Source organism: Rhinolophus sinicus, linkage group LG01, assembly GCF_036562045.2.
Source record: "Rhinolophus sinicus isolate RSC01 linkage group LG01, ASM3656204v1, whole genome shotgun sequence".
NCBI classification, from domain to species: Eukaryota; Metazoa; Chordata; class Mammalia; order Chiroptera; family Rhinolophidae; genus Rhinolophus; species Rhinolophus sinicus.
This window is the reverse complement of record NC_133751.1, coordinates 127,933,239-128,077,417: the sequence shown is the minus strand read 5'-3', so window position 1 is coordinate 128,077,417 and position 144,179 is coordinate 127,933,239. Positions and strand designations below refer to the sequence as shown.

The 144,179-nt window shown below is 41.0% G+C and overlaps 1 long non-coding RNA gene and 1 pseudogene across 1 annotated transcript; one reads left to right on the top strand and one right to left on the bottom strand.

Moving 5' to 3' along the window:
* Positions 1 to 34,268: 34,268 nt before the first annotated feature.
* On the bottom strand, positions 34,269 to 90,847 carry LOC141572217 (uncharacterized). The gene is made up of 4 exons (XR_012497469.1): positions 82,973 to 90,847; positions 81,221 to 82,435; positions 78,458 to 78,693; positions 34,269 to 35,624 (listed from the first exon to the last, which is right to left on the bottom strand). It is a non-coding gene; the product is annotated as an uncharacterized LOC141572217 (long non-coding RNA).
* A 2,284-nt stretch (positions 90,848 to 93,131) lies between these two features.
* On the top strand, positions 93,132 to 125,225 carry LOC109458690 (small ribosomal subunit protein uS2; annotated as a pseudogene).
* Positions 125,226 to 144,179: the final 18,954 nt, after the last annotated feature.

Below are 144,179 nucleotides of genomic sequence, written 5' to 3'. Positions count from 1 at the left end.
GGGTGGGGAGTACTGTACGTGAACTGGGCATTTATGAGAGACGTCAGGGCATTTGGGAGTCATTGAAATAAAGTATTGTTTAAAGTGATGGAACTGAATGAGTTTATTGTGTCAGGAAGGTAAAGTATGTGGGGTAAAGAAGTTCAAATGCTGATGGATTTGGTCAGGAAAATATGAGGTCACTCTTCCTGCAATTCCTATTTCCAATGAAGAATAAGATGTTTATCATCTAAAAGAGAGGCCTGTAGAAATGGGGCAGGAGATGTACATAAAACGTGAAGCCAAAAACTCAGCAAGAGAAAGGGGCTGTGCTAGGAAAGTATAGTAGGACTACCTGGCAGAGCGGAATGTCCACTAGATGTGTGGTGAGGAAGTGAGACCCGTGTGTGCTGTTGGGAGATTTCTTCAGCAGCGCTCAGCTGCTCGGGTTCAGGTATAGAGCAGGCAGATCTGGATTTCAGGAGACTAGGATTTGATCAGATGAATTTAATGGAGCAGCAGGCAAAGAAGGATGGGTGTTGTATAATAAGGAATCTGGCCTCATTAAAAAAGGGGTGCAGCCTTTGTTCTGGCACCTGGTAGGTAACCTCTAAACCCTTGAAATGCCCTCAGTGAAAAGTGTCTTTTGTTATTTATAGTGGGACCTCAGACCACACCTAATCCTTCATGGGAACAAGATGGTCAGGGTGAGACTGGCCACAGCTAATGGTAGTGGGGGCCTGGCCACTGCAGAAAAGCAGCCCTATTTAGAGAGCAGGGGCTTTGGGTCACGTGATCTTAGTCAGCCTTGAGGCAGAGTTGAACCACCTGGGCAATCAATCAATCAATCCTTCCTACATAATGAAGCTCCTGTAAAAACCCTAAACACCAAAGTTTGGATGAACTTCTTGAGTTGGCAATACTTAGTTCGTGTTATTACAGATCAGTGTTGGGAGGGTAACCTGTCCTGAGAATAGTGGATGCTTTGTTTGGAACCTTCCCAGACTCTGCTCTATGAGTCTCTTCCCCTGGCTGATTTGAATATATTCTCTCCTTATAATAAATATAACCGTGAACATAGTAGCTTTTCATGAGTTCTGTGAGCATTTCTAGCAAATTATCAAACCTGAGGATGGTTTGATAAACTTCTTGGTTATGGGTTGAATTGTATCCCTCCAATATTTCATATGTTGAAGTCCTAAACTTCAGGACTTCTGAATGTAACCTTATTTGGAAATTGGGTTATTGCAGCTGTAATTAGTTAACATAAGGTCATAGTGGAGTAGAGTGGGCTCCTAATCCAGTATGACTGGTGTCCTTATAAAAAGGGGAAATTTGGACAGAGAGAGAATGTCATTATGAAGATGAAGACAGATTGGTGTGATGACTCTGCCAGCCAAGGAATGCCAAAGATTGTCAGCAAAACACTAGAAGCTAGAGGAGAGGCCTGGAACTGGCTCGCTCTCACAGACCTCAGAAGGGAGCAACCCTCCCAACACCTTCACCGTGGATTTCTGCCTCCATGTTTGTATATGTCTGTTGTACAGAGACAATACATTTCTGTTGGTGGTACTTTGTTATGACAGTCCTAGGGAGCTAATATAATCCCAACCTTGCAGGGGGTGTCAGAAGTCTTGGGCAGACTTGGCAGTCTGGAAGACTATGCCCTTAACTTCACAATCTGGTGAACGGCAGGAAGGTGTCTAGGCTAGATACGGAAGGATATTATGACATGAGGGGAGATGGATAGTGAGAAAGGAGTCAGAAAACATAGACTGAAGGCCCCAGTGTGGTTAAAGAATTGTTGTACTTGGGATACTCAAAGAGAGTATGATGGGAAGGTTCGTGATTCGAGAGTGCTCTACCCGTCTCTATCTTGTAATAGAGATTTTTTGGAGGTGATGCTATTACTGGTTATTACAAAGTCTAACATAAGACCAGGGGAAAGGGCAGCTGACGTGGAGCAGAGAGAAACATCATAGGAGGTGAGCAGATAAAAGGAACCAAGAGGCCATGATGTTGGCTGCAATCACCTACATAGATGTTGAAATTCCCAGTGATGATGAGAAGAGTAGGAGGGAAGAAGGGACTGACCAGGCACCTTAGTCTTTAAAGAATAACCGGGAAAAACTCAGCTGCCTATAGGTGACATCTGGAAGGAAGGGTACTTGGTAGTAACATCTGATGACACAGGCTTTAGTGCAACTTGAGCAATGACAGTAGGAAGAGTGAAAATTACTTGATAGTGTGAATAGGGAGGGATCAGGGAAGATACCAACCTATCGCCAAGTCTTACCCCTTGGGAGTCCGACTTGCACTAAATTATGTATTTATTCATCTGAGCACATACCCTATAGATTAGGAATAACCAAAGTAGTATTTTCAAAAAGTCCCTGTCCGTCCTAAACACAAATGTCATGCATGGGGGGATCCCAGACATGAAATAGGGAAATAACAACATTTTGCGTAACTAGAAAGTGAAAGCTTTGATTTGAACTCTGTTCTCTGTGGCTCCAGCTATAACAACTTCACAAACAGAAATATCTGCTGCCCTTCTCTGGGAACAATTATACTTCCCCACTTCATTGACTTTGGTCAAAAAAGATGTGAGAAGGAATGGGCCTCACTCCCCAGCAGAAGTTTTAAGATCCAGTGTGTGATAACCATGTTCTCTTTCCCTTCTGCCAGTAAGGTAAGCGATGTTCCAGAGACAGCTGTGCCATCAGTCTGGTTCCCAGAGGGAAGACCATGTGAAGCAGAGACTCAGCTGATTGCAAATAACATGCAGCATCAATGACAAATGTGGGTTGTTGAAAGCCACAGTGAATTTGGACTCATCTAGTGTTATTGCTACATAGCCCACCCTATCATAACACATACAGCTAGGAATCTAGGCTTGCTGTACCTAGGTAGATGGAAGTACCACTCACTCAGCCAGCAAATACAGGTGGGAAAAAGAAACCTTTTGCCCCATAAGCTGTTTCTCTATCCAACATGGGCTTCCTGATAACCATTTCCAGCTTTCCTCCACATCTTAGATATTCTGTGAATTGCAGTACTAATCTGACACACAGGAGGAACCCCCCCACCCCCATTGGCATTCTCCTTCCAGCTTTATTCAGGGTCAGAGTAGGGGTGGGAGGGTAGAGGCATCTGTATAGATCCAAAGTCACAGGAAAATGTCTTCTTGCTCTCCAGAGTAACTTTCACAATATCCACACAACGAAAAGGGACTTTCTAGTAGCTAGACAACACAAAAAGAATATTTCCATGGCCTGGAAACAAGTTTTAAGACATGTGTTGTTTAGGCTACAAGTTCCGCACAGCTTTGCCTGGTTCTATTATACTTTGCTAGTTATTCCTGTTCAACAGCCATAAACATAATGTGAACAGAAGAATGCCTCATTTCCCCTGGAGTTATATCCTCCCTCTTAAGTTTTCCTAGCAACCATTTTCTTGTATCTTTTAGGCAAGAGTTGACGGAGATAACAGCCCTGAAGGTAGAACCCTTACCCATTTGTTACATCACCCCACATCCTTCCCTGAGCTCAACTGATAGTGGTTCCTTCATGAAGCTTATCTCGGAAGACAAGAAGGAAGCACCTGATAGTCACTAGCCTATTTGTTCGGTCTTTGCTCCTGTCAGCCTTTCGTTATTTTGTTTCTTTATCAAATGCCTGCTGGAGGAGTCGAACATCCAAGCCCCCTGTGCAATTACAAACACTAAGTTATTCTTTCCTCTTACAAATGGAGCTGCTATGCAGACGCTGCAGTAGGAGGCAGAGGGGAGGGACCCAGCTCTCACAATGCTCACCAGAGCCTCTCAGGAGTAAACCCAAGAGGGGAGCTCAGTTTAGAATCCTGCGGTCACTGCCTGTTTTGCAGAAATGGTTTCCTAAGTGGACCCCACTCTCAGCTCCACTGAATCAATCCATCATCCATGTTGCAGGGAGAGATCTTTCTATAATGCAAATCAGAGCATATCTCTGCCCTGCTTAAAATCTTTCAATAGATCCCAGGAGGGAGAAAATCAGGCACCCACGCTTTAGCATTTATCCAAAGTCCCTCACAGTCTCTTCTTGGGCTACTTTTCTAGAGTTTTCCTTCTGCATGCTACTGTCTCTGGGTATACATTAGGTTTGTTCTACCTGGAAACCACATTGTATCTTTCAAATCTGAGCCCCCGCGTTACCTCCTCTGGAAGCTACCGCCATACATCATGCCCACCCCATCCCAGATTCCATCCCAACCCCAATGGGATCAAGGGCTTCCTTATCTCATGAAACACTGACTGTTGCTTTCTTACTGCACCATGGTTACAGTCTCACTATTTGCTTACATGGCATCATCTCCATCCCATTTTTGTATTTATAAGAAACGGAACTGTCTTACTCTGGCATCATTGTAGTAGGTTTCATTTCTGTTTCTAAGCATGCTAAGTGGTGGGAATCAAAGGTTAGAAGGCCCAGTCTTTGTTGTACAGGAACAGGCAGAATTATAGAGAAAACAAGCACATTCACAAATAATTATACTAAACAATAAAGCTATATCACAAGAGGTCTATACATCTTTCTTAAAGGAAAAGGGTGAATGAACCAAAGAACAGTTAGGAGGAATTATGACCTCATTATTGTCTTTATCTGGAGATTAATTATAATTTAAGGGAATGCATAAGGGTGCCAAGTTGACAAAGGGTGGATTTGTGATGGTTAATTGTGTCAACCTGATGGGGCCACAGGGATGCCAAGATATTTGGTCAAATATTATTCTGGGTGTTTCTTTGAGGGTGTTTTTGGATGAGGTTAAATAGGTAGACTTTTTAAATTTTTAAATGGGCAGGCTGATTAAAGACTGATTAAAGAAGATTCTTTTCCTTAACGTGGGGTGGACCTGGTGCAATCAGTTGAAGGTCTGAATAGAACAGAAAGGTTGACCCTTCCCCAAGTAAGAGAGAATTTTGTCTTGATCGACCGCACTTGAACTCGGACATTTTCCTGCCCTTGGACTCAAAGAGAAACATTGGGTCTTCCTGAGTCTCAAGCCTGCCAACCTTCAGACTAAAACTACACCATTCATCTCCTGGGTCTTCAGCTTGCCAACTCTTGGGACTTGCCAGCCTCCATAATTGCACGAGCCTGTTCCTTACAAGGTCTGACAATTAAGTTTGTGAACTTGTTGCAAGGATGTTGCTAACCTTTTTTGATATCAGAGGGATTGTTCATTATGAACTTGTACCAACTGGACAAACAGTTAACCAGGTTCACTATTTGGAAGTGCTGACAAGGCTGCATGAAAAAGTTAGATGACTTGAACTTTTCTCTAACAATTCATGGCTTTTGCATCACAACAATGCACCAGCTCACACAGCACTGTCTGTGAGAGAGCTTTTAGCTAGTAAACAAATAACTGTATTGGAACACCCTCCCTACTCACCTGATCTGGCCCCCAATGACTTCTTTCTTCACCCGAAGGTAAAGGAAATATTAAAAGACATTTTGATGACATTCAGGACATCAAGTGTAATATGACGACAGTTCTGATGGCTATTCCAGAAAAAGTTCCAAAATTGCTTTGAAGGGTAGACTAGGCACTGGCATCTATGCATAGCTTCCCAAGGGGAGTACTTCAAAGGTGACCATAGTGATATCCAGCAATGAGGTATGTTGCACTTTTTCTAGGATGAGTTCGCAAACCTAATTTCAGACCTTGTATTTCAAATGTGTGTGTGTGTGTGTGTGTGTGTGTGTGTGTGTGTGTGTGTGTGTGTGTGTCCTGATGGTTCTGTTTCTCTGGAGGACCCTAACACATCCTATTAAGTGATAACAAAAAAGATAGTTTGGCTTAATCAGAGCTTGGGCTTTTGAGCCAGATGGCCCAGCCCTACTGCTGATTAGCTCTGTGACCCTGGGCAAGTTATGTAATGATTCTAATCCCTAATTTCCTCATTTGTAAAGTGGGAATAATAGTGGTGCCTACTTTATGGGGCTGCAAGAAGAATAAGATTGAATGAGGAAACACACAAAAGGTGCCTAGAGCAATGAGTAGCACACAGCAAGCATGCAATAAGTACTTACGGTTAGCATTTTCAACTCTCACCATTTATTAACTCAATAAAATGGCAGTCACTCTGCCATCTGCTTTACACACACTGGCTCGTTGAATCTTCACAACCCTAGTGCAGAGGGACTCATGCTGTCCCCAGGGTACAGTGAAGACAGCCAGGGCAGCATGGCCCAGGGGTCAGAGTGTGGCTTCTGGAACCTGACAGACCATCCATGGGCCCCTGGGCATGTGATTTCAACCTCAGTTTCCTTACAATAAAATTGATTTTATAGGGTTGTTGGGGAGATTACATAAGATATAAAAGGCTTAGCATTATACTGGGCGCATATTAAGCAGTCCACAAATGTTAGAAGATATTACTGTTACTAAGATGTTAATAATACTTATTGTGGTTAAGAGGCTGAGTCCCGGTGATACTGGAGCCGAGGCCTGAGTCCCAGTCTGGCTGCCTCAGCCGAAGTTTCCAACTCTGCGCTGTCCTCCCCCGCAGCCCATCTCTGCCAACCCCAGGAAAGAAGCTGAAGACAGCCACCGTAATCAAGCATAGCAGAAATCAGCACACAATGAACATGTGGAATGCTGCCTTTCCCCTTCTCAGTCTTCTCACTAGTGAAGATACAGCACTATTTCCCCTGGGTCTCGTTTCCTTTTCACTATTTTAGTTTCACAAAGTTGGTATCAATGTACCAATGTTTTTTTTTAACATGTCCTGATTTTTTTTCTTTGTGAAAATAAAAAGACAAGAAAAAAGAATGCCCTGTCAAAGATACCCTTCATTGTTTGTTTATATTCCATCCACCTATATATTTTCCCCCAGAAATTAACAAAATAAAAGCATTCCTCAAGCAGCCAATTCAGAGCAGGGTTTACGCTTGGGATGTCCTCGTCCTGGGATTGCTGTCTTCACCCTGATGACACTTTCTCTGGGAGTTCCCTGCTGGAGCAGAGGGTAGGATGGACTTTCTGGAAGACCCCAAGGGAACGGAGTAGGGTGACATGTGTACTCTGAGTCAGCTGGCTCCCTGTTCTTGCCCTCAGCAAGAGTTTTCAAAGTGCTTTGCACAGATCTATTTTTAAGGGCTGTTCTCCTTACCCAGATATGTCCCTGACCTTACAGCTTCAGAATGCTAGCTTTGAGCTATTTTTATACTAGTGATGATGGGTTTTGGCGAAGGCACCAACTTGTCACCTTTGCTGGTCCTCTCCGTGACAGCACAGACCTTGGTGAGACAGCAGAGGTGCAAGCGGAGCAGCCAAAGCCAAGCTCTGGACTTCAGAAAACAGACCTGGACCCTGGATGCTTTAGCCCAGCACTCACCACCCACAGCAGGAGCCACTAGGGGCCATTTTTTGTCCCTTGTCCCTCAGCCCCACTCCCCTTGCCTCACACTGTCTTCCTGAACCCTCCTCCCCATTTTCCCTTCCCTAAGAGGGGCCAGCCCCACTGTGCCAAGAAGCCTAGACAGTGGTCTTTAAACATAATTTGGTTTTGGTTTTTTGTTAGCATACTCCCTAAAAGAGTTTTTAAAAAAGATTTTAGATCTCCTCATAAAATTTTAAGTTTACATCTAAATGTTTATGTTTAACAGTTAAAAAAAACGTGATTTCCAGACTGTATACTGTGCTTGTGCTCTAAATATATTTTCATTAAAGCCAGGGAGCTGCAGATTTAGCTCATTTAATTTATAGAAAATGTCTGCCATATACCCTAATGGATCAGGGGGTCTTCACTGCCAAACCAGACAGCCAAATCAAGTTTGCCTTCTGACAAAAAGTTCTGCTTCATTTTTCAATGTTAATCAAACATGGTAGTGTCACTGTGACAAATATCTCATTTCTGAACTCTACGTTTTAGACAGATGAGATAAATCGATCAAGCAATGGGTAGATGGATAGATAGCTGGAAGGGAGGAAGGAAAAGAGGAAGAAGGGTATCCGGCCATGATTCTGAAACCAGCTCCTTCCATACTTCTTAGCTAATGTCTCTTTCCTCAGGACCTATAGATTCCCAAGTTGTCCCCTTTTTTAGGGCTTCAGGGATTTTTGCACCCTTGAGAAAGGAACAACAATAAAATTGAATATGGATGAAAAGATATGTTTTCTTTTTAAAAAATGGACAAGGGCAATTGTGAAAAGTGGGGGTGAGTTCTCAGGCAGAGCAATTCTAAGAAAGAGGCCACATGGAGGCTGAGGATCTGGAAAAAGATTCCCCTGCAGCCCACATGCCCAGGTTCAAAGACCTATATTGCCCTGTCAGTCTGGGCCTTGGCATTACCACAGTGGGGCATGTAGCAGAAATGAGAAATGAATTTTTTGTGGCATTACATCACTGAGACTTTGGAGATGTTTCTTACCACAGAATAGGCTAACCTATCCTGACTAATACATATAGCATAAAGCTAATGTTCAAATTAGGCCCCTACTTGTATCTATGTCTATATTTTAACTGATGTGAAACTTAGCAGTTAGAAGAGGAGGGTTTATTGCCCAAGCTCTCTATGTATCCAGATCTTACCCTTTAGAACCCACCTTTCCCATATTTGCTTTAGTATCTTCCTTTTGTTCTCTCACCTCAAAACGTTCCCTTTTCCCTCCGAACCAGGACCCTGGATGGCTTTTTGCTGGAAGATGCAACTCCTATGCCGCCAGAAGTCAGGCAAGCAGCACAAATGGGTACCTGGGAAAACTGGAGAGAACTTGTCTTGCCTAAAGGCATCCCAATTTAATTAAAACAAGGGGAAAAAATGCGCTCTGCCACACAAATAAGCATAGCTCTGGTCTGCCGGGTTGTTACTTTTGTAAAACTCATAAGAAATTCATTTCTTCTACTGATGTTTTAAACTATTATTTTGAGCTTTCACTTTTTCTTTATAAATAACAATGAATGAGGTATTTAAATTCTATAAGTGGTTTACTGCTTATCTCTCCAGCAAGAATATAAACTCCCTGCAGGCCAGGACTAAGTTTGTCTTGGCTGTGTTCTACATAGATTCTGATCCGATGCTTTCATAAATGTTTTTGATGTAATCTGCTCTGAAGTCTTATATGGGAATGGAAGGTACATTATAAATTATAATTAGCGTAGCATAGTATATTTGGCTAGTCCGTTTTAGTCACCAGGTTTATTTCTCCTCTTTGGTACTCCCATCAAGTTACAGCACTGCTCAGTGCAATTCCATTATCCTCTATAAGGGTCATTGCCCCCGCCTCTGGATGAGTGAGGGTGTAGGGTGAGCCAGGTAGGCTGAAAAGGCTGTTCTCTCATTGATGTAAACCCTACGACAGCAATTTCTCTAGGATGTCTCTGAACTCTACTTGACATGGTCTAGGCTTCCATCAGGCTCAGAAGCAGATGATGACAAACGATTTTTTAGAAACAAGAATGCATTTTTGGTCCTTATGCATTGACTTCAATTGCTACTCCCTGTTAGGTAGGGCAAACGAGTTCTCTTTCCCTGTGTAAGTTTTAGAAGTAAACCTATGCCTCAGTACTTTTACCTGTTTTGGTTTCATTTACTTTGACCAATTAAATTCACTCATTTTAATGTCTTAACAATTCCTGCTAGCATACATTACACCTATCACCGCAATACAACATTTTCCCTCCCCTTAAACGTTAATCAAGATTACTAACTGCCTCCAAAAACATCACAAGGGTAGTTTCCTGTCAGGGATATACCTGACCTCAATTAGATTTTTCCAGTATTTCTCCACAATTTTATTATTTCAGAAAGCTTTTTAATCTAGCAGAGAATAAAGATCAATAGGAAAACTGCTTTGACCTTGGGAAAAAAAGTGTTGCATAGTATTATTAAATTCTTGAAGTGGGCTCCATTCAGAGAATGTCTGGTTGCCATCCTTACCATCATATTCATTCTCAGCAGTGAGCTAACAACCCCTCTGCCCCACCCCCAAGTCCTGAGACACACACATTCTCATAGCCACTGGAGTCACTACCACCGCCTTCACCAGCAACACCGTCCCTCTATTGGTGTATGTGTGTGTGACACTGGACCAGGGCTTGGCACCTGAGACCTGAGGGGGCCTGACTTACTGAACCATGATATGGAGTCAAGTCCCAGTCTGGCTGCTCATGTGCAAGGCTGTGACTCAGAGTTCACATGACTCTGATCTGGGGACCCCGATCTCTGGGTCCCCAGAATCACTCTCTGGGTCCAAGAATCTTTTTCACCAATCTCTGGCTTCAGTTACCATTTGTAATGTCTCTTCCCTCCTTTCCTAAGTTGTCTCTCAGGACTTATTTCTAGAACCTACTGATTTTATAGCATGAGTCAATCCCTCACCCCCAAGAGAGAAATAGCCTTATTTCCTCGTAGGCCTCCACGCATTGGCACATGCTAGTCCTCCTGCCTGGAACCTGCTCCACGACCTCTGAAATGTGCGTGTTGTTGAGGACAGAAGATGGGACAGGTGGGAGCTCTTGAAAATCTTCCCTGACCATGCCCTAAATGTGCTAAGGTGCTCATTCTCTGTGTGTCCAGTCCATTCTTCAAGCCATCTGTCAACCTTGTCACTGACTTTAATTTGACATCTTCCCTGCCATACATACTGTGAACTAGTTGAGAATACACAGCATTATTTATCTTTGTATCCAAGGCCCTTTGTAAAAAGGAAGGAAGGGAGAAAGGTAGGAAAGGAAGAAGGGAGGGAGGGAGGGTAGGAGGGTGAGAGGAAAGAAGGTAGGTATGTTTTAAAAAAAAAAGGCAGTTTTTGCTTTCTCAACAACTATGCCATCATCACAATAGCAGATTTCCCCTAAAATTTAATAAATGGTTTGAAAATCTGAACTGAAAATACAAAACACTTTAATAAAAAGGATAATTGTTGCATGATTACAATTAATTGCCGGCTTTTAACTAAAGATGATAGTCGGAAACTTTCTAATGCAGAACGTTACCTCTTTTCAACCATCTTTTGAGGCAGAACAAAACAGAGTCCCTAGGGTCAGGGATCTGACAGACTATGAATGCACACAGGATATTACCTTTGGAGACTCCAATTAATGGTGAGAAACCATTTGTTCTTTAAAAGTCAGTAGCAATAATGCACCAAAATACTCATGTATCTCGAGTTTGACCAACCAGCAGCTTAACCACAGTGGATTTTAGGCAGTGGCGTCCAGGAAAAAAAGAAGAGAAATCTAGCTTACTGTTAGCTCTGGAAGATTTCACCTTGTTTGAAGATAATCTAGACTTTGGATCCGTTTTGGAAACCATTGTCTGTGGCCCTTCTGGGGTAAAAGCACCCCAAGAAAGCCATGGATTTGAACTGGCCAATCTAGTTAATGAAAATGGTCTTTAATTTCAACCCAAGACTATGAATAATGCTTACCTACCTATTTCATAATTTAGAGCAGTAAGACTCATGAGCCACTTGTGGACCCCTTCAATTGGTGTTATGACTAAGGTTTAGATGAACAGAGTAGAGGTCTCAGGATTGGAGCAGCTCTTTCCATAACTGGTAAACATACATCAGACCATCTAAAAGTGCACAGAAGACATTCCTAGTGTTGTAGGGAGATTTAATCCTATTCAAGAACCTGTACTATATGCCAAACACATGCTGTGACAGAGACAGGGTACAAAGGTGGGTAGGAGGCAGTCCCTGCCACCAAGGAGCTCATAGTCTACAGGTCCAGAAGCTATTAATTCTTAGATTGGTGAAAAAGTAATTGTGGTTTTTGCAATTATTTTTAACCCTTTAAACCACAATTACTTTTGCACCAACCGAATAGTAATAGTAATTATTAACAATAAATAATTTAAATTTAGGATGTGTTCAGTAAAAGATAAATAAGGCACAGGATTTGTTGAGTAAAGGAAGTAATCATCTCTTAGAAACAAGGAAAGTTTTACAGGAGAGGATGGACTTTGAGGAACAAAGAAGAGTTCTCTAAGTAAAAAGATGAGAAGACATTCTTGGTAGAGTGACATCATGTGTAAAGGAAGAGAGGTCTGAAATACTATAACGTGTTCAGTGAATTGCAAGAAGAGTGCAAGTTCAGAACAAGGCTGAATTGAAATTTCGGGTTGCCTCATCTTTGGGGCACCCCCATTTAAACATACAGAATATATACATGCCTGGTTTAATTGTTCTTGGGCTTCCTGGGGATGAGGAGAGGCGTCATTCATGAAATTAATGAAATTGTTCTTGGGTGGCTCCTAAAATGTGTGTGAGAACTTCTTGTTGCTGTGCCCACATTGCTAGCCCTTTAGACAAGTGACCATGTCTGGGGAGAGGGCTCAAGGATCAAGCTAAATTAAGGGACAGAGTTGGAGAAGTGACAAAGATTTCTGATTCCATTATTACAGGAGTAATAAAAGGTCAGGTGACTCTTCAGAAATGAATCCCTGCAGTGGGTCTGAGTCACCCTTCTCAATAGGAATAGCTCCAGATCTTTGTAGATTATATGGGTTCTCTGCACAGGTGGGCTATGTACACTGCACTGAAAGCTTTATTTGGACCATTTTCTTCAGTTGTTGCATCGCTGCTATAAAGATGTGTGCATTGTACATCACTTGGAGCACATAATCACAGGGCACCGCAATGTAAGCAGAGAATAAACAGTTTACCATTATCTTCTCAGTGACAGATAATGTGAGATTTTATGCAACAGGAGGGCCTACAAGATGACCCTGTGACAGGGCCTAAATCATACATACACATGTACATGTATTCAAACACACCCACTAGTATCTGTGGAACACCTGCTCACATACCCACATTTTCCACTAGATATAATTATTTTTATTATCACCTTTACCTGGTACTAAAAAGATGTTCTGCCTGAAATTGGCACCAAAAGCAAATCTACATCCATCACCATCTTCCCTTTTCAAATAGACTTGTATTTAATAAATACTAAAAATTGCTTCCACCAATCTAGGACTTAATATTATATACTCTGAATCACCTGACTCAGTTGTTTTTAAAGTTTTCTTATTATCTGTAATTCAGTTGGACGGTGAATCTTTCCTTAATAAAATTACAAAATACATATATGCTATATTTCTAATTAATTGCCTCTTACTCTTGTTAGCCACTGAACTCAATTTCTACCTCAGAAAGTGTTCCTAGAATTGGCTGGATTGTTACTGGGTCCCAGACTTGTATTTTCAAGGGAACTGGGTAGATAAGAAGGTACCATTGCTCTAGTTTTCATAAAGTGGAACATGGTAGTGGAAAATCTCACCAAATAACGAGGTGTCTTTCAAAGGGGAAGAAGAAAAAATGGCGTTAGCCTTGCAAAACAGCTATCTAAGATTCATAGTTGTTTTCAGAAAACCTATTTGGTTGGAAAAACCAAGACCACCCTCCAGTGCCTCCCACTTCTATATTCTTCTAGTTTCCCCTTTCTTCTACTGTACCCCGCTTCAGAGGCTGCATGATCACAACCATATCTATTTATGATTACCGTAAGTACACAGTATGATTTTTTAAAATGAACTTCAAGATGAAAGAGAAGTTGGAAAAATGCTAAATTTATTTTAGGCCACCTATTTTATTTCAGTTATACCAACTTGAATATTTGGGAGGTTCTGGGTTGTATTACACAAACATGCATAGGCCATTTTTTGAGGGGTTTTTTTTTAAACTTTTTTAGAGCCAATTAACCAGCAACACTGATAACTGGTACTTGCTATATAAGCAAAGAAAACCAACCAATAAGTGGCTACACCAACCTCACATACTTCTATAAAGGCCTCTAAAAGTAAAAAAAAAAGCCTCCAGCTTCCTTCCAGCAGGTGCTAAAGCTGCTTCATGCATCCACTGAACGCTCGCGTGGAACTCTGTGAGATTCTTACTCTGTCTTCCAGTTTGGGCTCTCATCAATCGGACCTGGATCTGTGACTCCTAAACTTCAGGTCCCTTTTTATTCATTCCCAAACTATGACATTCTGACCCAGGAAGGACACAATTGGATTTCATTCACATGCTAACTAGAGAATAGGGTTAAGAAAAAAGAGAAGTGTGCTTTGGACTTCTCTTTTTGGCAAGAAAGGGGACTAGATACTCTAAAAAACAAACAAACAAACAAAAAACCTAAAAAAAAACAAACAAACAAAAAACCCACTCCAGAGGAACTGGATGATGGATAAATTACAACAAAGTTAAAAAACATTTCTGAGCTCACAAAAGGAAAGCTCAGGCAAATCCCCAAAGGTAAAAACAAATAAACAAACTAACGAAAAAACAACATAGGGGGTGGGGGGGGGATAAAATTAGAGTAGCAAATAATCAAATGCCCTTACCAGAAATTCAACAATTTGGAATTAATGGCTGGCAGTGCAGGAAACTGGAAAGCAGAATTGCCCAAGTTTGAGCAAAACTTAATCTAGGGGCATAAATGTTCTACACACACACACGAGCAAGCCAGGAAAAAATACTCTGCCTGCAGCAAATGGAGATGACAAGGCAATCTACCTGTCTCTGCCACAGCTCTTTGAGAAATAATGATAATAAACATACTATCTTCTCTGTGAAAAGGTAACCATGGGCCTGCCCCCACATGGGTGTGAATATTGAGTTTATATAATCTTTATGGCCATAAAAATTCAAACTAAGGAATTAAAAAGAACAAAGTTGGTAGTATTCCTTGGCTTTAGTTGAAAGAAATCACAAATCCTCTTTGGAGGAAACCAGGGCAACCTTGACCTTCATGAAACTCAGATTAAATGCAGCTAAATATAAATTCACAATTAAAAAAAAAAGATCAAGCATAGAAGGAAACAGGCTTCCATGAGTAAGAATCAATAAGACAAGCAAATGAACAAACAAGATGTATGATCCCCAAAGTACCATAACTTAGAATTATCACATAAAAACACAGAAAATCTGTGAGTAAAATTGTCTAAAGAAATAATATATTATACAAAATATGACCAAGGACAAACGAGATTACTAAAAATAGCCAGGAAGATTTGGGGAAAAGAACCTAATAAAACTTTTAAAAAGAAAAAATAGAAGCATTAAAATTAAAAATGAGTTGGCTAAACAGCTGCCTACAGTCAGATGAAAAGAAAATTATAAACCTGGAAGAATTACCCTGAATGTGTCCAGAGAGACAAGGAGATGACAAGTACGAAAGAGATGTTAAGAAACATAGAGGAGGGAATGACAAGATCTAATGTGGGCGTTAATCAGGGTTCCTGAAGGAGAAAAGGAAGAATGAAACAGCATGAGATAAGAAAAGGGCAGACCAATCTCCTTCAGAAACACAGACTCAGTACACCTAAATAAAATATTTCGAACCACATCTGGACAAAATTTAAAAATGTCATACATCAAGATCAAATTGGAAGAAGATCCAAGATGATGGACTAGGTAAATGCTATGCCTGCTGCTTCCTATGATCAGATCAAAATTACAACTAAATTATAGGATAATCAACCTCAAGAATCATCTGAATACTAGCTGAACAGAAACCCTATAACTAAAGATATAAAGAAGAGGACTGGGATGAGTGTCAGCGACGTGAAACAGGCTGATCCCAAACCCTACAGATAGTGGCTGAACACTGGAAGGGAAACCTTGGTCCCCCCTGAAGAGGAAGGGATCCTAGCCCCACACGGGGCTCCCCAGGCCAGGAGTCTTGTACCAGGAAGAGGAGTTCTCACAGCATCGGGCAGTGAAAATCAATGAAGACCCTGTCCATCCATCCTGGTGAGATGGAAGACAGCTGGAAACCCAGACGTCCACTTAAAGACCCGGCATACAGACTCACTTTCTTGTAAACACTTACCTGAGCTCCAGTGGAGGGGCAGCAACTCAAGGGGTGCCAGAGACATGCAGGGAAAAACCGAATTGTGTGGATTCAGTACAAGGGCTGGAGAGACAGCTACCACAGCCTCTGTATTAAGCCTGCCTCATGTGTAGCTGACAAGAGGGCACCATCTTTTCTATATTGAACCCTCCCCCAAAGGGCCAAATCTGAGACTGCATTGGTCTGGTAAAACCCATGCATGTGCACCACCTTGGTGAAACTCTGGATCCCTGCCCCACCCGGCTGATGCTACACTGCTAGGGATGCTCCCTATAAGCTGAAGAAGCCTTTTACAGCAGCAGAAGGCCCACGGTGGTCTGGGGAACTTTCAGTGGCAGGCAGTCAGCCACAACTTGCACTGCACCTTCTTGGGTGGCTCTCAGGGCTCTGCAGACCTGAGGTAAGCAGAGGCTGGCTGTGGTATATGAAGGGCATTTTGTGAAGTGGTCACGGGCCTGGCACAAGCACAAGAACTCAATCTGCATTAACTTTGTAAAAACCACTGACCATGCCTTATGACTCCCTGGTACCCCACCCTGCCTATCTAACACTATATTGCTGGGGACACTCTCAACACCAGGTCAACCAGCTCAGCCTATGCACTAAAGAGGCTTTTTCAATGTCTGAGGCTGATAGGCAGCCAGCAGATGGCAACAGGCCTAGGGGAACCCTGGGTTTGGTGCTAAGCTGCCCCAGGCCCAATTCTGGTAGCAGCCAGCCTTGGTTCACAGCAAGGTCACCCACACATATCTCCAGGTCCAGCATAGGCAGCAACCAACCACATGTAGCTTTGTAGCTTATCAGAGCATTACCCAATTAGCAGCACACCCAAAAGGTGGTCTCAACAGGCACAAAAGCCCACTGGAATGAATTCCACTTGGAGGGGTCATACTCCACAAAGCAGCGTGGGTGTAACCAGTCCTCACAGCCTGTCAGCCTGGGAATCAATCCCACCCACTTATCTGCTGAAGGCAATCAAGGCTCAACCACAGCAAGAGAATATACACAACAAAATCAAGGGACAGTCCTGTAACACACACACAGGTGATCAGGGAGACTGCCCTGATTGCCTACTGGAACACAGAATACCTACTAGATAAGGCCACCCAGCAAAGACTGAGAGACATTGGAGAACCCCCTAACACAGAGAAGCAGCAAGAATGAGGAAACAAAGAAACGTGTCCCAAACAAAATAACAGGAGAAATGCCCAGAAAAAGAACTAAATGAAATGCAGGCAACAATATACCAGAGACAGAGTGTAAAACACTGGTTATAAGAAACTTAGTGAGAGCTTCAACAAAGAGTAGTAAGCATAGATAATAACATAGAAACCATAAAAAAAGAAGCCGTCAGAAATAAAGACTACAATAACTGAAATGAAGCATGCACTAGAAGGAATCAACAGCAGATTGTATGAAGCAGAGGATCAAATCAATGATTTAGAACATGAAGTAGCAGAAAACACTCAATTGGGACAATAAAAAGAAAAAAGAACTTAAAAAATAAAAAAGATAGTTTAAAGGACCTGTGGGCAACATCAAGCATAACAACATTCACATCACAGGAGTACCAGGAGAAGAGAGGGAGCAAGGAATTGAGAAGCTATTTGAAGAAATAATGACTGAAAACTTCCCTAACCTGGCAAATAAAATAGACATATAAGCCCAGGAAGTACAGAGAATCCCAAACAAAATGAACCCAAACAGGCCCACACCAAGACACATTATAATTAAAATGCCAAAAGTTACAGACAAAGAGAGAATCCTAAATGCAGCAAGAGAAAGACAACTAGTTACTTAAAAGAGCGCTCCCATAAGACTATCAGCTGATTTCTCAGCAGAAAGTTTGCAGGCCAGAAAGGCATGGCAGGAAATACCATGTGATGAAAAACAAGTGCCTACAACCAAGACTACTCTACCCAGCAAGGCTATTATTTAAAAGTGAAGGAGAGATAAAGAGCTTCCTAGACAAGAAAAATCTAAAGAAATTCATTACCACCAACCTAGTATTACATGAAATGTTAAAAGAACTTCTTTAAGAAGAAGAAGGGGGAACACAAAATAATCAGAAGATCAAAGACATGAATAACAAAATGGCAATAACTATGTTCCTATCAATAACCACTTTAAATGGAAATGGATTAAATGTTCCAATCAAAAGACACAGGGTAGCTGAATAGATAAGAAAACAAGATATGCATATGCTGTCTACGAGAGACCCACCTCAGATCAAAAGACACACATAGACTGAAAATAAAGGAATGGAAAAAGATATTTCACACAAATGGAAATGAGAAAAAAAAAACTATAGTAGCAATACTTATATTGCACAAAATAGACTTTAAAACAAAGATTATAATAACAAAGAAGGACGTTACTTAGGGATAAAGAGATCAATCCAACAAGAGGACATAACCCTAGTAAACATCTATATACCCAACATAGAAGCACTAAATATGTAAAACAAATATTGACTGACATAAAGGCAGAGATCAACTGTAACACAATCATAGTAGGGAAATTTAACACCCCACTGACACCAATGGACAGAATTCTTCCCAACAGAATATCAACAACAAGGAAACAGTGGCCTTAAATGATACACTAGACAAGATAGACTTAATATTTTAGAGCATTTCACCACAAACAGCAGAATATACCTTCTTTGCAAGTGCACATGGAGTATTTTCCAAGATAGATCATGTCAGGACACAAAACAAGTCTTAATACATTTAAGAAGATTGAAATCATATCAAGCTTCTTCTCTGACCACAATGGTATTAAACTAGAAATCCATTAGGAGAAAAAAAATACTGAAAAATATACAAACACATGGAGGCTAAATAACATGCTACTAAATAATGAATGGGTCGACAATGAGATTATGGAACATATCAAAAGATAGCTTGAGACAAAAGAAAATGAAAACACAACAACCCAAAATCTATGGAACACAGCAAAGGCAGTCCTCAGAGGGAAATTCACAGCAATGTAAGCTGACCTAAAGAAACAAGAAAAATCTGAGACAAACAACCTAACTTTACACCAAAAGGAACTGGAAAAAGAACAGCAGACAAAGTCAAAGTGAGTACAAAGAAGGAAATAATAAAGATCAGAGTGGAAATAAATAAAATAAAGGCTTAAAAAATATATGAAAAATCAATGAAACCAAGAGCTGATTTTTTGAAAAGATAAACAAAATTGACAAATCTTTAACCAGACTCATCAAGAAAAGAGAGGACCCAAATTAAAAAAAATCAGAAACAAAAGAGAAATGACAACCAATACCACAGAAATAAAAATAAAAAAAATTAAGAAAATGTTTTCTACGAGCAACTACGCACCAAAAAATTAGACAATCTGGAAAAAATAGATAAACTCCTAGAAGCATACAACCTTCCAAGACAGAATCAAGAAGAAACAAAAAAATCTAAATTGACCAATCACTACTAATGAAATCAAATCAATAATCAACAAGCTCCCAATAAACAAAAATCCTGGGCTGGATGGCTTCACAGGTGAATTTTACCAAATATTCAAAAAAGAATCAACACCTATTCTCCTTAAACTATTCCAAAAAATCAGGAGGAGGGGAGGCTCCCGAGCTCATTTTATGGGGTCACCATTACCCTGATTCCAAAATCAGACAAAGACATTACAAAAAAAGAAAGCTATAGGCTGATATCCCTAACGAACATAGATGCATAAATCCTCAACAAAATATTAGCAAACCGAATTCAGCAAGACATTAAAAAAATCATACACCATGATCAAGTGGGATTTATTCCTGGTATACAAGTTTGGTTCAATATCTGCAAATTCATTAATGTGATACACCACATAAACAAAATGAAAAATAAAAAATCATATGGTCATATCAGTAGATGCAGAAAAAGCATTTCACAAAATCCAGCATCCATTTATGATAAAAACTCACCAAAGTGGGAATAGAAGGAACATATCTCAACATAATAAAGGCCATATATGACTAACCCACTGCTAATATCATACTCAATAGGGAAAAGCTAAAAGTGTTCTCCTTAAGATCAGGAACAAGACGAGGATGCCCACTTTCACCACTTTTATTCGACACAATACTGGAAGTTCTAGCCACAGCAATCAAAAAAGAAAAAGAAATAAAAGGCATCCAAGTGGGAAAGGAAGAAGTAAAATTGTCATTATTTGCAGATGACATGATATTATATGTAGAGAACCACAAAAATTCTACTAAAAAACTATTAGAACTCATAAATAAATTTACTAAAGTAGCAGGATACAAAATTAACATTCAGAAATCAGTTGCATCAAAAAATAAATAAATAAAACACTTAGGAATAAATTTAACCAAGGAAGTAAAAGACCTGTACTCAGAAAATTATAAGATATTAAAGAGAGACATTAAAGAAGATACAAGAAAATGGAAACATAGTATGCTCATGGATAGGAAGAATTTATACAGTTAAAATGTCCATACTACCCCAAGCAATATATAGATTCAATGCAATCCCTAGCAGAACACCAATGGCATTTCACAGAACTAGAATAACCCTAAAATGTACATGGAACCATAAAAGATAGCCACAGCAATCCTGAGAAAGAACAAAGCTGTAGGTATCACGTTACCTGATGTCAAATCATACTACACGGCCATAGTTATCAATCAGCATGGTATTGGCATAAAAACAGACACATAGATCAATGGAACAAAACAGAGAGCCAGAAATAAAGTTATGCCTATATGGCCATTTAATCTATGACAAAGGAAGCATGAATACACATTGGGGCAAAGACAGTCTATTCAATAAATGGTGCTGGGAAAACTGGATATATGCCAAAAAAAAAATAAACTAAACTAAAATTGGACCACCTTCTTATGCCATACACAAGAATAAAGTCGAAATGGATTAAAGATTTAAATTTAGGACCTGAAACCATAAAACTCCTAGAAGAAAATATAGGAAGTAAACTCTCAGACATTACCCGTAGTAATCATTTTATTGCTATATCTCTTCAGGCAAGGGAAACAAAAGAACAAATAAACAAATGAGACTACATCAAACTAAGAAGTGTTTTCATAGCAAAGGAAACCAACAAAACGAAAAGACATCTAACTGAATGCGAGAAGATATTTGCCAATGATACCTCTAATAAAGGGTTAATGTCCAAAATTTATTAAAAAGAAACAAAAAACATACAACTCAACATCAAAACAACAATCCAATTAGAAAATGGGCAGAGGATGTGAACAGACATTTTTCCAAAGAGGACATACAGATGGCCAATAGACATATGAAAAGATGCTTAACATCACTAGTCATCAAAGAAATGCAAATAAAGGCCACAATGAGATATCACCTCACACCTGGCAGAATGGCTATCTACAATAAACCACCGAAAAACAAGTGTTGGTGTGGATGCAGAGAAAAGGGAACCTTGTGCACTGTTGATAGGACTGCAAATTGGTGCAGCCACTATGGAGAACAGCATGGAGGTTCCTCAAAACATTAAAACAAGTACTACCTTATGATCCAGCAATTCCACTCCTGAGTATTTATGCAAAGAAATCAAAAATACTAATTTGAAAAGATATATGCGCCCCTATATTTACTGCAGTGTTATTCACAATAGCCAAGATATGGAAACAACCAAAATGCCCATCAATAGATAATTGGATAAAGAAATGGTGGTACATATATACAATGGAGTAGTATTCTGCCATAAAAAATAAAATTTTACCATTTGCAACAACATGGATGGACCTAGAGAGTCAGACTGAGAAAGACAAATACCATAATCTCACTTATATGTGGAATCTAAAGAACAGAATAAACGAACAAACAAAACAGAAATAGAGTCATAGATACAGAGAACACACTGATGGTTGCTAGATGGAAGGGGGTTGAGGGCATGCGTGAGAAAGGCAAAGGGATTAGGAGGTACAAATTGGTAGTCACAAAATCGTCACAGGGATGTGAAATACAGTATGGGGAATACAGTCAATAATATTATAAAAACTGTGTATAATGTCTGATGGGTACTAGATTTATCAGAGGGATCACTACATAAATTATATAAATGCCTAATCGCTATGCCTTACACCTGAAAGTAATATGAAATAATACTGACTGTCAACCATAATTAAAAATACATACATAGTCATGGGATGTAAAGTACAGCATAGGGAGTGTAGTCAATGGTACTGTAATAGCTATGCATGATGTCAGATGAGTGGTAGACTTATTGGGGTAACCACTTTGTGAGGTGCGTAAATGTCTAATCACTCTGCTGTTTTGTACACCTGAAACTAATAAGAGAAAAAGAAAAAAAAGATCAAATTGAGTGTATCCCATAAATCTTAACATTAGAGAATGTTCATCACCCTGACTCAATAAAATCTAGCAAAAGAGAAATGATGTATGATAATAGAGAAAGGAAAATTATTTGATAAAATTCAGTATTTTTAATAAAAATTCTTAGAAACTTAGAAATAAAAGGAATTACCCTAATCTAATAAAGGCCAGCTTATCATAATAAAGCTGTATAGGTAATAAAGTTAGCTATACCAAAATCCGACAGCAATATCATTCTTCAGGTTGAAAATTTAGAAACATTCCCTTTAAAATAAGAACAAAGTCAAGGTTGCCCTATATCAGCATTTCTATTCTATACTGTGTTGAAGGTCCTAGCCAGTTTAGTAAAACAAGGGAAAAAATTATAACATGTAAGATCAAAAAGAAGGAAAAAAAATCATTATTTCGAAATTATATGTTCTATATAGAACAGCCAAAAAATCTAAAAAACAGTATTTGTAATTAATGAGAGTACAGCACGGCAAAGCTACAGCACCTAAAATCACTATGTAAAAATTAATTGTATTTCTATACACAACACCAAATAAGAAAAAGAGAAGTTCACTTTTAAAAAAGATATAATTTGTCATGGCAACCGAAATATAAAGTAACTTGGAATAAATTTAATAAAATTGGAGGTTAGAAAACATTACTGAATGGTATTAAAAAGACCTAAACTGAAAAATATATTATAATCATGGATAGGAAGACTAAGTATCATAAATATATCAGTTCTTTTCACAGATTAACAAAATCCTATTAAAATTCCAACAGATTTAGATGTGTACGCATCTGTAAAGCTGATTCAAAAGTTTCCTACTGAAGATTAAGGCCCAAATAACCATCATACAAGAATTAATTATGGTATTGTTACTTTTTATAACAAATGCATTAGATCCCATATTTCACTGGCTGGCGTATTTCTCATGTAACAGTACAACATGAGTAGACTTGCCGTTCTTATCCATCAGAACTCTTACATGTGGTCCTTTGGACTCAAAGTCTCTCATATTTAGCTGGCTGATGAGGAGGGAGTAGAGAGAGTAATTTCTTCTAAACCGCATTTTTCCAGCAGTGACCCACAGCACTCCACCTGGAAACATCTAACTGCAAGAGAGGCTGGGAACAAAAGTCTAGCAACATGCTCAAGGAAAAGTGGAATTAGATTTGGGAAACAGCTTAGCCACTTTTTGCCTCAGTATTCCTAAAGAAAAAAAAAATAAGGTAAGGAAATTTCCCCTGCTGGACTTCATGACAATATAAAGCTACACATACACATATGTGTGTGTGTGTGTGTGTGTGTGTGTGTGTGTGTGTGTGTGTGCATGAAAGAGAGAGACAGAGACAGAGACAGAGACAGAGAGAGAGAGAGAGAGGAACTGACCGATGAAATCTTTGAAATTCAGAAAGAGAACCACAAATATGTGGAAATTTGACATTTCAGATAAGTAGGGAAAGTATAATGAATATTCCCAAACATCAGATAAAAATAAAATTGAACCCTACCTTACACCATATGCAAAAACAAATTCAATGTGAACTAACAAAATGTGAAAAGCAAAAGTGTAATAAAAGTTTTAGAAAATGATACGGGAATATCTTTTTGTCTGTAGAGGAGGAAAAAAAAAAAGTCTTAACACATAAAACCATAAACCAAAGGGAAGATATTGATAAATTTGGCCACATTAAAATTTAGAACTTCCATTCACTAAGATACAATAGGAAAAAAATGTATATAAGCCACAAGCTAAAAGAAATTTGTTAACACATACATCCAGAATATATAAAAGAGCTCTTATACATCAATAAAAATAGGACAATCATGCTAATAGAAAAATGAGTAAAGGGTATAAGTTCATATGCCATTTCAAACCCACCAAATTGGCAGAAATTTTAAAGCCAAATCATACCAAGAGTTGGCAAGACTATGAAGTATTAAGAACTCATAGACTGCTGGTGAGAGTACAAATCATATAATAATTGTAAATAAGTTTATTGTTTTTGCTGTTATTTGGATGACAGCTTATTGTAAAGTTGAAGAGCACATATCCCACAACCCAGCAAATTTCACTCTTAGGTACTCACGCTAGAGAATCTTTTATACCTGTGCCCCAGGGCACAAATACTAAATCTTCAAATCAGCATTGTTTATAATTTCAAAACACTGAAAAAACCTCAATGTTCATTGACAAAGAGTGAATGAACATACACTATGCTACATTCATCCAATGGAATGCTTCATAGCAGTGACAACGGATGGAATGACCCCACAAGCGTGACCATGGATGACTCTCAGAAATAAAATGTTGGGTAAAAGAAGCAGGTTGAAAAATAATACAGATAGCATTTTTGTATACAAAGTTCAGGGACAAAACTCATAATATATTCTTGAAGATACAATACTGTATTGAAAAGGAAAAAGATAAACGCAAGTCAAGATAATGGTTATCATGGGAGAGCAGGGAGTGGGATGTGATGAGGAAGGGGACACAGGAGGCTTCCGTCACATTAGTAACATTTCACTTTGTACATAGAGTGGTCTGCATAGACCTTCATTTCATTGGACTTCATACCTTATTTGCATATTTCTTTATATGTATGAAATATTGATAAATTTTTAATTGAAATGTGTATACACACACATATAGAGTGTGTGTGTGTGTGTGTGTGTGTGTGTGTGTAGTCAGATTCAACTGCTTGCTTAATCTTTCATACCTTAACATCCCCATCTGTACAATACCCCTTTCCTTAGGTTAATGTGAGGATTAAACAATATAATGTATATTGTACGTATATCATAACAGAAGCGTAAGGGCTTATTTTAACATACTTAAAGATGTGCAGGAAATTTTTATGGGTTGAACTTCTTGGCCCTGTCATTTGCTAGCTGCTTGACCTTGGAGAATTTAACAGCGCTGAGTCTCCATTTCTTCATCTGTAAAACAAATTACAGTACCTACCTCTAAGAGTTGTTGAAAGGATTAAACAAAATGATATATTTAAAGAATCTAGCTTTTTTTAAGCCAGGAACTGTTTCTTGAACATAGTAGGAAACTACTCAGACTTACTTGGGCACAGAAGGGAATTTATTTTAACTATTAGTGATTTTTACTTCACCAAAAGCTGTACATACATTTGGGCCACCCGTGAGACTAAAATCAACATCTGAAGCACTTTTGTGAAACACAGTGATGCTTCAAGAAGTTCCTTTCTCTCTCTGGAGCTGCAAGGGCTCCTACTGTGCCTCTCTCTGATCCTGGACCTCACTCTTCTTTATACCTCTCCCCTTACGTGGGAGAAAATACCTGCTTTCCCACACCTCCGCCCAAATATCTTCCCAGTTTAAGTACAAATAGCTAAAGGCTATCCGTTCATAGTCACAATTCCAAATTCCCAGAATAAATTTAAATCAGGTCAGGTGTCCATCCCTGGTCCAGTCAGCTATGGCCAGGGACACAAAGTACAAACAGGGTCACTCTAGTATCCTTGTAGCACTGTTCAGGTGCTTAATAAATCCATTTTATAGTTATTATTGCCCCAAATGCCAGGACAAATAGATACTACCCTGTTCATCCTACAACATTGTCTCTCACACCTGTGAGATTACACAAATACCCATGGACATGGGTTGTTTATCATGCGTTGCAGTATATTACTGAATTCCAAGGAGGTATTCCTTAGGATGGAATCAGAAGACTGGGATTGTTCAAATGAATTGCAAACCCAAGTTCACCCAAAGCCTCTTAAGCCACAAGACTCTCAGCAAACACAATTGTTGATGGGAGGTAGCTTTGTCGCACCAGGATCCCTGAAGGAATAGACACTCAGTGAGGGGCTATCGATATGTATGTCTTCACACTCTTTGTTGGAAGGTTTTATTTAATAAACCACTTATTTACAGGAGCATGCTGTGAAGAAAAATCTTTATAGATGCTGTTGGGTTGCTTAAAAGGAGTGGATAAACTCAGCAGGGAAGAAACAATGCGAGTTCAACATTTTGGGGTCTTCCTTGGAACAACCAAACCTGTGATCATGTGTCACCTGTCCAAGGACCATCATTCACCTGTCCCAGATATCAGTGTGAGAAATCAGGACACCATTTTCAAATCCCAGGTGGAGGGTGTTTCTCCAAAATCAATGAAGAAGAGCTGCATCTCCACAGCCAGATGGGGGAATGCATCAAAGGGGAATGTGATGTAGAAAGAGCAGACATTTTTAGATTCAAACAATATAGGTTCTGGGGTGGACGGGTGGCTCAGCTGGTTAGAGCGCGAGCTCTGGGCAACGGGCCTGCTGGTTCTATTCCCACATGGGCCAGCGAGCTGCCCCCTCCGCAACTAGAATGAAGTCAGTGAGCTGCTGCTCAGCTCCGGGTGGCCAGATGGCTCAGTTGGTTGGAGTGCGTCCTCTCAACCACAAGGTTGCCGGTTCGACTCCCCCTGAGCCCCCTGCAACTAACAATGGTGACTGGACCTGGAGCTGAGCTGTGCCCTCCACAACTAAGATTGAAAGGACAGCAACTTGACTTGGATGGAGCTGATGAGCCCTGGTAAAAACACACTACTGTTCCCCAATAAAAAGTCCTGGAAATACACACTGTTCCCCTATAATGTCCTGTTCCCCTTCCCCAATAAAATCTTTCAAAAGCAAAAAACAGAAAAATAATACAGGTTTAGATCTTGACTCTATCACTTACAAGCTGTGTGATGTTGGACAAATCACTTCATCTCTTTGAGCCCTGGTTTCTTCATTTGTAAAAAGGAGAGCATAGAACTACTTGGATGAGTAGTTAACAGGGTATGGGGACAGAGCCCCAGAAAGTAGTGTACAGGCTCTTGGCCTCACGTGGAGGGGTGCTGGCTCGGGTAGTAGATGGCCGTAGGCTGTGGCTGATTGGCCGTCAGCTGTAGCCAGTTGGCCAACTGGCCGCTAGTATAACTGCTGTGGCTACGGAGGAGAGCCGAGGAGAGCCGAGGAGAGCCGAGGAGAGTGGAGGAGAGCCGTCGGTCGGTTGGCAGAAAAATGAACAGCAGGTCACACGTCCAGTGAACCCAGCCTCCAGTGAGACCATAGCGGTATGACTCCCCTACCTATGGCTCCGTGGGTGTTCCTTTTTGGCCTCACCATATCCTGCGTTCTTGTGTGGGAAGCAGGAGCAGAGAATCCGCAGGCCGCCACACCCGACAAATGGTGCGGCGAGCAGGGTCTCCCGCATGACACAGTGATTGAAGAAGAGTACGGATAATCAGCATCTGAGTTACCACAAACCAGCAAAAACAATTGTCATTAGGAGATGGGGAGGTAACACAAATAAGTAAAGCAGAGTAGATGTAAGGCAATAGAAAAAATGATGAGAATTGCAGTGGATTGGCACTCACATTCAATTTTTAAAACTGGTTTTTGAGAACAAAATCTCATTCAATCTCTATATTTGTAATCTGTGCCCTGGCATTTAAGAAATGTTAGTTTACCGCCTTCTCCCTTCCCTTTTCTGTTCTATGCTGATGATTTGCTGTTTTTAAAATCTATGTCAGTGATTCTTAATGGAGTGAATTTTGAAAACCTATAATGCCATTTTTGATACTACTGGCAATTAGTGAGCAGAGAAATTAAGGGTGGTGACTCACATAATGAAGAATCCTTCCATTCATGAGGATGAAATATTACCTAAAATTATCTAAGCCTATAACCTAATTCTGTTTCTTAGGGAAACTTAAGTATTTCTGCACCACTTTGACATACGCTGCATTTTCAGGAATACAGCTATCCGGGAAATTGAGGGGAAAATGTGCTTTGCTTTATATGGAACTTTACCAGAAGTCCTTTGCTATGAATTGAATTGTGCTCCCCATGCCCCCCTCACCCCCCCATTCAAATGTTGAAATCCTAACCCTCTGTCATGCGGGGCGGCCTGCGGGGTCTGTGCTCCTACTCCCCACATAAGAATGCGGGATGTGGCTAGGCCCAAAAGGAACACCCACGGAGCCATAGGTAGGGAAGTCATACCACTGTGGTCTCACTGGAGGCTGGGTTCACACGACGTGTGACCTGCTGTCCGCTTTGCTGCCAACTGACCGACATCTCTCCTCCACTCTCCTCAACTCTGCTCCCCTTCCCTCCATAGCCACAGCAGTTATATTAGTGGCCAATGGCTCAGTGGTTACAGCTGACGGCCATCTACCACCTGAGCCAGCACCTTTCCATATGAGGCTGGAAACTGCTCTCTGGGGCTCTGTCCCCACACCCTCATTTTCTATTTGCTATTTCAAAATAGCAATTATTTGGTCTTTGAGAGGTAATTAGGTTTAGATGAGTTTATGTGGGTGGGGCCCTCCCTATAGGATTAGTGCCCTTATAAGAAGACATCAGGGAGTGCACTCTTGCAAAAGGCACATCTGATTAAGGACTATTATGCAAGATACGCAAAAAAAAAAAATAAAAAAAGACCACCTTAAAACTCAACAATAAAAAAACAGCCCAATGAAAATATTGGCAAAGACCTTAACTAACACCACATCAAAGAAGATATACAGATGGCAAATAAACATATGAAAAGATGCTTTACATCATATATCACCAAGGAAATACAAATTAAAATGAGATACTACTACACACCTATTAGAATGGCTAAACCCAGAACACTGACAACCCCAAATGCTGGTGATGATGTGGAGCAACAGGAACTCTCGTATATTGCTGGTGGGAATGCAAAATAGCGTAACAACTGGAAGACAGTTTGACGGTTTGTTACAAAACTAAATATACTCTTACCATCCGATCCAGCAATCATGCTCCTTGGGTACTTACCCAAAGGAGCTGAAATGTTACGTCTACACAAAAACCTGAACACGGATGCTTATAGCAGCTTTATTCATAATTACCAAAACTTGAGAGCAACCAAGATACCTTATTCAGGTAAATAAGTTGTGCTACATTCAGACATTGGAATAATATTCAGCACTAAAAAGAAATGAGCTATGAAGCCATGAAAAGACATGGAGGAAGCTTAAGTACATATTATTAAGTGAAATAAGCCAATCTGAAAACATAACACACAATATGATTCTCACTCTATAACATTCTGGAAAAGGCAAAACTGTAGCAACAATAAAAAGATCAGTGGTTGCCAGGGGTGGGAGAGCTGGGGGAGGGATGAGTACGCAAGGCCAGGAATTCAGGGCAGTGAAAATACTCTGTATAACATAATGATAGATTGTCATTATATATTTGTTCAAACCCATAAAATATACACCACCAAAAGTGAACCGTAATGTAAACTATGTACTTTGGGTGATTATAATGTGTCAGTGCAGGTTCATCAATTGTAACAAGTGTACCACTCTGGTGGGGCTGTGGGTAAAGGGTGAGCTTGTGTGTGTGTGGGGCGGGGGATGTATGAGATGTCTCTGCTTCTCCCTCTCAACTTTGCTGTGAACCTACAATTGCTCTAACCAATAGTCTTTTTTGAAAAAATAATATGAACAAATAACGCCATTTGGGTATCTGAGTTACCAACAGAACATACCAATAGGATTTTGTATTCAATGTGATCTTTTGTAAAGGTATGAGCCCTTGGCAACTTCATTATATATGCCTTCTGACATCTTGCCCAAGCATTCACATTTTGAAATACATATTACTGTAGTATAAACTACTTACCTTTTACATTTTCTCTTTATTGCAATAAGGTATTTTATTGATTTTTTTATGAATATGAGTAGGTAGATTATATTATCTATGCAATTTCTTTCAGGATGGTGAAAGGGACGTAACAAAATACTTTCTGTAAGAAGAGTGTGTTAGAATTGTTAAGGTGAGAAACTTCTGATCTAAATTTTGGCTTCAGCACCAACACATGGAAATTACCTTCAAAATTACCTGGATCACCCTCAAGTCCCACCGATAAACTCTTCTGCAAAACTGTGAAAGTAAAGGGAATCATTCATGCAGCAATAACAGTAGAGACAAAACAGGAGTATTAAAAGACTCCTGGAACTATTGAAAGAGTCACCAATGCAAAGAAATGCAGATAAGAATCACACTTCTTCCCATGCCGTGGCTACAAGTCATTAAGGTGAGGGATTTGTCAATTTTCTGCCTATTTGCTCCTTCACTGAGTCTATCCTACAATGTTAATGTTATTTTAATGTGGCTTTTACTCTATAAATTTTGTGGGATAAAATTTTATATAGTTATCACCTTTCAAACTTAACTGCTCTAATTAAAGAAAATCATATATTTAATTAAAGAAATCTACTTATTCGTAGAGAGTGGAGCAAAACCAGCCGCCCGTGTAATGCGGTGCTTAATGCAGAATTTGCGTGTAATGATTTTGTAAAATAACGTTTTGAAGCTGGGTTTTAAACACAAAGTAACATCTTGCAACGGCACGACACATTAGCTTAAAGAAAAGCTGCTTCAAACATTTCACTTTACAATGTAAGATATTTAAGTGAGGTGGCAAGAGAAAAAAAAAGACACAAAGCTGAGCAACCCAGCAGTTATTTGGGCTACAGAATCAGACTGGCTTGTTCACTGAATTGATCTCAGTTTTGGCTAGGTTAACGGATGCTTGGACGAATTTGCCAGTTTGGACAGCAGGCTCCCTTTCTCCCATCACCCTCTAATCATACTGCCAGGTAGAAAATCACAACTGAGAGTGGGACCCAGGTGTCTCAAGGCTCCTTCAGCCTGCTCAGAATGAGCTGGGCCTCTGTTAAAATGTGGATTCCTGAGCCCATGACAGGTTCCATCTGACTTTCTGGAATGGAATCTGCATTTTAATAAATCTCCAGGTGCTTCACTTACAACATCTCCTCACATGCAACATTTCATTTGATCTTTGTAACAATTACACCCCCATTTAAGAGATGTGAACATTGCGGCACAGAGAGGTCAAGTCTATTGCCCAGTCACCCACCTAGGGAAAGGTAGAACCAAGATTTGAACTTGATTTTCTTTGATGCCAGATCATCCATTCTTATCCTTTGCTCTCTGCTGCCCTGAAGCCTGCGCTGTTTCTCCCTCTGACTAACTGAAGAGAGACCCACCAGTGGAATGACTTGCTGGGGTCCCTGTCCCCAGGGCCACATTACAACATTCATGGGTAATCTCTGTGGGCCCTCGTCACTTCTGCCTTTGCAAGACACTTCCTTCATTAAAAAAATTAAAAGTTTTTTTATGACTATATCAGTATGAAGATAAATATATTAATACCATACATTAAAACACTTTGTTCAACCTGAAACTTCATTTTTGTTCTTCTCATTTTAAAAGCACTCAGAACACTTCTGTGGGTCCTAAAAGCATTGTGTGCCCTGGGCACTGCCTGTGTTGTGTCTCCTGGATACACTGGTCCCGCAAGCCCGACATCCTTTTAAGTCCACACATTCTGGGATTACTTTACTGTCACCTCTAGTCAAATCCCCTGATGAGATGAGACCTACACTGGTTTTGTGAGGGTGATTAAAGGCAATAAAAATGCAGGTGAACGGAGGGAGAGAGCATGGTGAGGCAGTTATCAGAATCTCCTAGGAAGCTTTTGAAGTATAATATTCCCAACATCCTAGAGTGAGGGTGAGGAGATGCATGGTTTGCAAAATGCCTGAGGTTGAGTCCCCAGCTCCTGGTTGCCACTCAAAAGTCTTGGCATCAAGAATCTTGTTACTAACCAAGCCCTATCCATGTTTTCATTAATAACTCTCTGCCAGGTGCCAAGCGCTTCACACACAACATCTCATTTGATCTTTGTAACAATTACATCCCATTTAAGAGATAGGAACATTGAGGCACAGAGAGGTCAAGTCTATCGCCCAGTCTCCCAGCTAGGGAAAGGTAGAACCAAGATTTGAACTGGCATTTCTTGGATGGCAGAGCATCCATTCCTACCCATTGCTCTCTGCTGCCCTGAAGCTGTGCTCTGTTTCTCCTTCCGATTAACTGAATTCATGTCCTGTTTCCTCCACCTGAGTCCTGCCTTGATGATCCACTGTCAGCTCCAAACCGAACACCTGCCCTTCACTTCACCCTCTATCCACAGGCCCAGGTCTCCACACATTACCAGCTCCAAACTGCCCGTCACCACATTCCACTCACCTGCCAGCCAGTACCACCATCGCGCAGAACCTGCCGGATGCTGTATACCTGCCTATGTTTTTACTTGGTTTATCATTTATTCATGCATTCCACTGACATTCAATATGTCTCTTCATACCAGCCATCTGCTAGGCACTAGAACATAAAGACATTGGCCCTGCCCCAAGATGCCCACAGCCTGCTGGAGGGAAAGTGTGCTACTGGTAATTGGGATACAGCAAGTGAAGAGCCCTGAAGAGGCGGGAGCCCAGTGCCATGGGGGCTCCAGGGATGATGAGATAATCACCAGATCCTGACTCAGGTGTCCTGCTGACTGCTGGCCTCTTTCCCCCAATGTGGCCCAGCTGGATCTGCCCCCAAGCAAAGCTCTGCCCCACATGCCTCTTTGGTCTGGCTCTGCCACTACCTGCCAAGCCCCACACTTGGGGAGTTCTGGAATGGCTGGCCTGCTGAGCGTGTGGATGCACCTTAAGGGACTACCTCTCTCATTAGTCATCCTGCCTTGAAAAAGTGATCTTTAAAAATCCTACTTCACTATTTACACAGGAATTTCACTGTAACACTCCAGAGTGGAAATCAGTAAAGTATAAATCCTTTCCTCAAGGGGATTTATTTAGTGAAGTACCAAAAGGCTTCATTATTAAAATGGTCTCACCTTCAAGCCATAGGCCCCGCAAACAGATTCAATACGTTTTCCTGTATTTTGAAGTTCAATTATTTAAGTGGAATTAATATTTCATGCTAATACCGTAGAAACAAAAATACCTTCGGGAAAATCTCTTCTGTTGGGGCACACACGGCGCTTCCTGGACTCTCTCTCTGCAGCCTACCTTACGTGTACTCTGCCTTGCGACACACTAGGGTGTTTGCAGTTTCATTTCTCCCCTGAAATAAATCCTTTCAGGCTAGGGATGCCGTTTCACTCACCGCGGTGTTGCCCATCCCAATGCCTAGCACAGAAATCACAAGCCCAGGATGGCGAGCTGTTGGCCCCTGGGCCAGATTTTGCCCATAGAAGTGAATTTTATCTCTCATACAATGTTTTAAAATTTTTAGAATTAATTTCCCATATTTGAAAATGTCCACAAAGTTCTCTAAGTTTTCTTGAAATAAAATAAAAATTTTTAAAAATCAAAGCTAGCAACATAGGACCTGAACTCCCACTGCCTGTAGTCAGCTCAGGCTGAGAGCACCCCCCTTCCATAGGTTTGACGGGCCACCCTGCCCTGGAGACACCTGTGTTCATGGCTCCCGTGGTCATTGCTTGTCAGAATAAACTGTCCCCGCATTCTCCTCAAGCCAAACCAGGCCACCCTTAAAGGAAGAGACCATCCCAAAGTAATCGAGGAAAACAAGTAAAATCAAATGGGAACACAGACCGAAATGGGATATGAAAATGGAACGCAGCAACCAACTGCTGAGAAAGCTTTGGCTGGAAGTCCAGACTGCGGAAGAAATGCCCCCTGACCTCTGCGTTTGGAACTGTTTAAACAGGACAAGTTGACATGAATGACGGGCTCTGACATAAGGACAGGTTCTCACAGGCTGGGCAGTGTAGGAGCAGGCAGCTTACCTCAAGGCCAGCACCTGGCACCTTGGCTAACGTAGACCATGGCACTCTCCACCTCCAGGCAGACGCAGCCCTGCACCAGCCTCTACTCGCGCGTAGGGCATAAGCTGTATTGCAGGAAGACAGACAAAAACCCTCCAAATCCTGCACTTAGGGCCTCACCAGCCCATCCTTGCCACACTGACTAACCTTGGCACTTCCTTGGCTCTAGTGAAGTTCTCAGACATCCTCATTTCCTCTCCACATTGTCACACGTCTCCCGGGGTCCCCACGGTGGGCACAAAGAGATGCCTGGCTGAGTGGCATGGGCTCACATACATGAACACTCGCGTCACTAACAGTCGGGATCCCGGGCCAAGGGTGGTTATGGATTGGTCTGCTCACTAAACAGCTGTAGTGATTTCCAAAGAATGAAGCTGAGCCCACGTGAACACCATATTGCCTAATTTAATCCACTCCAGACGCACCTGAAACAGATTTCCACACAACTGAAGATGCGCCCAGATACGCTTTGAAACCTGTTCAGTCTCTGGATTGTAATATGGAATAAGAAGGGTTGAGGGCTATGTCTTTTAGAAATGACAACTTTAGAGGATCGGGCACCCAAGAAAAAGTGTACAGAAAGCTTTCGGTGGCATACCACGCCGGCCCCGAAGCCTTTCCCTATACTGTCTCCACTATTAAAATGCCTTCCCCTGCCCTCATCGCCATCTAAAGTGGGCTTACAAATTAAAGCAGAGGTTACAAACCACAGCTTGTGCTGGCCGAACCTGAAACAGCTTGCCCCACCCACAGGCAAGCAGCAGAGCTTTTCAAAGACACTGTGCGAGCCCAACAAAGCATCTTCTGCATCCCTGGGTCTACGTGTCCTCCAATCCATCCCTACTCTTCCCAGCTCTGCTGCGTCACAGGGTCCACAGCCCTGCAGCAATCTCATGTCCCCACATCAGCAGACTTCACATTATTCTGCCAGTGAGAACCCCTGATGAGAGATTGAGGGTAAGGAAGAAAGGGAAACAGTCAGGGTATTTCTCCCCAATTTTCTCTTGCCCAGCATGCATCTTCTGTGTCGTTTCAGCTCCCAAAGGACAGGCTGCCATAGTTCCAGCCTCCTTCAGATAACCCCAGGCCCTGCTGGTAATGCTGCCATCGCCCTTTGTCCTTCTATCCTAGGGAGAGCAGTGGCTTCCAGTTGTAATTTCTGAGTCAGCCTGTGGGGACAGAGTTCCAGAGAGCAGTTTCCAGGCTCTCGGCCTCACGTGGACGGGTGCTGGCTCAGGTAGTAGTTGGCCGTCAGCTGTAACCAGTTAGCCAATTAGCCACTAATATAACTGCCACAGCTGTGCTGGTTAATCAGTCGGGCGGTTGGCAGGCAGAGGAGTGGACAGCAGGTTGCAGATTGTGTGGATCCAGCCTCCAGTGAGACCATAGTGGTATGACTCCCCTACCTATGGCTCCGTGGGTGTTCCTTTTTGGCCTCACCATATTCTGTGTTCTTGTGTGGGGAGCGGGACCAGAGATGCTGCAGGCCGCCTCGCACGACAAATGGCGCAGTGAACAGGGTCTCCCGCACGACACAGCCTATGCCTTAGTCAGTTCAGGCTGTCATAACAAAACACCATAGACTGGGTGGCTTAAACAATAAAAACGTATTTCTCACAGTTCTGGAAGATACGAAATTCAAGATCAAAGTACTGGTCAGTTCAGTTCCTGGTGAAGACCGTCTTCCTAGCTTGCAGAGGGCTGCTTTCTTGCTGTGTGCTCACATGGGCTTCCTTCCCCTCTGTGTGTGGAGAGGGAGAAAAGGAGAAATGAAGAGCAGGATGAGGGAGAGGGAGAGGGCTGTCTAATGTTTCTCCTAATAAGGGCATTAATCCCATCGTGAGAGCTCCACCCTCATGACCTCATGTAAACCTAATTACCTCCCAAAGACCCCATCTCCAAACTCTATCCCATTGCATGTTAGGATTTCAACTTTTGAATTTGGGAAGGACACAGTTCAGTCTGCAGCATCCTGTTTGGCTTCTCAGCTACTCCATCACCGATGCAAACAAGGCCAGGATTAAATTTCCTCTTTCTGTAATACCTAGAGTGGTTTCTATTTCCTTAGTTGGTCCCTAATTTTAGACCAAGCCAGCCTATAGCCATGATACCTAATGTGTATGTAGTGTCATGATATTTGTGTTTAGTGAGAGAGGCATGCTAATACTCTGCTGGCGGGGGAGTAAGTGGATTCAACATTTTTAAAAGGCAATTTGGCAAAATGTTTCAAAGCCTTGTAATTTTCACATCATTTATCCCAGCAATTCCAAATCTAAGGGTTGGCTCTAAAGAAACACTTGGATGAAAAGCCCATAGAATTGTGTACAAGGATGTTTATCATGCCTTATAATAATCCAAAATTGGAAGCAATCTAAATATCTAATAATCATCTATGATTAAACAAATGATGGCACATGTTAGTATATATTCATTAGTATGGGAAAATATTCATAATATAATAAGGTAAAAAAATCAGAAAAAAAACAGAACATATTCTATAATAAAAAAATTATACATGTACTCACAAAACTAGGAAGAAATTTACCAAAATGTTGAAATGGTATGAATTTAACCACCATTTCTTTATACAGATGGTTAAATTGCAAATGTTTTTCAAATTTATTTCTTATATTTTTCTTCTTTAAAAATGTTTCTGGAAAAAAACATATTGCTTTTATCATCAGAACAAGTCAATATAACTAATAAGGAGCAAATACAAGAGTAAAGACAGTAAATTTTTTCATCCTATATTAGCAAGTGATGAATAGGCTGTGTGTTTTTCATAGTTGAACTTCACTTCAGAGCCTATGTTCTTTCTGCTATTCGAATGAAAGAGGGAATGAGAATGAGAGACAGTTGAGATAAGAGAAAAAAAAAGAGAAAGAGTTATGATAAGAAACAGACTCAGCAAGGCTAACTCTAAAAGTCATTGACTCATTCCTCTAGTCTCTAAAACCATCCATTAATGGGGCCATCAGAGAACCACTGAGTGAATTCCATCTTATCAATATCCCCTCCCCCACCTTAATCTCGCTATTACTAATCACGCTTTGTGGGAAGCCATTTGTCTATATTTAAACATAGGAAACAGCATTATGAAACTCACACCAAATTTAACATTAAAGATTTTGACCAAAATGTGATTCATTGCATCCCCTCATCCTCTCGGAGGATCCACAGGAAAAATTTCTCTTTGATGGCAGTACCAGAAATAATTATGTTTCTACTGAACAACTGGTTCATTTTTGTCTTTTAGTCATTGCAAAGTTTGTACTTTATCATGATTCCCTCTTCATATTGACTGTTTCAAAGTTCAGAGGCTTTTACTTGAATCCCACATCTAAGATGTGTATAGAATTAAATGACATCTGTTCTTATAACAACTTTGCTACTGACTCTTCACTGATTTGAATATATATTAAAATGCATGTTAACATATGCATGTTTGGAAGCCACCATAAATCCTTTTTAGAATAAGCAGACACTTCTGGTACCTTTGTCACCTCTCCCAGCCCACATCTGGTTTCAGCTCTAGTTGGATGGATAGCTCCCAGGGACAGTGTCCCACCTAAGGCTGATGTGCATCCTGCCCCAGAGTTTTCTCAAAAGTCCTGGCAGCTCACCAGGTGGGTGCATGTATACAGCCCATAAGTGCAGGAGAGGTAATGACATTGGGGATAACCATCAGTGAGGACAGGAAATGTGAATAAAGGCTCCAGTCTCTCGTCTACATGCTCAGAAAATCTGAGGCAATTGAGCTCCCATTGCTTACAGCAGTGAACCTGATAATGCACTTTTATACTGACTTTACTACATCCCTGTCTCACTTTCCCTGTTTCCTCACTTCTTTTCCATGGATCAAATCCCAAATAAACCATCTGCACACAAGACATACTCTCAAGCCTCTGCTTTCAAGGGAACCCACACCATAATGGTGGGATAAAAGGAAGGAAGAAAACAAGGAGGCAATGAATAAATTACTTGGTCTATATCAATTGATTAATGGAAGTCATTTCACAAGAAAGAATTCTTTCTACCCAGATTCCTGACTATGAGTTCCCTGCCTCAGAAAAGTGAATGTTCCTAAAGTGAACCCCATACCCACCAGAAACATATGCCACTCTCCCCTCAGATAATCATTTCTAGACCTTTGGGCAAATAGCAGCTAAAATTTGATATTTGATCAAACATGGTACTAATATGTCATGGATATCACTAATCCATTTTTAATATTTTAGGCATGAGATGAAGGTGAGCACTCTGCTGGACATATTTTTCCTCCTTTGGATGCTTGTAGAAACCAGTGGAGTGGTGTTCTGAGGAGTAGGACAAACAGTGGCAGGGAACTGACCCCACCCAGTAGCCAACCAGCGGATGGCCAGGATATGCTGCTGCATGGAGTAAACAAATATCTCAGGAAAAGTCTCAGAGGTCACAGGGAGATTTCTGATCACATACCATCTGTCCTAGAGAGGGACACCGAGGACTCAAGTGTTCTTTAGGCTTAGGGTACAAAACACCCCACTTTGCATGCTTTGGAGGAACTTCCTATTGCTTTTTGTATCACATGCCTAATAGCCATCCAGTCAAATTTTGATGAACTAATTGAACCAGATGTTTATTGTTCCTTCTCCTTACAGATCAGTTTGGGAGAGCCGTGGTGATGGTGGTTATGACGGCTGCTATTTATTAAATAGCTTCCCAATTCCCTCATTTGACAATTAAGGAAACAGAAGCCCATCCAATAAAGAAAGATGAGGAATTCTCCCTGGTCAGTGTAAATTCTCAGTGTAAATTCTCCCTGGTCATTCTCCCTTTACAGTGTAAAACAAAGTGTCCCAATCCATGGATATGGTCATCAGCCCTTGGGGCAGGGCCTGGGTGGGGGACTGAAAACCCTCAACCAGTCAGCCACCTCTAGTGACCTCTAGGCTCAAGTAGGCATGTCTATTTGCATCAGTTTGCCTTACAAATGGGATTATCATTTTCTATTGTGCAATGATATGAAAATGTTGGGAAGAACTATCTTAACAAGTATAACTGATTTATTGAACATTCTGGAAAGTCTCAATAGCATTCAAGCATGAAACAGTATTATTTTTCTCCCCAGCCACTGCCTTCTCCCTGATAAACAAAATCACCCCTTGATGACAGTTCAGTTTGAGCAGACCAATACCTCTCCAGGCACTTTTAGTTACAAAAGAATAAGCCTATTCTGGGACTGACTCCCTTTTTCTTTAAAAGTACATTTCAGTGTAAATAAAAAGCTGAATCTGAGATCCAAGATGTTGGAGTAAATAAATGCTATGCTTGCCTCATTGCATGAACACATCAAAATTACAACTAAATTATAGAACAATGAGCCTGGAGAACCATTTGAAGTTTTATGATTAAGAAGATAAAGAAGAAGCCATGTCGAGACTAATAGGAGGCACAGAGACACAAAACGGGCTGTTCCCACACCCACATTTGGTGGTTTAAAATCAGGAAAGCTATCTCAGCCACAGAGCTTCTCCATGAAAGAGAGTGGGACCCCAGCCCCCCAATACCAGGCTCCCCATTCACCCAATACCAGGCTCCCCAGCCCCCAATACCAGGCTCCCCAGCCCAGAATATTGGTGCTGGGAAGACGAGCCCCCACAAATTCATGTCATGAAAAACAGTGGGGATTCCAACCATCTGGGTGGGACAGGAGGCTGTGGGAAACCCAGACATCCTTTCAAAGGGTACATGCAGGCACTCACCCCGGGCTCCCACAGAGGGACAGTTACTCTGGAGGCATCAGAGACATATGGTGAGAGACAGAGTTGTGTAACTTCAGGGCAAGGACTAGAGGAACAGTCCCTGTTTTCTTGTGTGGGGCCCTCGTACTGTGCAAACAGCAGTCAGGTGCCATCTTTCCTATGTTGATCCCGCCCCCACAGACCAAATCTGAATCTGATTGGCCTGGTGAGCTCCACTGCTCCATGCTGCTGACTCACTGAGACTCTGCCTCACCCAATTTGCCTACCCCAGGCAGCTTTATAGTGACTGAACCTTAGAGGAGCCAGCAGGTGGCAACAGGCCTTGGGGTATCCTGGCTTTTTTGTGGAGCTACCCCAGACCTGGTAATGGTGGCAGAGTCCTCAGTTCCCAGCATGGCCTCTCCCACACAATCCAGGTACAGCACAGGCAACGACTAACTGCAGATCACTTTGTAGCTCCTACCAGGTAGTCCCTGGCTGGTCATAGGCAGTGACTGACCGGAGACCCTCCCAAGAGGCTCCAGAACCAACATACTTGGAGGTTGGCTTCAGAACATAGCACAACACTACCCAATTAGCCCCACAAGTGGCACACCAAAGGGTGGTCCCCATAGGCACCAGAGCCCTCTGGGGCAAATCTCAATCCATGGGATAAGCCTGCTGCACAGCAGCCCATAAGCTATGGATGTAGCCAAACCCCACATCCAGTCAGCCTGAGGGTCAGTACCATCCACTGACATGCCAACAGCAATCAAGGCTCAACTATAACAGGAGGGCACTCACAACACACACAGGGACACTCCTGGAGCAACCAGAGAAAGTGACCAGGGAGACTGTGCCACTGGGTCCCACAGGACGCAAACTACATACAGCCACCTGGCAAGACTGGGAGACATAGAAGCCCTATTTAATACATAGAAACAAACAGAGAGGCAGCAAAAATTAGGAAACAAAGAAATAGATCCCAAATAAAAGAGCAGAGAAAACTCCAGAAACAGAACAAAACAAAAAGGAGGCAAGCAATCTACCAGAGACAGAGTTCAAAACAATGGTTATAAGGCTACTCAAAGAACTTATTGAGAACTTCGACAAAGAGACAGCAAGCATAAAAAAGAACACAGAAACCATCAAAAAGAACCCGTCAGAAGTGAAGAATACAGTAACTGAAAAGAGTGCACTAGAGGAATCACTAGCAGACTGGATGAAGCATGGAATCGAATCAGCAATTTGGAAGACAAGGTAGTATAAAACATCCAATGGGAACAGCAAAAAGAAAAATGAATTTTAAAAAATGGGGATAGTTTAAGAGACCTCTGGGACAATATCAAGTGTAACAGCATCATAGGGGTACCAGAAGGAGAAGAGAGAAAGCAAGGGATTGAGAACCTATTTGAAGAAAACTTTCCTAATCTGGCAATGGAAATAGACACACAAGCACAGGAAGTTCAGAGAGTTCCAAACAGGATGAACCCAAACAGGCCCACACCAAGACACATTATAATTAAAATGCTAAAGATTAAAGATAAAGAAAGAATCTTAAAAGTAGCAAGAGAAAAGCAGTTACCTAAAAGGGAGCTCCCATAAAATTATCAGCTGATTTCTCAACAGAAACTTTGCAGGTCAGAAGGGAGTGGCATGAAAAGTAAGGAACTACAACCAAGATTACTCTACCCAGCAAGGCTATCATTTAAAATTGAAGGACAGATAAAGAGCTTCCCAGACAAGAAAAAATTAAAGGAGTCCATCACCACCAAACCAGTATTACAAGGAATGTTAGAGGGACTTCTTTAAGATGGGGGGGAATTAATATGAATAATAAACTAGCAATAACTACATAGCTATCAATAACTGCTTTCAATGTAAGTGGATTAAATGTTCCAATCAAAAACATAGGGTGGCTGAATGGATAAGAAAACAAGACCCTTACATATGCTGCCTACAAGAGACTCACTTCAGATTGAAAGACACACACAGACTGAAAGTAAAGGGATGGAAAAAGTTATTTCATGAAAATGGAAATCAAATTTTAAAAAGCTGAGGTAGCAATACTTATACCAGACAAAACTGACTTTAAAACAAAGGCTAAAACGAGACAAAGAAGGACCTAATAATCCCACTTTTGGGTAATTATCTGAACAAACCCAAAACGCTACTTCGAGGGGACATGTGCATCCATATGTTCATTGCAGCATTGTTTACAATGGCCAAGATGTGAAGGCAGCCTGGGTGTCTGTCAATGGATGAATAGATAAAGAGGAGGTGGTACATATATACAGTGGAATATTGCTTATTGAGGGAAGGGAATGGGTTCTTGCCACCTGCAACCGCATGGATGGGCCTGGAGGGTACTGTTCTGAGTAGAGTGTAAGACAGAGAAAGATAGATGCAATGTGATTTTGCTTATATGTGGAATTTAAAAGCAAAATAAACAAAGAAAACAGAAACAGACTCATAAATACAGAGAACATTTTGATGGTTGCCAGATGGGAGGGGTGTTGGGGTGGTAGGTGAAAAAGAGGATGAGATTAAGAAGTACAGATTTGTTGTTACAAAGTCATCATGGGGATGTAGGGTATAACACAAGGATTACAGTCAATAATATTGTAATAACTACGTATAGCGTCAGATGGGTACTAGATGCATCCAGGTGATAGATGGGGGTGGGGGGTTGAGGGCAGGGTGAAAAAGGTGAAGAGATTAAGAAGTACAAATTGGTAATTACAAAATTGTCATGGAGATGTAAAGTGAAGCATAGAGAATACAATCAATAATATGGTAATAACTCTGTATGGTGCCAGGTGGGTTCTAGACTAGTCAGAGAGATCACTTCTTAAATTACATTAATGTAAACATCTAACCAAATGCTGTACACCTGAAATTAATATAAAATAATATTGAATGTCAACTGTAACTGAAAAATTTTTAAAGGGAGGGAAAAGGTGAAGTAGAATAAGTGGCTCAAATTTCCAGGCATAAAACAAATAAGTCATAGAGATGTAATGTACAGCATAGGGAATATAGTCAATAATATTGTGATAGCGTGGTACGGTGTCACATGATTGCTGGACTTATCATGGTGATCACGTCTTTAGGTATATAAATGTTGAATAACTACTGCGTACATCTGAAGCTAATATATTGTACCTAACTATATTTTTAGTAAAAATATTTTAAAAATAAAAGCTGAATCTCATGTAAATTCAAAGCTTCCAACCTGCTCTTTGCTCAAGCTCAAACTCTGGACCAAGATCAGGAGTGGTGAAGGAGGCGTGGTTTTTTTCCTCTTCCTCCATCTCTTCTCTCTTCCTTTTCTGACTTTCACGGGGCAGGAGCAAAGGAAAGTACAAGAAAGGCAACAAGTACTTCATTTAACTGTCCTCACCGTTTTGATTCACTATGGGCTGGCTGTCATGGCCCCCAATGGACAGAGGCGTTTCAGTGCTGGTGGTCCCGTGGGCTGAGGAGTGGATTCTTTGTGAGCCCCTTCCTAGTCCCCTCACACAGCAATACACCCTCTGGCTAACCTCTCAAACACCTCACTCTACTCCTACCGTGGTTCCCCGAAAATAAGACCTACCTGGACCATCATCTTTAATGCGTCTTTTAGAGCAAAAATTAATATAAGACCCAGTATTATTTTAATATAAGACCTGGTATAATATAACATAATATATACTAGGTCTTATATTAATTTTTGCTCTAAAAGATACATTAGAGCTGATGGTCTGGCTATGTCTTATTTGGGGGGAAAGTACCCCTGAGAGCCCTGAGAGCATGACCATGGTAGCTTATCCTGGTCCCACAGTGTAGCAGGTACAATAAGAAGTTCCAATAGTACTTTCTGTAGCAAACACTCAATCCACAGAAACTCACTCATCCGAAAGAGTATGCCTGCCTGGTCTGACATTCTCCCTAACAGTCTCCTTTCATCATTCTTTCCCCAATTGCCAGACACCCACAGGCACCACCTCAGCTCCTGGCATTTGATTCAAGAGCTACAGGCTTTGACAATCCACTTTGAATGCATATCTGCAGCTTAAATTCAGCAATTTCCTACAGTTCTCTTATTTGTCTTCTATTAGGTTGGTGCAAAAGTCATTGCAGTTTAAAAGGTTTAAAAAAATGCAAAAACTGCAATTACTTTTGCATCAACGTAATATTTCCAAGCACCGCCCCCTGCATCAGCCCCAGCTCAGGACCTTCCTAAATCTCTACAAAACACTTGATTCTTGATCTTCTCTATGTATCAACTCTATAATTAAAGTTCAGGGGGAAAAGAAAGAGAGATCAGACTTCCTAATAGCTAACAAAACAGCTTGTGCCATTCAAACAGAAGAAAACAGCTAACTGAAATCAACCAACAAAATTGTATGTCTCCAGGTATTTACCATATTCACATGACTGTTGAACATGGTTTAGCACTTGCCACTGACCTTGTGAATCAGTTGTAAAAGCTGGTTGGTTGACTGAATTTGATTGATTATTTATCTATTCTTATCCTCGAAGTGCTCTTGGCTCTAATGCGTGGGAAGCAAAGGTGAAACACCCTCTTTTGTGGTCTTATTTCGTGCCTACAACTGAAGCAGGGATGTTGCATGTCTCCTCACAGGGAATGAAGGAAGTAATTCCACTTTTATTGGTCCCTTCTCAGCTTAAAGCCTTTTTCATCTTACAAGCCTTTAAGGTGTTTCCACTAATGCTCCGGCCTCATCACTGGAAACACAATACCAAATTTAATTTTTTGATGTTGAACCCAGTGCCAGGAGTAAGTCAGGGGGGTGGCTTTGAATCAATCGTATTTTAGTTTATGCAGAGGAATAAAATACACTCATGCAAGTGAAGGTGGTACATTTTTACAAGGCAAACAGAAGACTTGATTTACTCCCCATTTACTAAAACTTTACGACTTCCTCATCAAACAAGACAAGCTGCTTTCTGTCTCTCAGATGGTACATATGGTTAATGTGCTGAGCAGTGGTGCACCCATTCTCAGGCAGTTTATTAAAAACAGGCATTTAGTGACTCTTCCTTTGTCTCGGAGACGAGTCCCTGAGAGATCATTGAGGGCCCTGGAAATGATGCTCAGCCCAATGCACCATTGTCCAGAATCCCACTGGGCAACAGCCGATGTAAGAAAGGGTAGATAAGATGTTCTTCATTTCTGGACTCCTCCTCTGTTCTGAAAGTAGAATATTCTTGAGCTTTCAGTGGCAAGGAGCTAATTATTCATTCCAGATTATTAACATCTTCTGAGTCTACAAAGATGGGGCACAAGAGCAGCAGTAAAAGAGAAGAAGGAAGTGGCTTTGGCTATCACCAACAATGTGGCCATGAGTAACTGGTTGTATAATTAGAAATGCCTGGGTCAACTTCAATTGAGGTTTAGAAAGAGGTGGGCCCAGGGCACATGCAGGGCAGAGATCTAGGGACCCCATGCTCTAGAGTAGTGCTAACTACTATAATGTGTGCCACATTGCAATTTTACATTTTCTAGTAGCTATATTAAAATCATAAACAAAGAAACATTTGAAATTATTTTAAATAATGTATTTTCTTTCACTCAGTATATTATTATATTGACATGTAGTCAATATAAAATTATTTATGAGATAGTGCGGGGACAGAGTCCCAGAGAGCAGTTTCCAGGCTCCCGACCTCACGTGGAAAAGTGCTGGCTTGCGTAGTAGATGGCCGTCAGCTGTAACCAGTTAGCCAATTAGCCACTGATATAACTGCCGCATCTGTGCTGGTCAGTCAGTTGGGTGGCAGGCAGAGAAGTGGACAGCAGGTTGCAGGTCATGTGGATCCAGCCTCCAGTGAGACTATAGTGGTATGACTCCCCTACCTATGGCTCCATGGGTGTTCCTTTTGGGTCTAGCCATATCCTGCATTCTTATGTGGGGAGCGGGACTAGAGGCCCTGCAGGCCGCCCTGCACGACAGATAGCTTACATTTTTTCCATACTATTATAGACTACATGATTGTCTCCCTCCACAATTCATCTGTTGAAATTCTAACTCCCAATGGAATGATATTAGAAGGCAGGACCTTTGAGAGGTGATTAGGCTTAAGCGAGGTCATGAGGATGGGGCCTCCATGATGGGATTGGTGTTTTAGAAAATGAAGTGGGGACGAGAGGTCAGAGCTTCCTCTTTCAGTCACCTGAGGATATAAGGAGAAGGTGGCTTCTACAAGCCAGGAGGCAGGCTTTCACCAAACACCAGATGTGCCAGCACCTTGATCTTGGGCTTCTCAACCCCCAGACTGAGAAATAAATGCTTGTTGTCTAAGCCACTCAGTCAATGGTAATTTGTTATAGCAGCCTGAACTGACTAAGACGCACACCAAGTATTCAAAATTGGGTGTTTATTATACACTTATAGACCATCTCAATTCAAGCTACCCACATTTCAAGTGCTCAATAACCACATGTGGCTAGTGGCTAACACATAGGACAGTGTGGCTCTAGAGCAATGATGCTCACACTTTAATGTTAATTGGAATCACCTGAGGATCTTTGTAAAATGCTAATACTGATTCCACAGGCCAGGGTAGGGCCTGAGTTTCTGGACTTCTCAGAAGCTCTCATATGCTGTCAATGTTGATGGTTCATGAACTACATTTTGAGCAGCAAGGAACTAGAATGCCTTTCAGTGGTATGCTGGCACTGGCTCATGGGGCTGACTTTGTGCATCTCTTTCTAAGCCCATGTTCAGTGACATCATGTTGGTGGTTTAAAATTGGCTACAGTAGGAGTATTTAAACTATAGAAATTTGCAAACAATACGAATCAGGGCACTACTTTTTCTGGAGAGCCAGTGGTTGAACATTTACTGGCAAATCACTGCTCACAGTCCAAAAGGGAACTCCACAATATCTGACTCTTCTCAGTAGTGGTATTATGGGTAATAATTCTTCCTCTTCGTCTTCCTATCCCTCTCCCTTCTCCCTCCTCCTCCTCCTCATTCTCCTATTCCTTCTCCTTCTCTTCTTCCTCCTCCTCCTCCTCATCTATAATGATTTTTTATAGTTAACATTTACTGTTCATGTAATTTTTTTTTAAATGTACTTTTTAAACAAAAGAAATACATAACATCGAGAGAGAGAGGGGGCTGCTTCTAGTAAATGTTATGCTACAAATTAACTTTGTGATCTAAACAAGTCTTTTAACTCTCGCTCACTTTCCCCACCTATATAATGGGTACAAATACATTTTCTCTACCTACTTAAGATACATATTTGAACAATAAAATGAGACAATAGCTTTGATTTTCAAGGTGACTTCACACAAGTTCAAGGAAACAGTGAGACTGACTAGCTACCCCAGTCACGCACATCTTCACTGCTCTGGTGTGGTCAGGTTCTCTTGCAGGTCAGAGCTATTATTAAGGGCAGAGAGAAGGTCTTCACTTCTGAAGGGCAAAGCTATCTTCCTATGAATTTGTTGAACTCAGGTTTTTTACCAAGTCCTAGCTGTCCTTGCTGACTAAGAAAGCCTCATCAACCAAAACAATCTTGAAAAAAGAAGAATAAAGTTGAAGGATACAACCTTCCCAATTTCAAAAATTTCTAAAAAGCTAAAGTATTCAAAAGAGTGTAGTGCTAACAAAAAGATAGACATACAGATCAATGAAATAGTATTAAGAGTACAGAAATAAAGCTATGTGTCTGTGGTCAACTGATTTTGACATAGGGGCCAAGACCATTCAATGGGGAAAGAATAAATTTTCCAACAAGTGGTGTAGGGCAACTGAATAGCCAAATAGAAAAGAATGAATTAGGACCCTTACTTCGCACTTACAAAAATGAACTCAAAATGGATCAAAGACCTAAATGTAAGAGCTAACACTATAAAATTTTTAGAAGAAAACATAGGTATAAATATCTCTGACCCTAGATTAGGCAATAGTTTCTTAAACATGACACCAAAAGCACAAGCAAATAAAAAATAAAAATTAGAATTAAAAACTTTTGTGCATCAAAGGGCATTATCAAGAAAGTGAAAAGATAGACTACACAATGGGAGAAAATATCACAAATTATAAATCTGATAAAGGATTCATATCCAGAACGTATAAAGAACTCCTAAACTAAACAACAGAAATAATAAGCAATTTAATTAAAAAATGGGAATAGAACAGACATTTCTCCAAAGAAGACATGCAAATGGCCAATAAGCACATGAAAAGATGCTCAACATCACTGATCACTCAGAAAATGCTAATCAAAACTACAATGAGATACCATCTCACAACCATTAGGATCACTACTATCAAAAAAACAACAACAAAAAAGGGTTGGCGAGGAGAATGTATATGAATATATGTTTGATGAATATACTAAAAATATTCTGAATTATACACATTAAAATGGTGAATTTTTGTTATGTAAATTTTACATCAATTGAAAAAAAAAGAAAGTAAACCCAATCATAATAATTTCTCTGGTCACATTTAATCTATTCAATAAATAGCACCAAAGATGGATATTGTGCCAGGTGCTGAGGATAAAGTGCCAAGTAGAACTGATATAGTCCGTTCCCTCAGAGATCTTACTTTCTAGTCTATACATCCACCTCTCTAAGCGTCACCATCAGTCCAGCCTGCTACTGTGAACCAATTAACCCCACACTGCCATGACCAGGTTTGTACTGACCTATAATACACCAGAGGTTACTGTTGAGACTTAAATATTTCAAGTAATTGTGTGTGTGTGTGTGTGTATACTATACACATACACATATATACATATATACATATGAGGTATGATCAAAAGGTATGGTGAATATTTACATTTAAAAAAAATTGTCACTGTAAAAGACATATTACCATTAATCCCCTTCACTTTGAACACACTTATCCCATCGTCCTTGCCACTTTCTGAAGCAGTTCTGGAAGTCCTCTTTTGTGAGTGTCTTTAGTTCATCTTCCATCATGACAACGCCCTGTGTCACACATTGCTGCTGGTATGGCAATTTCTGTCAAATAAAAACATTATGGTGTGTCCTCATCCACTTTATTCACCGGATCTGGCACCATGCGACTTCTGACTCATCCCCAAAGTTAAAATGACCATGAAAGGTAAACATTTTGAATCATTCAGGACATCAAGGCAGCCACAACAGCGCAACTAAAGACATTCATGAAAGAGGACTTCCAGAACTGCTTCAGAAAGTGGCAAGAACGATGGGATAAGTGTGTTTGAAGAGAGGGGGAGTATTTTGAGGAGAATTACTGGGAATGTGTCTTTTACTATAATAAATTTTTAAAATTTAAACATGCACCATATTATTTGATCACACCTCATATATATGTATATAGTGTTAGTTTTCTAGGGCTGCCATAACGAAGTACCACACACCAAGTGACTTGAACAACAGAAATTTATTGTCTCACAGTTCTAAAGGCTAGAAGTTCAATGTCAGGGTGTCAGCAGGGCCATGCCGCTTCTCAAGGCACTAGGAGAGGATCTATTCAAGGCCTCTTTCCTAGTTTCTGTTATTTCCAAGGCTAGTGGTAGTCTAAAAGTCTTTATTTACATCATGTTTTCCTTGTGTGTGTGCCTGTGTCCCAGTTTCCCCCTTTTATAAGAATACTGGTCAATTCAACTGGGGTCCATCCTACTCCAGTAGAACATCATCTTAATTAACTGCATCTGCAACAACTCTGTTTCCAAATAGCATCACATTCAGAGATACTGGGAGTTAGACTTTAATATGTAAATTTTGGAAGGACACAATTCAATCCATAAGACACACACCATATGTGTGTAGATATGTGAGTGTGTGTGCGCACACACATGCAAATTGGCTTTAATAACATCTCTAAGGGATGAAAAAGGCAACTTAGCGTGGCCCCTATGCTCCAGATGAGACTACTGAGGCTCAAAGAAGTTAAGGGATTAGGGGAATTCAGGTCTCTAAACTCGCAGTTGAGTACACTATCTCCTCTCATGGAGCAACGTCTCTTCTCCTGCCATCACTTCTCCTGCTGCAATTGCCAACAAGCAGTCAGATTTCGGAGGCTTCTGACCTTGGCCAACACAGGTGTCAAGCTGGTGGGCAGTCCCTGAAGCATTTCTCAGACTGTGCTGACAGCATCCTGGCAGCAGAGTGGGCACTGGGATAAAAGCCGGTTCCAACACATGGCATTCCTCTCAGCCTGCCCAATCTGCCTGCCTTCTTCAGCAACTAAGAGCTGTTGGCAGCTGTGGGTGCAAAAAGCCAGCAAGTTGAATCCATAGGAACTACAGTGCAACACATTTCCAACTGAAGGGGCAAGCTGCCAATCAATCCAATCCCACTTAAAATTTGCTAGTTATCATGAGTTGCTGTCTTCAAAATCATCACCAGCCCAATATCTAATTTATTAAGGCAGCATCTGCAAATCTGGTATTATCCAATCTTTAAGCTAGTAGAACATCATAAAATCTGCCTCTAATCTTTTCCCAAACCGAAATCCTCCTCTGTAAAGCAATGCTGAACAGAAGAAAAACGTTGCTGTCTTGCAAGACTTGTGGGGGAGCGCGGGGGGGGGGGGGGGGGCTCATTAGCTTTGCAAAAACTCACATTAACACATGGCACCTAAGTGTCGCCTCCCAGAGAGGCATATAGAAACATGGACAACAAGATAAATCAGCTGAAAAGTGAAAACAGAAAAAGGGGGTTTCTATGAAATCCAGCTGTTAGAGGCGGTGGTTAAGACACCTGGGAGGAGAGGCGGGAGGCAGAAGGGTTATCCCTACCTGGCCCTGGCTGTACGTTAGAGCCTCTGCTAAGTCTCCTCCCTTTCCTGAGCCCTGCTTTTCCCAGGTTTGAAGTAATATGTTGGATTCAGGGATCTCCAATGTCCCTTCTAGTGCTAACATTCTGCCTGGGAAGGAAACCAGGTAAATAAATCAGCCACATGCTCTCTAAATGAACAACAGATTCCAAAGAGGCGTGTAGCTTCCAAGCTGCTGAACCACCAAGTCCCAGGAAACATCCCCTCCCACAGAGCCACCCCAGGCACAGTGGAGGTAAGTTCTGAAGCTAGAGACAGGCCGATGCTGAGGCATCCAGCAGCACTGACCCTGAGAACACGTAAGTCAGCAGCTGCCAAGCACCCAGGGTGGCTTAGACAGCGTTGGACATGGAGATAGTGCAGGCTGCGGCAGTGTGGCTCTCTCCAAGAAAGGATGGGAACCTACTGAGAGGCAAGTATCATTACAGACAAGGGGAGTCAAAGTTCAATTCTCTAGGCCAAAGAGCTGTACTAGATCCTCACCATTAGTCACTCAAGGGACTGACACCCCAGGAAGGCAGCGATCACAATTACGATAAATATCTACACTGGACGTTGCACAATGGCAACCAGTAGGCCAGATTTAGGCAAAGGACCTGTTTTGTTCAGCCAATGTTTTTTCCAAAATATTAAATTAGTTTTCAACCTTACAAACACTGGGAGTTATTTTGCATCAAAGACACATTTCCAACTTCTCTTGAAAGATAGAATTTTTGGTCATTCCCACCTGGCTGCCATGACCTGGGGCGGCAGAGCACCTGCCCATGATCGATGGGACACGGCTTCCCAGTGTGTCACAGGCCAGTCATCAGCTGCCCTCATTTATGGCTGCTCTTTGGGCTCACTCAGGAATAAAATGAATGAAGGCCAGGCTCACCAACATTGTGTTTGCAGAGGGAGAGGTGTGGGTTTTGTCTCTCCAAAGTTTTCAGGTTCCTAAATGACAACCATGGACCAAGGGCAGCATCCATCTAAACCATAAATTTGACAGGCAAAAAAGATACTGGAAAAAAAATCGAATGTCCACCAAGAAAGGAACAATTGTGCAAAAGTGGCACACCCATACTGTGGAGTATTATATGTACAACTATTGAAAAGAGTCAGAACAGTGGCTCTAAACCAGTGACAATTTTTGTACCCTACAAGATGTTTAGTGATGTCTGGGGATATTTTTGGTGTCACACTTGGGTAGGGGCCGGGGGAGGGCTAGGTACTGCTGTGATCTAGTAGGTAACAAAGAGTAATGCTGTTAAACATCCTACAATGGACCAAAGAGCCCTTCCACAGCAAAGAATAACCCAGCCCAAAATGTCAATAGTGCCCAGGTTGAGAATCCATGAGTTAGACCCATTCCTGTTAACATGGAGGCAGAGCCTCTGCTAAGTCTCCTCCCTGTCCCGAGCCCAGCTTTCCCAGGTGTGAAGTAGTATGTTGGATTCAGGGATGATGTTAACTGAGGAAAACAAAATACAGAGCAGTGAATATACACCATTTTTAACATAGTGACAGAAAAATTATGTACACAAATTTAATAAACAGCATTGTGATATGACTTCCATGAATTTGCAGAAGATATTTCTGTATCTATATGCATAAAAAGATTCATGAAAGAATGGGTCACCAAATTTCATGGGAGCCATTTAGGAACCTGAACACTTTGAAGAGACAAAACCCATACCTCTCCCTCTGCAAACACAACGTTGGTGTTGAGATTCCAAGTGATTTCTACTTTCCTCCATTTATTTCTTGGCATTGTGAGAGTATTTGTAAAATGAATGTGCATTATTTACATTATTGGAAAAACACAGTAAAGATTTTTTTTTACTGTGAAAAAACTCAATAGGTAATTCACACACATGACCTATAATAATAGATTTACCATTCACCCCACCAAACCTTACTCCTGTGTCATTGACAAAGATAATCGCAATTGATCATCATCTTCCCCTTTTTCCTTCTCCTGCCTGACCTGGAAAAAACCCTTGCTCACCAAGGGTCAGAAAAGGGCATGTGTTTCTTAGCAAGAGAATCCCAGACAGCTAATCAGGTAAAGAGTCAGCACCCAACAGCCAGAGTCAGGTGCCAATCAACGACCCACCAGCTTATACTAGGATCACGGCTCCTCTCCCCTGACCTGGTCAATAAGTTTCTCTAGAGTGCAAATACTTCCCAGAGAGAGAACACAGCCAGAGGACACAGGCCTTACCCTTAATGAGTTTACACACTATTGAGTAGATGTACAAAACACACAGCAAACTTGGTGCAGGGCAGGGAGCCAATAACAAACCCCAGAGCTCTCAGAGTCATCTCCTCTGGACATGAGGTCAGCCTCCCTGTCTTCATATCATGCCAACCACTTTGTGGTCTACAGTGCAGGACTTTCTGCAATGTCAGAGGCTCCAAAGGGCTGGATCTCAGTCAGGCTGCATCTGTACCTGCCGGAGCAGACACCAGTACAGAGGAGAGACAGATCTGGTGAGTGGATCTAAGCATCATCACCAATGGGCTGAGTGTAAAGTGGCCTCAGCTTCTCTGCCTACCTCCCACCCCCTTGTGCACCATGTCTTATTAGCGAGTGCTGAAAATAGATTCAGTCCATCCCTAAAACAAGTTAGCAATACATATATTATACATGCTGTTGAGTAAGTTGAACTTCAGCATAAAAGGTAGATATGCTGAAGAAGATAGCCAATGTGCACAATGATAAAAATGAGCTTCAGAACTGTGCTTTATACCTGCTAGGTGCTTTCTAAGCATGTCTTCAAACCTCACAAAATCCCTGCGGAGAGAGAGTCACATTACCCTCATTTAATAGATGAGAAAACTGAGGCTCCAAAAAGTCAGATATATCACCCTGTCCACCCAGCTAGTCAATGCCAGAGCCAAGATTCAAACCTATGTCTGTTTAAATCCAGTGTTGTTTTTCCACTAGATGATGCTTTATCCATGTTCACTCCCAATAACCCAAGATATTCCATGTAAAGGGGAGTTCACAGTGTCAATCAATCAGAAGAGCTACAATCAAAAGCTGGTGCTTCCTGGAGTTTATGTTTATACTAAATATTTGTCTGCCCTTTCATGTATAATAGTCACATTAGTGTATCACTAGGTAAGTAAGATGTAATATCCAAAACTGAATATCCAAAGTACCAATATCTGAGAGATTCACCTTAGTGAAACTAAATATTTTTATGGTTTTAAGCATAAATAGTAGTGTTTCATTTTTCCTAAAGTATGATGAAATAGCCAATGACATTGGGGCAAACAGAAAAACCCATGGGAGGTTATCGCCAATTTCATATCTCCAGTTCACACAAGGATTACTAATTCTACTTATCGAAGTACACAGCGATGCTCGTTATAATTAAGACCTCATGTGCGTTTTCCCTGATGGTCAGGTTAGCATCAAATTCAAACGCCCAAAACAAATCTGATGGGCTTGTCAGGCTCAGCTGGCTTCCCTTACACCAGCTTCTCATTAAACAAGCCTCCCAGGAACCTCTAATTCAGGTTGTCTTGCTTGGGTTGTGATGACTGTTTTGCTAACAGTTTTTCCTCAACAGTTTTTGTACTTTAAAAAAAAATGAGCCCTATTTTGGTGAATATAAAATTCTCTGCAGTTCCCTATTGGGGAAAAAAAAAATCAGATATGAAAGCTCCCTATTGATAATCTCTATCACTCCAAAGATAGTCTATCTTCAGAGTAGTTTCACAGCGTAAGGCTGATCTGTCTAGCATATTTTCTGCAGTTTTATTTAAGAAAATAACAAGATTTTGGTTTGTTTGGCTTTGTCTTACCACTGCATCATGATAGTGAACATGCTTCTTAAACTGCACACAACCTGCCTGCCCCATACCAGAAAAATCCTGATTTTTCCTTGTAGGAGGACCTGGAACCCTGTTTGAGAATCACAGTCCTGATGTCTAATTAACTACAAAAACAGGAGAGAACACTGTTAAATTTTATCATGAACTATATTATCTCACACTTGATGGGAAAAGACAGTGAGTGTTTGAGGAGAGAAGAGCTGATGATGGAAATGGAGGAAGGAGGTATGTCTTCCCTTCAGAGGAACAGTCTAATGCTCCCTCTAGAGCTGGTAGAACAGCAGCAGAGAGGCCTCTGCTTGGCCCTGTTTACCAAGGAAATGGAGTAAATGTCCAGCTCGGCATGAAATGGTGACATCCAAGTGGAGACCACTGGCCATCCTCACTCCCTCTACACGTTGAAGATGCAGACCCACTCTTGAGCCCACTTTTCATTTATAAGAGAAAAGGGATTTATAAGAGGGAAAGATAAAAGAAAGAGAGGAAAATGATGACAGGGAAGAAAAAGAAGACTTTAAAGGTATAAGAGGAAAAGGAGAAAAGAAGAGAAGAACAACCGATGGAGGCATCCAAGAAGATTAGACCATAGAGAATGGAAAGGATCAATCATCACAATGACAATTTTCGTGTTGGTAACAATAACTACCATTTATTGTGCTTTTGCTGTATGGGATGGATGGATGGATGGATGGATGGATGGATGGATGGATGGATAAGTGTACTGTATATAGAGGGAGCCAAAAAATGTATATATATTTTAAGAAGGGAAAACAGTATTAAAATTGTAATATTCAATATACACCAATAGCAAAAGATGAAAGAAGTCACATTTGACTTCTGCAATTACAAGAGGTGCTCAAAGTGGTTACCATCAGCATCCAGATACTTCTGATCATGGCAAACTACTGCTTGAGCAATGATGACCAAAGTGTCCACCTGTATACATTTTTTGGCACCTCCCGTGTGTGTGTGTGTGTGTGTGTGTGTGTGTGTGTGTGTGTTTAATTATGAAATTTTACTTCGTTCCAGTTAATCCTAACAAACACTTATGAAATGGATAGTCTAATCTCCCTTTTACCCTAGGGAATCTGAGACTCTCATAGCTAGTAACTTCTCCAAGGTAACAGAACTAGAATTTGACCCAGGTTTTCTGGCATCAAATCCCGTGCTGTCATTACAGCATTTATTGGTTAACAAATGCCAAAGAATATGTATATTTAATTGCATATTTTCGTGTTCAAATTAGTCATCTGGAGCCATGATGCAGTTCCAGTAATGTTGCCATTGATGAAAATCACCTGGGAACCCACTTCTGAAATTTCCATTACAGACTTAAGCACAATCTTCTGATTATCTCTGTTGATGGTAAATCTTCCTGCTTTGAGAGTAGAGCTTATTTAGGGGACAGCCAAAAGTCACTCAAAGCAAAGCTGGTTAAAAACTCTGGGTGACACACTGCTAGGTGATATCTTTTGAGGTTTAAGAAAAGAGTGCGATTATTTTGTGTGTCTTATCTACTATCTCAGAGAAAATCCCAAAGGAGACTTGCTAGCAGATTCTGATCAATAATAGCTCTATCACTGCAATAAAGACCGAGACCTGAGACAGCCCCTTCAAAGTTCAACATTGAACTAGTATATTTGTTAAAACACCACTATTGTGACAATAGTCAGACCTTAGTCATTCTTCAGAGCAAATCAATCTGATGTTACTTTAACTACCAGTAAATGGAACGTTTTATAAAAAAAAAAACACAGAAATCTGGGTAAGGAACTAATCTTTGATGTCAATACTATTAAAACATCTTGAGCCCTAATTTGTTTCTGAAAAGTCCGAAGAAAAAATGATAAGGCCCGTGGGGCATTGCTGCCTTTAAACTTGAAACTTCTGATGGTTGCGAGCAAGATGATGGATGACTAGGCATTTGGGGTAAATGGTCTGCCCCTCTCCTGCCCTGAGACTAACATTCGAGCATCTAACAGGGTTGCCTCTAACACATTTGAGGAATGGCATTGCATTTAAGCTGGAGAGGATCCTCTGCTGTTTATGGTCCATGTAGCTGGTGTTCTCTGAACAGTTACTGTTTTTTTCCAAGAGCTGCCAATTTTCATTACAGCAATGGACTGGAGGAGTGCTGAAATGTCGTATGAAAAGAAAAGTACTGGGCACTCCCCTTTTTTTTTCCATTAGAATTCAGCAAAGTGAATAAAGCAAGGGCAGACAAGATAATGAAGGGGCTGCACAAGCATTTATTCCACTTTCATTTTTTCTTTGAGAAAGTGTTAATAAAATTAACAGTGTTCCAATAACAGTAGGGATTATAAAAGATACATTTATCAACAATGTGTAATTTTCCTACTGGAATGCATAATAAAACTTTTCAAATGCAAATCTCTTATCGATGAACACACAAAGGGACAAAATAAAGAAGGGGGAAATGACATTAAGCTAATTCTCAGTCATCTCTGAAAACTAGAAGAATTAAAACTTTTAAAGTTAACTGACAGATTTCCCCAAACTTAATTTTAAGCTTTCATTTATTTTTCGCTGTCAAGACTTTAGCCAAAGCTCCTTACAAAGAATCATGATAATTCTTTTGAATTTCAGAGATTGGGTCAAAATCAATGCCTTGTACCACACAAAGCTAAAAATCCTCTTACATTCCCTCCAAACTCATGCCCTGTCCAACCATCAAAGCCTTCCATAATCCAGCCCACTCTGCCCCCAATCATTTCTGCTGTTTGCCCATCACAGACCACTGGCTGAAAACCAGTCCCTTGAAGGTCTGTGATGCTCTATCTTATTTCTGCCCAAATCCTCCTCATCCTCTGATGTTGTCTCTCAGCAGTCTTGCCTTTCTCTTCTATGTCTCCCACCCCCTCATGCAGTCTGAACCATCGACTCACAACCTGATAACAAGCCATCTTAAATGGATTGCAACTTCTTCACGGAAACCACCTCCCCATATGAACAGTGCACTCCCATAATGGATAGCCGGTACTGGGCCTCCACAGATGATAAGAATTTGTTGACTGGTAGATTCTATGGCCCTATCCCTCCTTCTGTGGAGGAGACATAAACAGAGCAAAAGACAGGCAGAGAGAGACAAGAAAAAGGAAAAGAAAAAGAAGGAGAGGCAAGGGACCTAGATACTCCAGAAACTGGACAATCAACTAGATAGTGGTCTAAATAATGTGGAATTCACTGTATGTATAAAGGAAAAATATACATATGGCCAAAGCAATTTACATTAAAGGTATTTTGAGAACTATGATGATTTGTTAAATGTTGATTCAGCAAACCTCACATCAAGGGTACTTCCAGGAAAAGCAAATAAGAAAATATTTCCTGAAATCAAATAAAATATCACAACTATGCTCAAGAAAAATGTCTCCCCCAAATCATTTTCAACTCAAAAGGATAAACTAAATTCATTATTGAGCTTTACAGACATGCTGATGATGTTGATTGTTCCTGCTGGTAATAAATAAAAACATTAAAGTCTTCCAGGAAGCTGATGAGTGCCATTTTCACACAACTATTGGAAGCCTCCATCTGTCTTTCAAAAGGCTAAAGCTGCATTGGATCCTTCGTGAACAACCCAAGGAGATGCTGCTCCTGGCAAGAACGATGCTCATGTTTCTATCACACCAAAGCAATCACAATTACTTGAAAATGCCAAATACCATGATAGAAACCTGAACCAGTGCTAATCTGAAGATGCCAAAATCCATGGTATTTTGTGTGATGAAACAGCAACCATCTCACTGAAGCAAACCCCATGAGCACAGCACAGCACCATTTCTCGCCTCGTCATTTTTACGGCAGCCAAGTTTCATAAATATAGAGGCTGTGATTCAGCCCAAGGCAAGTCACCAAGAGCGATGCTATCGCTGGAACATGTGGCAGGCCACCAAACTGTTTCAACTTTTACTTGGTATTTTTCACTCGGCAATATTTCTGAAAGGGACTATGACTTGGGAGGGTTGTAAATTTCAACCTGTTACCAAAAAGTGCTTTTGGGAGATTAAATACCAAAACAGTATGAGATGTATGCCTCTAACCCATTCCCACCCACAAAAACATCTTTGTATGTATGTGTTTGAAAAATATATGGAAATAGAGAACAAAGACACAGACCCTGAAGAATACTTTAGAAAGAAGGCACAGCACGGAAGACAACAAATTTTCCATTACCATCTGGACACAAATGGCCACAAGAGGGCTGGCACAGGATGACTAATTAAAACCAAATTTATTTACCCAGGATGTGGCTGTCACACTCAGGTTACATATAATATAATATTATATATATATATATATATATATATATATATATATATATATATACACACACACACACACACACACACACACATGCGGGTGACCCTTGAACAACACGGGTTTGAACTGTGTGGCTCCACTAAATGCAGAGTTTTTGCAGTAAATACAGTAAATATATTTTCTCTTCCTTATGATTTTCTTAAGAACATTTTCTATTCTCTAGCTAACTTTATTGTAAGAATGCAATTATAGTACATGTAACATACAAAATATGTAGTAATTGACTGTTTATGTTGTCAGTAAGGCTTCCAGTCAACAATAGGCTATTAGTAGTTAAGTCTTCAGGGGAGTCAACAGTTATTTATAGGTTTTTAACTGTGGGGGCAGGGGAGGCACTGGAGGCAGTACCCCTAATCCCCACATTGTTCAAGGAGCAACTGTATAGGGAGACTAAATATTTTATTGTACTTGGGGAATTCACTTTGGAAGTCAAATTAGCATTGATCGAAAGACCTTCAGATCCCCATGGGCTGAAATATACTGACTAGATAATGCCTCTACCTTCCATTTTGCTCTGTTGACTGCGGCTTCTTCTACATGTAAAACACATTTAAGGAAGGGTGATCAATCATTTTTATGATTCCCCACGTGTGCGACAAATATTTACTGAGTAGCTGATATGTTCCAAGTCCTGTGAATAAGAGAAACCCACTCTGCCTTCATGAAACCTAGCACCCAACAGGCATAGAACAATCAAATATTAGTGAGATTTTGCTCCTACAAAGTGCAGCATTTTGTCAAGCTGTAAAGCAAGCGATCACCTAGAGCAATGAGGAAGAATCCACGAAAGAAGTAAAGTCTAAATTGAATCTGTAAGTTGAATGGGAGTTTGCTGGATGGAGGGGAAGAGGGAGGATGGGAAAGTGTTCCTAGTAGAGAAAAGTACATGTGCCAATGACCAAAGGCAGTAAAGAGCTTGGCATGTTGCAGAAAGAGAGCCAACGTGGCTTGAAAGGAGAGACAGTAGGACATGGCTGGAACAGCAAGGAAGGGCCAGATCCTGTAGAATACTGAACGCTGCCTTGAGGAAATTGGACATTAAAGTACAAAATACTTGCATTGTTAATGATCACACAGGTTGCTTTAGGGAGACTGGGTGGAGGGCAGGTGGGGAGCAAGATTAGCAGCAAGGACTCTAAGAGGTTCTTGCATTATCCGGGAGAAAGAGAAATAGCTTGCACTGCTAAGCTGAAGGAAAGAAGAAAAAGGAATTCAAGAGATATTTAGGAAGAAGAAACAACGGGACTTGGTGATGGACTGGTGTGGGAGTAGGGGAGAGAAAGGAGCCAGGGTGGACTCAGAGGTTACTGCCTTGAGGGACCAATTCGGTGGCAGGGTCACATACTGAGATATGGTAGCTTAGAGGCCCACCAAATCTCAGGGCTGATGGGTGAATAGAGGTTACAATACCGAACATCAGACTTGGTATCCTGCAAAGAGGACATGTTCTTAGCTCAATCAGACTTAAAAATACATTGATAAAGAAACTTAGAAACTTCCCTATCAATCATGGAACTACGCAGTTTCAAACCAGTAAGGAATTGTACAGGTCTTCAAACGGAAATAACAAGTCTATGGAACCATCCACCCCAAATTTGAGGGTAGAATGTTAGTCCTAGCAATTTCTGAATTAGTACTGGCATTATTAATACTTCTAGAAACAAGGGATTTATCTACCTGTGTCCTGGGCCCATGTCCCAAGGTCCTTTGAAATGTAGAATTCACATTGAATGCCAGTATTCTGGAACAAACAAATCCATCAGTTACTACAGAATCTATGTTAAGATTTTCAGAAAGCTTGTGGGAATGCCAGAGATCTTTTCAATTTTTTCAATGGACAGGGACCTCTAGAGTTTGTATTGATTGGACAAGATCAAGCAGAAAGCTTTCATTTCCCCGAGTGTCTAGTTATTTGTCATATTTCTCAACTCACAATTCACATAATTATTTTAGCCCTGGTAAAACGTGGATGACAATAACAATTTTCGTTAACATGCTTATTCTTAAATAATTCTTTCAGAAAAGAATAATCGATTCCTGAAGCTCTAGGATTACACATTCAATAATCCTCCCCCACCCCCCCGCCTGTCATCAGCCCAGAGGACTTTGCTCTTGGTTGCCATACACTCAATTGTCACCTTCTGCTGTAACCTTTGCTCAGCATGTTATATATTTTTAATGTCACAGGCTTCTATTCCAAATAGCATTGCCAAATCTCTCTCTTCTCTTTCCGATTTGAATGAACATTTTCTTCTGGATCTATTATAAATAGCATAAGAGAGCAGCTGGGAAAGAGAAAAGGGCACTTTATAGTAGGTGATTTGGAAATTCAGAGAAACACAAAAATTCTGGTCAGAGAGAGATGCAAATAGAGGAGAGTTTAGAAATATAAAACGGGATTCACTCACTGTATATGGCCTTGATGTCCCTGTGATACATAATTTCCTAGTAATGGAGTTTAATAAATTCAGGCCACATGGATCGAGGTTGGGCTCTCAACAGCCAGGACATATATTGTACTGGCCCAAAGACCCCGTTCCTAGGGGAAGGAATGGAAGTGCTGGCAGTGCATTCCAATGGAGCAGCGAAGACTGCTGGGATAGCAGATGCCCAGAAACCAATGTTTCATGGAATAAATACGAGGAGATTCCCCCTGCAGGAGCCAATATGACTGGGCATGTGCCTGAAATTAGTACTTTGGAAGTTTTTTGCTGTCTTCTGCCAGTATTATGTGCAGTTATGTGGAGGAAAAAAAGGTATATATATTTTTTCTGCTAAAAAGAACCTGGTTTTCAGAGACAAGCAGAAAGGATACTGAGGTAATTTTTAATTTTTTTCTTAATAAAGAGATTTAAATAACAAGTAGTTGTCCACAGTTCAGCTATTTAACAACTAAATTGTTGCTCAGCCCCACGAGAACCAAAGATACCTAATTCCAGTCAATTCACAGGGATACATTAGCTAAATGAGTTAAGGGGATGTAGCTCTTCCATATGACCAAGAAATTCAATTTCTGGGTATTTATTTGAAAGAATGCAAAACACTAATTCAAAAAGATATATGTATCCCTATGTTCATTGCAGCATTATTTACAATAGCAAGATATGGAAGCAACCTAAGTGTCCATTGATAGACAAAATGGATAAAGAAGATGTGGTACATATGAGTACATACAATGGAATATTAGTCAGCCATAAAAAAGCATGAAATCCTGGCATGTGTAACAACATGAATGGACCTAGAGAGTATTATGCTGCTGATTTGGGAATCAGAAAAAGTATAGATGAATCAATGAGACCCAGCTAGAACTAGGTTTTGATTTTTAGTATTGGCCAAATGCTTTTGCTTTTCTGAATAAGATAAACTCGCTAAGACAATAAAAAGAAAAATAACTATTCTATCTTAGGAGAAAACAATCTTAAGAAAGAGTTTATCTTTGCTTCTGAGAAGTGGGCAACCGGTCATGTAATGAAGTACAGGACTCATGTAGCAGCTCATCATGGAGCAAGCCTGTGGAGGATGCGTCCCTTTCCGATGAGACTCTGAGATGGCACACAGCTCCTCTAAGTTATTTCCTAAGCAGGAGACTTGTCAGGGACCCAGAGCTGACAAATACGGGACCAGAAGGAGCCACATCCTCCACTGGTCACATGCATCCTCAGGGGAAAAGCTCAAATTATAAAAGTCTCCTTTCTCAGAACAGGGGTGTGTGCCACTATTCTAGTGCCAAAACAACTAAGCCTCCCTTCCACAGTACAGTATCTAATGTCAAGAGTGCTCGATTTGGTCAACACATGAGGCTAAGTTACATTTTGGCAGCAGCCCCCACGAACCCCTGCACAGTGGCTTGAGCCCTGTCTCCTCTGACAATTGTGCCTGGCCCGGTATTTTAATAGTGACCCCGCAGACCATGACAGGACACTGTGTAGTTAACACCACCAGCTTGAGCACCTTAGGTCTGTGTGCACATGCTCAGAACACTGCCTTCTGCCATTTGGGTTGCACTTTTCCCAGCACATGCCGTGGCTCTCACTTTGCATCAGTTCCCACCCAGCGACTGGTCCATTTCCATGTGTATTCCCCTCTTGGAATGGCCCTAAATCCAGTTATTTCACCTATGTCCAAATATATCATAAGATATGATAAGAGTGGTTTCAACTCTTTGTGTAAAACATGGTTAGGACTATAAAATTCAGCCCATCTGAATTCCTATAGCCCTTACCATCTATACAGCTCATTTGGTAATTTGCATATATTACCCATACTATTATCTTTCCATATATGTGTACATAGGTACACATAAACACATCCTTCCTCTCCAACTTGAGTCCATGCTTCTTGGGAACAGGGACCAGAACTCATAGTCTGCGTTCTCAGCATCTTATATAACACCTCCCATTTGTCAGTACACTAAAATCCGTACTGCCAGAGATGGTAATGATGAAGATTTGTCCAAGACTATCTTAGTGATCTCAGTGCCTAATAAATGTTGAGATAATTACGTCTGGCTACAAGCAGGCTACAGAGATGAAGAGAAGGAAACCAACCCGCGAGTGTGCTCAATCATCAGGGTAAGCATCAGATTTTAAAAAAAAAGAATCAGCTTTGGCCATTCTAAGACCTGCAACAAGACCAAGAATATCCCCGGCTTTTTGGGTGAAGAGATACTTCAAAGGTATAGTCAATGCTCGTGTGAGGGATCTCTGTTAACCAAATTGCCAGATAAACCAAACACACGCCATTTGCTCTAAAAAACGTAGTGGCCGATGGCTGTGGCCTGATGCAGGCACATGGCTAATAGGACGGCCTTGGGCTTTCGTGCCCACCAGGTATATTCTGTGCCTGCCAAGAACATGCTGAATTTATTCCTTAGCCTGTTAACAGCTTTACAAGCTATTAAAATTACACAACTAAATATTATAGAAACCAATGAAATGCGAGTGAAAAAAAGAGAGCTAATTCTATGAAAATTAGGCTGAAGAATGTAGAAAGATTCTAAAGTTGTGTTTAATTAGGTTGGGGTGAAGGAATTTTAAAAGCCTGGGAAAGTTACTATAAATATCTAGAAGGATTCTGTGCTCAGTTTGCTTTACAAGGGTCTAAGTTCCCCTCCACCTTAAGAGAGAAAAATTAGGCATGGTTGGTAATGTGCATGGAAGAGTACGGCTTTGATTCTATATCAAAAGATTGGAAAACAGATGTGCATTCACAGGTTTTTAAACTAAAAATAAAAGGCTTGAGCTGTGTATGCATCACTTTTTTAACCACTCTTTACATTAAAACAACCACCTGTCCTGTCACATCAGATAAGAAGGCTCTTCCCATCCACCACCCACCCCTACCTTACTCCAAAAACCCAATTGAGAAATTGCTCAGAACTCAGGAAGCCAGAAATGGCAGGAGTTGTCACCTAAACTGTGATAGGAAATGTAACAAAGAAGTCACTGCTAAGGATATTCTTCTGTTCTGTGGGTTACATATTTCATATGGTTTTGAAAGTTTCTGGGTCTATTTAGAACATTTATAGAAATACAGTACATAATTAAAATCAAGAGTAACAAATAGGAGTCATGAATTACCTGCCAAGCTGAGCAATTCACCTTCAACAGGTCACCATGTAGATACCACACAGTCAAGCACTCAAATGGTCAGTTACGCAAACAAGCAGATCAGCGTGCGTAGGATTCGGAACCATGGTTCCGGGGTGATACACAGAGATTAAACAAGGTCCCCTTCCGTGCGGAGCTTACAGTTCAATAATCAAACCAGGGCAATCAAGTTGCACTTAGTTCTTTATAATGACAGCAAGGCAAGATTAAGATGAAGGAGAGGGAGGAACAGAGCCAATTTTGAGCTTCCCTCCTCCAGTAATTCCATGTTCACTGCCAAATGGATATTGGAAAGTAGCAAGCATGAGGGTAGAAATATTTTGTGAAATATGGCTGTAGAAATGTTTTTAATAGATTCATAAAATGTTAAAACAGGAAAGGTGATATAGGAGACATCTCGTCTAACCGCCTATTTCACAGATGTAGAGACCAAGACACAGGGAAGTAGCTGAATGAGGTAGCAACACTAATTATTCAGGGTTGGAAACAGAAATCAGATATCCTGACTCTAAGTGCAGTGGTCTTTCTAGAACACAATAAGGCATGTTCTTCCTCTGTGATTAGCCTTCCTTCTTCTCCATTTCATCACCCCAAATCTATGCAGGACACAGGTTGATTGTAACTCCTGAAAGCTAATTCTTAAACTAAGTCAAAACATCCGAGATAACTGTTAAAAAACTTTAACACATTGAACAAAACATCAAGTTAAACAAAATGTCATGCCCATTGTGTGGTTTCATGCAGACAAAATATTTAAACTTCTGAAGGAATCATTGATTGAGCTATCTAACTTTAGAACACAGACCCATTTGCCTGGCAGAAAACCCAATCAGAAAACTTATCTACATTTCTTTCACTAAGCATATACCTCCTACCCCCTCAAAAATAAATAAATAAATAAATAAATAAATAAATAAATAAATAGTAAACCTCAGAAGAATTTGCATTGCTTTCTGTGATGTTGGTCTCTAAATAACTCAATTCATAAGTGCCTACTGTGTGTAAGGCATTTAATAAGCACCCACTGGGTTCAAGGCTGGGTGTAATGAGTGATACGAAGAAGAGTGTCTCCCATGTCCATTCCTTTCCAAGGAAGCTGTACTCAAATAACAAACACAGACTGGAGTATGATCAGGATTACAATGGAGGTTAAGAATCACCTACAACCACAGAGATGGAAAGGGGTATGGACGGAAATTTCATAGATAAGATTACATTTGATCTAGGCCTTGAAAATGAGAGGCAATACCACATAAAGAGAACACTCAAACATTCTTTACTTAAAAGAGTAGCCCATTGCCGTATTTTTTTCTACTCTTCATCCCCTGCTCATGTCCCAACGCCTTGAAATTTACATTTCACCCAATTCAACTTTTCTAACCAATTTCTCCAGTCACCTCCTGGTTGCCAGATTCAATTGTAATTTTCAGTCCTGATCTCAAATTATCCCTTGGAAAACCCTGTTGGTCTTGACCTTTTTGAAACCCTTCTCTGGTTCTCATCATCTGCTCTCTCATACTGACCCCCATCTCGCCAACAGCTCCTTCTGTTCCTTCTGTTCCCCAGGGCTCCTTGCTCATGTCTATTACTTTTTGGTCCCATACAGCCTTCCTAGATAATTTTACCACCTCCATGGCTCCCACTCCTACCTTGCTCTGAAGTCATAAATTTAAATTCTAATTTCCTATTTCTTTCTTAAACTCCAAACTAATCTTTCCAACTAGTCACTTACCCACCAATCTGGCCAACCTGTAAATGCCCTAAACTCAACGTCCTGAAACCTAACACATCCTTTCTCCCTAAACGTCCTCCTATGTTCCTTATTTCTACCTAGAACGTGAATGCACACTCTTTTACACCTCTGTACCTTTTTACGTTCTGTTTCCTAGCTAGGGATTCTTTTCTGGAGATGAACTACTGAGAAAGGTTCATCTGTAAATCATTAACACACTTGTCACCTCCTCTGTGACAGACCAGGAAGCAACATGGTGTCCTGAAAAATAACAGATCCAATTTTAAATCCTTATTCCAGCATTTATTATGTAGGCATATAACCTTAACCCCACTGAGCTTACCTTTCCTCAGCTGTAATATCTACCTCAGAGGGTCATCAGCTTCAACTGAGATGATCTACGTAAAAATTCTAGTATAGGAAACAGCACCTGGGAAATGAATGTATGTCATCTTCTCCCACCCCTCCTCACTGGGCGACCAGAGCACGCGTACCCGCAGCCCTGGTTATATGGTGTCCGCATTCTAATCCTCCAGACTCTGAGCTCTCCAATGGAAAAGCCTGGAACCCAGCACCACCAGGGGGCGCTCAGGACATATTTAATTAATTACAGTAAGACCGGAGATACTATAGCATCCAATTCTCAAACTCAGGATCTTGAGCCATTGTCACTGAGGAAATGATGGTACTATCAAGAAAAACAGAGAAATTGAAGATGAAGTCCTTTGGGGAATAATGTGAAGAATTAGCATGGGGCACAATGACTTTTATAAAGAGCCGAAGAAAATTGCTCAGCAGGTATTTGGGGCTGTGCCTGGGGGGCACATTTAAGTAACAGGGGTATGGGAAAAGTGACAGCAGCAAAGGAAAAGGGTAGGGGGACATAGGACTATGCAGTGACAGAGAAATGAAAAAAGGAAGGAATTTCAGGACAGAAGCAGAGACCATGGTGCTGAATACAAAAGAGAGTTTCCCAGAATTAGGATAAAAAAGAGGCTCTGGGATTTTGGTCAAAGAGGAGAAAACACAATAATGAAGTCAGAACAGATTGCAAGGGGTTAAGTAGCGAGGGAAAATCTCCAAGGTAACTAAACCACATCTAGAATCTGTATGTGTGTAAATGGGCAGAATTTTCAATTCCTAACGTTTGATATTACCAGCAGCAGAGCTGAGGCCAGAACCCAGGTTTCCTGTCTCCCAGCTGTCCTGATTCCAACACACCATGCTGGAAAGCACACACATCTTGTGTCCATTCATTCTCCCACCTCTACCCCATCACAGCTCCAGGACTCTTATCTAAACATTGGCCAGCAGTCTCATTCAACTAAAGGCTAAGAATCTGATTGATTCCTGCCTTGCATCATTGACAATTTCATCCCTCAGGAGGCTGAGGGAGCAACTAGAGGAGCAGCTTTTTCTCAATTAATTTTAATCAACAGTCAGTCTTGAATGATGGAGTAGACGTGATAGGAACTTTGGGGGGAAAGTGATGAAATTGTAACACTCAAAAAAGAGAAAACTGGTCAAAGTCAGACATGACTCATGAAATTTAAGACCATGGATTTTATGTGTGATTCCTCACCCTTCCATCCCCAGGGCATGGGGTTCCTAAATGGAAAACAGGGCCCTGAACCTAGTGCCAAATATTTCATTTATTATTATTATCATTATTATTATTATTATTATTATTAATGACTTGGATAAACTCATTTATATTAAAAGTGAAGATGACATAAAACACAAAGAGAACTTACAGAACTGGATCTGGACCTCAAGACCAGTCAACAGGCTAGCAGGATGAACTGAAATGAATAAGATTGATTTTAATTAAAAAATATAAAGCTCTGCCCTAGAGTTAAAAAAAATAGAAGACATATAGGATGGGGATAGGATAAAGATAGTAAACAAATTTAGGCTTTAAGAATTTAGGCATAAAGATTAAAACTCTCAATGATAAGCCCTTAAAAATGAAATATAACCTATACCTTGAAAACAGGAGAAAAAAGAATGGGGACTTTTAAAATCAAACAGAAAACAGGAAAGGAAAAAAGAAGAAATGATAAAATAAAAGTGAAAAATAGATGGCATGAATGAGTCCAATTATATCAGTTTTTTTCAACAAATATAAATGAGTAAGCTCACCTGTTAAAATTCAGAGTATCACATAGGATTTAGGAAAAAAAACAGCTATATATCATACACAAGAGACAACCCTAAGATAAAATAATATTAGAAATTTGAAAATTATGTAATGGCAAAAGAAATGCAGAAAAAAATCTTGGCAGAAAATTTCTAAAACAGTAATATTTTTACATGAGAAAATAGACTTTTTGAGAAAAGGATTCAAGTGAGTAAATAGGGCCACTAAATTTTAATCATAGGGACTTCTCCAGGAAGAGATAACAATCATAAATTGCATGCAGAATCGTAGGATGGAAAAGCTCAATTTAATAGTAGTTCATGTAAAAGGGATGGCGTTTTGCTTTCATGAGTTAAATAATGGCCCTGGGATTTACAGAGTTGCCTCCAAAAGTCATTGCAATCATGGCTAACACTGATAGTGCATAAAAGAGCTCAAGTTAAGAGCCACTTTCTCTACCCTGTCAAAATGTATCTGGAATACAGTCCTCAGGTGTGGGTATGTCATCGTTGACGTGGTCAAACTGGAGAACAGCCAGCAGAAATTGACCAGCATAAAAACAGTATAAAAAAAGACATCACCTAAGTAACAACTAAAGGACAGGAGATATCATTCAAGAAAAAAGTTTAGAGGAGCATGTCAACCAAAGTGGGCTCTAGAATAGAGCAAATCTCACTACAGGGAGCTTCCCAATCATTCTTAACTACTCTTTCCAACCCGGTCTTCCTATAAAAATACCAGAAGAAAATTAAAGAAATAGTTTTCATAATGTCATAGTGAAAAAAGTCTTTCCTAACCATAACATGAGATCACGTCCATAAATGAAAAGATGACTTTTTTTAACGAGGTAAATTTTTGAAATTTTGCATAGAGAAAGATACAGTAAACCAAAATTAAATAAAGATACAATAAACAACAGAGAGACAATACACACTGTTAGTGACGATGCAGGGAAAATGAATTACTTATACATGGTTGGTGAGAATGTAAAATGGTACAGTCACTTTGGAAAACAGTTTTGAAGTTCTTAGAAAGGTTAAATATTGAGTTACTATATGACTCAGCAATTGTACCTAAGAGAAATGGAAACATATGTCCACATAAAAAACTTTCATGTTAATGTTCATAGCAGCATTAATTTTATAATAGTCCAAAAGTGGAAACAACCCAAATGCTATCATTTGATGAGTAGATAAAATAATATGGTATATCCATACAATGGAATATAATTCTGCAATAAAAAGGAATGAAGTAATGGTACATGCTACAACATAAATGGATCTTGAAAATGTTATTTATGTTAAGTGAAATAAGCCAGTCACAAAAGACCATATATTGTATGATTTTATTTATATGAAATGTCTAGAATAGGAAAATCCAGAGAGAGTACATTAGTGGTTACCTAGAATTGGAGGGAGGGGTTAGGAGTGATTGCTAATGGGTATAGAGTCTCTTTGAGGTTGATGAAAAACTTCTAGAGTTTAGACCAGGGGTGTCCAAACTTTTTTCAATGTTTTTTACCAAGGGCCATATGCGGTAAAATACACAAACAGCCAGGCCACTCACTCGAGGTGAAGTATGTATTGCCTCACCTGGTTTATTTAAGTAAACTAAATATATTTTTGGAATTTGCTGCGGGCCAATTAAAAATGGATTGTGGGCTGCAGTTGGCCCACGGGCCGCAGTTTGGACACCCCTGGTTTAGACAATAGTGAAAGTTGCACAACTCTGTGAATATACTAAAACCATTGAATTATATACTCTAAGTGGTAATAAACTGTATAGTACTAAATACACACACACACACACACACACAAATTAATACAAGCAAACTGAGGACCTGTGAATAGCACAGGTGGATTGTATCAATGCCAATATCTTAGTTGTGATATTATACTACCATCTTGCAAACTGTTACCGTTGGGGGAAAACGTAAAATGTACACAAGATCTCTCCGCATTAATTTTTACAACCGCATGTGGATCTACAGAAGCTGCAAAAAACTTCAGTGCTGGCAGAGCAATACTACCTACTGCTTCTTCTCTCTGTTTTCCAATCATGTGTGAGTCATCTCATTGACGTGGTCTAAATCAGAACCAGATGGCACAGGATTCCGAGACATGGTGTCCTAGGCTTCCAGCCCCTCTGACACAGGGAGATCACAGAAGAGAGTAGAGATGAAGGCCAATATATATATATATATATATATATATATATATTTATATATAAAATTTATATTCATATATACATATTCACATACAGGCATATATCATTATATAAATTATAATTAGCATAAATATAAATTAATATGTATATATATGTATATAGTCTGACAATTAAGTCACCACCTTGCCACTGTGCACTTACATTGGCAACACTGTATAATCAGCTCAGTAAGGTTTCATAACCTCGGTATATCAGTGTCTCACAGCTGTGTTCATGTACATGTGTGGCAGTGTCTTTCTGAGTGGCGTTCATTATCATTGTTGCATGTTTTTGTGTGTCATAGCAAGAATGTCTGAGCCTGAGTTAGAGCAATGAACAAACATTAAATTTCTTGTTAAACTTGGCAAGAATGGAAGTAAAATCAGGGACATGTTAGTCCAAGTTTATGGGGATAATGCCATGAAGAAAATGGGAGTGTACAAATGGATTTAAGGTTCTTCTGAGGGGAGAGAACGCATCACTGATGAAGAGAGGTCAGAGCAGCCAGTAATACGCAGAACTAATGAAAACATTGCAAAAATTCATCGAATTGTGTGTCAAAATTGTCAGCTGACTGTGAGAAGCATAGCAGACCAACTAAACATCAATAGAGAAAGTTAGGAAAATCTTAACTGAAAATCTTGGCATGAGAAAGGTGTGTGCAGAAATGGTCCCAAAGGAGCCTTGCATCACGACAATGCACCAGCTCACACAGCACTGTCTGTGAGGGAGTGCTGAGCCAGTAACCAAATAACTGTATTGGCACACCTTCCCGACTCAACTGATCTGGCCCCCAATGACTTCTTTCTTTACCCAAAGATAAAGGAAATATTGAAAGGAAGATATTTTGAGGACATTCAGGACATCAAGGGTAATATGACGACAGCTCTGATGGCCATTCCATAAAAAGAGTTCCAAAATTGTTTTGAAGGGTGGACTCGGCACTGGTGTCAGTGTGTAGCTTCCCAAAGGGTGTACTTCGAAGGTGACCATATGATATTCAGCAACGAAGTATGTATCACTTTTTCTAGGATGAGTTCATGAACTTAATTGTCAGTCCTCGTGTGTGTGTGCGTGTGTGTGTGTGTGTGTGTGTACACAGAAGGTGCCAAAAAATATATACGCATTTTAAGAAAGGAAAACTGTATTAAAACTGTAATACTCTATACATACCGATAACAAGATGAATACAAGTCACGTTTGACTTCTGCAATTACAAGAGGTGCTCAAAGTGGTTACCATCAGCGTCCAGACACTTCTGATTATAGTGAACTACTGCTTGAGTAACGTTGAGACATGTCTGGATGCTGATGGTAACCACTTTGAGCACCTCTTGTAATTGCAGAAGTCAAACGTGACTTGTATTCATCTTTCGTTATTGGTATGTGTGTATATATATACATATATATATATATATATACATATATATATATATATATATATATATATATATATATATACAGGCTAAGGCACTGATGTATGCTACAACATAGAGGAACCTTTAAAACATTATGCTAAGTGAAAAAAGCTAGATTTAAAAAAAAAGCCACATATTGCATGATTCCTTTTATTTGAAATATCCAGAATAGGTAAACCCATAGAGAAAAACAGTATTTAGTAGTTGTTGCCAAGGAATGAGGAGAGGGAGGAATGGGGAGTGATTACTTATTGGGTATGAGGTTTATTTAGGGGTAATGAAAATGTTCTAGAATTAGATAGTGGTGATGGCTGAACAACATTGTGAATACACTAAAAATCACTGAATTGTCCACTTTAAAGGCAACCTACTGAAGAAGAGAAAATATTTGTAAATGATATATTTGATAAGGGGTTAATATCGAAAATACATAAAGAACTCAATACAGTTCAACATAAAAAAAAAAAATCTGATTAAAAAATGGGCAGAGGATCTGAACAGACATTTCTCCAAAGAGGCCAACAGGCACATGAAAAGATGCTCAATACCACTAATCCTCAGGGAAATGCACATTAAAACCACAATGAGATATCACCTGTCAGAATGGCTACTATCAAAAAGACAACTAAGAATAAGTGTAAGTGAAGAAGTGGAGAAAAATTAACCCTCGTGAACTGTTGGTCAAATTGTAAACTGGTACAGCCACTATGGAAAACAGTATGGAGAGTCCTCAAAAAATTAAAAATAGAACTATCTTACTACCCAGCAATCCCAATTCTGGGTATTTATACAAAGAAATCCAAAACATTAATTCAAAAAGATATATGCACCCCTATGTTCACTGCAGCATTATTTACAATAGCAAAATATGAAAGTAACCTAGGTGCCCACTGATAGACAAATGGATAAAGAGGATGTAGTACATACAAGGCGTGATCACAAAATATGGTGAATGCTGCTGCCGAGTGCCATCCAACGGAAAGGCAGGGATCTTCAATACGGGAAGTGGCACATCGAACCTTTGTAAGAGTGTGTGACAAGTTTCAACTTGTTCAGGGCAGTCAGTCAGGTGTGAGCTATGGTTGAAAGAAGCTATGTTTTTAAACTGTGCTGTAAATCATCCTCCATCATGACAACACTCCGTGTCACATCATTTCTGGTATATGGCAATTTCTGTCAAATGAAAACATTACGGTGTGTCCTCATCCAACTTATTCACTGGATCTGGCACCGTGCAACTTCTGCCTCTTCCCCAAAGTCAAAATAACCATGAAAGGTGAACATTTTGAATCAATTCAGGACATCAAGGCAGCCATAACAGCACAGCTAAAGACACTCATGAAAGAGGACTTCCAGAACTGCTTCAGAAAGTGGCAAGAATGATTGGATAGGTGTGTTTGAAGTGAGGGGGAGTATTTTGAGGGGATTAATGGCAAGGTGTCTTTTACTGTAATACTTTTTTCTTTATTTAAACATTCACCGTATGTTTTCATCACACCTCATATATACAATGGAATATTACTCAGCCATAAAAAGCAATGAAATCCTGGCATGTGCGACAACATGGATGAAACTAGAGGGTATTATGCAAAGTGAAATCAGTCAGAGAGAGACAAATACCATATGATTTCACTTATATGCAGAATCTAAAAAACAAAATAAGCAAACAAAACAGAAACAAACTCAGGGGTACAGAGAACAAACTGATGGTTGTGCGTGAAAAAGCTGAAGTGATTAAAAAGTACAAATTGCCAGTTATGAAAATACTCACAGGGATGTAAAGTACAGCATAGGGAATATAGTAATAACATTGTAATAACTGTGTATGGTGTCAGGTGGGTACTAGACTCATCGGAGTGATCATTTCATAAGTTATATAAATGTCTAATCACTATGTTGTTCAACCTAATATAATATTGTACGTCAACTATAGTTAAAAAATATTTTTTTTAAAAAATGGTTAAAATGGTAGATTTTATGTAATGCAAATTTTATTTCAATTACTAAGGATAGTAAACAGCCCTGGGTAACAATAACGTATGGCATATAATGGTATTAGAGTCTAGGGGAAGCGAGAGAGACCACGTGGTTCTGGGGTCATCAGGGATGGCTTCGTGAAAGGGGAGGAGTTTGGGACCTGAAAGGAGCAGGATAACAAACATTCCAAAGATGATCAATAACAGCTTGTGGAATTGAATTCAACTATGAAACATTTCAAGAAGAGGTGTCAGCAAGGCCACCAAGAGAGCAAGAACTAGGACAAGTCCTGTGGGTAATTAATCAAGTTCTCTGGGTATGGAAGATTTTAACAGTGGCGGAGTAGGCACAGATAAGGCACACACAAAGAAAGATTTAACATTCATATAAACATTTTACACTGAAAACTCCTGCCCAGATAATGCTTTCTCCAATTTCTATTGTTTTTGTTTCTAATTACAGAAATAATATAAAAGAAGACACAGGTGTAGTTGTTCAAAGATTCTATGCCCGTCAGAAGGTCATGCTGTGGGACAAAGGATTTCAGTGGCTTTCAACAGAATTTCTGAATTCTAAAAATGTCTCACTCATTCCACATGCCCATTACGAATGGGCTGTGGCCATGCTCTACATCGTCTCCACTCTGGAACCCAAGCTAACTGAGTAGTCTCTACCTGGAACTGTCATCATGGCAAAGAACAATTAAACTGCATACTGAACCTTCAAGCTTCTGCTCAAAAGGGACATCTCTTCCAGTCTCCTCCCACTGGTCAAGTTAGTCACCTGGCTTTGCCCAGCTCAACAGGATGGGGAAGGAACAGCAAATATGGGTGACCAGAAAATCTATCTATCACTAGTTCCAATCCTGGCCTGCTGTATAATAGCTTTTGGCAAAGTTCCTTATATTCTCAGAGATTCAGAGTCTTCATTTATTAGATGAGGAGAATTAGTCCTATACTATGGAATTATTCTGAGGATTAAATGAGATCATGTAAGTAAAATGTTTGGTGCAATGCCTGGAACATAGTAATTGTTCACTAAAATGAACTGCTCTTGAAGGGCAGGGATTGCTTTTTTCTCACTGTTTACTCAAAACCTAGCACAGTTCTGGCACACCATAAGTACTTCAACTGATGCTTGGTAAATAAATGAATGAATGAATGAATGAATGAATGAATGAATGAATGAATATTCACTAAAGAAAATTTAAACAGCATAGAAAAGTGTTGAGAATAAAATAAAATAAACTTACTCTTTTTCAATTAGCGGCCGATGTGCAGGGAATGCACTGATGAGCAAGTTATAGGTCCTTTGTAATTTACATCCTTCCGTACCTTGGCTCACACCTGATGCAGAAATCAAGCTTAAATGCACAGACTCTGCTTGTCTTTTGGCTGAACACTATTTCTGAATAACCTTTCTAGCTCAGCAGGGGCCTGGCAATAAACAATCCTTGTGGAGTCTGGTATCAGACAGGGCACTGGATTGTGCTGGGAACCTCCAGAAGGTAAGAACAAGAGACAGGAAATGGAAGTTGCTGCCCAACTTTGTCCTTCCTGTACGGGGTCTCCAAAGAATGGAACCCCTCTCTGCCAGGATTCAGTTTGCTTATCATCAACTCAGGATAACAGAGACATTCTTTTTGAGATTAAAATTTTTTTTTAAGTCCAATAATTTAAATTTATACCAATAGGTATGGAAAAGAGGGAATGCAAATAAAAATCACGAAAGCCCACCCTGACTAACTACAAAATTATATCTACTTCTTTTTCATATTCTTATTTCAAATAAATGAATTATATACTAAATTTGCTTTTGTAATGTAAATATTTTAATTACTTGTAGACCCCTTGATTGGCATGCCCAATATTATAAGGGTTTACTACAGGTAATATAATGTGTCCAACACACATAACTAGGTGTGCACACACGTGCAATACACACACACATATACACTCACACACACACACACATACTCACGTATATAAGAAGAGACATAATGGCTGTCCTAAGAGCTCCTCTAAGGAATAGAAATCCTTGTTCTGTGTAGACTAATTGGTTGAAGCCACAGGGAAATGTTTCTCCATTAAATAGAAGACTTTTCAAACAGACGGCCTCGGAAGACCCTTAACCCTGAGATGCAATGATACAGGTAATAGCTTGGTTTAACTTGAAAAGCCCATCGGGCAAATGTTCCATTGTATTTATGGTTCTTTCTATTGTCTGACAACAAATGCTTGTGAGCACCTGTGCTTTGCCCCCCACTCTGCTGAGTCACCTTCCACCTGGGCAAACAATAGACGCCCATAGGAAGTTCAATGACATGGCCAACAATGACACAACAGCTCATAATGTCACAGGAGGAATGAGGTTAATTGCCAAGAATGTGTCACAGACGATCAGTGTAAAGGGATGGATAGATATTCCAAAATTCACTGTGGCAGCTGCCTAGTCTATAGACTTAGATTAACTATACTATCAGCAAAACAGATTTTTCAGGCAGATGTTTCAGTAAAACCTCCACCCAACTCTCAAGTCCTTGACTCCACTCCTAACACCAGCACTCCCCCTGACACACACATTCACATAATTACAACTCCCCAGCTACACGCTCCATGAGGAACACCTCTTCCACATACACACACACACACACACACACACACACACACACATGCACACATTACTCTGTGGGGAAGGCTTTTAATGGAATGGCTCTCACACTGTGAATTGTGCCACCTTTGTATTTCTCTCCATTTTTTCCCCTTTGATATGACCACCTGTTCATTACTAAAAGTCAAAAGCTTCCTTATAGGACTTTAGAACTTGGTTGGACAATCAAACCACGGTATCCGGTCGCTTGTAAAATACAGACAAGATCTGAGAGGGACCGAGAGAGATTTGAATACGGAGGATTCTGAGAAGAGGGTGGACATGACCACTATTCCTCAAGTATCTAAAAGGAATCAGCAGGCTTGCCCTGTCTCACCTCAAAAGGTACAAGTCAGGGTGATGAATTTGGCTCAACCTACAGCAGGACTTTGAGCAGGCCGTGCTGCCCAGTGGTGGCGTGAGCAGTCTTAGGAAACAGTGAGCTCTTTGTCACCAACAGAGTTCAAGCTAAGGAGCGGCAAATGCCTGGTGAGGATGATCTAGGAGCCTGGCCTGAAAAGCCTTGAAGCCTCCCTCACTCCTGGAGCCTCTTCTATTTGATCCCAGGAGTGCTTTGTCATCAAGGAACAGGTAAGTATGAGTGAATAAGATTCCTACGACAAAGCCTTGAGAAACAGCATAGGGGTCAAGACCATTTGAGGAGAATGGAGGGATTAGACTCAGGTGTCTGAATGAGAGGCTTCGCCTAGGAGATGACAGAGAGAAGTTAGTTCAGGATTTAATTCCAGGTGACTTTGAACGCCAAGATTAAAAAATATGGATTTTTGTTTGAAAGGTTGTTCGTTACAAACTGGTAGTCAATCGATGCCTGTTTAGCTGAACTGCTGTGTTTTAAAGGTATTTGGTCCCAGTACAAGCAGTTAAGAGCCTATGCCTTATAGTCAACAGACTTTACACATTTACATTACCTTCCGTCTACTGTGACTGCTGCCACAGATGATGATAAATCACTTACGACTTTACAATGGGAAAGTGGAATGACCACGATCGTAGGGACATCAGCCCAGCAGGCCATGCAGCGCGGACCTGAGGCCAGGGAGTCTACAGCATTTCCACTGTGATAGTCCAGGCACGAGAAATTTAGGCCCAAACCGGAACAGTGTCAGTGGGAGAGGAAATGAAACTAGAGATGCAAGACAGGTCAGAAGGAAGATGTGATGAGAGAAGAGAAGTGTCTATGGAGAAAAAGTCTGTATTGTGTACAAGTCCACATTCACCCACGATAAGCTGTGTGACTTAGGGAATGTTACTTAACAGCTTTGTTGCTTTATTTGCGAAAGGTACATAATGGGGATAAAAGTCTCTATTCTACAGTGCCATTTTAAGAATTTGTAATAGTTTATGTAGACCTAAAGTTCCTAGCACAGGCCCTGTCACACACACAGTAAGCATTTCATAACTGATAGAAAATTTTACTGAATATGACTATGAAAATAAAATTATGTGATTATGCATGTGTGTGTGTGGTGCACTGACAGATTGAAAGTAGAAGTCCAAAACTACTCATTTGAATGCAAATTTGAAGAAAAGGTGATGAACTAAGTCCTTTTGAGTCTGAAAAACAATGGTGCACAGGATATATCCAGGTATAATTTTCTAGCTGAAAACTGACAATATGTACATGCAGGTGGGGAAAAGTTGGACTGAAGCTTCAGATTAATTGGGAAGATTTGGGCGGCAAATAACCAAAAACTCAAACTCTGTCAGCTTATACAATAAAGGAAACAGATTATCTCCAACAAGGGGAAGTACAGAGGTGGGACAGCTCAGGATTATTTATTTTAAGGGTTCTGCAATGTCCTGAGGGACTCGGTTCTTTCCACCTTTCCCCCAGCAGCCTGGACATGCCGGCTTACCGCTAGGCCTACTATCCTCTCACATTAAGACATCACAATGAGCCACTCTTCCTGCGAGGAAACACTTGCTAGATATCCCCCAATGTATTCACCCTCTCTTCCCTTTGGCTAGAATTTGGGATAAATTCTCCTCCCTAAACCAAACATTGGCAAGAAGACTTGGACTCCTGAATTTGGTGTAGATTAATCTGGATATACCCCTGCATCAGTAGGGGGAAATGTGGACACCCAGATGAAAGACAAGAATGGCTGCCGGGCAGTGGTGTCTTACCAGCTTGTACCGCTGCCTGAAGTGACGCAAGGTGGTAAGATACCATCTTGGTGTCTTGATGGCTTCTGATGACATCTCTCACTGTCACATGCCTCCTGCAGAAGACAGCTGCCTTCTTGCTGCTGACCCCTTCCACCTCCTTTCCAGCCTCTGGATTTTCATGTCCTTCAAGGCGACATAGCTGTACCTCATCTCCTCCAGGCATCCAGACTGAAGTCATCACCATGGTCCTGGAACTAGTTCAATGGAGCAAGGCAAAGAGGGGTGGCAGTTTCTCACTTCCCCACACCACCTGCTGCCACCCCCCCCCCCTCTGCCATTGTCTTTGCAAAACCAGGGTAGATTGGATCAGTTACATGGACTGCCTGAGTCCCCCACCCCACTGAGTCACACAACAGGCAGGAAGCTGGAAAGGCTGGCTGGCTGACAGATGGAGGCAAAGGGTGGGTGGCAGATGGTGGAAGGTTGCTCAGTTGCAAAGAGGGGCAATAAACGCGGGTCCTAGAAGAACATAAGCCCTTTGTCTCCTTGATTCACATGACAAACTCACTTTCAATCGGCATAGGGATTCCTGTCCTTTCCTGAGGTCCCTGTTTATGACTGGCTGGGAGATGGCATTGCAGCGTCAGACTACATCGCTGACCATCTGCAGTTCTCTGGATAGGGCAAAGGGGAAGAACCCAGCTGGATTTGGAACCCTCACCTCACTGTCACTAAACAGGAAATTCATAATAAGCCAATCTAAAAACGCTGGCAGGAAAAGATCATTAACCCATCTCCCTGTGTCTTGCAAGGTCTAAATCTAAATCAGCCCCAAATGACAACATTTTCTTGTAACATTTATGAAAATATCACAAACTTTCCACGGACTCCCTTGGAAACAAACACACCACCAGTGAGACAGTTTGCTTTAAAAGTTTAACCCGCTGGCTCCGAAGCATTTCGTAAGTGGTCCCTCAAGAAAACCGTTCATCATTTTTCCCTGGGTTGGGTCCACATTTTAAAAATTATTGCTTTAGAAAGACTTCCACGAATAATTAATTTCCTCTCCCATTTTATATTGTTAAAAGTCATATTCAACTGGGGATTTAATAAAAAAACAGAAATGGCTATCATACGATTTGCACTAAACATTTTTTTTTTTTTTTTTTTTTGAAATAATGCTTCCTTTATTTCATGGCTGGTAAATTCATATCCAAGACTACAGTCTATGATCCAGGTCTTCAGATTCTTTTTTTTTTTTTTTTTTTTGTTGTCATCTGTTTTATTTTTATTTTTTTTTATTTTTTTTTTTTTTAGGGGAGGTGCTTAAATGTTTTAAATATTTTTTCCATTAAACATTTTTTAAAATTTTAATTGAAATGTAATGTGCTATAGAAAAGCATATGTGTCAAAAGTGTATTGCTCAATTTATCTTCACAAATTAAACTCACCCACATAACCAGCACCCCGATGAAGAAGCAGAACATGATCAACACCCTTGATTGTCAGCCCCTCATCCTCCCTTCCTGTCTCTATGTACCACCATCCCTTAAGGGTAACCCCTTTCCTGACTTCTAGTAACACAGTTTCCCTGTCTTTGGGCTTTATGTAAATTGGTCTACAGTATCTATTGTCCCTACCTACTTTTAGTCAGCATTGGCTGATAAGATCCATGTTACACATATTTAAAGATAATTCATGAATATAACATAATTTATGTATCAGTTCCACTCTTGATGGGCATTTGGGTCATTTCCAGGTGTTGGCTATTTCCAATAGGATTGTTTTGAACATTCTGGTACCTGGTTTTTGGGAATATACAGAGGGTGTCAAAAAAATGTACACACACTTTAAGAAAGGAAATGGCTGTATTAAAATTGTAATACAATGAATGACGCTAGCATTTGATTAACACCATCTTTTGAGCGAACGTCATACTACACATTGCTACTGCAATTCAACTTCGAAAGGTAATACATAAATAACATCTCTTAAAATGTGTACATCTTTTTGTACCCCCAATATGTAAGCATTTCTATATCTAGTACCCATACTTAGTTGGAGAATTTCTGGTCCCTTAGATATTTGCATATGCAGCTTTAGTAGATAGATTCTGCCAAACAGAATCTGCCAAAATGGATCCATTGGACATTAGAGATTTTTGAAATGTGGAAAATAGTTTATGGACCCCACTGGTTGTCTTACAGGTCGAAGGACATCAGTTAAGGACTTCTACGTAAAACAAATTTATTGTCTTGTTCAGTCCTCAGAGGAAATAGGTAACATTTACTATTCCTCATAAAGGAATTATTTTGACCCTGTGATGAAATCGGCTCTCAGTCCTGTCACGCCGGGGCTGTAAAACCTTTCCTCACAGGTAATGCCCAGCAGAGACCTTTGTGCTCACCTGAGGGCTCTTCATACGATGAGGACCCCAAGGCCCAGAGTGGTAGGTGATCACAGTGGGGGTGGGGGATAGCTCCAGGACCACATGCTCTGTGACACACAGTCTCTCTCTTCTGTACCAGGTAGAAAGGGAGGCAGAGCACCATCAGAAAAGCACACACTTTGGGGTAGACAGGCCTAGAACACTGATTTGGCCACTTTCTGGCTTAAACCTGGGACATGCGACTAACCAGGACAGTTGTCTGATTCCATCCGTGAGCCTATGATTGCCCTTGTTTTTCTAAACCCAGCACTTTCTTTCCTGTTGGTTGAAAGAGGTGATTAGAATGAAGTCTAAATGCCTGACCTTGCCCACCTGGTTTCTCCTGACCTCACCTCCTTCCACTCTGTCTTCTGCTCATGATGCTCCAGTAGCGTGGATCCTCTTTCTTCCCTCAAACATGGCAAGTGGGTTGTCCTTTCAGAACCTTCGCACCTGCTGTTCCTTCTGCTCCAGGTGATCTTTCCCTTGATCTCCACACATCTGCCTCTTATTCGTGTTTCCAGTCTCCGCTTAAATGTCACCCCCACTGGAAAGCCCTTCCCTCACCAACTCTCATGAAGCAGTCCCCCACCACCTTTCACTATCCCATTAGCCTATTTAATGTTCTTTGTAGCATGTCATTATGTGACATTATTTGCTTTAGTGTTTACTGCCTTCCACAACTAGAACGGAAGATCCATGAGGACAGCGATGCTGTTTCTTACTCAGTGCTCTTTCCCTAGCACTGAGAACAGTCCCTGGCACATACTAAGTGCTCAGTGAATGTTTGAGAAGTGAAGGATTATGGTCCAAGGAAAGGAGTGTGGTAGCCCATAGTTAGCTATCATCGACTGCCCTTGGAAAAGAAGTGAAAGCACAGGTCCCACTCACTGTAGTTCCAAACCGTCCCCCTCCTGAGCCCCGGATCAGCAGTTGTGCTGGCCCTGAGGACATCCACTCATCCGAGGTCCCGGTATTTCTCTTACCTCATTTCTACAAAATCAATGTTGTGAACTTTCTGTTCTGTGCAAACTTGTGCTAATGCCTTGCATAAATGAATTGGATGAATCACCAATACACCACGAAGACTGTTTAACTTGTCAAAAATGAAAACTGTCGGCTGTGGTAAATGCAAACCTGGAGCCTGAAGGCTCTGCAAGCCCAGACGCTGTCCCTCACAGCTTCTCAGACCCTCGGAGCGAGACACGATCGATGGGGAAGCCGCCCAGCAGGGCTGACCGCACGTCACAGGACGCTGCCTCTGCCAATGATCTGCTGCTCGTGCCACGTGCCTATGGCCAGCAGCTTCGAGTGACTCCCTCAGCTTTGCCAGGAAGAAGAAGGATCTTTATCTGTTAGAAGTCCTCAGATGTAAACACAATATGCATAGCGGTTCTGTCTTTTTCTGGAAAGTGTGAGTCCCATGGGTATCAACGAACATGTTTTTGTTTTGCTAACAGCAGTACTGGTCAATACTTGTAAGAGATCCAGACACCAGGCAAAATAATGAAGATGTTGAGAAGGTGTAAGTGGTCTTCAGGCAGAACACTTCAATACATAGTTTGCCTCTGACAGAAAAGGAACCAAAATGATATAATCAACTCTAACAGACCAAAGAATGTTAAAGTTGTCCTGGCCCAGGCCCTTTACACTGACATCAAAATAGGCCTCAAATACCCTCTGATTCTTCACAGCTTTGGTCCTGATGCACCTATTCCAACCTATCAATGGACCAGAACCCTAACTGCCCCTGATCCCACAGGCTTCTAGCAGGACTTCTCTCCCATCAGAACACATCCTTGCCTCTCCTTTTGAGCACATCCACTGCCATAGGCTCTATGGTCAAAGCTCCCGCCAGTCCCAGGTGAGACACCCAGACGAGTCAAGAATCATCCATGCCCACACTCCCACTGAACCAGCCATTCAGAACTCCTCGGCTGGTGCGAATTGCTATGGCCACGAGGTCAGGCTACACCTCGTGATGACTGTGGATGTCCTCTTGGGGACCCAGAAGCACTGGGTGAGAGCTTTCCTCAGGGTTTTTTGTGTGCTGTGGCATACAAGAGACTTCATTCCATGGCTCACATCCATACATGGGTTTCTACCTCAAAGACTCCTAGTGGAGTAGATGGTGAAGCTGGCCCCGTCGGCAGAAGCAGCACAGGCATCACGAATTGAAGTTCTGGGGGCTTATGGAGCCCAGCTGGGAAAAGCCTCTCCTCTGGCAGAGCTTCATTGTGCAGCAACAGAACTGTGCTCAGTTGGTAGGAGATCAGACCAGAAGAGAGCAGAAGAGAAGAAACATTAAAGCCAAAAAAACAACAATGAGGAAACCAGGATGGGATCCTGCAATTGGCATGGAAGCCACACAGGTGAGCCCTTTGGAGTCCCAGGCTGCCTCTTAAAGTGGCAATGGCCATACAATGGTTCTTTAGCGACCTCCGATACATAAACCTTTGATTATAGCCCCTTTCCCAGGATCATGGCTTAAACTGTTATTGTGTAGTGTTCACTCAGTAACCTAAAGGATTCTAAGTCAGAGAATGTAAAACAAATGGGATACAGCACACAGATGAGGAGTCCTTTCTACTGTGAATTATCTGCTGACATTTTCACATTGGGAAACCACACATAGAAATCCGTATTTACAATCTCTCTTGAGAAATGCTAAGATCTGACAAAAGTGAGTCTGCAGTCCAGCATGGCAGCAGTCCACCAGAGCTAAGTAGCAGTCTCCTCTTTGGCGAAGCCATAGACTCTGGGTTCATTGCCATCCACCTGGCCTACGTCCTCATTTAAGCTGCTGACTTGGCAGGAATTGGAGTTTGAGACCCCTGGGCTCAGTATTCAGTGCACCCAACAGTAGGTGCCTGTGTGGTGGGATCTGGGATCATATTAATCCTAATGATGACTAATGTACTTGCTATTGCCCTGGTTGTTGTTGTTGAGGGTTTATTGTTGACGATTCTATGTGGTACAATGGCCATTTCAGGGAGACAACACAGATATAGAGCTTCATTGCAGGAGCTTTAAACCAACTGAAAGGGCAACAGAGGTTGATTTTGTAAGACACTGAAAAAATTCAAAGTGACAGTGATTGATGGGATATAGGAACAGAGGCTCCATAAAGAGAGTGGGAGATCATAAATTGGAAGTTCATTGCTCATTGTCACATAGGGAATGAAAGATTCAGCCTACAGCCTCAGAGATGAGACAGACACATATAAAGCCAACCCCCATCTTGGGTTTGAGTTGTAAAGTCCTGGGATGCCCCTAGGAGGGGACAATTTGTGAGCACTTAGTATGTGCTAGCATTCAATGAGGTATTAGGTTGGTGCAAAAGCAATTGCAGTTTAAAACGTTAAAAATAATTGCAAAAACCGCAATTAGTTTTGCACCAACCTAATACTTCACCTGCACTGGTTCATAGGAGAGGCAAAGAGCATAGACTGGAGTAGGCTTGTAATTGGCTGATTGGAGTCAAATGCTGGCTCCATGCCCTACAAGCTGTCTGAACTCGGACATCTAAGCTCTTTAAAATTTTCTTTTCCCAACCTATGAAAAGGGAAGTTAATGGTACCTATCGTATTGTTGTTAGGAGGATTAAAATAAAGGGTTTAGCATAGTAGCTGGCTTATAGTAAATATACAATAAGTAATTATTGTTATTACTACCACTACTAAGATTACGACTAACCCTCCTTTTATGAAGTAAGGAAACTGAAAGTTGCACCAAACAATCACATAATAAGTAATAGAACCAGCAGTCAAACTCAGGTTCAAACCTGAGAGTATCAGTGGTTCTGGCACCTTCTTTCCAATAATGTCTCAGGGCTGCCTGGACAAAAAGTAGAGATTTTAAATGAGAAAGAGAGAAAGCGTTTGGGTAATGCTTTCAAAGAATAGGACTAAATCATTCCTGATTTCTGAAACTGTTTTTTCTAAACGTTGTTCTACCCATCAGTGAAGCCATTTTCCATGCACAGGTTAAGCCCAATTCTCCATGGAAAGACAATGTCACCCATCCCAAGCACCAGGCATGCTTAATAGAGAATGGCAGGGCCGGGTCAGCAGCAAAGACTCCTGGATCTCAGCCAGTCCTCCCACATGGAAGGCGAACTCTCTGCCACTCAACCCCACTGCCCTGGACGTTCTCCAGGAATGAGTGACAGGTCCTGCCATGTGGGCAGTCAAAGGCATGGGGGGGAGGGGGCGGGTGCAGAGTGTATAGGAGATGAAAGAAACACATCGGGGATGAGCAAAAGCCAAACAGATGGCATGGCCTCGCTGCAGGTGGCTAAGAAACCACAGCAGCAAGCTGGCCAAATGGGCATATGTGTGGCTGAGAGAACCAGGAGAGGGACAAAAAAGTGGAGTCCCAAAGGCACCAGCTTAGCAAAGAACAACCACAGCCAGGAAGCCAAAGGAGACAGTCATGGACTAGTGAAGAATCAAACCCCAGTGGTGTGAGGGGCTTGGGATTGGAGGGGCAGAAGTGGAATAACCAGGATCACAGAGCAGGCATCAGTTGGAAGTAGCAGCCAGAAGCCAGCCTGGCCAAGTCTGAAAAATCAGGAACAGGGGACCACTAACACATGGACGGTGGGCAAAGCTAGGAATTCTAAATGGACTAACACCAACGGGTCTTCTGATGTTTCACCAAGGGTAAGGGACCAGTTGGACTTCTGTTGGAAGCCGTCACCATCCCACTTCTCAGAGACAGCCAGTGATAATGGGCATATGTACATATATACAAACATACGTATGTGTATATACACACATACACACATACATGTATTCTCAGGTATTCAAAATGGGATTAAACTATACGTATATACATTGACCAGTATTTTTTCACTCGACTAGATTAACGACATCTTTCAATATCTGTGAACTTAGTGCTTCATGATCATTTCAGTGACCTTGTTGCAGCATCATGTATATGAACCACGACCTACTGAAGGGCATGTATGTGAGGAGATGTATGGTTTTTCACTGTCACAAGCAATACTCTATCCTTGGGATACATCCCTGGATAGAAAATTGGCAAATCAAAGGGTATGGGTATTTGAAAATATTTTATTATATAAGAAAAAAGTGAAAAACTGCACCAATTTATCTCATCAGCAGTATGAAAGGGCAGTTTTCTCCACACCCTTTGAAGTATTATTATGGTTATTATTGGGTATTATTATAACTTTGCCAATTTGCTAAGTAAAGAATGCCATGTCATTTGTCTATTTGCATTCCTCTGCTTATTAAAGAGTCTGAATATTTCTATAAGTGCGTTTATAACTCCTAAGCACATGATTGAGCTCCTACAGAAAGATGGCTTTGAAGGGGTAGACGAAACTAGTAGGCCACATGCTGACACCCAGCCTCAGAGAGAGATCCTTTCTTTATGCCTGCAGGTTCTATCATGGGTCCAAAGAGATGTACCTCAGCTTTGCAGATACAAAACCTGACTTCTTCTGTTCACGCAAGTGTGTGCTGGCTCTGGGAAGAGATGTTTGCTAAGAAAATTCACAGGAGATGGATTGCTAAATCAGGATGCTCATTTATCAACTTACAATAAAGGAATATAATATTTCCAACAATGGGAATAGCCATGTCCAATATCTAGGACACTCCCATCTGGAAAAAAAGTTAGGAATCAGAAGGCTACTTGAGGAGGAAAAACGTATCCCCAGAGACAGGGAGGAGCAACAGGAGAGCATTTCTAGAGACCAGAGTATATCTGCAGACAGGGCCAAGGTCCCACCCACTGGGGAATTCTCTCTCTAGCTCCACATATCCTGAGGAAAGGTACTCTCACCAAGCCCATCAGAGACCCACTCACTTCACAGACATGGCCAGGAGAGGGGTCCCTGGTTGTGGAAGACCCACATGATGATCAAACAACTTTCATCCCACTCACATCCTGCTCCAACTTGCAGAGTTAATCAGCCACGCAAGCCCAGAGCACAAAAACAATAGCTTCCATTAACACTCTGTTCTAAGCTTCTGGGCCAATTAATCAACATTCTCTCTCCTTCTGTCACACATACACACATACACACACACACACACAAACACACACACTTTATCTCTATTTCTTTGTTTTCTCATACAGTGGTACAAATGTTTTCTATTTTGCTTTAGCCTTCTTTAATTGCATAAATCCATATTTTGTCTCCCCAACTTATACCTGTCTGAGACAACCCACTGGTTCTCAAATTGAGATGTATGTATGCTGGAGGGTTCACCAAGGTTTGCTGATTTATAGTTGGAACCGGAGGATAAATACAGCTTATCTGAGAAAATTCATTTTTCTAAATGTTACACAATTTAAAACGTTTCAAAAGTAAAGAAAACATATAAGTAGCAGGACATAAAATGTATGAGTTCTTCGTTTCAATTATGATTTTGAAAAAAAATGAGACTCAAAGAAATTCCAAGTTGCTCACAGTGTGTGATTTAACCTCTAACTAGCCCCTGCCCTCCCACATCCACACCCTACCATGAGAGGGCTGTGCATCTGAGCTCCTCTGCCTCTTAAGAGCACTTTGGTGGGAAAGTTCAGCAAGCACTAATAATTCTTTAGGGAAAAGGGTAAGAAGAAAAATCAGATAGACCTGCGGTCAGATAGACATGGCTTGGAAAATAGTACCCCCTTTACTAGTTGGTTGCCTTCCAGAAGGTTATTTAATATCTCTAAGCCTCAATTTCCTCCTTTGCTGAATGGGATAATAGCATAATAATGGACAGAATGTTTGATAGTCATGAGAGTCTATAAAACCTGCAAAAAATTGATTTTAAAAACTTAATCTATAATCAATCTCAGCTGAGCTCTTGGGCTTCCATTTCTGCTGACAGTGGAAAACGTTTAATCCTTCGATATAAGATAAGTTGGCCTTTTCTGATTCAAGACTTTCTTTGGTGGTAAATATTGACTTAAATTCAAGGTTCACCCCTCAGATTTCAATATCCCTGGAAAGTGTCTGGGTACAAGGGATTTCTTTATGGTACTAGGACGGAGCAGCCTAGTCATCCCTCATTACTGGTGTTCACATCACTTCTGGTCCAAATGCCGGAAGTGCCCATGTCAGCCATAGCCACAGCCTGGGGCCAGCAAGGGGAAGGCAGGCCTCCTTGTTCTATACTTGGATTGACCTAACGTTGGTGGTCTCTGATATTATGCCTCATCCTAGATGGTGCACAGCTTTCTCTGGCAGCATTCAGCTGTCTCTCAGCCTCCCGGAGTGCAGACTCTCAAAGGGGCAGCCAAGGCTTCCTGTGGCTGAGATAGGAGCACATGTCGCACCGAGGTGTCCTCATTGGTGTGTCTTTCATTACTCAGTCAAGCACCTCCTAGGGTACTCAGTCAAACACCTCCTAGGGAGCACACTGGTACTCCCTCCTGGGCTGATGTTCACACTTCCTCCATTCAAGTAGCTAGGGTGGAGGTGGGGAAGGTGAGGGGGTAGGTGTCTTTGTGAAGCCTAAGGGACCTTCTCCCAAGGGTAGGAACAGTCAGAACCCAGGACTATTCTGCTGTTCCTGAAACAACTTCCTAGTTTATCACCTGCCCCTCTATTTCCCTGTAATCAATCTCTTACTCTAAGGAACATGGCCAAGACACAGGTCATTTGAGATCAGCTCTGAGCCATAAGCTATTCAAATTGCAGTTGCTCATCTAATGATAGTCCCCATGTGTTCCCAGTCCAGGAAGAGTGCAGCAAACAAAAAATTAAATAGAAGTCTTAGTGGTTGAAAATGAAATAGCTACTAATAAAAAAAGCAGATGGAGAACACTTATAAACATGAAACATGTACAAATCAAGACTTGAAATAACACTTATCTCTAAGTATCATGAGAATTAACTAATGTTGTGCTCCTGGAGAATATAGCTGATATATAAATGCTAAACAATTTACGTTTGCTGAACCACTTAGGAATGCTTACTGAAATATCATGCGATACTGATATTCTAGAAGATTAATGCCCCCAAAAAGAAAATCACTGCCAAAGTGGCTTGACAAATGACAATGAAATAGCAGTTTTATGAACCTGAATCTGATGTTTTATGCGACAATGGAACAAATATTAAAAGAGAAGAATCTATCAGTATCTCCAGGATAATATTATGTTGGCTGGGTGGCAGCACTGACTTTCTGATGAAGCCATGCCAACATAAAGGATTTCCTGAAAGGCGCTGGCCCATGAAGAAATGAGTGAACACAGATGCTGATAACTATGCTAAATGTTGTGAATACAAAGACAAATAAAGTAGGATCCCTGCCCTAAGGTCGCTCATTCTCACTTGATATTTCATCTGTGTCCTCTATCTCTCCCAGTTTCTCCCTGACCTCAACAACCTGGCAGCCATCCTTGACCCTCAAATGCAAATCCAATTAGTCACCCAGACCCAGGGTCCCTGCTCCAATCCCCCATTGCTTGAGAGCTGTTCCTGGGGTGATAACTCCTCCACACTTCCAGGCCTTGGTATTGGAGAAGGTCCTGAGGCAGAGAAGCAAGGAGGGCCGGAAACTGTCCTCCACAGCTCTGCTGAAATCACAGATAGACCCAGGTATGTGCCACGGGGCACCCAAGCATCTGTTCCAGCTGTTATACTACTCAAGGAGGGCAAAAGAGCAGAAAGATGATGAAACGAGCATTAAATGGAGAGGCAGTCGGGATAAGGGAATACAGAGGGATGGAGGAAAAAAGAGAAAGGAAGATGGTAGGAAGAGCGACAGGAAGGAGATGGAAAGGGAAAAGGAAGGAGTCCAGAAGGCAAGTGAGAGAAAGCAGTTAGAATCCCAGGGAAAGCTCAATCTCCCTGCTCAGGAGAACAGGATGAAGAACAGAGAGCGGATTTTCACACAAATAGGACAGTGCCACTTATTGAAATACTGTTAGGAGCTCGTACAGGCCTCCGGGTATTTGTTCAAGCAGGCTTTTCAGCTAATGGAGTGGGAGTCAGGAGGGTATATGAAACATAGTTGAGAAAATTAGGAAACAAAAAATGACACTGGGATTCACCCAGAAATATGGTCATATTCTGAGCAGAAGGATCTAAGGATTTGAAATTTGCAACTTCAAGGAAAGATAAGCAAAGGCAATTACCCAGCCTATATGTTGAACAATGATTGGCAACCTCTAGTGCTGGAAAGTGTGTGCTTCCTGCACTGGTCTGAGATTGCTCACGCAATGTGATTGCTGGGTAAGAGTGGGGAAGGGAGCTTAGAAGGCCTCTCTCCTCCAAAACTACCTTTCTCACCAGCTCACTGACACCTGAAATTCCAGCGAGTTTTGTATTTGGTAGAAGAAAGAAAGAAATGCCCATTTATTGCGTGCTTATCCTGTGCTAGTTCTATGCTAGGGGATTTACATACATTATCTCTTTTACTCCTCATGACATCTTCTGAGGTAAAGATGTTTAATCTCCGTTTTCCAGATGATAAAATAAAAGCTGGGAGTGATGAAGAAACACTTCCAAGGTGACACAGATAATACGAGGCAGAGTCACAACTCAAGCTAGATCTTTTAGCACCAAAGTCCCCCACCTTTGCCCTACACTATGCTGCGTCCATTTTGCTTAACAGTTTATCTCTTGGTAAAAAAAAAAAAAAAAAGTCATCATCTCTAAAAAGAATCACATACTTTTAGATGTCACTAACTTTGCCCATTCATTCAATGTATATCTGTTGAGCATTTTATTGGAGTCATTCATTCACCAGGTATTTACAGAATCTGACTATATGCCAGGCACTGTGCTAAGCACTGGGGATACCTCAGCAAGACCCAGATGTCATCCCTGTGCCCTGATGGGTGAAAGTGACATCAAGCAATGAAGTAAAATAATGAATAATGGAATGTGCTGTGAAGGAAATAGGAAGGAGGTGGGGATAGGGTGGCCTGCTTTAGAAGGTGACATTCAAGATAACCGCTGAAGAATAAGAGGGGCAGGCATCAAAACTAGGAGAGAAGGATTCCAGGCAGCAGGAACAATCCATGGAAAGATCCAGAGCATGAAACAAGGTTAAACAAGGCTCATCAGACTGGCCAGGGCTGAGTATAGGAAATGGGTATGCAGGATGCTTGAGAAGCAAGCAACGCCCAATCCTTCAGGGCCTTGTAGGCTCTTTGAGGACTCAGGGTTTTATGCTGCGTGCAAAGGAAGCCATGACAGACTTCAATCAGAAAAGGGATGTAATCCAGTTATTTCTTTAAAGATTTGTCTGGCTGCACATAGAAAATGGACTGTTGGAGGCCAATGGTAGCGACATGAAGAACAGTTAGGAGACTGTTGCAGTATTCCAGGGAAGAGGCAAAGAGGCCAAGATTAGAGTGATCGTACAGAGGTGGAGGGAAGTAGCTGGCTCTGAGGTCTTTCAGAGGTTGAACCAAAAGGCCTTGCTAATAGATGAGATATAGGAAGTAAAGAAGGAGGTGACTACTGGGTTTCTGCTGGAGAAATTAGATAGTGGAACCATATATTGAGATGGTTTGATAAGGGAGGAAGGACAATAATAGTTTTGATTTTGAACTCTTGGTTTCTGAAATTCAACTTGTCTGTGAGACATCCAGGTAGAGACGTCCAGTAAAACTCCAGCTATGTGAGGCTGGGACTCAGAAGAGAGGGCAGCTCAGGAGATACCAATTTTGGAGTTTGGAGAATGAATAACGAGGGAGGAGAAGCCCAAGGAAGAGGTTGATGTTTAGAGATCTGATAGAGAGGAAGGTGAAGCTAAGGAAACTGAAAAGGAGCAGCCAGTGAAGTCTGAGGCAAAACAGGAGAGGATGATATCATGGAAGCAAGAAGAGAGACTGTCTTAAGAACTATTGTAAGGTTGCTGAGACGTGAAGATGCGAGAGTAAAACATGAATAAGATAGAATTCCCACCCCAGAAGTGTTCACAGTCTGATGAGAAACACCGATATGATTGATGAAGGAATAAAAAGCTAGTGTAACATTTATTGAGCACTTACTATGTGACAGGAACTAAGCTAAATGATTTATATACATTATCATCAAAGCCCGCAGTGAAATAGTAATTGTTATTATCCTCATTTTACAGATGAAGGAACTAAGGCTCAGAGAGAATTCGTAGCCCACCAAAGCTAGTAAGGGAGAGAGTAGGGATTTAAAGGTAGGCAGTGTGACACTGATCACAAAGGTATCCACGTCTATTTGGGGACATAGACATGTAGCTGATTCCCTTAATGTTCTCCTGGCTCTTTCCTGCCTAACTTCTTCCTCTCCCTTATTCCAATATACGTCCTTACTTGGGACCTGAGAAAGCTCTTCTCCCTACAATTACCTTGTTCAATGTGGTGGTGAACCCCAGCATTGGCGTTCTCACGGCATTGAGCTTTCATGGCCCCTTCACCCCTTCACAGCTACAAGGTTAAGCTTGCCAGGATGCTAAACCATGCCCAAGGTACCCAAAGGTGCCTCAACACCAAGACCTGGACTGGGGATATTTAATCTTCATTCTAAACCAGAAACTGATTAGATCAGTCTCATCCATTTGGGACGTGGGTTGACATGGCAAAGCAGCAAAGGGAGTAATCATTGCTGATAAAACTGAGAAAAATGGAAGTAAAAGCTATTTGAGCTTAAATTGTTTCCTATAAAACAGTTCTGAAGGTAAAAGGTACTATCTTCTTGTCAATGTCAACATTTCTCTCTCTGAATAAGTGAAATTATGTTTCTGTCAATGACAAAATCATTCCAAAAGGGTAGTGATATTTTGTTTGGTTTCTGGCAAGGGAAGATTAGGTCTGATGAAACTGATAACTTTATGGATGCATAAAAGAACATCTGCACAGGACACAAGTGAACATCACCAAATTTCTACTGTCTGCAATGACTTTATACCCAGAACTCTTCAACCTTGCCTACACTAATTTAGCTCAATTGACTTGATGAATATTTTTCACTGAATTTTTGCCATCGTGTGGTTGACAGATATAGCCAGAGACTATAGCTTTCTCTCTATTGTCTATTATCCAAACTCATTACCCAATTGTCAGCAGCCAATATGCAGATAGTCACCTTTGCTCTCTCCCCTATAACCTCTAGCAGTGTCATCTTGCTGATTCAGCTAGTGCCACAGTCTTTCACCGGTTCATCTGAGCTCAGTTGTGTCACAAAATCAAAACCAGTTTAAGAGATGCATCATCCTATGTAAAAACTCAACATTCAAGGCTCCTGACCCGTGGGTGCCAGCACCAGGTTTCCTGCTGCACTTGCTTTCCCTCTGTGTGATGGATGACATGCCGATCGAGTCCATGACAGGTAATGCCCTCACATCTAAGTGCAAGTTCCCAAGACCTACAGCTGCAGAAAGGAACAAAAGGAACTGCTCTAAAGGGTTAAAAGAAATTCCCTCCTGTGGGAGGGGACCAAGGCCCCCTTATTTCATAGTTGCTGAACTGAAGCTTGCAATTGCTTGGTATCTAGCATGAGGCTGTGCCCAGAAAACCAGAAATGAGAAATAGAAGCAGAAGCAGATCTTGGGCACACATCAATGTGTTTGGACTTAGCAGAAGTAAAATTCTCGAAGATATTAAGGGGCTCTGAGTCCCACCTTATGTTACAGCTCTGGTGCTGTTCTCAGATTTTTCATGGTTGAGTCTTCTCAAACTAACAGTTGATCTAAGTCATGTACTCCTTTTAGAAAATTGTAAATGTGGAGCTCGCACCTCGCCAAAATCATAAGTATATGAGAGGCAGAGAAGGGGTAGGAGAAAAAAATGAAAGGGAATTCAGAAGGAAGAGGTTAACAATTTTCATGGACCCATCCAAAGAATATAAGCAGATGCCATTTTTATTCCCAATAGTCATACAATCAAGTAACAGGAGTTGAAGTGGAAAAAAAATTTTTTTTCTAAATTATGCCATTATACAAAACATCACATTTTTCTCCTACTTTTGTCCTTTTCTTCCTTCAGCACCCCTGCCCTGCCTCCAAATAAATCAAATTTACAGCCTAAGATGTGGCTGATTATAATATGCAGCATTATTTCGTAAGCCATCCAGAAAGAAAATACGATGCTGCCAATTAAACCCTGACACACACCTTGGCTTCAGAGATGTTAAATGTGAAGAAAAAAAAAAAAAAAAGAAGAAGAAGCCTTCATCAAAAAATCTATGAACCACAGCATACACACACATGCACGCACACATCACACTCATCAATTAATTTCTCTAGCAAGGGTAGAAAAGCTGTCAAGAGCCAATTTTCCAAACAGCCTTGATTTGTGCCACCGCTAAAAAGATGGGGCTGGGGAGTTTGAAGTTTATTTTATGGCATATATTTGCTGCCTGAAGACAACATAGAACACCACTGACAGATAATGGACTGTATTTCCTATCTGAGAAATGTGTCTTATTTTTAAAACTGAAAGCAGAGAAAGTCATTAGACTTACTTTCACTCTTGCCACTGAATGGCAGGGCAATTTTCATCATACCTGTTCCTCTTTGTTTTATTCATTTTCTATTTTCCTCTTTTCTTTACATTCATCTTTATTCTCTCTGGGTTTTTTTTTTTGTGGTTTTTTTTTTTTTTTTGGGGGGGGCGGGCGTTGTTTGTTGGTTTGTTTTTTTAACTTAAAATCTCATTTAGTTGTCTCCATACCTCGTTAACGTGGCCAGCCTCAAAGGTCCTTAATAAGAACTGATTGTACATGTTTATTACACTTGATAGGAAGTAATTTTATTGAAGCCACTTTTGTGTCCTTATTTGCAAGTACTCTTGTGTCTCCATGCCAATAATACTGTCCCTAAGACAGTAGTATTTTAGCATTACACTTGTTTGTCATAACCAAGGAGACGATAATGAGAATTCATGAGGCTGAAAAGCAAGTATAGTGACTCCATCTCCAAAACAGCCCAGTGCTTAATTATAACGAAGATAATTTGTAATTATTTGGTATTATGTTCCTGACACCTAATAGTGGCCATTTTCTCTTCAAAACTAAGGATTTGTGTAGATCAACTTACTCATTGCATTAGTTATTTATTAAAGCCTTATTTAGGTCGCTCATACAACATTGGTGCCAATTCATTGAAATTTAATTATTCATCAAGGCAACATTTACTAAGTGCCCAACCTTTACCCAGACATTATGGCAGGCACTGAGGATAGGTCAGTAGCTAAGACATTGTTCCTGGCCTCAAGTTCAGCAGAAAAGGGAAACACATTTGAATTAAACATGGCCCAATGTATAGTCCCTTCCAGGTGCTGTAGAAAAATACCACAGACTGGGTATCTTATCAATAACCTACACTTATTGCTCACAGTTCTGGAAGCTAGAAGTTCAAGAACAGGGTGCCAGCAGGGTCAGGTGAGGGCCCTCCTTCAGGTCGCAAACTTCTTGTTTCAGCCTTACATGGAAGAAGGGTCTAGGGACATCGGTGGGGTCTCTTTTATAAGAGTACTCATCCCATTCATGAAGGCTCGTCCCGCATCACCTAATCATTTCCCAAAGGCCCCACTTTCTAACACCATCACATTGGGCATTAGAATTCAACACATGAATTTTAGGGGGACACAAACATTCAGACCATAGTACCCAACAACTCTTAGACAGCTAAATTATCACTGTCCCTCCCATGTTCCACCCATCTGACTAGCAATTTCAACCTCCTTCTCTGGATCCTGTTCACCTCAATTATAAGCCCAAGCCTATATATACAGTATTTCCACTTCCTAATCTCACCGACATGCACACAATTTATCCTTAAGAAAGAAAGAAAAATGAAAGCATCAATGAAAGGCATAAACCTACTCCATTAGTTATGTCCTCTGCTTCATCTCTTGGAGGCCATCAGTCAAAGACTAGGACATGTTTCAATTTTATTTTAACCATTATGGAAACTTTCAAATATATAAAGTAGAAAGAATAGAATATGATCCCCAAGTACCTACACCCAACTTCAATAATTACCAACAATTCTAACATTCTGATTTCATCTCTGCTCTCCACCTTTTTTCTTATTGCATTTCAATGCCTAGATCTTCTACCATTTCAACCCATGAATACTTTGGCATGATCTCTAAGTGATTGGGACTGTTTTCTCCTTAACTTCACCATGATGCCATTACCTCATCTAACAAAATTAACAAGAATTTCTTAGGATCACTTAATACTCTGCCTCATTTCTCCCTGATTGTCTCAAAAAATGTATTTTTATATTTGTCCAATTATTTTAGGATTTGTCCAAAGTCCACAAATAGCATTTGTTGGTTAATCTTTTAAGTCTCTCTTAATCCAAAACAGTTTTTTATTCAACCACTAAAAAGTCTCCGAATGAACTTTCACCTAGTCTGTGTAGCCATTGATTATCATTGCCTAGAGCCACTATTCCAGCAAGGATTGCATTTGGATTAATCAATCCTTTCATGTTACAAGTATATCACAGAGTGAGATAATTTACCTGGAAATGGTAAAGCTAAATCAGAAAACAACTAAAGTTCAAAATATTTTTTAAAACTCCAAAACACACTTGAAACAGTTATCCAAAAAAAAGATAAAAGTAGCAATTTTGAACCTATAGATTCTTCCACCTCTTTTAACAATAAGGACCCTATTTTTATACCTAAAAATCTGACAGACCTCCTACTTAATAGTAGTTGTCCTTTTAGTGCCTATTGATTAGGAAAATGTAAATGATGAAAAGTTTGTATGAATTTAATGGCCCTCTGAACAGATTTCTATTATGTTGATCATAACAGTACTCTATACACACTTAAGATATAGCAAAACGTGTGTCATAGAGATAAAACAAAGCATTTTAAATTACAGCAACGCCCCTTTATCCATGGGGGATATGTTCCCAGACCCAAGTAGATGCCTGAAACCACAAATAGCACCAAACCCTATATATATGATGGTTTTTTCCTATACATACAAACCTATGACAAAGTTGAATTTATAAATTAGGCACAGTAAGAAATTAACAACAGTAATTAACATTAAAATAGAACAATTATAACAATACACTGTAATAAAAGTCATGTGACTGTGGCACTATTAAGTAAAACAAGGGTCAGTTGAGCACAAACATTGCAATACTGAGACCTTTGATCTGCTCACTGGGAGGGCCGCTAAGTGGCAGGGAGCTTATACAACATGGAGACACTGGACAGAGATGAGTGACATCCTGAGCAGGATGGAGCAGACTGATGAGAGATTTATTTCATCACGCTACTCAGAATAGCATGCAATTTAAAACTTAAGAATGATTTATTTCTGGAATTTTCATTTAATATTTTTGGACCACGGTTGATCGCAAGTAACTAAAACTATGAAAAGCGAAACCACAGGTGAGAGGGTACTACTGCATACAGGCTGCAATCTTTCCGCCTTCTGTTTGACATCCCAAACTATGCCCCTTCCAGGGAGGAAAGATGCTCCCTTGCTGGTCCAGCCCTACACACTCCTACAGAGTGCATATCCCCAGGAATGAGCTATGGGGTGGAGGATGGGTGCAGCTGACTCAGCCCAAGGAAGCCAGAGAGGTTGAGTTGATATACACAATAAAGAGCTGATCAAGAAAGAGACTGTGAAGAGAGATCTTCTTTAGGCTGTCAGAGAAAGTCTGTGGGAGTTTACAGAAAGTAGAGAGCAGGATTATCTAACCAGATCTGCTCCCTTGCATCCTTCATCCTTTAACATTTCAAAAGAATACAGGAGCCTCAAATCACTATTCAAATTATTCTGGACACCAGGATTTTACCAATTAGACATGTATGTGTGAGACATACTGTTGATTCAGCCAGCAATGTTTCCTTCCAGATCTACAACTCCAGGCCACCCCCTTCCCGTCCCCTATCCCAAGGGGGTCCATAGTCCAGCAACTGCCCACCATGAATATCTCGTAATTTGGTTCCTAACACTTCACCTATAGGTTCTACCATCATCACTACCCCACAATAACATTAAGATACTCTCCATTAAGTTCTTTGTCTACATAAATCCAGAAGGCAAACAAGAATATTCTCCCCATAAGAGCACCCTTTAGGCTAGAGACTGGTCCCCCATGACTAACCAGACAGCCCACAGCACCTTCAGTCTTATCCTAGTGGTCATCAAGCTAAGGGACCCCAGTGGCTTACTCTCCTGCTGAGGCCAAAAAAGCACACACTGCAACTACCTGGCGAGGCTGGTGGTTCACAGGCCAATTGGGCCAATGACCTAAACTTTGATGTTTGCAACACATATTCTTGGGGGGCCCAAACTCAACCCTCCCTGATCTATACAATATACCATTTGATATTTCTGCTGATATTCTTCACTTGGTCAACGGCATTTTATTCAAAAACTCGTGAAGTGTAACTTTTGAAATTGTGAAGCTATGAAGCAATTTGTTGCAAGCAGAGCTGTCTTTGCAGAAACACTGAGATGGGGAGCAGCTTCAATCCATCGATCACAAAGAATTTGCAAAAATTGGATGAGTCAATTCCCTGGGAAGATAACTCAGAAGAGGAGTGGGGGTTCAGAGTGAACCAGAGGAGAACTGTGAGGCTGCCAGCTTAGCAAGGGCTCATGCCCCAATCCTTAACTCCTATTTCCTTACAGAGCTCCTTTCCCAATATTTAAATGCCAAAGGAAACAACTTGCCAGGATCCAAAAGGATAAGTACACGCTCTTCATCAAACTTCTAGCCCAATATTCCTCTTAACCTTTTTTTTTTAATTGCTCAACCAGAACATACTCCTGGGATGCAAAGGAGGGCGAAAAAACAAAATAATATCATGCTGACACAAATTCCAGCCTCGAGAAATGAATCCTGACAAGAAGAGTCACATAACATTTCTCTTAGAGAACCACTATGTCTGCCCCTCTCCTTCCCAAGTGGAACTGGACGGTAATAAAGTCATGTTTGACATTCATTCATTCATTCCACAGAGGCTTATTGGACACCCCTGTGCTAGGGGGTACAGAGATGAACAGGACCGAAAGCTTCCAGTCCATGGTTTTCTGATCTAAGTGACTACGCTGCTAACCTCAGAGCCACAAGGTGTCAGGATGCTACAGGAGAAGTCAGTCCATCAAGCCATGGGGGGCGGCATCCTCATTTTTCAGTGGGGAGTATGGGAAAGCTATGCAGGGGCATGCCTTTGGGGTCTTGCTTTTGCTCTCGGTTTAACGCAGCTGCAGGCTGTGGCCCTGGGATTAATAGAGGCTTAGTCCCACTTACCCCCCAAGAAACTCCATGTCTCACCTTTCTGAGTTGTCTGTGGTGAAAGCTCTCCCCCAAGAATGACAGTCACCTGAGGAGAACAATCTCTGTATAAAGAGGAGAGTGACTTACCCAAAGCCAAGGCCTCTTCCCCAGGGGTTGTGAGGAAAGAAAAATCACTTTGAACAAAGATCTGCTCCAGATGCATGAGGAACAATAAAGATGAAGTGAGAAAGGTGAAGTCCAGGCTCTATTTTATTAATTAAACCTATTATTGAGATAATTGGAGACTCACATGCAGTTGTAAGAAATACTACAGAGAGATCCCTTGTACACTGTTCCCAGTTTCCCCCGATGAAAACATGCTACAAAACTACACTATACTGTCACCGCATGGGATATCGACATTCATAAATCCACTAGTCTTATTCAGCTTTCCCAGTTTTATTTGGACTCATTTTTGTGTGTTTGTCCATGAAGTTCTACACAATTTCATTACCTGTATATTTTCATGTATCCAACACCACAGTGAAGAAAATGTTCAGTTGCAACACCAAAGAACCCCCACATGGCCCTTTTAGGACCGTGCCACCTCCCTCCCACCACCCCTAACACCTAGCAACCACTAAATCTAACTTTCATCACTTCTAATTATTATGAAAGTGGAATTATATACCATGTAGCTTCTTGGAATTGGTTTTTTGTTCTCCACATAAAGCCCTGGCTGTTTGTTCAAGTTGTGTGTACCAGTAGTTTGTTCTTTCTTTTACTGCTGAGTAGATTCTATGGTACGGAAGTACTATAGTTTAACGCTTTACTCACTGAAGGACATTTGGGTTGTTTATAGTTCGGGGCATTCTGAATGAAGCTGCAATGGCATTCGCGTACAGGTTTTTAAATGCCGGGCATGGAATTCAGAGACGAGGTTCTGGGGCAGGGCCCATTTCTAAATGGCGACTGAGCATGTGGCTCACTGTGCACAGATGAGCTGTGCAGGTGACACATTTCCATCCCTTAGATGCTGGGCTGGCTGCGGAGTCCTGGGCTTCAAAGGTCCGTCACTCTGTGCCCTCCAGGCAGCACCAGAACTGGCTTGGGGGAGCTCAGCAACGCTGGCAGAAAAGAACGCCGGGGTCCCGATTTCTCAGTGGGGCTTCTAGCTATCCCATTCGGCTCCCTCAGCATCTCCAACCGTAATGGGCTGTTCATCTGGGGAGTTGCTACAAGGCAGATTCCTGGGCCCTGCCCCAGAAATTTTGATTCTGATTCAGTGAGCCCAGCAACCTGCATTTATAACAGGAAACCAGGTATGGTTCCTCTAGCCCCATTCCCCTTCCTGGTTCACACTTTTGTGTAATCTCTTCCTCTGGAATATGGGCGGGACCCATGACTGGCTTCTCAACCAATGACATTTAACAAAGGTGATGGAATCTCATTGCTATGATTGTGTGTGCTACAATGTGCCACTGAATTGGCTCCGACTCCTGGCAACCTTATGAAAGAGTGATGTCCACGCTGTCCAATCCCCAGCCCTACTCAGCTCCTGTAGACTCATGTCTGTAGCTTCTTTCATGGAGTCAATCCATCTCATATTTGGTCTTCCTCTTTCCCTGCTGCTTTCCATTTTCCCCAGGATTATGTCTTTTCTAAAGAACCCTGAGGTAGGACAGCTTCAGTTTTGTTATTTTTGCCTCCAGTGATGTTTCAGGCTTAATTTGCTCCAGGACCCACTTGATCATCTTTATGGCAGTCCAGGGTATCCACAGAGCTCTCCTCCAACAACATATTTCAAACGAGTCCATCTTTTTACTGCCAGTTTTATTCACTATCCAACTTGCACATCCCTACACAGTAACTGGGAATACAAGGGTGTGGATGACCTTAGCCATGGTCTCTAATGACACATCGTTATTCTTGATGATCTTCTCTAATTCTTCAACTGCTACCCTTCTGAGTCTTCTCTTGATTTCTTGGCAGCAGTCTCCATTTGAACTGATGACTGACCCAACGTAAGAAAAATCTTCAACAATTTTGATGTCTTCATTGTCTATGTTAAAGTTGTGTAGTTTCTTCTGTTGTCATGTTTTTGTTTTTTTGGTTTGTTTGTTTTTGTTTTTTTTTTTTTGGTCTTCTTGATGTTCAAATGCAGTACTGCTTTGGTACTTTCTTTTTTCACATGCATCAGATGTCATTTCAAATCATTGTTACTTTCTGCCAGTAATATGGTATCATCTGCATATTGTAAGTTATTGATATTTCTTCCACTAATTTTCATTCCTTTTTCTTCTGGATTTAGCCCAGTTTTTTGTATGTTATGCTCTGCGTAGAGATCAGACAAATAGGGAGACAAAATGCATCCTTCCCTGACATCATTGCCTAGAGGAAACCATTCTGCCTTTCTACATTCTGTCTTGACAGCGGCTTCCTACCCACAATACAGGTTCTACAGCAGAACAATCAAGTGCTGAGATATGACCATTTCTTTCAAATCAACACATATCGTTTCATGATCCATGTAGCCAAAGGCCTTAGATAGCATAGGCTAACCTTTTCCTGATATTCTTTGGACAACTCCAGCATCCAGCAAATGCTCACAATTCAATCTCAAGTGCCTTTTCCTTTTCTGAATCCAGCTTGAACATCCAGCATTTCTTGTTCCATAGACAAAAGATAGAAGCCTTGGTTGCTTCACTTTGGGCATCACTTTACTTGCATGAGAAATTAGACCAATGGTCCTATAGTTACTGCTCTCCTTGGCATCTCCTTTCTTGAAGACTGGGATGCATATTGGATGTTTCCAGTCTGGAAGCCATTGCTTTCCATTTTGTTGACATATTCTTGTTAGGATTTTGACAGATTCAGTCTCTGTGGCCTGAAATAATTCTATCGGTTTCCCATCTATCCCTGGTGATTTACTTCTTCCCAATATTTTCAGGTCCGCTTTCACTTTTCTTTCTAGAATTATAGGTTCTTTCTCATAAGAATCTTGTTAAAGTATCTGTCATCCTTTTGTCTCGTCTGTATAGGTTTTCAGAACACTGTTTCCACCTTCCCTTTATTTTCTCCTCATCAGATAATGTGCTTCCTTGATGGCGGTTTCACTGTAATCTAGCTTTAAATTTCCCTTTATTTCCTCAATCTTCTGGTATACATCTCCTGTCTTTCTTTTTTTGTTGTTCTATCTCCTTACATTGACTATTGTAATAGTTCTCTTTATTGCTACGTGATGATAGTCATTGAAAAACTGCATATAGGATTCTAACCCTGCTTTTGCCACCATTAACTTTGCCTCTTTGCCTGTCTTGAACAATTTTCAGTGTTTCTTCATCTATGCATCTCAATTTCTTTCCTTTTTTACTGTGGCCTTATCTTTTTATATTCTTTCCTAATATTACTATTTGAGTCCACAGTTCTTCTGGTTCTCGGTTAAGTTTAACAGTGCGAATCTGTCTTTTATGTGGACTTTAAATCCATCAGGAATGTTATTTACATTATATTTTGGCACTACGATTCTGTTAGTGCGCTTCTTCTGCTGAGCACATGTGGTTTGGACCCATATACTGAGCAGTAGAAGGCAATGGTAAACCACTGCTACATTTCCTTTACTTAGTCTTTTCTTTTTTCCTTTTACCTTGAAAAATCTATTGTGAGACAGTCCAAAATAAATCAGAAGATAGTGCTGAAAGATGAGACTTCTATGATTAGGTTACATGATGTAAGACTCCATCTTGCTAGAAGACTCACTCCAGAGTCTCTCCATGCTGGCTTGCTAACGTAAGTGGCCATGTTGGAAAAGCCCAGTGAACTACCAGTGGCCTTTAGTTGCTGAAGCAGCCTTCAGCCTCTGTCAGCAAAAAGTCCTGCCCCTCAGCCTGACAATCGCAAGGACGTGAATCCTGCCAACAGCCTGAGTGAGCTTGAAGATGGATTCTTCCACAACCCAGGCAGTCAATGTCTTGATGGCAGCCTTGTGAGAAATGAAGCAGAAGATCTAGGTGAGCCCTGCCCAGACTCCTGACCCACAAAACTGTGAGGTAACGAACGTAAGTTGTTTTAAGCTGCTAAATTTGGGGTAATTTGTTACAAAGCAATAGAAAACAAATACACCAGGTGTTCCAGACTGAATGTTTTTGTGTCCTCCCAAATTCACATGTTGAAATCTAATCCCCAAAGTGATGGGATTTGGAGGTGGGACCTTTGGGAATTGACTAGGTCCTGAGGGCAGAGTCCTCACGAATGGCATTAGTGCCCTATAAAAGGAAGCCAGAGACATAGCTCACGTTTTTCCCAGCCATGTGAGGATACAATGAGAAACCAACAGTCTGCAAGCCAGAAGAGAGTGCTCACCAGAACTCAACCAAGCCGGCACCCTGATCTTGGACTTCCAGCCTCCAAAACCGTAAGAAATAAATGTTGGTTGTTTAAGCCACCCAGTCTACAGTATCTGATTATAGCAACCTGAGCTAATTAAGATGCCAGGTGACTCCTGGTATTACTCAGCAATAGATAACCAACACACTAAGTGACCCAGACATACAGTAATGCTCCCTACTCTCCACCACACCTTGAGAACCACTGACCCAAATTAAGGTGAGGCTAAGCCTCAAGGGGCCTCCAGCACTAACCTGCCTTGAACCAAACCCTAGCATTCTTGACATTAAAGACATGCCTGCCCCTAGAGGATACTTCAATTCTTCAGGAGTCCTTTGGAATCAGAGTAACAACTGCCTCCTGTGCACCAGGCTGCCATTTGACACTCCTATTCAGAGGTGTCCCAGGACCATATATATGGAAATCAAAGGGCAGACACTTCGTAGTTTGCCCCCCTTCACCTCTCTTTGCAATGGTGGGGAGCATCACGAAAACTCTTTGGGGTCTCAAATGCCTCTACTTAGTCTTCTAATATCTAACTGATCATGGGATAAGCCTTTAAGTGACAAGAAGACTGACATGTACAATTATGTGTACATAAACAAAAATACATCTGTTTTTGCATTTGTCTCCTGAGAGAGAGAGAGATTTGAATGCAAGCCCAGTAACATAAGGGCAGGGACTTTCTCTGTGGTGTTCACTGATATATTTCTAGAGCCTAGAACTTTGCCTATACACATTTGTAGGAAGAGAAGGGAAAGGGAGGAGAGAGAAAGGGAGGGGAGGAAAGAAGGGAAAAAGGAAGAAAAGGAGGGAGGGAGGGTAAGAGGAAGGAAGTGGGGGGAAGGAGGAAAGAGGGGAGGGAGGGAGAGCGTGGTCTCCTGAGATTCACACTCCTCTCAAGACAGTGCTAAATTAATCTGATGTCAATGGGTGATCATAGTTTAATCCTTTTACACCTCAAAGAAATAACTGTAGACAGATTCCAGGGCTGTGATACGATGATTCACATTCCAAAGTCAGTTGTCTCTTCCATCCACTTTCAAGGACAGCAGGGCGTCTTAACTGCATATTTATCTGTCATAAAATACCTTGGTGCCCCCAATTCACCACCATTTGCAGCCAATTGAAGACAGCATGCATATTTTTAGAAACGCTTACAGTGACACACCACTGTTCACCGATGAGAATTCTTCTCATGATAATCCACTTCCTATCAAACAGTGGAGTCACATAACTGGACGGCCCATTGGGGAAGGGCCTCCTTCATGCACAGTAGCCTTAATGGGCCAATCTTTAAACAGACTGCCCAGCATGGAAGCTGATTAATAGAACCAAGTCTGAGAGGGAAGTTTCTCTTTAACTTTCAATTTCCTTTTCTGGCTGAAGACAGATTTGTGATGTGATTTTAACATGGCTTTTTGCAGCTCCAAATTTCTCGAGCAGTAAAATCAGCTTCATGGCAATATTTTTCCTCCTTCACCACTTCCCTACCTTTGGGGATCAAATTCTTTTCTTTCAAATCTGTCTGCAGATGAATCTGATGAGCTTCCTGCATTATTTATCCTCCAGTAAATTAGGAAAACCATTACCAGCTTGCCTCGTGTTTCTTGGCAAGTCTAACCACTGAGCACACTGATGTCTTGTTTAATCAAACAATTTATTTACAGAGGATCGACATTTCTATTCATACTTCACATTTAAAAAGGAGGAAAGGAAAACTTCTTAAATCTCTAGTCTTTTATTTGGAACCTGGTTCACCACGTCAACGAAAAAACATCCAGCCTAACAGAAAGCTTTTAAGAGTTTGTTGGAGCCAAACTGAGACAATTGCCGGGAAGCAAAGTCTCAACGAATTGAGAAAATGCTCTGGAAAATGGCTGTTTTGCAATTTATTTTATACATTAGAATCAAAGGAGGAAGGTTACATGAAACCCATTGGTCGTAAATTAAGGGGGTGGGAAAAAGCAAAGCGGGGAAATCTCTGGGATTGGATAAAAAGCAAAATGGAGCGACACACACTTCTTGTACATTGGTGGGTACAAGATAGTTAACAGCATTTTACAGCACATAGAGACAGTATTTGGGGAACAAGATAACAATGAGGGATTTTGTAGTTTCCTGCTCTAGTGTGGTGGGTTGTGCCCCTGGGGGATCTGGAAAGGGATTACATTCCAAGGGTATGTTATCTTAGATAGAAAAAGACAACAGATAGGATCACTTAAGGTGAAGACGGACCTTTGTCAAGGAAGCTACAAGCCAAGGTTGTGATTTCCCACCATGGCCCACCTTAGTTAGGAATTTCTATGTTTGTAGCATCTTATGTGGTTATTTTCAGTCTCCTGAGCTTGTCAGGTTTAATATGTGGCCCCTTTTCCGTCCACAGCCACCATCAATTCTCTTCACTCTGGGAAGTGGGGGCAGAAGGAAAAGAAAGTACTGGAACAGGCACTACAGGGTCTGTCTGGCACGCTGCTCCCATGTGTGTGCATGCGTGGGAGACGAGTAGATTCTCTCTCACACCAGATCCGTTCCCCACAGCGTGATGCTCAACCACCCTCCCACAATTCGTCCTGGGTCCAAACAAGAGATCAGAGAGCAGTGCTGAGGGAGGTACCTGCCACCAGGGATTCAGAGAATGCTTTCTGACTCCCTGCCTCTGTACATGAACCAACAAATATTAAATGCTCATTAATGTGTAAGGGATGAACGAGGAATCTGTGAATACAGAAGGCCACCTGGTGGGGAGATTGGAGCCACCATGTGCCACACCAGTGCTAAGCACTGTCGCACATTTTCTCCTTTAATTCCCACCAGATACTAATTTGGTCTCCCTCATTTTACCCACGCAGAAACTGAGGCTCAGAAGAGGAAAGAAACTTGCCCAACGTCACACAGCCAATTATTAAGCCATCTTCTTCCTGTTACATCATAAATTATCTCTGGTCTATTAACTATAGTTCTTCCCCACATGTTGTTGTTCTTTATGCTTCCTCTTCTAGTCACAGTCTACACTTTGCCTGGCTGTTTTGTTGTTGTTGTTGTTGTTTTGTTTGTTTTGTTTTGTTTTGTGTTTGTGTGTGTGTGTGTGTGTGTTTCCCTAAACGCTGCAGGATTAGAGCACTCTCTTCCAAGGTAACTTCCCAAAGGTTGGTTGGTATTTTACATTACTGCTAAATTCATCCAACAAGTTAGGCGAATGGGATGATTTATCACCAAAGTATTTAACGTAAACACCCACTCAGTTCAGCTGTACAAAATGTAGGATATGAATCTTCCCATCAAGAGCTGAAAAACAGCTATGTGACCCCCAGGAAAAATAAATTTTGGTGGCACAAATCCTTATAAACATAATCTTTATTTCTTCAATAGGGGTCTTTCCTTAAAATTGGACAGATAAATAACTAAATGAAGGAACGAACGAACGAACGAACGAACGAACGAACGAACAAATAAATAAATAAATAAATAAATAAATAAATAAATAAATAAATAAATAAGCCTTCCAGGGAAGTAAGGACCATAGAGAAAGCCTAATGTGTTCTCTTTTGCTGTCACCCATCAAATCAACTATCCTCGTGCTTTGAGGTGTCTCTTGCTCTCCTATTCATTTGCCCATAAGAGCAAGGGCATTGGTTGATTACACCCATTTGGTTTTTAGAAGCCAAAGTGGATTATATTCGTCTTTCCTATTACGTAGCCTAGCAATACCTCCTGTATTTTTTACAGTAGATTTTCTGAGCGGCAATAGGTTCTAATCAATCTTCCTGGCTTCATTTCTCAGAATCTCACAATCTCCTCAAGGAACATTTCAAACCTGATTTATCATCATTACCAGACCCTAAATATTCACCAGATTCTATATTATTTATTACACCTAGTTAATTTCCCTGTACTGGCCTTATGGGTCGAATCACAGAGCATGTGAAAGATTATTCTTGCAATCCGTCATGAAGACTCCACTATAATGCAGAGTCACATTTAGAAAGAACATTTCGCCACCCACGAAATAGCTCTGAACAGTAGTTGAGCCCCTGTGCTTCTCTTCCTTCTCTTCAAGACTCTGCCCCACGTGTAGGCACAGCCTCTGAGCAGCCCCTGCACTAAAACATGCTGACACAAGCCGCAGCCACTTCCCCATCTCCCCCCAGTCCAGCAAAAGCCCCGTCTCTGCTGCTACATTACAGAGCCTGGCAAGGGGCTGGGCAGGAGGAAGTGATCCCAAGTCAGTCCTGTGTGGGGAGAAAGTGTTTGCAGGTTACAATGAGGTGAGACGTGGACACAGGTCACAGGGCTGGGACAAAACAACTCTCCCAGCTGACCCATCCTACAGAACATCTCCCAGTGGTGACCCTGCATAAGAGGCATGTTGCAGCCACACCCCTTGTGCTTCCCAACAGGCTACCTGTGGCTCTCCAGTCCATGCCTCCCAGCACCCCCTCCCCTTTTCCCCACATCAGGGAAATACGGCTCAGCCAGGAAATGTCCAAACTTGGGTCCCACCCACTGCATGAAGGGGTTTCATTTGAATTCTCTTTTAGAAATATATCTCCATCTCCCCAAGGGTTCAGTGCTCTAAGAAGACCTTCCAAAGCCCTGACTCTGCCCAGAAAACAGCTGCCTGGCCAGTGTTGGGGGATGGGAGCATGCTCATCTGGGTCTGTAGCCCCAAGAGATCAAAGATGTGCTCCGTTTTCCTCCAGATGACACAATTAGAACCAATGAGAGAAGTTGTTCAATGGGGGTTTCTTCTCGATACAAGAGACAGCTTCAGAGTCCCTTGCAGAACAGTCCGTCTTGTGGAACAGCTAAACAGAGGTTAGGTAACAGCTGCAAGGCATGCTCAAGGAAATGGTATGTGAGAGACAAGCCAGATAGCCGCTACCCCTCTTCCAACTTGAAGTTGGGGTGACTCTGGAGAGGTATTCTACAGTAAACTCACAGAGCAACAGCATTCTGTCCCTGGCATGGATTTGGAAGTATATCTTGTCTAGAGGTTGCAAATTAGCAACCCTAAGCTGAATTCAGCCCAGGAGAAAATAGTATTTTGTGCACAGAGCATTGGTCCACGCAGGCTTATTGTGTCATCCAAAATTTAAGAACTGAAAGATTTCACATAAAAATCAAGATTTTAAAGCATTTCTTAAAAAAAAATGAAACAAACATCAGAGGAACTGTCATGGGAGGCCTACATTCAGCTTGAAACTAAATAGTGGGCTGTGCTCTGCCATAGTCCCTGCCAACCCCTTTTATGCCCCCACCAGCCTCACATTAAAGTTGGGGTTTTGTTGGCTTTCGGTTTTATTGTTTTGTTTGGTTTTCTTCTCAGGCCTCTTTATTCACATATATTTTCTGTCTTGCCCCTGCGGCCATGAGTGTTTGTCACTGCTAGTGAAATCCTACAGGAGCTGGCTAAGGCTCAGAACAGTGAAGTGACTTGTCCAAGGTCACACAGACTGCTGGTACAAAGCAAGGAGCAGAATCCAAGCGTCCTTGTGATCTAGGGCTCCTCCAACTTGGTCACACTGCCAATCTTGAGAGAGTTTATTTCCCTGGATTGATTTGCTTGTTCACATTTGGGTTGTGCAAACTGTTCCACTGCATTACCATTTAATATATCCTAGTGATCGAGTTCCCACCTTTTCCCTTAAATAATAATAATAATAATAGCAAAACACAACTCTTCTTTCCAGCTGACTTTGCAAATAACTAGCACCCAAAGAACAAACACCTTCTGGTGTGTTCAATAAAAAATCGACCTGACGAACACATAAAATTTCAATCTTCCTTGCAAAATCACGAAAAGGCCAAAACATTATTTCAGACTCTGCATTGATAGTCTAAATCAATAGTGCAAACAAGATTTCTGGGGGAAAGGTTAAAAGTAATTGGCAGAACACACTGGTGTTAAGCCACCATAAGCACTGTCAAAGCAAAGAGTTAAATACAAATAATTGATAAGCTCATTATAAATCATTCTTATTTATCTACTGTATATTAGGGGCTTTTACAAGGTATCTCTCTATAATCTCATTTGAGTTACCACCTGCACTTGAAAGGGATATAACTTTACATCTCTTAAAATCTTCTGTGATCAGACCTGTAGCTGATTTAAGTTGCCTATGCTCCCATAGAGTCTGGAATTGTAAGGACTGAGTAACCTAGAGAAAAGACAGGTTAAGCACTTCTTAAAACTTATAGTTGGGTAGGAGATCACTCCAGGTTTACTCGTGTTGCCTGTGTGTTAAGCAAAGTTATGTGTTGCTCTGGCACTAAGCAGAGACCCACCTTGGACTGACTTGTTATCAGGTCCCTACTCAGGAGTGAGTTGCACTTGGCTGGATCAGGTCACATTTAGGCTCACCTCTTGGATAAGCCTCACTGAAACAGCAAGTTAAAAGTAAGATTGCCTAATCACAGATTGAGCTGTCAGACTGGAAGAGTGCCTTAGATTTCTATCCCACATGCAGATAGACATGTATCAGACTTCGTACACACTGGTGACTGCTACCCAAGATCCATTCTCCCTCCCTCCTTCTTAGGAGAACCTGCACTGTTGATAGGTATCTAGGATTGATAATCAACTAGTACACATCAGACAGACTTACTGTTGTTTATAACTAGTGTCCATTCTGAATGGTCGTGTCCAAACTGTACTAGATTTTCCTTATTTAGAATTTCATTCTTCTACCCAGGCAGTTTACATACCAGTCCTGACTATAGAACTAAGTTCTGACTAGTATTAGCCAATCACAGTAATCTTACCCTTCTTGTCAGTGATTGGTTTAAGTACCCTGGCTTGAGCCAACCCGCATAGAGTATTCCCATTATTGACTGCTATCCATCCAAGGTTAAACTAACAACCTAACTGACCCAACCAGACTGAAGAGAAGGAATATTTAGTCCATAATTGAGGGAGAGATTTCTCTCACTCACACAGAATGAAGAAGTCACTTGTCCTGGCTGTTAATGGCAGTCCTCTTGAAACACTGAAGGTGACCCCTTTTAGGACAGAGCCTATACACGGATAAGAGTAAGCAGGGGGAGCATGGAGACTTGCAGAAAAACAGCTCTATGATCCCTATGATTAGAGTACTGTGCCTGGAGCCTGCCCTCCCTCCAGTCCTCTATTATAAGAAATAGTACATTTCCTCATCATTTAAACTTCTTTAGGTGGGATTTCTGTGTCTTACAGACAAAAATAGTCTGTATTTGCACAAGCAGATATATTCAAAGCCGGTTAGAAGGCTTTCCAGGTGAAGCCAGTGTCTGAACCCATCCCCATCCAGATTTTTAATCAGAGCAGAGGGAGTAACTGTTTGGAGCTGCAAACAAGTTCAAAGTTTTTAATATATCCACACAGCACACATGCACACACTTGCAATTGGATAAGGAAGGGAGGTTAGCAAAGTGGGGAAAATATGCCTCTGGAAGGAGACAGGCTTAAGTCCATATCAGCTCTACTTCTTACAAACCCTGTGACCACAGAAAAGTGTCAATCTCTGTAAATTATGGCACGAATGCATATCTTACAGCATTGCTCTGAGAATTCAATGAAGTGCAGTATAAAAAATATCTAGTGTACAAGACAGAAGCTCAAAAAATAAAAGACATTTTTTCCTTCTCTTTTCCCCACTTCGTTTTTCAAGAAGTCTTTCCAAATCCTCTGGCAAAGCTTCAGATACAAAGACTGCTCGCTGCTAGATCTGCATTTAGGGAGCATTGAGGAATTTGACTCCAGAGGCAGAAGGACTGGGTGGAATTCCACCAACATCTAGCCATGTGACCCTGTGCACAGTCTTTACCTTCCTTAAGCCTCAGTCGTCTCACCTGTAAAACAGAGACATACAAACCACCTAGCTCAAAGGGCTACTGGGAGAACTAAATGAGATTAAGCATAAAAGGCCCCTTACAGGGTGCCTGGAATGTATCAAACATTCAGTGAGCAGCAGCTATTGTTATAATTTCAGTCACTGTTTTTGTTGTTAAGCATGGAAAAGAAGCACAATTTTATCCATAGTGTTTAAAGGTCAACATCCTGTAACATTTCCGCTGGGTTAGATTTTCAGGTGAAATAGGCAAACATGAGGAATCTGTCATATAAATAGAAGTTGACCCTGGGTGCCTTAGACTTAGGCAATGGCCACTCAGACACTTCTGGAAAAACAAAGCGGACTAGTGAAAAATGCTTGTATTGCCCGTGGGTGCCATCCATCAATGGGAGAGGACTAACCTCAGATTTTACGTTCTACGCTAGGGGAAGGTCAAAAAAAAGAACAAATTCCAATTAACAAAAACATCACTAATTTAGAAACCCATGAACAGAGAGCATCATTCTGGCTCTTCAAGGAAAACTCTTATCAGCATCCTGCGTGGTTAAAAACATAGAAAGATAAAAAAGTTATTTATTAATGTTTTTAAAAAACATGTTCTTATTTTAAAGCCTCAGGAACGAAGTATAATCAAATCACTCTGTCAAATATTGACACTGGATTACTGCTCAGTAATGAGCAAAATCCAAAAGAAGCACTTGTCGAGGGCCCCAAGTCTAAGGAAGTCTCGGAAAGGCAGCAGCACAAGCAACTGCTGCAGGACCCTTTTAAAACACCGGACTGTGTCCCCATCACAGTTGTCCAGGTGCCTCCATCTGGGCCACCTGGCCTCCTCCAGGACTCACAGCCCTGAAGGAATCCTGGCTTTGTCACTTGCAATGTTGAGTGCCTGACTTGACCTCTTTAAAGCCCCAGTGTTTTCAGCTACTCAATAGGGAAGATGGGATTATTTTCACAGTTAAGAGGAAATACATGCAAAGTCCTCAGTTCAGCGCCTGGCACACAGTGAGCACCCAATGACTTTTTCCTCTGTCTTCTGAATTTCTCAGCCCCTGTCTCTTCCAGATCCACAACTCACACCCTTTCCAAGAACAGTATGATGCTGGCTTAGCAATTATGCCTCATTTCATGAGCATGGTTTTCCAACCTCATGACAGGATAAATTCTTTAAAGCCAGCAATGGTTGATTATTTCATAAACACAGCATGAATGAGCCAATCTCGGCTCTAAATCTTTATGAACATTGACTTGGTAAGTCCTCATAACAATCACATGAGGCCATAAATATTATAATTCTTGTTTTATAGATGAGGAAACTGAGGAAGAAAGAGATTCAATCACTTGTCAAGGGGGCAACTCGTCAGCTGCTATGCTAAGAACTCATGAGGGCTAGCTCCTGAGACCATGCTCTTCATCACCCCTTTGTTTTAGACTTCTGTGCCGTGCAATGGCCACCACATGGGAGGCATGTGCCCTGTAATGGCCACCACATGGGAGGCATGTGCCGTGTAATGGCCACCACATGGGAGCATGTGCCGTGCAATGGCCACCACATGGGAGGCACTCCACAAAGACCTGTCAACAGAAACACGATTTAGTCAATGAGTACTGCTTGGCACTTGAGGAAACTGAAAAACAGTGAGGTTACATAGTTTGTCCTCGGTCAGAAAGACAACTGTGAAGCAGATTACGGCCCAAAGTGTCAGATCCCTAGTGGCTGGTTCTTTCTTGCCACACCATACTGATGGCTTTTTGAGGTAGGTGCCACCCGCTGAAGGAAGGAGAAGAGAGGAAGGCGTGTGAGCAAGTCTCTGTGGATGATCCCATACCTGGGCCAGCTGAAGGCCTGCTTCTCTCGCCCCTTGACCTCACCTACCACGTCCCACATGGGGTCTTCACACTTTGGGTCAGCAGTCACTGCTTTGTGGCTTTTATTTATCTTTAGGAATATTTAGGGTGGGTCATAAGAGAGGCAGCTGAGCTTGGGCATGCAGGCCACTGGCAGGCCAGGCAAACGAAGCAGAGGCGCAGCCCACATGCCCACAGGCCACAGCTCAGGGCAGGCCTTCACCGCCTTAGGAAGCATCTCAAGTACATGAGGTTTTCCAAACTCCTTCATGAGTGCTGGCTGCAGTTTTCTTTCAGGCATTATTTCCACATCTTTTCACAATTCAGTAAACTCATTTTTAAAAAAGAGAAAATAACTCCCTAACGTTAACCGCTTGCAGTCTATCAATGCATTACCTTGTGCTACCAGGAAAATTCACTGTTGGGTGCAACTGGGCACAGTCTCAGGAGCCAGGGTCCCAGGTTCAAATCTCAGCTCCTGAACTTGACAGCTGTGGGGCACTGGATTTTGTGCCTCGGGGTCCTCATAATTGGAAGGGTAATAATCATAGTAGCCACCTCATAGGCTTGATCTGAGGTTAAATAAGTGTGTGTGAGTGTGTGTGTGAGTGTGTATACTATAGACACACATACATATGTATATCCATATATACAAACAGATATATACTACATACATATTTGTCCACATACTACATATATATATATACACACACACACACACACACACACACACACACACACACACACATACATATTTCTACATGTAAATAATTATGGGTTGAATTATGTTCCCCACAAATTCATATGTTGAAGTCCTAACCCCCAGTACCTCAGAATGTGACCATATGTGTAGACAGGATCTTTACAGAGGTAACCAGGTTAAAATAGAGCAGTTAGGGTGGGCCCTAATCCAATATGACCAGTATCCTTATAGGAAGAGGAAATCTGGACACAGATCTGTACAGAGAGAAGACGATGGATGTGAAGACGTAAGGAGAAGACAACCATCTATAAGCCAAGAAGACAGGCCTGGAACAGAATCGATTATATCTCTCAGAAGGCATCAACCTTAACAACACCTTGGTCTCAGACTTCTAGCCTCCAGAACTGTGAGATGATAAATTGTGTGTGTGTGTGTGTGTGTGTGTGTGTGTGTGTGAGAGAGAGAGAGAGAGAGAGACCACCACTCAAAAAGGTACCTAGTACATGTAAGTAGTAGTACGCAACCCTCAGTTAATATCAGCTAATAATAGTAATAACTAGGTTATTAATCAGAAAGTGTGTAGTTTTATACTGCACTTGTTACAAATCTGGACCTGTGGATAAAAAATCACATAAGAGAAAAATAGGATGACAACAGCCCTCAGGTCCACCACTGAAATGCCAGGCCAGCCAGGCTCTCTCTTCGGCTGCAGATGGCACCATAAGAGCTGCACCATAAAGAGAAATAATGTGGAGGCTCTCTACAACTTGTTCTAAGGCCTTAGTGCTTTTCCTTAACTTATAAGTCAAACATGAGCTGATATCATCACTGATTTAATGCTGAAACAAATATTTCCTACTGTTCCTCTTTCCAGCTTCCAAATGAGTTTAACAGAAATGTATTCTGCTATATCAAGGTAAGCTCCCAAAAAAAGTTATATTTTACAGCTACTTATCTGTGAATTCATCTCAGTATTATGCAATCAAATCACAATGCAGAAGTCTGGGACCTGAGGCTAATGAAAGATTGCAACTGCCGTCCGTAACCCCTTACTGCATATTTTTGCGTTCACCAAAGCAGTCTCATTTTCTCTCATTGACTGTTTATTACAAGTAAATTATAAACTTGAACTCTTCCTGTAATACAGATTTATACTAGCACAGAATCCTGATTCTTGTCTGTGTCATGAATTAGAGAACTGCAGAAGATTATGTATGAAAAAGAGGGGGATGTGATGGTTAATTTTATGTGTCAACGTGACCAGCCACAAGGCACCCAGATATTTGGTTAAACATTATTCTAGGTGTGTCTGAGGGTGTCCCTGGATGAGATTAACATTTGAATCAGTAGACTGAGTAAAGCAGACCATCTTCCCCAATGTGGATGAACCGCATCCAATCTGTTGGAGGCCTGAATAGAACAAAAAGGCTGAATAAGAAAAAATTCTCTCTCTCTCTCTCTCTCTCTCTCTCTCTCTCTCTCATACATTTCTTGAAAGAGATAGAAATAAGATGGAGATGGAGAGAGAGATGAGAGAGACTGAGCTATAGAGACAGACATAGAGATAGAGAGATAGAGATAAAGATAGAGATAGCTATCCTGCTTGTCCTATTTCTCTGCAGAACCGTTACTAATACAGGGGCTGTTTTGCTACTGGTGAATATTCCCTAAATCACACTCTTTGGGAGAAACTGCCTCTTGAATTTCATTCAAATAAACTGCCTCCCCTAAGTACCACTGTTACGTTCCTTCCACTCTAAAGAACAAGAATGGTGTCCAGGAAGTTTAGACACAATGTTTTGTTCAACTATAGCGACAGCACTATCCCTTACAGCTGGCACCTTAGCTTTCTTTTCATTTTCAAGGCTACACTATAGGTTACTAAACTGATTGACTAATCTCATTGTACACACAGAATTCTTTTTGGAAAAGTGAAAGTATAATCAATAAAAAATTTTGGTTAACCTATAGATCCAAATTTCATTTGTTTCTACCTTCATATAATAATGGTTGGGTATTTTCCATAGAACAAACAAGTGAACTACTTTTGGCTTTTCTTTTCCCACTCTTTTCTCTACTCTAAACATAGGTATTTCCTCCAGACTAGAACTGAATAATGTAAAAATGTATGATTTGAACATGTCACATCACCTGACAGTTCCCGAAGCATCACATGTTCTCCATAATTATTTTTAAATGTAGACTCAAGAGGTAGATGTATTGGCTTATCTCCTCCTGCCCAGATTCCTGAAAAACAAAACATAGCAATGACTGTTAAAGGGAAGAATTACAAAAATCACGCATCTTTAATGAAAGACACAGGAATAGAAATATTATTATCTAGCTCAGCTGGTTCCCAGTTTGAGCTTCTTGTGAGCTTGTTCTACCACTAATTCTGTGGGGGATGGAGAGAATCTTGGACTGGAGGGGTCAGGATCCCAGGGTTAGGATCCTAGGGTTCCAAGCCTGACCCCACATTTACGCAGCTAAATGACCATGAGAAAGTCAATTATTCTTTGTGGATCTCCGCCATCTATTAATTTGGGGGGATCTGGAATGCATCATAATTAAGGCAGTTTACACAACAGTTAGAGAATGGGTCTTGAGCCAGCCAAAGTGACATTGGACAAGTCGCCAAACTCCTTGCTTCTGTTTCCTTATCTATGAAGTGAAAACAATAACAGACTTTCCTCAAAGACTCCTTGTGAGATTTAACCAAAGTAATACATGAAAAGTACTCAGAATAGTGCCTGCCCCAGAACAAAGCCTTCTTTCTTAGTCAGCTATTGTGATGATCTCCAAAGTGCCTATCATAAATCTACTCAACTCTATGATTCTGATACCTCCCTCAAAATTCTTAGTACCCTGAGGTTTCACCATGGGAATAGAAAGTGAACACAAAAATAAAATACTGAAATTGAAGTCTTATTTTTCTCTCTATCAATATATTAATAGAAAGTTAGAAGTCAGAGAAATTTCTCAAGTATCAAACAGATAAAATAGGCCATTGGTATAAAATAAGCAGTGAAAGCCTTAAAAAGAGGTGAGAAGATATGAAAATATGTTTTGTGTTTCAAGAAAAGGAAACAACTTTCACTAAGGACCCAGCATCTATTCGGTACTCTATGACCTCACTTCATTAACCCCACCCCATATCACTTCGATGCAATCATTTCTAACCCCATTTCACAGATGAGGAAATTGAGGCTCAAGGAGGCTCGGTACAGTTCCAGAGGCATATGGCTCTTCAAAGACAGACTCAGATTCCACCCAGGCCTGACTGCAAACCTGTTTGTGCTACTTCCACACCAGAAAGCTGGCTCCAAAATACAGGCCTTCCTCACTCAGGGCGGTAGTGGTTATGGAGAAGATGGTTTTTGTACCTTAAGTGCACTAGAAGAATTTTCTCTTTAAAAGAATCCTTACATAAGTTTACTATGAAGCCAAACAAACAAACAAACAAACAAACAAAAGTCTTCAGCAAATCACTTCCTAATTTCTTACTATGAGTAACAGCAAAGTAACAGCAGTTGTCGAATTTGGGATTGAGGGATTGTGGTGGAGTAAAAAGTTGGGACACAGTGGAACAGAAAGAATTTAAAATCAGATGACTTGGGTGGCATGGCAGTACTACTTTTGACACATCCTAGCAGAATACAGTTGTCATCTCAAATGCGAATAAGGCTAACTGCTCAGCATCCCTCACGAAGTTGGAGTAACAGTTTAGAAAGCCTCCAATTGCTGTGAAGCTGTTCTAATTACAGTGGTACCTCGGTTTTCTAACGTAATCCGTTCCAGAAATCCGTTCGAGTTCTGAAATGTTCAAAAACCGAGGCACGGTTTCCCCATAGAAAGTAACGCAAAAGGATTAATCCATTCTAGATCTTTAAAATCAACCCCTAAAACTGCAAATTTAGCATGAATTTTACTATCTAATGATACCATAGATCCATAATATTTACGGTGTTCGTAAACCGAAATGTTCGTCAATGGAGACATTCGAAAACAGAGGTACTACTGTATTTGGCTTCATTTTAACAAAGCGAATGTCTCTAAACTGTCTTACAAATTTGAGCATTCAGATTCAATCTGAAGTAACACTCCTACAAATTCTTTCCTGATGTCCCATCATCAGGCATAACTGGAACTGCATGCACTCCTGCTCCCAAATTTGGGCCTCCAGGCGCCTTAGAACTAGTATCTACCAAACTTGCCCGCAGATACGTCTTCCAAAACCAGGTGCTAAGGCCTACAAAGCCGAGACCAGTTCCTTCATTTTTCTGTCTGTCCTGCACCTGGTGTACTGAGTAGATGGTCAGTAAATGATGGCTCAGTGAGCAAATGAATCTGAATTCCATTTATCTGTGCCTGGATACAGAGCCAGCTACATCATGTATGGGACCTGAGGCAAAATGCAAATTCTGGGCCCCCTGTTCAAAAAGCAGGCAAAAAAGTGATGTTAAAGGTCCTCAAATATAAAGCATCTTCCTTTGTTCTGTGGTCTCTCCACTTGTCCAGGTGTCTTGTATTTGCTATGTAAAGTCGTTAAAATTAAATGTCATCTAAAACTAAAGATATATTAAATATGGAAATTATTAGCAAGAATCTTGTTCATCTTTATATTGGATAATGCTAACTTTAATTGCAACTATAACAGTGAGACTTCACAGGTCACAAACCCAGGGAGTACAATCTGAGTACTCCGTGAGTACTCAGCCCAGCCTGGGTACAATCTTAACATATATAAGAAGTAAATGACAAAATATAAGTTATTTTCTGATATGAATTTACAAAGAAATAGCAAGCAAAGTCAAGGAAATCTGCATACGATAGGCGGAGGGCATTGTGGGATGGCTTTCTTCAACTTATAATAACATCAAAAAACCTTTCATTTAACTGATGGATTGCAAACCAAATTTATTCCCATGGAGATGGAGTTCTTTAATAGTATCTAAAATGTTCAAGTAAATAAATGTCTATCTTCTTGGACATTTATTTCTTGGGGGGAAAGAGAGAGAGAGAGAGAGAGAGAGAGAGAGAGAGAGAGAGAGAGAGAGAGAGAGAGAGAGAGAGAGAGAGAGAGAGAAAGACCAGGAAATATGCTATTGATATAAAGAATTATACATGGAGAAAATTGCAGGTTTTTATTTACTCATATTCCATTCTACCATTGTGCATGCAAGAGGCTGGAGAGATATTGTGTCATAATTATGGCCTCCCCTAGCAGCTTGAGTATCAGTGGTTCCTATTGTTCCAAGTCTTTTGCACGCCCATGAGCTCCCAGATTGCATCACACAGAAAAAGAGCAGGCACTAATTGCGCTGCATATTTATACTTCCCCTGTTCCCATCATTACCCACATAATTCCCCTTGGCTTCTAATTAGCTCAATCAGGGCTGGGGGGGAATAAAATTTTAAGCAGTTTCAAATATTATGGGATTTGCTACCACCACAAAGTTTGCCAAAATACTAACTTTACCCAACCATAGTTTATTTCCCATTTCTGAAGAAACTGGATAGCTTTTTTTGTTGTGTTTTGATTTAATCAAGGATAATAATTTCTTAAACAATATCAGTCTAGGTGGTTTGTACTTTGGTGTTTCCCCGGAATTGGAGGGGGGAAAGTCCATTTTGAATATAATTTTTGTTTGGCTTTTAAGTGCTGGCTATGAATATAACATCCAATAACTCTTTTGTGTTCTCTTTCCTGTCCCATTTTATAATCTGCAATGCCCAGAATCCTCACCTTTTAATCCTATGCAAATTATAACAAATGGTGTTTAGGAAATGGATTTTCCTAAAGGGTCCTATTCTGGGAAAATGAACTTAATTACTCCAGGTACCAATCAGTGATTTAAAGTTTTGAGAAATGATTTGTTGTTATTGTTAGGGAAAGCACCTAAACTTCTTTTAACATAAGCAAGAGCTGTCAGAGTCACTCTTTATCTCCATCACCTCATTATTAATTCATGTGGCTTCCGAATCTCAGTTCTAATCAGGGAGACGGCTCCTGCGGCTGCAGTTACAATCAGCTCGATGCCAACATGGCCTCATGTAATCACCCTCCTCAGACCTACAGATGATTCCTAGTGAAGAAAATCATTTGGAAGGCAACTGGTATGCCGAGACCCAGTTTGTAATGTCTAATGGCTAGAGTCTGGGGGCCCACACAAGCTTTATTCTCCGTATACGATCGGTCTTGATCTTGGGAAGGTCAGGGAAAGCAGAGAAAGGGAGACTTCCAGAGAGGATCTGAGGAGACAACCTAGACCAAAGGCCAAGCCTGGCCACCTGCGAATTAAATGAGGTCTACAAAAACTGTTTGTTTTCCCCCCATACATAGTATTTTATTAGTGGCTAACATTTAAATATTGGAAGTATTTACATAAAACTCCTGAATGCCAGCTTCTTTTGAAAAGTCATATGCTTCTACAAATAGAAGACCTGCATGCATTCTTTTATTATTATTATTATTATTATTATTATTATTGAAGTTTATTGGGGTAACAATAGTAAAGTTACATAGGTTTCAAGTGTAAAATTCTGTCATACATCATCTATATATCACATTGTGTGTTCACCACCCAGAGTCAGTTCTCTTCCCATCACTATATGTTTGACCTCATTTACTCTCTTCTATCCCCACCCTCCCTTACCCTCTGGTAACCACTAAACTATTGTCTGTGTCTATGAGTTTTTATTTCTTTATTTGCTTGTCTTGTTCCTTTGATGCTTTCAGTTTTATATCCCACATATCAGAGAAATCATACGGTTCTCAACTTTTTCTGTCTGACTTATTTCGCTTAGCATAATAATCTCAAGATCCAACCATGTTGTCACAAATGGCACTATTTCATGACATGTTAAAAATTGGTAAGTGCTAAGGGGAGGTGGCCATTTTTCCACAGGACAAAGACTCTTTGTTCTCTGTCATTCCCACCCCACCAGGCTGGTTCATTCTTTTACCTGCCAAGCTCCTACAGACATTTGAGTTTGTTCCCCTGAATCCCAACCCAGAGTTCTCCAAATGGGTCTTTTCTCCAAGTTTCTCCAGGTGGTGGTTGGCCTGGTCCAAAATGCCAAAAGGTAATCAGCTCATAAAGCAAGAAAAACAAGTAAAGCATAAGCTTTACTCAAAAAATTCTATTTCTAGAAATTTACATGGAGGATCAGGCATCACCATTCTCTCTTTCAAAACACATTTACTATGTACCCACCATGTGCCTCAGACAGTTTGAAGAGCTGGAATTGGAACAGTAATAAGACTAGATCCCTGCCCCCACCAAGCTCTCCTTCTCTTCTCTCGCAAGACAGTCAAAAACTTGAAAAATAAATATGCATCCCATCTGGTAAACGGTAAGTGTTAGCAGGCTGAATATACAAATGGACAATGGCCAGACTGTAGATTAAAACAGAATTCTGGCCTACAGCAACCTGCCCAGGAAACAACCCAGGAAGCCAGTCTGCTGTAAGTCACACTCGAAAGAAGTCAGACCGCTAACTCTCTCTAGTGACAGTCCAGGAAGCCAAACAATAACTCCTATACTAAATAGCCCCAAATGTCCAGGACTTGATTAATAACTGGCAGTTTCTCTACCTTGTGTCTCTGTTTCTAACTTAGGACCAACCAGAGCAAGCCAAATAAGCACCCCAAACTAATACAGGATACCCGCTTCTAGTTAGCCTGCCTCCAGCTTCCCTAGGACTACAGCCTCCAGTCAGAGCACAGCTGAAGCCTTCCCTTTATCCCATTCTAAAGCTTTCCTACTCCTCTGCCTATCTTTGGGTCTCTGCTAAATGCAAGTGATGGTGGCTGACTCCCTCACTACAGCAAACTCTGAAAAGAAGCCTTTTCTTGTTCTCACTAGGCTGGTCTTCATTATTTCCATAGGGCTTTGAAGTAAAGTGGAATCGAGAGATAGAGTGATGGGTGGATGGGGAGGTGATATTGGAGCCAAGTCCTGAGAAGAGGGAGGGGAGCAAAGAGGGAGCCATATGACTCTGGCGAGAAAGTATTCCAAGCAGTGGGAAATGCAACACAAAGGCCAATGGAGAAAATAAGCTGGTGTATCCCAGCATCATGAAGCAGAAAAAAAGAGGCAAAGAGTGCTAAGGGAGGAGACCGCAGAGGCAGCTGCAGACCAGACGCCATGCTTGTTGGCCATGGGAAGGACTCTGGGTTTCCTCCTTGGGGTAACAGAAAGGCACTGCAAGAGTCTGAGCAGCACAGTAACATGTCCACACTCCACCCCAGGGTGGAGGTAACGGAATACTTATGGGGCCATCGGAATGATCCACAAGGGAGATGTTGGCCGCCAGGACTGGAGTGGAGCGATGGTTGTAGTAAGAGGCGGCCAGATTTGGGATATAAATATTGCTGAGGTGTTGCATGTGAGGTGAAGTAAGAAGTCAGACAGGTCCTGTTCCCCCGTCCTCCTATTTTTCCAGCCCAAATTATAACTCCTCCTGCTCTCACACACCACACTCCCAACACCACCCTCTTCAAAGTCACTTGCCCAGCTGTACAAACAGGTAGAGAATAATGTCTCAAGAGTGGATGAGGCCATGCCTGGGGCGTTTCTGAGGCGAGAACAATGAGAGGTGTATCAGTCAAAGCCAGGATGGTCTTCTGCGGAAAGCCCTGAGGACCCCTATCTAAAATGCTCCATCCACCGGAGTCAAAATCTCCAGGACTCTCAGAGTACCCTCCTTCAGAAAGCCCAAAGCTTTTCTCTCTTTCTTCCTGTGAGCTCCACTCCCCTTTCCTGGTGGTACCAGTGCCTTGTAGTAGCTGACTTTGTTGGTGTCCAAACCCACCAACCTCCTCACTATGTCTGTGCGAGCCAACCTGACTTCAGCCATCTTTCTAGGCTAGAAGGTCCTGGGAACAAATGCCTACCCCACTACCCCACCCCCACCCAGCAGCCCTGGACCAACATCCGACAGGTGTGGGGCATAAACACTCCAGCTTTCTCACTCCTTGGCCAGGGTAGTTTTGAGGCATGTGTTTTGCACCATTTTCCATGGTGACTTACTGGGGTAGCCAGTCTGATGTCACCCTTTCTTTCTCCCTTACTCTCACCTAACACTGCCCTTCCAAATCAATAGCTTGCCCTTGAATTCTTGGTTCAAGTTCTGCTTCTGGGGGACACACTCAGACCACCTGCTATGGTCTGAATATTTGTACACCCCCCCCCCATTATGCATATGTTGAAATCCTAATTCCCAAGGTGATGGTATTAGAATGTGGGACTTCTGGGAGGTGACTAGGTCATGAGAGTGGAACCCTCATAAATGGGATTAGTGTTCTTATAAAAGAGACCCCACAGACCTCCCTAGCTCCTTCCACCATATAGGGCACAAGTAGAAGTTATCTGCAACCTGGAAGAAAGCTTCACCAGAACACAACCATGTGGCACCCTAATTTTGGACTTCCAGCCTCCAGAACTGTGAGAAATAAATTCTTTCTGTTTATAAGCTACCCAATCTATGGTTTTTGTGATAGTAGCCTGAATTCCATCTGTCTAAGATACCACCTATGACAGATTTTTAAATTCTTAGATAGTAGCCATGCAGTGGGGAAAAAAAAAATCAGCTCCAGAACATGCTTGCAATTACCGCTGCTTACTAAAAGGAACCAGGCTTCTTAGAGGAAAGGATGATTCCAGAGATGAGGCAGGGAAGGTACAAGACAATTATGACGCATCTCGTACAAAAAAATTGAGGAAGTGCTCATAGAATGATGAGAACATGTTAAAAGGACACAAGAAGGAGCTTGAAGGGGTTCTCACTGGCTAAATTTGGGACAACTGAACATTAAAATAAATACAAACATTAATGGACTATAACCCATCAAATAAAATAAAAATCCATGAGTATATACAGATAATAAACAAAGAAATTAAACATGAAAAAGGGAAAGCAGTTCCTTTTAACATAATGCTAACTAAGAAATATAGATGGAACGGTAAAATTAGTAAAACTTCATTTTAAAACATCATAGCAAAATCTGAGACAAAAATCGTCCATGAATGTTAAATCTAGAAAGGAAAGTTCGATGAGGAATGGGATATTTATATGGTCTCAATATACTTGTATCTCCCTATAAAATACTTAACTAACTACAAAAGGAAAACCAGTACAACAGAGAAAATGGGACAAAACAAAGACCATTCCCTTAGACATGCCCAAAGTTTCTCACTTATTCCTTACCAAGAAGGAAATGGGGAATAAGATCAGAATCCCATACATCACATAGATATCACCTACATCTTTGATATGTATGCTATGCTTACAGTAATGCTCTAGTCACGCGTACTTAGGGATAGGGTCATTCTTGACTACTCCCTTTACTCTTTTCATAAAGCCTAGCTTTTATTAAAGAACCACCCCACATGCAGGTGAGCGCCACTGATCATTCTTCAAAATTATCAGTGCTCAGTGTTGATCAAGAAAAAAGACTGAGCCCCTTTCCGCACTTTTCAGAGAGGGATCCCTACGGCATTGTTCCCGGTTCCCAAATAACGTAAAGGAAATCTTTCACAATGTCTGGGAGCCCTTGATGTCCTACAAATGAAAGAGGAGGATGTCCTCAAATTCCTTGCCGCAGGAACCCACTTAGGTGGCACCAGCCTTGACTTCCAAATGGAATAGTACATCTACGAATAGAAAAGTGATGGCATCTACATCATAAATCTGAAGAGAACCTGGGAGAAGCTTCTGCTGGCAACTCATGCCATTGTTGCCATTGAATACCCAGCTGATGTCAGAGTCATATTGTCCAGGAATACCAGCCAGCAAGCTGTGCTGAAGTTTGCTGCTGCCACCGGAGCCACTCCTATTGCTGGTCGCTTCACTCCTGGGACCTTCACTAACCAGATCCTGGCAGCCTCCGAAAGCCGAGACTTCTGGTGGTTACCAATCCCAGGGCTGGCCACCAGCCTCTCACAGAGGTGTCTTATGTTAACCTGCTGACCATTGCTCTGTGTAACACAGACTCTCCTCTGTGCTATGGGAACACCGCCACCCCTTGCAGCAACAAGACAGCTCTCTCTGTGTGTCTGAGGTAGTGGATGCTGGTCTGGGAAGTTCTGCGCATACGTGGCACCATCACCCGTGAGCACCTGTGGGAGGTCATGCCTGACCTCTACTTCCACAGAGACCCTGAGGAGATTGAAAAGGAAGAGCAGGCTGCTGCTGAAAGGCTGCGACCAAGGGGGAATTTCAGGGTGATTGGATTGCTCCAGCTCCTGAGTTCACGGCTGCTCAACCTGCGGTCACAGACGAGTCTGAAGGCATGCAGGTGCCCTCTGTGCCCTCTCAGCAGTTTCCTACGGAAGACGGGAGTGCTTGGCCATCTACTGAAGCTTGGTCTGTGGCTGCCACTGCTCAGGCCACGGAATGGGGAGGACCAAGCACTGAGTGACCCTAAGCTGTTCTTCCACAAACTCCTATGCAAAATGGAAATAAGGTTGACGGAAAATAAACAGTTTTTAATAAGTTTAAAAAAAGAAAGAAAGAAAGAAGACTAAGTGAGAGTGAGTGAGCTAACTAACCCTTTACTGGTGGAGCCCTAAGAAAGCCAATGGCCCCCAAGGGAACCCGCCTTACATCCAGTCCCTGAATGAATATGCATGCTACCCCTTTAGTGCTACTTAAATCACCTTCCCATCTGTTTTATCTACCTAATATTTAAACATCAAATTGCAGCAAAATTGTCTTTCTCTGCCTCCCACCCCAAAGGTTGAGGCTCTGCCCATTTTCTTTTGTGTTTAAACCAATTTTTCATGTTTGTCATTTAAGACAACAAACGTTCAAGCATTTTTAGTAGCATGTAGTGAGCTGAATGGTGGTCTCCAAAAAGATGTGTACATATTCTAATCCCTAGAACCTGTGAATAAGACCTTATTTGGAAAAGGGGTCTTTTCAGCTATAATTAAGTTAATTAATTTAATATAACAAACCTACTTTTTATTAATTCAAAGATTTTGAGATTCAGAGATTATCCTGGATTATCCCTGCTAACCCTAAATACCATCACAACTGTCTTTATAATACAGAGGCAGAGGGAGATTAGACACACATCTACAGAAGAGAAGGTGATATGAAGATGGAGCAGAGAAAGATGCAGCCACAAGCCAAGAAGTGCCACCAGAAACTAGAGGACACAAGAAATGGATTCTCTGCTAGAGCCTCCAGAGAGAGTATGGTCCTGCTGACACCTTGGTTTCAGACTTCTGGCCTCCAGAACCACAAGAAAATAAATTTCTGTTGTTCTTAAGTCACCAAGTTTGTGGCAATTTATTACAGCAGCCACTGGAAACCAACACACAGTAGAAACATTCTTTCAAATGAAATCTTATGCAGCCCCCCAATATGTACATTAGTTCAAAGCGGGGTGGGGAGCAGTAGCCTCCCAGGACAGGTCATCTCTCCCCTCCTCCTCTCACTAACCTAGGACCCTGAAGGCTCACTCCCATTGGCCTTGAGCACAAAGTAGCTCTACAGAACAGATTGAAAACAAGTCTTGTAAATCATTCATCATAGTCGGTATTCTAATACTTTAATTCCCTAGGCATGCATCCCATCCCATGTCTGCTTTTCCTCTCCTTGTTGCTTTTTATTTAACCAATCATTCCCTTACATGAGTGTTCTTTGGAAAAGGTGACACAAACAGGCATCTGGCTTGAGCATCTGGCTCTCAGTCTCTGAGCCGCAGCCTCTGGAACATTCTCCTAACTGCAGTTTATTCTGGCTCCTTTGCCCTGTTTTAAACTGGTGGTTTGGTGTCTTCCTCTCTTCCTCAGCCTCCATTTTGGTTCCACCTTTACCCCCAGGGTTTGTCTTTGGCCTGTTCCAGAACCTTCCTTTTGATGTCATTTCATGTTTTTCAGTCACAGGCCCCTGATCTTGACCCTGGCTTTTGGTTTCATTTTGTGCACCCCCTGAAGCTCTCCTATCCATCCTGAGTCACCTGTCACCTTACTCTAGGCCACACATTACTTCCCCACAAAGTCAGCAAGGGTTTCCTGCCATCCCTTCTAAGCTTTCTGAAGCCAGTAGAATTATTCCTTCAAGTACCATCCAGAGTTGATTCTGGACCTTTCAATGCTATTCACAAACAATGACTAATACCCAAGATGCAGAGGCAAAATCACTCGTCTTATAAAAATTCTGTGAGTAGGACAAGGACTAGCCCAAGAAGCAAAACGTCTCTAATTCACACGTCTTTTTTAGATGACCCTGCCATCAATAATCCTCTTCTCAGGGACCTCTAAGGATTCAAATAAAAACTGGGGAAAGGTGGGGATGGAAGGAAAGGGTTAAGAGAGAGAGGTGAGGAGGAGAATTAGAACTCTATGCCAAATAACCAACTTTATAATGCAACTAGGGTACACCTTAGGTCATAATTTGAAAACTGCCTGCACGTTCTTCAAATGGCAATGACCTAGCAGCTGCCCACACAGCCTCCCCCAACTTTTCACCAAATATAGAAGCACCTCAACTTTCACATTCGGCTTCCAAACAATCTGTATATTCACATATTGTGTATTATCACTCCAAATCTCTTTTCATATGCCAAATTCTGACTTTCATTCAACAGCTGAAGAATGATCAATTCAAGCTATTACACAGTGATGTTACCTGAGAGTGAGTGGTTCTGTTTCAGTCCAGAAATGTTTGTATAATTATTCGGATGTTTATTATATTTTGTCCTGTTATTTTATAAAAATGAGGAGTAGGAAACAGAAAAAGGGAAGTGCTGATACAAATGATAAGAAGTATGGGTCATGTAAAGTTAATACAATTGAGACAAAGATGAAAATCATTAAGTAGCCTGAAGTCAGAGAATCTTTCACCTTAATCACATTCTCATTGAACTTAAGCAGGTCAGTTGTGTGTTCAATTAATTGTGAAGGAAAAGAACACAATTAAAGAACAGGTACCAAATGCTGGCAATAAATAATAAATGATTGTGTTTACAAAACTAGGGTGTAATTAGGGATCTTATCACTTTTTCAGCTCTCTGGGAAGGGAACTTCTACCTCCTTTATATCAAAGAAGCCTATTGTCTTACTTTCCCACATTTACCTCAAATTTTCAAGAATGTATTATGTGTGAGAGAACTTTTCATACTTACAACCAAAACCAGAGACAAAAATACTGAGGTCTAAACTGATATCAACCTAATACCACTATCTGAAAAGAATTGACTTGGACTATAAAGCAAATAAAGCTGAATTGAGTAATCTAACCCTGGGTTTGTCCCCTAAACAGGGACCACCTGAACACAAATGCAATGATGAAGATCCAGAAGACAAACCTCCACAAATATGAAACAACCTGTGCACAAGGTCACTTATGGCTGTGGCATTGTGGCAAGACTGGAAAGCTGGATGTCTCTCAGTAGGGAACTGGTTGAGTAGCCTTCAATACACACTGGAAAAACATGTAGCCATATAGCTAAGTCAATATCTCTATGAATTAATATGTATGACTTCTAGAAAATATTGCTAAGTTAAAAAAATCAAAGTACAAAATATATAGTTTGACATCTTTTACGTAAGACAGAGGAATGAGTATATGCACAGATAATGTGCTTATTTTTTAAAGAAAGAGAAAAATTAGCTAATGATTGTCTACAAAGGGTGGTGATAATAGGGCAGAGGAAATACGGATGAAAACTTCTCTAAACATACTGCTGTATATAATTTTGATTTTTGAAGTATACAAATAGTCTACACATTTAAAAATTAAATTAAATTAAAAATAAGTCTTAAAAATCATACACAATCAGAAACGCATGAACCCAACTGCATAGAAAATTGGTAAAGCACACAGAGAAAATCAGTATTCAAAATTCTTTGAATACAAAACGCTTAACAGTACCTCATTAGGGTATATTTTCCAAAGGTAATGAAGAGCAAAGAAATAGTAAACGTATCCAGTGGGTTTATGATGAACATTAATATTTTATTTCTAATTTTTAAACTATTTTACAGTTAACTATTTCGAGGGTGAAAGTTTTAGCCAAGAATTGTATACCCAACTAAATTCTTTATCAAATGTATAGGTAAAATATGTTACCCCATATTCTTCTGTGGAAAAGAAGTCACATAACAATATGTTCCAGAAACCAAAAGAAGAATCACTTCTAAGAGGTCAAAAATGTGTCAGCGGTGGTATGATGTTCCAGTCTACCCTGACTCAGTTTGGGCCTCAAACAAGAATATCTGATGGATTTTATGTTCCCAGATGGATTCCACATCTCAGGATGTGGGTTGGCCCTGCAGTGCTACCTTTGGCTGCTTTCTTTAGCCTCCCAATATGGGAAAGCATGTTTCTTGAGTCTGTTCTTCATCCCAGAGTTCAGATAAAAAGCTTTTGCCATCTTTGAGTACCACTTAAAATAACCTGTATTATTCTGTTCCAGCATTTGCTCTAATAATAAATAAACTATTTACATGGTTAAGATGCTATGCTGGGAGAATCACTAACCCATTTTTTCTTTCTTCTTCCATAAAAGTATACCTGCATAGAGCAACATAATAATCATTTTCATTGCCAAAGAACTCAAGCAATGATTCTCTGAAACTCTAAAACTCGTATTAAATAACCTAAGTCTCAGAGCTGTTCTGATTTTTAAATTGGTAAAAGCTAAATAAAAAACTAATCTATAGCAGATACCGTCTTCAATCCCTCTTCTTTATCACCTTCCATCTAACAGTTACAAATATCCCTGCATTTACTATATTTTACACTTTGAAACAACTACATTTTAAAAATGCATACAATAAAATGGAGCAATAGCATTTATCTCTAGATGGTGAAATACTGTGCAATTTTTTTATTTATACTCCGTAGTCTTCAAGTTTTCTGCAAAGCATATATATCACTTTCACATCCACAAAAAGAGACGTTTAAATCAGTACATACAATTTTGTATATACACTATGACCATAATTATAGTTTTTAATATGCACACACACCAAAAAAAGAAAATCTATATGGTTACTTTTTCTGATGAGACTATGACTAATCGTTTTCTCCTTCCCTATGCTTCTCTACATTTTCCAAGGGTTCTATGATGAATATGTATTATTCTTATAATGCCTAGGGAATTTTTTTGTGGTTGTTTTGGTGGTGAGGGAAAGAACAAGTCAAAATCACTAATCAGTTGGAAACCACCAGACTAACTGTTAACTAATTTGAAAGGAGGATAGGGAGTAGGCAAGAAAGAGACACTAAGGCATACTTAGGCTCAGGCACACTTAGCTTCCATGGAGACTCCAGCCTCACACAGTGAGCAGCAAATGAAATATCCTTATCAGACTGATCTCGCCCGTGTTCTCAGTTCTCGGTTCTGCACCTTAGAGGGTCGCAGCAGGAGGGAAGAGGACTTTATTACCACCTATCCCTCCCCCAATTCTCCCCGGTGCATGAAGCTAGCGCTGCCCAACCACTAGTGAAGGCTCCTTCTGCCTGGCGTATGAATTGCAAAGCTCTGTGTTTATTTGCAAAGAAAGACGTGGTTGCCTTGTAAAGCCCAGAATTAAGTGCTCTAAACAGATTTGGGTTTACAAGACTCTTTTAAACTGTATTACTTTTCCTCTAATACAGTTTTCCTCCTGCTGCCACAGTGGATAGAAACATTTTGTAGCTCGCCTTTAAAAATGATGTGGCAAGAGGCTGATAGCACAATAAGAAATTTGATTCTCTGAAAAAAACAACCCTAGCGGACGTTACTCTATAGCTACTAATAGCCTCTAAGTACAGACAGCTCTGTTTTTTGTTTTTTGTTTTGTTTTTTTTTAAAAAAAATCCCAGGGTGAAAGCCTGCTGTACATTTTAAAACAAATTGACGAGTTTTCTTTTGCTATTGTGTTAGCCTGGATGACCTAAAAGGAAAAAAAGTAGCTGATACACTACAAGCTTCAGAACTATTTTTAATCAGCCTTGTCGCCTCTGCACTACAAAATGACAAGGCGCATACAGGGGTGGGCGCTGTTACAAGTCCTCACCCCTCCAGTGGTTACACCAGCACTGCGCTCATAATCATTCCTCTTCAAGCTTCGCTGTGGGCAGAATGGTATTTTCTTTTTTGTTTTAGTTTTCCTAATACCCTTCACCATGGAATCCAATATTTCTTTGGCCCCTCTGGGGCACCTTAGACCAATTTTTTCAGGAAATGTGTCTATGCTGCTTTATTATTTCCATTCTTGGGCTGTCATTTGATCTATCTCTGCCCCCACTCCATGCTCTAAATGAGAGGGACAGCTTTTCCCATAATGGACAAAAAAGAAAACTGAGTTTTGGAACTGGACGTACCTTGAGTCTAATCCCAACTCAGCCACTTCCTGGGTCTGTGAGTTAAAGAGGGCAACTCATTCTGAGACTCAACCTGATCACTTAAAAGAGGATAAATACAAAGTTGCTGCAATGAAAAGAAACGCTGTGTGGAAGCTCCAGCCAATAGCAGACCTCATGAAAAGGAAGCTGTTTCTAATTAGTCCCCTCATTAACACTGGTCCTCGCTGACCCCTCCTGTCAATCACTGAGGCCTTTTCTTATTGCCTTTTTATCTCATTGCTTAGATGAGTTTACTGTCACTCTGAGCTCCACATATTTCCCTGTGCGCTTTATCACCCAGGACTATTAAATACCTTCAGTCTGAGCACCAGTCCCTCTGGGTCCCTGCCATTAAACCTTCTTTGGAGAAAAGTGGAGCTGTTTCTCCCTCTCTCGTTTCCTGTGTTGACTTAAGTATCATTTCAGCAAACATGGCTGAGTGCGTGGACTTGTCCTGACCCATGAATGTGAAGCATCTGCCTGCCAAAAGCTTACAGTCTAGGAGAGGAAGACGTGCACACCTATAACTCTGCTAGAAGAAGTGGCTCTGAACTTCTCATAAGAGATTTCACTGTGTGAAATCAGTCACTAGATAGCACAACCCAGCGTGATTTGGATAAAGCCTGAAGCCAGCCTAATTCAGAAGAGGTCTGAGCACTTTTTGTGCATATTTCCATGTCCCAAATGAAAGAGGAAGAAGTGAAAAAGATAAATACAATAATCATATCATTTATATGAAATATCTAGAGTAGGCAAATTCATAAAGACTGAAAGTGGATTTGAGTCCACCAGGAACTGAAGGGAGGAGAGAATGGGGAGTTATTGCTTAAGGGTTATAGAGTTTTAATTTGCGGTGATGAAAACGTTTTGGAAACAGTGGTGATGGTCACACAGCATTGTAAATGTTGTTAATGCTACTGAATTGTACCCTTTAAAATGGTGAAAATCACAATTTTTATGTTATGTAAGTTCTACCATAATTTAAAAAATGAGAACGTGAAGTCAAAATACAGAGTTACAAACAAAGTGTCTCCCTTCCCATCCTAGCCCAGGTCCTCTGACTACTTGCAGCTCTGTACCAAGTCTCCCACAGTAATTCAGTGTATTTTGAAGCCCAGCGTGTGTCAGGTACTGTGCTAAGCACTAGAGAAGAACAGCTCATGCCTGTGCTCAGTCCAGACCCACAGACAAACTGCCGCTGTCCAGCTCAAGTGCTACCTCCTTTAGAAAGCTAAGATCACCAGGTTGCAATGAATTGCCCTCTTGTCTGTCTTTCCATAGCTTTTGCTGTCCTGCTGTCTGAGCCCTCCTGTCAGTCTCCCTTGTGTTTTGCCCTTTACATGTTGGGTTCTGCCCTCACAAACTCTTCTGAGGTCTAGAGTCTAACTTGTCAACTTTGCACCCGCTCCTTCACACAACGCACACGCCATAGGCCCTCGGCCTATGTTGAGTTCAGTTGTCTGGAGAGCAACATTTTCAGAGCCCAGTAACAGCCTCCTCCACTCTGCTTTATCACTTAATCCTCTCCTCCCTCCTCTGTGTACTGCCCTTATAAGCTGTTTCTTAACCATGAAAAGAAAAAGTGACTGTTTCTTCTTTGAGAATTAGCTTTAGAATCAGGACTGCTAAGATGTTCTCAGCACAGGTCTCCCATCCCCCGCCGATGAAAGGAACTTGCCTATGAGTGTTCAATGCTCAACAAGCATTTTCATTCCAGATAAGGTCAATCATTACCAACCAAAGAAATAAATGTGGGCAAGAGGAGAAGGGAAGAGTGAGGGGGAATATTCACTTATACAAACAGAAAGAATGTTCATAATAAATGACGAGCAGTCCTAGAGAGCTGATTTCTCCATTAAACTCTAACTGAAACCTTTATACATGCAAAGCTTTTGGAAAACCTGGATATAACATGTGCATATTTGTATGTTAACGTACAAGCCTTTTGTGAAGACAAAACATAGGCAGTTTTAAACCTGTAATTATAAGAACTACCATTAATTAGATACTAATGCATTCCAGGTACCATGAAAGCGGGCATATATTAGCTTATTGAACCCCTACAGCAATCCTGAGAGGACATAGTCACCCTGAGGTACTCCGCACCCAGAGAGGGTAAATCCCTTGTCCAAGGTCACAGCTGGGAAGTGGCAAAGTCGAGATTAAAATAGGTTTTCTGACACCAAAGTTAATAACTTATTTAGTACGCTAAATTTACTGCTCACTGGTGCCTAATATCTGCATTGGCCCGTCTCTGTACTGTCGCCAAAACCCCAGGGGTCATCTCTGATTCCTTTATTTACTCCCTATACTGATTAGTCATCAAGTCTTGCTTGCACTGGCCTCATATGAGTCCTGAGCCTAGCCCATTTGTCTCCTCCTCCACTGTTCAAATTCTGATCCAAGCCACCGTCACATCTGGCCTGGATGCCAGTGTGGCCTTCCAGCTCATCTACTTCCATTCTTGTCCCCAACATTCTATCTCTCCATGTGGCAACCAGAGTGGTCTTCATAAAGCATGAATCAGATCTTATTACTCTTCTGATTAAAGTTTCCAAAGTTTCCCATTGACATTAGAATAAAATCTTAAGTCTGGCTGTGGTCCACATGGTCTGTCCTAAGCAGACCCCTGTTTTTTACCTCATCCCCTGGTCCCTTTCCTCTCTCCTATCCTCCCCCACCCCATCCACTCTATTCCTACCCACTGCCTTTCTCCCACTCCTCTCTCTCCAAACATGCCACTGCTGCTTATGTGCCAAGGATACTCTTCCTACAGGCCTTCTTTTCATTGTTGAAGTCGTCTCAGGAAACCTTTCTTCTTATTTCTAACTAAAGTGCCAGCCCCATCCCCTGCCACTCCACCTAGTTATTCTTTATCCTGTGTCGTATTTTATTTTCTCCAAAGTACTTCTATCTAAAATCATATTAGTTATGGATTAAATGTTTATTGGCTGTCTCCCTGACCCCACCCCTCAACCAGAATATAAGCTTCATGAAGGCAGGTACTGCATCTCCAGTGCTTGGAACAGTGACTGGTACATACTAGATGCTCAATGATTACTGGTTAAATTAATGTGAGTGGCTCACTCTGCATACCCTCCCCTCCCATCTTTACCTACCTCCTGCTTACTCCTCAAAACCAGCTCCGAGATCAACTCTTCTAAGCAGCCTTCCCAGCAATCTCAGCTGAACTCCCCTGCTCTCTGCAGAATCTACTCTCTTTCATCAGAATATTTCTCAAACTCTACTATATTTGCTATCTCCCACACTGGATCATGACCTCCTCTGTCTTTTACTTCTGTATCCATCCCTATAACACAGCCTGGCTACACAACAGCAGCTCAATATGTTTGATGAAAGAATAAGCAAACAAATACGTTTTTACTATTTTTTGGCAAAGGTAACAAATGACTATGTGGAGAAGCTTCTTGGAGTAATTTTAGAAGAAACTACACTTTTTCTTTTTTATAAATTGGTGCTTAATGTCTCAAAGCTTACTTTGAAAACAGCAGTCAAGACAAAGGGAAGGGGCCGGCCCAGTGGCTCAGGCGATTAGAGCTCCGTGCTCCTAACTCTGAAGGCTGCTGGTTCGATTCCCACATGGGCCAGTGGGCTCTCAACCACAAGGTTGCCAGTTCAATTCCTCGAGTTCCACAAGGGATGGTGGGCTCTGCCCCCTACAACTAAGATTGAACACGGCACCTTGAGCTGAGCTGCCTCCCGGATGGCTCAGTTGTTGGTTGGAGCGCGGGCTCTCAACCACAAGGTTGCCAGTTCAATTCCTCGACTCCCGCAAGGGATGGTGGGCAGCGCCCCCTGCAACTAAAATTGAACATGGCACCTTGAGCTGAGCTGCCGCTGAGCTCCCGGATGGCTCAGTTGGTTGGAGCGTGTCCTCTCAACCACAAGGTTGCCGGTTCGACTCCCGCAAGGGATGGTGGGCTGTGCCCCCTGCAACTAGCAACGGCAACTGGACCTGGAGCTGAGCTGCACCCTCCACAACTAAGACTGAAAGAACAACAACTTGAAGCTGAACAGAACCCTCCACAACTAAGATTGAAAGGACAACAACTTGACTTGGAGAAAAGTCCTGAAAGTGCACACTGTTCCCCAATAAAGTCCTGTTCCCCTTCCCCAATAAAATCTTAAAAAAAAAAGACAAAGGGAGGGATGTTATAATCCTGAGTAATTATGCATGGGAAATGATTAATTTCCCATGGTTGGATGATTGACAGTATGAGATAAATGAGACTTCACAGACATGGACATCCCAGGTGGCAGCCACCACAGGAACACACTGTTTCCTTGCAACACCGACCAGGCCATGGAGGAGCCTCACTAAGCTTTTCCTGTGACAGAGCAGACTTTTCCAAGGAGGCTGAGTAGCTAAAGGCTCCCAGATGCTCTGTCTTTGTCCCCTACACAGCTTAGGTAAACCAACCATATTCTGAATCCTTGCATATCCTTTCTATAAACCCATAGAGCAGTCCCTTCTCTTAGAAGTCTTTTCTTGGCCATGTTAATGCATCTTTCCAGCTATCATCATGCCCTGCTCTTCTGGTTTGGGGCCTGTTTTGTAAGGTGCCTCTGCAGATATCCTGTTTCCCTGAAAATAAGATCTAGCTGGACTATCATCTCTAATGTGTCTTTTGGAGCAAAAATTAATATAAAACCTGGTATCATTATATTACATTATATATTATAATATTATATAAGACCCGGTCTTATTTTACTTATTTTACTACAGTAAAATAAGACCGGGTTTTATATTAATTTTGCTCCAAAAGACACATTAGAGCTGATAGTCCGGCTAGGTCTTATTTTCATGGAAACACAGTATCTGATCTCACCAATTAGGGCTGATTTTTCTAGCTTATGTCACAGAGCTCTGGGGACACCTCACTGTTTATCCCATGCCATCTACATTACAACACTCTGGAATTTTCATTTTGTCATTTATTAAATCCCAGTGTTCTCCAGCAAAGAAGGATTATTTCCTCTTGCTGTCTGACCTTTACCCTTTCCTGCATCTTTATTTGAGTTGCTGACAGAATTTTTCCCCCCTTGATCAATTGTGATTTCATTGTGTGTACAATGGCATGCAGTAAATAATCCCTGTCTCTAGGATTGTATGGCTCTCTCCCTAAATTTCATTCTCAGAAGGAACTGCCTCATTTCTCTGAGTTGAGTCTATTTAGTCAATATGGGGTCGAAAAGGCTGGGAGGCTGGGATTTATGGAAGTTCCTATCTACAATTCAGTAGTAAATTCCTCCAACACACAGCAAAGTCAGATTTTGATGGCCAGATGTTGACAAAACAAGTTATTTCTTAGCTGACACTGAACGTCATTATGTCTTACTTTAGTGAATTCAAAACATGCATTGCTGGGGGTTTTCTGGTTTTGTGGGGGTTTCTTTTGTTGTTGTTTTTGTTGTTTCTTGTTCAATTGTTTTTGCTCAACTTCGTGGGTTTAATATTTGCTTCATGTTGAAAGATAGCAGCGAAGAAATTGCCTTCTTGTTGGTGGCTCTTTACAGTCTTCGCCCCTTTGCTAAAAACAACAGATTCTAATCTCAGCCCACCTCAGTTCAGTCACTTAGAAATCACTCCTCACAATTCCGTCACCAACATGAGCTCACACTCATCCTTGTCAAAATCCCCTTCTATTCTGCAAGGAGAACAAATAGGAAAAAGGGTGTCAAACCCTTTTAAATCTTCCTGAGTGCAAGAACTGAAAATCTCACCGTAAAATGGGTAACGAGGGAACAGAACTGAGGATGAGGTACTCTGGCCTGTACTTTATCCTATGGGGTTTCATTACTAAAAAGCCATAATGTGAACTGGGCCAACTCATGATCGTGAAGTTTTGAAATGTGATCTTCTGGAGATAAGATGAATCCATATACTCAGTAGCTCTTTTGGATAGTCTGGGAGGAAAAAAATGGTATCATTAATTCGAAAAATACTTGGAACATTCCAAACAGCATTTCCAACTAATGAAGAAATAGTCTAGTGCCCCACACCCAGGTTGCTTGAGTCATTTGATCATAATCAAGGCTTTAGCATTGTTTGTATAGAGCAGTGAAAATCCTCTTTAATATAAGGCAAAAGGGGAGAAAACTGAGATTACTAATTCAATGTGATGGCCAGGGCTCACTTTAACTCAGAGGACACTTACTGAGTCCTGCCATGCTCAGGTATTGTGCAGGATGGCATAGATACGGGAATGTATAAGACAGTCCCTGATCTCAAGGAGTTTGCAATCTATGGGGAGAAACATACCCATATATAATTAAATACAATTTGGATGTAAAATAATAGATGTGTACACAGAATGATATGGAAACATGTGGAAGGGCTTGGAGTTCAAGGGAAGGGTCTTAAAAGAACAGCAAAAATTCAAATCCTTATTCAAATTTCTTTCCTGAACAATTTATAAATCTCACCCAAAAATATGACAGTACTTTATGCCTAACAAAATGTAAAAATGATTTTGGAAGGCAGAAGGATAAAGATGGTGACAAAAATTTATATGAGCCTTTGAACCATCAAAGCATAAAAACTATGTGATACGCGTGTGTGCATGCACATGCATCCTTGGTAAATGTAGCTTAGATAATAGGTACTTTATTGTGCTTTTAAAACGTAGGTTGACAGAATTCATTGTATGAAAATTAGAACCCACACATGTGTAATATATTAGTTTCTTTACAGAATTAGAGATAATCAGCAATCTGCCCACATAGGCAACACTGCACAGTAAAATCCACTTACAGATGATTTTAGTTACGCCTTCTTCATTTCAGAACATCTGCATTTTAGGAGAAAGGGTAGTATGCCCTAGTCACACTGAAAGTGAATGTTTTATTTGAGTTTTGGCTTCTCATTTTTTAATTTCACTTTTTAAAGGAAAGAAAGATAATACTAGTTGAGCACCTACTATGTGCAAAACAGGTCCTTTACCTGTATTGCACTTAGTTAATCTTACATAATTGCTCCACTTAAGGCATTGTTATTCCCCAGCTCCCATGTTCACCACACTATACACATTTTACAGGTGAGGAAATGCAGATTTGGGGAAGTTAGGCACATGCCACGGGTCCTACAGCTAGGTCTGATTTCTTCTAAACATGTATATCCTATTCTCCCAAGGACATAAAAGATACTCCAATGCAAGGAGTATGCATTCTCTTTCACATATATTTCTCCACAGTGCATCACAGAAACAATCACGAGTTAATAATAGCTGTTGGGTTTCTTCATACCTAGCAGATAGAGGCTGAATAAAGGGTTACACTGATTTCTTTAGCCAAAAGAAAGTAAAGAAAGTCCTAATATATTTCATAGCCCTATACCCTAGATTTTTCCAGAAATTATTCCAATGTCAAATGCTACCATGTTTCCCCCAAAATAAGACCTAACCGGAAAACAAGCCATAGCATGATTTTTCAGGATGCTCATAATATAAAATAAGTCCTACCATATTTCCCTGAAAAGAAGACTAGGCCTCATATTAATTTTTGCTCCAAAAGACACATTAGGGCTTATTTTATATTATATCTTTATATTAAAAATCATGTTATGGCTTATTTTCCAGTTAGGTCTTATTTTTGAGGAAACACGGTATATAGTATGGCCACCATAAGTCACCAAAATTATAACAAAATTGGAGCTTTTAGTGAAAATGGCCTATCCCATGTTTTTTTGGAAACAACTCTGAAATCATAGTTCAAAAAAAGATAAGACTCTCAACACTGAAACCAAAACCAATATTCAAGATATAGCTACAAAAATGAGAAATCCATGTTAAAAAAAAAACAAAAACTGGCCCATTAACCAAACAGAGGAGGAGTTGAGAAAGTTGGAAGATTGTTTTACTTCCTCCTACACTGTCTGCTCCCTAGTTTGCCAACACGCTGTCTGTACCAGTCAGATCTTTGAGGCATGGGCACCACTTTCTGAGGCTCCATAGCACTTGCCCTGTAATCCAAAATAGTGGTCCCTTTCTAAAACTATAGTAAAATATACATAACATAAAATTTACAATTCTAACCATTTTTCATTGTATAGTTCAGTGGCATTCACACTGTTGTACAACCATTGCCACCATCCATCTCCAGAACTTTTTCATCATCCCAAACTGAAATTCTGTTCCCATTAAATAATAACTTCCCATTCCTTCTCATGCCCCACTCCCTGGCAACAACCAATCTTTCTGTGTATGAATCTGATTACTCTAGACGTCTCAGATAAGTGGAATCATACAGTATTTGCCTTATAGTAACTGGATCATTCAATTTAGCATAATGTCTTCAAAGCTCGTGTTATAGTATGTGCCACAATTTCCTTCCTTTTTAAGGCTGAATAATATTCCATTGTATGGATATACCACCTTTTGTTTAACCACTCATCCATTGATGGACACTTGGGTTGCTTCCATTTTTGACTATTATGTGAATACTGCTATGAACATGAAATTAAGTAGTGGTCATTTTCTACATACAATTCTACATAGAATTATAATTCCTAAATAACAGCTAGGCAGGAGACAGAAGAATTTGAAGTGGGGAAGATAGCATTAGCATATTAAATTCTGGGAGATTAAAGTACCTCAAATGAAACATTAAGTACATGGTAGAGAAAAGTAGAAGCCTAGTGGGAGTGTGCCCAGGTGCCTATTGGGTCAGTCAGAGAAGGAAAGAGAATCCCAACTCAGTACCATAGAGGAAACCCTGACAATACCAGATTGAGGGTAGAAGCAGTGCACATACAACCACCCCTGGGAAGGAGACATGATCAGCACCAAGACGGACAGACCACAGGTAAAGTTGTGACTTCTCTGTAGACGAATACTGACTCCATTTAGATCCTTCTTTATGTGAGGGTAAGAAAACAAAAGGGTGAAAAATGAGATTTACGAAAAAATCACTACAGAACAAGGGAAATTCATGCTAAATGCTTCAGGGGAAAATAGGCACTTCTGAAAATGATTTACTACTAAAACCAGATGAAAATTATTAAAAATGAGCATACCCATTAGAATATCCAGAGACATAGCTTTGTGGAATAAGACAGAAAACCATAAGAAGAAAGAGTGAGATGTAAGAACTATGGCATGAGATGAAAATGAAAAGATTTCCATCTTTGAGGAAAGATGACAAGGAAACTAGAATGCAGTAAGAGAATTTAAACCCATAATAAGAGAATTTAAACCCACAATAAGAGAATTTAAACCCAGAATTTCTACCACCACAGTCGAGGTAGAAAAATAGAAATGTATTTATAAAATCAAATTAATGGCAAAGAGAATAAACCGAGAATTGTAGCAGACCATGAGAAATAAATCAGGATAACTTAAAAAGAAGGAATATCAAAGACATAATAAAAGAAAACATTCTTAAACTGAGTAGAAACTGAGACTTCAAATTCGAATGGTTTATTTATTCCTTTACTTGTTATTAATGAGTGCTCACTATGTGGCAAGTTTACAGAGATGAACATTATTGCATTCCAGGAAAAACAATTTTGAAAGACTTCCACGCCTAGTCTCAACATGTTAACATTTTTGAAGAATTAAGTGAGGTTAAAAATATCATGTGTGTTATAGCAGAAACACACAGTCGAAGGGTGTTACCTGGAAAGAAAAACATTTAGGGTGGCCTCAAGTTCTCTTCTGAACTAGGATATGAGCAACATGTTCTGAATTTTGAGCCAAAAATTTTATACTCAGCTAAGAATTCTTGCTTATGTAGAAACAACAGAAGTATATTCTTAGGTACATAGGGTTGTATAAAATATAACCTTTACATACTGTTGAAAAACTTAAAGAGACACTCCACTGACTATGAAATTAAATGAATAAATTTCTTCTAATTCAAAATGACAGGCTAAATGCACATGTTTCTCCTCCTACTCTTAAAACAGATTGTAGTGGCAGTAAGAAAGGGAATATATTCCTGAAACTACTGAGACTGGTAGAAAAGGATATCAGTAGACTAAATTTTCTAATACATTTTTAAAAGGTGGAAGAAGGCAAACAGGATGAACTACAGCAGAAATGCACTGCATAGAGCTTGCTCCAAAGAAGGCTGCAGTAGAGATAGGAGCCTTTCTTCATGGAAGAACTCTTTGAAGCCAGCAGGAACCCAGAACAGGGGTGATATGGAAGATAGAAATTGAAGTCATTGATTGAAGAACTGTGCAGTAATGGCATTTGCCCCAAGGATGAAGCCACACAAATAGTCTCTGAAGAAAAGGAGTAATCTGATCAATGCAGAATGGGGCTATCAGACACATTAACACACCAAAAGTAAGATCATCCCAGGTAAAGACAGCTCCTTGCTTTCTGGTCCCTACTTGTACAACCTAAAGTGAAGGATCCCAGTAGACAAGCCCTGCTTGCATAAATAGGGCACACTCTCAGCCCTCATGCAGCTCTGTACAGAGGAAACCTACTTACCTGCTCATTAATTAACACAGTCTTTCCCTTGTAAATATAAATGTACAAGCAGGGATTACCAGAAATTTGAGGAAAAATAGAAAAACCATGAGAAAGACAAAGATAAACTAACAGAAAACTACCTAAAAGGGTAGTTTGAGGAAAGTAATTTGAGGAAAAATTTTAAAGCATTAAAAAATATATAACTAATGTCCTTAGAAAAGTATTGTTTCCAGATGACAAGATCCTACTTCTGGAAAAGCAATAAACGAAGAACTGAATTAATGGAATTAAGAAATATGATTGCTAAAATATAATATTAAGTAGAATGATAGACAAAAACACTTAAAAATTACCAGCTTGGAGAGTGAAAAGTCAAAGTTTAGCAAAAAAGGACAGAGAAGAGTGACATCAGCAAGATGGCAGAATAGAATGTCCTCTACTCATATACCTTGCAGGAACAATAATTTGGCAGACATCTACGGATAAAAGTATCTTTGTGGGAACTTTGGGATACAGGTAAGAGACTGTAAAACCTGGTGAATCCAAAACAAAGGAGGGCCATTTTAAGAATGCAGGCCTGTGCCCAGGTTGCTAACTCCAACTGTCATCCCATCTACAGACTTAAAAGCAGCTCCATACCCCTGAGGACTTGGCTATAACCCCATTTCGCTTGGTCCTGCCACCAGCACCATACACCAAGGGACCTCAAAGCAGTCACTCCCACCCATGCCTCAGGTAATAGACCTGCAGACCTTGGTCTTCAACTGTGGACCCTGAAATGACCTGTGGCCCAGCTCCAGCTCCCATGAGCCATAGTTTGGGAGCACCTGGAGATAAGCCTGCCAAACTTAGTCCAACTGTAAATTTTGAAATAGCCCTGTAACTGAACTTCAGTCCCTCTCAGCCACAGTCCATGAACAGTCCTGCCAACACAAGGACCCACCAAGAAACAAGTTCCCATCAGTACTTGTAGAGGCAGGCCAAACAACTGTGGTCTGACAGCAGATTCTGAAACAGACCTGTGGCTTGGCTCCAAACCTTGCCAGCCAAGGTCTACAAGCAATTCCCTCCATCTGGAAACCCACCAGGAGACATGCCCATTCATGCCTGGAATGTCAGTCTATTGAATAAGGTCCTGGAGGCAAACCTATCCACCCAGGGACCAGACAGGATCCATACCCACCTAAGCTCTTGGTAACAAGCCCACAAACTTCAGAACCCTCTGTGGTCCCAACAGCAACTTCATGACCTGACTCCAACTCAGAACAACCATAATTCCAAAGATAATCCCATCAGCCCAGGGAACCAACAGGAGAGTGTCTTTATCTGTCCAAACCAGTCTGTAAAGTCTGGGAAGAAGTGTTTGCTCCTTCAAATGCACAGACACCAAAGCAAGACTACACAGGTAATGAAGAATCAGGTAAACATGATACCACCAAAGGAAACTAATAAAACTCCAATAACTGATCCAAAAAAAAAATGGAGATCTATGAATTACCCAACAAAGAATTTAAAATAATGATCTTAAAGAAACTCCATGAAATGCAAGAGAGTACAGGTAAACAAACAAAATAAGGAAAACGATGAATGAATAAATAAAATGATAAATTTAATAAAGATATAGAAACCATGAAAAAAGAAGCAAACAAAAATCCTGGAGCTAAAGAATACAATGACAAAACTGAAAAATTCAATTGATGGCTTCAACAGCAGACTTGTCAAAGAAGAAGAACGAATCAGTGAATTCAAAGACAGGTCATCTAGAATTTGCCAGTTTGAAGAATAAAAAGAAAAAAAGAGAAGAAAACCTATGTCAATTATGAGACACCATGAAGAGAACTAACATTTGCATAATGAGAGTCTCAGAAAGAGGAGAGAGAAAGGGGAGAAAAAGCTTATTTAAATAAATGATAGCTGAAAACTTACCAAATCTAGGGAAAAAAGAGATATAGATACCCAGATATCGAAAGTTCAAAGGACCTCAAGCAAGATAAACCAAAAGAAGATTATCCCAAGACACATTATAATCAAAAAATTAAAAGACAAAGACAAAGAGAAATTTGGAAATCAGCAAGAGAAAGATGACTCATCATATACAAGAGAACCCCATATAACTACCAGTGGCTTTCTTAAAAGAAAACTTGCAAGCCAGGAGGGAGTGTGATGACATATTCAAAGTATTGAAAGAAAAAATAAACCTACCAATCAGGAGTACTATACCCCGCAAATTCTCCTTCACAGATGAAGGACAGATAAAGACATTCCCAGACAAACAAAAGCTAAGGAAATTCATCACCACTAGACATGCCCTACAAGAAATGCCAAAAGGAGTTCTCAACTTGAAATTAAAGGATGTTAAGTAACAAAATGAAAACATATAAAAGTATAAAACTCACTGGTAAAGGTAAATATTTCATTGAATTAGAATACTCTAATACTATAATGGTAGTGTGTAAATCACATTTATCTCTAGTATAAAAGTTAAAAGACAAAAGTCTTAAAAATAACCATAACTACAATAATTTGTTATTAGATGCACAATATAAAAGATGTAAAGTGTGACATCAATAGTCTAAAGGGTGAGAGAA